The 118,626-nt window shown below is 44.8% G+C and overlaps 4 protein-coding genes across 9 annotated transcripts; 1 reads left to right on the forward strand and 3 right to left on the reverse strand.

Moving 5' to 3' along the window:
- Nucleotides 1-26,987: 26,987 nt before the first annotated feature.
- Nucleotides 26,988-82,509, forward strand: zswim5 (zinc finger, SWIM-type containing 5; the record flags this gene model as incomplete). 3 transcript variants are annotated; one of them, XM_079284603.1, is made up of 16 exons in its annotated part: nucleotides 26,988-27,546; nucleotides 64,897-65,084; nucleotides 65,210-65,378; nucleotides 66,843-66,991; nucleotides 68,225-68,375; nucleotides 69,391-69,567; nucleotides 69,719-69,895; nucleotides 70,627-70,773; nucleotides 70,880-71,017; nucleotides 73,289-73,440; nucleotides 74,231-74,333; nucleotides 74,422-74,557; nucleotides 74,955-75,112; nucleotides 75,235-75,398; nucleotides 76,103-76,184; nucleotides 77,493-82,509. In XM_079284603.1, 16 exons carry the CDS (start codon nucleotides 27,027-27,029, stop codon nucleotides 78,353-78,355), a joined length of 3,474 nt encoding a protein of 1,157 aa, XP_079140729.1. In that variant the 3' UTR covers nucleotides 78,356-82,509. The 3 variants fall into 3 exon arrangements, with proteins under 3 accessions (XP_079140729.1, XP_079140728.1, XP_079140727.1); XM_079284602.1 differs by having other exon boundaries at nucleotides 27,027-27,546; nucleotides 70,627-70,805; nucleotides 70,882-71,017; XM_079284601.1 differs by having other exon boundaries at nucleotides 27,027-27,546; nucleotides 73,241-73,440.
- Nucleotides 82,510-91,630: 9,121 nt separating this feature from the next.
- On the reverse strand, nucleotides 91,631-97,723 carry urod (uroporphyrinogen decarboxylase). The gene is made up of 10 exons (XM_079284605.1): nucleotides 97,563-97,723; nucleotides 96,336-96,448; nucleotides 96,109-96,188; nucleotides 95,511-95,573; nucleotides 94,971-95,168; nucleotides 94,678-94,839; nucleotides 93,783-93,917; nucleotides 93,320-93,420; nucleotides 92,736-92,802; nucleotides 91,631-92,006 (listed from the first exon to the last, which is right to left on the reverse strand). The coding sequence occupies exons 1-10, from the start codon at nucleotides 97,583-97,585 to the stop codon at nucleotides 91,842-91,844; spliced, it is 1,107 nt and encodes a 368-aa protein (XP_079140731.1). The 5' UTR covers nucleotides 97,586-97,723; the 3' UTR covers nucleotides 91,631-91,841.
- Nucleotides 97,724-99,687: 1,964 nt separating this feature from the next.
- lyn (LYN proto-oncogene, Src family tyrosine kinase) lies at nucleotides 99,688-114,430 on the reverse strand (the record flags this gene model as incomplete). The annotated part of the gene is made up of 13 exons (XM_079284604.1): nucleotides 114,308-114,430; nucleotides 109,538-109,670; nucleotides 109,067-109,109; nucleotides 108,023-108,128; nucleotides 107,169-107,267; nucleotides 106,574-106,677; nucleotides 106,308-106,457; nucleotides 105,927-106,079; nucleotides 102,904-103,086; nucleotides 102,404-102,480; nucleotides 101,330-101,483; nucleotides 100,453-100,584; nucleotides 99,688-99,890 (listed from the first exon to the last, which is right to left on the reverse strand). The coding sequence occupies exons 2-13, from the start codon at nucleotides 109,667-109,669 to the stop codon at nucleotides 99,688-99,690; spliced, it is 1,536 nt and encodes a 511-aa protein (XP_079140730.1). The 5' UTR covers nucleotide 109,670; nucleotides 114,308-114,430.
- Nucleotides 114,431-114,962: 532 nt separating this feature from the next.
- Nucleotides 114,963-118,575, reverse strand: pkia (cAMP-dependent protein kinase inhibitor alpha). Of its 4 annotated transcripts, none has more exons than XM_079284608.1 (3): nucleotides 118,447-118,575; nucleotides 117,631-117,821; nucleotides 114,963-116,854 (listed from the first exon to the last, which is right to left on the reverse strand). In XM_079284608.1, the coding sequence occupies exons 2-3, from the start codon at nucleotides 117,791-117,793 to the stop codon at nucleotides 116,781-116,783; spliced, it is 237 nt and encodes a 78-aa protein (XP_079140734.1). In that variant the 5' UTR covers nucleotides 117,794-117,821; nucleotides 118,447-118,575; the 3' UTR covers nucleotides 114,963-116,780. The 4 variants fall into 4 exon arrangements, with proteins under 4 accessions (XP_079140734.1, XP_079140732.1, XP_079140735.1 ...); XM_079284606.1 differs by having other exon boundaries at nucleotides 117,631-117,854; nucleotides 118,457-118,561; XM_079284609.1 differs by having other exon boundaries at nucleotides 118,457-118,557.
- Nucleotides 118,576-118,626: the final 51 nt, after the last annotated feature.

Consider the following 118,626-nt stretch of genomic DNA (forward strand, 5'->3'; position numbering starts at 1 on the left):
AGTGGCCTTTTCCCTTTGCAAAGAAGCTCTCCAAAAGTTATTTACTCATTTTCGCTAGTTTGCGGGTTTAATTTTTGAGGTAACGTATCACCGTATCACCGAGACAAGCGTTTTGACATGTGTCAGGAGCCACAGGTGGATGAAATTGTGAGAGAATCCGGTCATTTTTCAAAATAAAACTTTCAGACTCTGATAATCAATAAAACGGAAATAATATAATATTTATTCTTTCTGTGCGGCCCGGTACCAAATGATCCACGGCCCGGTACCGGTCCGCGGCCCGGTGGTTGGGGACCACTGTGCTAAATGACTGTAATGTAATATACCTGCAACGCTAACATATGTTTCCAATGTGCACGTGCACTTGACAAAGAGCAGTGTGAACACTAACCAAACCAAATGTAAAATGCAACAATGTAGTGTGACAGCCCCCGGGGTGGCAAGGGGGTTTCACGACAACACGGACCAATAAACACAACCAGTCGGTAGATAAATGGTGCAAGTGAGGTTTTTACTGAAGATAGAGAGTGGATAGAGGTAGGATAGACACTCAACAATACACTGTCCGCTTTCCAGAGGGATGGTCGGGGTTCACTTCCACGGTTCGGTGCACAACGGGTATTCCTCATACGGTCCAGGGCGCGGGCAGGAGCAGGGTAGTCGTACAGGCAGGGGTCGGGAGCCGGGCGGGTAGTCAGACGTTCCAGGGTGATCAAGGGGTAAGCCAGTTGTCTCCAATGCGTTTGCTGTGTCTCCGTCTCTTTCCACTCCTACTCTCTCCTAGTTTCCTGTGTCCGGGGCCCTTTTATAGTCCCCTCCTCCTCCTCCGATAGGGTGTGGTCGCTCCCTCGGCTCTCCTCCTCAGGTGTTGCTTGTTTGGGCTGATGGTGGTTTGGCGCTCTTTTCCACTCCCTGACATGGGGCTCCGCCTCCATGTCCGGCAATATCGTCCCTCTACCACTTCTCCTCTGAGGTTGCCCCTCCGGCTGCCACATACCCCCCCCCTTAAATCCGACCTGGGGGGAGGACTGCTCCAGGAACCTAGGGCGTCCCGTCTAGACAGGGCGTCCGCGTTTCCATGAGCGGCCCCGGATCTGTGGACAACAGAGAAAGCATATGGTTGAAGGGATAAAAACCAGCGTGTGACCCGGGCGTTATTGTCTTTTGAACGGGACATCCATACCAGGGGGGCGTGGTCCGTGACCAGGGTAAAGTGTCGTCCCAGCAGATAATATTTCAACTCCCCCAGAGCCCATTTGATGGCCAAACACTCCTTCTCGACCGTGGCGTATCTCGTTTCTCTCGGTAATAATTTTCTGCTTACGTATGTGATCGGGTGCTCCTCTCCATCCCTCAGCTGGGACAGGACGGCACCCACCCCGGTCTCGGAGGCATCTGTCTGTACCACCAATGGTTGCGTAAAGTCCGGGGTCACCAGCACTGGTTCAGAACAGAGTACTTCCTTCAGCTTCTCGAAGGCGTCCTCGGTCTCTGCCGTCCATACGATCCGATCTGGCAGCCGGTTTTTTGTTAGGTCCGTCAGGGGTGCTGCAAGAGCAGAGAACTGGGGAACAAACCGTCGATAGTAGCTAGCTAGCCCAATGAATGCTCGTACCTGTTTCTTTGTGCGGGGGCGGGGCCATTCCCGGATCGCCTCGACTTTCCCTACCTGGGGCTTGACGCAGCCGCGGCCGATGGTGTACCCCAGGTAGTCAGCTTCCCGGAGGCCGAGGCGACATTTCTTGGGGTTGGCTGTCAGCCCCGCCCCTCGCAGAGCTTTCAGGACGGCTTCCAGTCTTTGGAGGTGAGCCCCCCATTCCTCCCCGTGCACGACGATGTCGTCCAGATAGGCTGCCGCGTATTCTCGATGGGGACGTAGTACCTGGTCCATCAGTCTCTGGTACGTGGGGGGGGCTCCGTGGAGACCGAACGGCAGCCTCTTATAGTGGTACAGTCCCATGGGCGTAGTGAAGGCCGTTTTTTCCCTGTCTTCGGGGGCTACTGCCACTTGCCAGTAGCCTTTAGTCAAGTCGAGGGTGGTGATGTATCTGGCCCTCCCGATGCGCTCTATCATCTCGTCCACCCGGGGCATCGGGTAGGCATCGAATTTTGAGATGGCGTTGAGCTGCCTAAAGTCATTGCAGAACCTGACCGAGCCATCGGGTTTCGGAACCAACACTATAGGGCTGCACCACTCGCTCGTCGAGGGTTCGATGATGTCGGCCTCCAGCATACTCTGTACCTCCCTCTCTATCGCCCCCCGGCGGGCTTCGGGGATGCGGTACGGCCTTAGCTTCACCTTCTTCCCGGGCTCGGTGATTATCCGGTGTTGCACCAGTGTGGTGTATCCGGGGTCCGGGGAGAACACGTCCCGGAACCGATCCACCATTTCCCGGACGTCCTGCTTCTGCCGGGGGGTCAACTCTTCTCCCACGGGTACCTCGACTGGCTCCGTTTTTCCTGGGAGGGTAGAGAGAGAGAAACAGAGCATGGCATCCCTACGCACCCATTTCTTGAGCAGGTTCACATGATAAACCTTCGTCGGGTGCCTCCGACCTGGTTGCCGGACTCGGTAGTTTACCGGCCCCACTTTCTCCATTACTTCATACGGCCCCCTCCATCGGGCTAGAAACTTACATTCCGCCGTGGGTACCAGGACCAACACCCGATCCCCTGGGTTAAACACTCGGGGTTGGGTTCCCCGGTTGTACACGCGGGCTTGGGCCGCCTGTGCCTCGGCCATGTGTTCTCGGACGATGGGCCAGAGGGATGCCATCCTCACCCTCATCTCCTCGACGTGGTCCACCATGGTGCGGTAGGGGGAGGGTTGGTGTTCCCAGGCTTCTTTGGCCAGGTCGAGTAGCCCCCGGGGTCGTCGACCGTACAGGAGCTCGAAGGGCGAGAATCCGGTAGATGCCTGGGGCACCTCTCTGATGGAGAACATCAGGAAGGGTAGCAGTTGGTCCCAATTCTTCCCGTCCTGGTCCATGGTTTTTTTCAACATTTTCTTCAGTGTCTGGTTGAATCGTTCTACTAGTCCGTCCGTTTGGGGGTGATACACCGATGTCCTCAGTTGGGTCACCTTCAGCATGCCACACAGATCCTTCATGATCCTAGACATGAACGGGGTTCCTTGGTCGGTGAGAATCTCCTCCGGTATTCCGACCCTGGAAAACAACATCACCAGCTCCCTGGCAATGCCCTTGGTGGCCATAGAGCGTAGGGGAATGGCTTCGGGATACCGGGTGGCGTAATCCACTATCACCAGGATGTACCTGTGTCCCCGGTTGGTCTTGGGTAGGGGCCCCACTAGGTCCATCCCGATCCTGCTGAAGGGGACGGTGATGATCGGCAGGGGCACCAGCGGGTTTCTGTGATGGGGTTGTGGGGCCACTTGTTGACATTCGGGGCAGCTCCGGCAGTAATCCTCCACGGCTTTTTTTATTCCGGGCCAGTGGAACCTGGCCCTCACCCTTTCCAGGGTTTTCTCCACTCCTAGATGGGCACCTAAGATATGGGAGTGGGCTAACTGGAGGACAGAGGGTATGAAAGGACGTGGTACCAGTAACAACCTGAGGGGGGCCCCGTCCTTTATTACTACCTGGTAGAGGAGCCCGTTATAAATGGAGAAATGTGTGGGAGGGAGGTCTCTTACCCCGTCCAGTGGTCGTCCGTCTACGGCGGCCACCTGCCGAAGGGCGTGGGCTAGGTTGGGGTCCTCCAACTGGGCCGTCCCAAACCTCCCTGTGAGGGGCCCGGGTAAGATGGGCTCCTCCGGGTCCTGGGGGAACAGCCCGGCCAGCTCCTCTTCTTCGAGGGAGGGGGTATCTGCCTCCTCGGGGATGGGTGGCGCCTCTCCTTCGGGCTCACTGGGGCTGGAGGGTCCGTCGTTCTCGACGGCTGTGGCATATACGTCCTCGGGGTTGGGTTGGGTGGCCTCCACCAACGCCCGGGCCACGGCACTGGCGACTCCTTCCGATAGGGGATCGGTGGAGATCTCCTCCCCCAGCCCACAGATGGCTTTCTTCTTGGACTTTCGGTGAGGGGTCGTACCTGGTTTCACCACCAGGCTGCGCCACAGCTCCTGGAACACGGGCAGGTCTCGGCCGACCAGCACCTCTACGGGGAGTCCTTCCACTACTCCTGCAGTGCCGACGTATCTACCCCTCGTCGTGTATATTTCGAGGGCGGTGGTGGGGTATTCGCGGGTCTCCCCATGGATGCACGTGACCGCTCGGGTGCCGGTTAGGAGCGGGTACTGAGCAAACGTAGGTCTCACCAAGGTAATCGCGCTCCCGGAATCCACCATCGCGGAGGCGTCGCGGCCGTTTACTTTGACCGGGGTGAGGGGCATGAGGTCCTCGTGAGTGGCCCAGCATCCGGTAATCAGTCCGCATGGGCGACTCCCCTCACTGGCCGTGGTCATGGGTGCGTCCTGGCGGTGAGGACATTCCCATGCGATGTGCCCGATCTCGCCGCAGTGGTAGCACCTCCTCTCTTCCGGTCCACCCGCCGGCCGACGTCGGGGAAAGCCTGGGGGAAAGGAGGGAGACACATAGGTAGTTTCCTCCGTTCTCATCTTTTCTTTGCGGGTGGACCCCTCCACTTTCGGGTTTCTTCCCCCACGCACTAACGCTTGTGCTGCGTGGTAACCCTCCATGATCTCTACCAGTTCCTCGAGGTTGCGGGGGTTTCTCTGGCCGGCCAATTTTTTTGCCTCATACGGGAGGGATCTGAGGAATTTGTCCATGACGACACGATCGGTGGGCGACACCTCGGTGGGCTCTGCGTGCAGCCAGGCCGTCGTAATCCTCTTGATCTCATGCATCTGGGCTCGCGGAGAAAGGGAGGTGTCATATGTCCATTCATGAAATCGTTGTGCCTTTAGTACCAGCGTGACCCCGCATCGCTGTAACGCTTCCGCTTTCAACACCCGGAAGTCAACTTTTCCAGCGCGCTCTAAGTCCTGATACGTTACTTGCGTTTCGTTGATCAAAAAGGGGGCTATCAACTCAGCCCAGTGCTCTTCTGGCCATTTTTCCCGGAGTGCCGTTGTCTGGAATATCTGAAAAAATATTTCCACATCGTCAGCTGCCGTCTGCTTGAGAAGGAAGCGCGCTGGGTTGGCTTTCTCCACGGTACGTTGCTCCTGTTGTGTCTGTAACATGCCCTTGATGTCGCTTTGCATCGCCTCCGCGCGTTCGGTTTGTACCGCCATATACTGCTCCATGTGTACTTGCTGTTGGTATTGTTGTTGCTGCTGTGCTTGGAGGATTTGCATTTGTACTTGCATGGCTTGTTCGTGGCGTTTTTGGGTTTCCTGGTTGCTAGCGATTAGCCCCGCTAGCAGCTCTTGAAATGGCACCGGGGTGGCCATGCTTACTGGGTTGGTCGGTCTATCGGTCAGTGTTGCCAGAACCGGACTGTGCCCACATTCTCCACCAAATTGTGACAGCCCCCGGGGTGGCAAGGGGGTTTCACGACAACACGGACCAATAAACACAACCAGTCGGTAGATAAATGGTGCAAGTGAGGTTTTTACTGAAGATAGAGAGTGGATAGAGGTAGGATAGACACTCAACAATACACTGTCCGCTTTCCAGAGGGATGGTCGGGGTTCACTTCCACGGTTCGGTGCACAACGGGTATTCCTCATACGGTCCAGGGCGCGGGCAGGAGCAGGGTAGTCGTACAGGCAGGGGTCGGGAGCCGGGCGGGTAGTCAGACGTTCCAGGGTGATCAAGGGGTAAGCCAGTTGTCTCCAATGCGTTTGCTGTGTCTCCGTCTCTTTCCACTCCTACTCTCTCCTAGTTTCCTGTGTCCGGGGCCCTTTTATAGTCCCCTCCTCCTCCTCCGATAGGGTGTGGTCGCTCCCTCGGCTCTCCTCCTCAGGTGTTGCTTGTTTGGGCTGATGGTGGTTTGGCGCTCTTTTCCACTCCCTGACATGGGGCTCCGCCTCCATGTCCGGCAATATCGTCCCTCTACCACTTCTCCTCTGAGGTTGCCCCTCCGGCTGCCACAGTAGCAACTTCACCCGATTCACACGCGTTCATGGAACTATGTGAAGGCTCCCTGAATTTTGTTCATCAGCACAATGCTATTTAAAGTGAGAAAATGCGAGCTGGAATAAATGCTCGTTTCAAGAATTTGGTATGACTGTTAATAATCTTTCAAACCTGTATAAAATGTGAGTAGCCTTGTCTTTACTTTGTGTACTTGGTTGAATGGTACTTCTCTTCATTTTCAGGTTGGTTTTGTGTATTCCGAGCTAGTCATGCTTAAACTTTCTGTACTAGGGATACTTGTTATAGCGGTTGGAAGGAGATGGAGGTTTTTAAAATTTTACATTTCAGTGTAAAATCCTGTGGAGCTAACATTAGCAGAGTACGTTAGCACATAATTAACTAGCGTAAGCACTTCTGTGCTATGCTAGCTACTGAGGGTAGTGTTAGCTACTTAGCAAAGCTCATCTGGTCATTGTTTCAAATGACTCTTTCTTACTGTACAACATTTGTCAAAAATTTGGTGGTGTGAAATGTATATTATGTTTAAAATATTATTTAAAATAAATAAAATATTTAGCATGCTCAAACATTAGCAACACAAAGTGCTACAGGGATGTGTAGCTGGCTTGTATGTGTGGAGGTGGCCACAATAAGGCACATGAATACTACTATACAGTTCATGAGTCAAAAGCAGTCTGAACTTGACTTGGCTCCGACTTGTTGACTTTCCTAACTTGTCCGAATAAATAACTGCACAGGTCCTGAGTGAATCCTGCTATGTGAGTGAACAAATTATTGCAAAGGCAGAGATTATCAGTAAACACAGAAAAAAGGAAGTGCAGTGGAGGAGGACAGGGGGATGTGAAAAATAACAAAAATGTGCTACCCGGTCAGTGGAGACCAGATCTGGCCTTTGATAGGGGCCCTCCTTTTACACTAGATTACAAATACCAGATTAAAATGTTGTTATCGTAGTGCATTCACACGCTTTCGCTCTTTGGTTGCCTCAGCTGTGACAGGTCTGTTTGTCAGACCGAAAGATTATCACTATATTAGACAGAAATACAAAGATACACACACAGTAACGCACACACACAGTAACGCACACACACTTGCTCACTATCAGTGTGTGCATATATTTATAGTATATATAGGCTACACATGTACATACCATAATGATGTGATCCTAAGTCAATACTCTCTTGTCCGTGCACAAACGCACACGTCTGTGCGTGTGTGTGCATGTGTGTTTAGTGAACCAATCCGATAATTGCATTGAGCGGTTGGAGCTGACACCTTGCACTTTTCATGTTATCAGTCATTAGTGAGAGTGCAGAGAATTATGGGTGTCGTAACCCCTCTCTCTAGACACACACATACACACACATATACACACACACACACACATACACAAAATCCATCCCTGCCTGTCACATTTTATTCATTCATCCATTGTTGACAGTATAAAGGGACACATTTAAACTCGATTTCACAGCTGGGTCTGATTGGATATTGTTTATTTGTGTGGTTTTGCATATCACATGGCTGTAAACACACAGTCAAGGATGAGCGAAAGTGTTTTGCATCTATCCGCCCGTTAGATGGTGAGTGTACTGGTAGTGCCGGCGGGGTCAGGGTGTCCCCCCCGGTCAGGGGGTCACCAAAATTCCGCTCCCACTAAAGTCCAACAACAATCCGGCTCTGTTGTGTAGTAGTAATACTCTCAAACTCTTTTTAGAATCATTTTCTAAAACGTTTCTACGTAAAAACCTGTGGACCTAACATTAGCATGTATGCTAACTGTATAAACATACTGCTTTAGCAACAGTGTGTAAAGACCTACCGGGCTTTAAAGCAACAGTGTTGATCCTCAATTTCATTGTCTTCTATCTCGATCTACATCGATGATGTGGTGGTTCACTTTTACACTGTGATCTGTAGGCTTTAGCTTCTACTGTTGTCTTTTTCACTTGTGTTTGCTGGTGAATTAGTTTGACATCCTGGTGACACACTCATTATACCTTTCACTGATTGTCAGGAAGCAACCAAACCAACTAAACCACTCGTACCTCTACCCGTGCAGGTGGCCATCAAACACATTCCCAGCAAGGACGTGATGGGTGAACGAGTGGTGCGTAATCTAAACTGATGTTGAACACCAACTGTTGAAATGAAAACTTAAACCTGAATGTTTTAAAAATGTCTTTCACAGACAAGCTAGCACTGTTACAGCTGCTCGTAATTGAGCCGTCCCTTCAAAACGACATTCAGTGTTTTTCAAGTTCACACGAGCTCGCTGGCTAGTTCACACAGGTTCAATGACCTAGTTCACGTTCCAGCGTATTTAAACTAGATTCATAATCACAAAATATGAACTAGTTCGCATTGACATCTTATACTTTCAGTTCACTAACCGAAAAAAATGAGCACAACACTGATATTCATATATTGCCATTTAAACTTGCATTATCAAATACGCTGCTACTTCTCAAAGCTGTTGGAACAGGTCATTTACCTCTTGGTATGTACGCATTTATTTTCTGTAGGCTTGCAATGGGAGAGTTTATCACATCATTCTTGAGGTAGCCTTCATGCTGAAAGCTGCAGATCTACCAGGATCAGTTGGATAATCCGCTGCAGTGTCCCTTTTGGACTGGTACATGCTGGGCCAGGAGTTAATTCTGGTCATGGAAAAACCAAACCTCTCAAAGAACCTCTTCAGGTACCGTCAAGCCCGCAGAGGATCCCTGGATGAACGTGAAGCAAAGGTACAGAACATCAGGGGGAGGATTTCCTGAATATGTTGGTTTGATTTAGTCCAACGCTAGAAAATGACATGTTGCTTATTTACTTTGGTATGTGTTTGCCATAATTTACACACGTTATGTCGTCAACAATATGCTGTTCAAGAGACTTTTCCATTCTATCAAGAAGAAAACTCTGCCTTACAGTCCAGTTCTGTCCCTGTCTCAGATGATCCTGAGGCAGCTGGTGGACGCAGCCATCAACATGGACCCAAAGAAGCGTGCCACTCTGGAGGAGCTACAGCTCAGCCCAGCCCTCAAAGAACCCCATCCGTCACCTGTCCAAGGCCTGGGCTCTTTCTCATGTCCAGATATTGTGCCTCCTTGTCTGCTCGCTCCACGATATTTGGGCTTGTGAACCGGAAATAGAGCTCAGGCAAGACCTACAGATAGGTTGCACCCACCAGCCTCATTCTCAAGACAAATTCACATCTCTATAGTGCAGGAAAGAGCATTTTTATAGGGTCCTTTCGCATTATTGACCATTTCTGCTTTGGATCCTGTTAACTCTGTAGTTTCTGTTCCCGCTGAGATACACTTAAGCCCCCCTCACATCTGTCTGCTGTGTTCGCCGCACTGGATCCACCCCCTCAAATGTGCCTGTGAAACTGGTCAATAATGACTGGGAGGGATATGGACAAAAAACAACAACAAACAGGACCTATTTCAAGTGGACCTATCGACAGTAACAACATTGGATCTTTTCCCACCTTTGGATCCTGTTGAAGCTCCAGCCGTTCGTGTCTCTCTACCGGGGCTTCTTCCCAATTTCCTTATGGGTTCGGGATTTTGGGAGTTGTTCCTCGTCCTCTTCGAGAGCTTGGGCTAGTTCAGGAACCATTGCTCTTGAAGGTTACAACACTGTATCTTATATTAAATTACTTTGAGTTGCTTGCTTCTGGTGTTTATTTTTGGTAAAGCTGTGTGAGAGTGAAATGTCTCTAATGGCAACTCTGACTTAAACCAGAGTAAAAATGTGAACGCCATATCATAAGCCTCTAGAAAGCATTCCAGCTGGCACAACATGTTAGAATAAGAGCTTTCAATGAAAGCCAAGTATTCTGAATCAGCAACCATGAACTGGAGAGTGAAAGAGGTCAACAGCTGAATATTATCAAAGTATTCAAGGCTTTATGACACTGTCTATTTAATGGCATCCTAACCACAAGGTATTATAACAAGTAGTCACTCAACCTATATCTACTTCTCACAATTGCCATATATACAGTATTTGTAACGTATTCAATTAGCATAAATGCACCGGACATCAGTGTGTTCATTCAATTACAATGAATTTACAATTTATGAATGTAACACTTTGAAGGAAAGGTACAAACAATGTTTTTTCTGTAATTTTCACTCTTTAAATTAGTTTTGGAAATTGAATTTAAGTTGAATTTAAGAGAGCAATCTCTGAATAAATTAATGTAAAAATAACCATCTCGGAACTGGACCTGAACCTTGAGTTGTACACAAAAACTCAAACAGCTCAAAACCATTATTTTGTCTGGAGGCTGGCAGAACACCAGTGTGTGCAGAGGAAATCCATTATTTAATTAACATATATACTACCTTTCCATGATGTCAAATAAATAGTTTAGATTGATGCTGAACTGAACAAAAATGGGTTCAAATGCCATAATGAACCAGAATTACTGTCCCATCATGGAGTGCATATTTTGTCAGCTATTTTTAGATTTAGTCTTAAACACAGACTGTGTATGAGAAGTGGACGTAGTCATCCTGATGTCATATGTGGAATGCGAAGGAGTGACGTAGTGACGTCAGATACGGCTCTGGTAGCGGCAGCGACCTGTCAATCACAGTGAGCAAGCCCCAAAGCAGACTCCACTTTTTGGTCTATTTTACTCTAAATGGACCACCACCAATATCAGTGTCCTGTGAGGAGCTACTGGCAGCTATGAGCGTGGCTTAGGTGTGTGGGAGATGAGGCAGAGAGACGACTGATCAACAATAGCGTCTCCAGAAGAGGTTAGCGTGGATGCTGCAATAGCATCCGTTTTAATTCATTGAAAGAAGAGCAAAGAATGGCACAGAAGGCTCCATAGAAAAGACGTTTTCCCTCTTCTGACTGTCCTCGACGAGAGCGTGATTGACAGATGGTTCATCCAATCGCCTGCCATGTTTAAGTGACTGCCATTTTCCTAACAGTTTCCAATGATGGGGAAAAATTGTGGGAATCACCAAAACATTAGGAGTCATCTTCTGGGGAACATGAATGTCTAGTAGATTTCGAGATATTTTGCAAGATAAGCGAAAAGGTTGACCTGCTGGTGGCGTCAGAGGAAAAGTTAGAGGATCACTAAAGTCTTTAGGATTCATCCTCTGGGCACAATGAATGTCTGTGACTAACTTCATCCATCCCGAAATGGTCAATGTATTTTGCATGAAAACAAAAATGTGAAACTCGTGGTGGCTCTTGAGCAAAAGAGTCACCAAAATCATATCGGATTCTTCTGGGGACCACGATTGTGTGTACATAAGTTCATGGCAATCCATTGAACAGTTACATTGCCATCCCTAGAGCCATGCTAATGGTTTGGCTAAAACACTACAATAGTATAAGGTTAAAACAGAAACTGATCGTGTTATATCAGGTTGCATTTTTACTTTTGAACACCCCCATTTCCTCCCTCACTAAAAGCATTTCGTCTGTCGATTCCACCTTTCATCCCGAAGAAACATCCAACATTTCTTCTGAGAGTTCCAACCATTCCCAGCTAAAATGTTTACAGACACTCAAATGAACACACGAAATCTAGGCTTTGCTGCCTACCGCTCACACACAAAACCTCCCATTTGGGTTTGTTTAGGGTCACAGAGATACCTCCTCAGATCGAGTGCGAGTCATCTGGTGCTATATTCACCACGCCATGGAGTGTGTGTTCATGCATGTGTGTGTGTGTGTGTATGAGTTTGTTTCGTAGGGGTGGGGGAGCATCGGGCATGTGGCCCCACCCAGGTTACCTTCACTGCGTGCGGTGGTCTGGAACCTATAGATCACTGCACCCCCACAGACACACACACTGTCTCACACACAGTGTCATACACACACACACACACTTCTGGGACGACAACTCAAGATCCCTTTTGGAGTGTGTGATGGTTAGCTGCGTTAAGAGGATGGTGTGGGAACAGAAGGAACAGAAGGATGCTTTCAAGCAAGCACAGCGTCGGCTAATGTGAGCACTGTAGCGCACACACAAACACACCAGGCAACCAGCAATTTCTCCAACTCACACAAGCCATTTGGCCGATGTGGTGGCTGATGAGACCATAAGGCTGCTGGGTGTGAAATCATGTCCGAACAAACACATGCACACACGTACACACACGTACACACACACACACACACTTCAAATCACTCCTCATCACCATTAGATACATCAGAAACACACCCACACATCACACTCCAATCAGGGCCCAATGAGCCCATACAGAGAAAGAAATGGGCAGCAAAGAGAGAGTTGGAGGGGGTTGGGGTTAGAGAGACAGGATAGAAGACACTGATTTCTGTAGCTTTGAAGTAATGTCAGCAATTTCAAATGTAACCCTCTCATTAGATGGGAGTCCAATTAGAGTGAAAGGAGCCGAGAGGAGGGCTGAAATCAGAGGTAAAAACTTGCTTGCCATTTTATTTTACGTTCTGGATCGGAACTTTAGTTTTAGTTTCGTCTACACGGTATTGTCTAGTGAGTTGACAGCACAATACTGGCTTAAACTAAATGCCTTTTCTATCTCTCTGAAAATGAAAGGCAACTAGATTCCACCTAGATTCAGTTCAAAGCAACTTGTTTTAAGAGTAAAGTTATTTAGTTGACGTTTTCCTTGAGTAGAATGTTTTCAAGGCATTGGTTATGTAGCCGCGTGATGTTTCATTTTGTTTTATAGTGGGTTACTTTTGGCCTTTGTATGCCTTTATCAAAGATTTGCCAATCAAGAGACGATAGCAATGATATAAGGTGTCAAAAAGAGTCGAGTTCCCAGGACCAGCCTTAGATGAGGGATACAGGGTAGGCCTGTAAATTAGGTTAAAGGGACACAAAGCGTAAAATTAAGCATTAAAAGATGAAATAGAATAATAATTTTAAAGCAAGCATGTATTACATAACAAATGTAAAGTGATTTTAACAAAGGTCAACCTGATAATAATAATAATCGGTGTATCTGAGTGCAGATACACCGCAGCAAAGAGTGCAGTTTGTGTGAGTTTGTGAGAATAGAGGAAGTGCTGGGTGCAGGCCTGAAATGATGTGGAAATAGCATCTGCAGAGAGAGAAGAAAAGAAAGAATAAGGAAAAAAAAGCATAAATAATGAGGAAGGATGAAATCAATGATTATTTTAAAAGCAAGCGTGTGCTAAATAAAGCGATTTACAACTGTAACAGTAATGATAGGTGAATCTGAGTAAGAGTGCAGACGGTGTGAGAGTGACAGTACTGAGAAAAGAGGAAGTGAGCCGAGTACAGGCCTGGATGTGGAAATGACTGCTGCAAAGAGAGAAGGAGAGGAAATCTAATAAGTATTTTAAAAGCAAGCGTGTGCTGAATAAAGCGATTAACAACTGTAACTGATAACAACTGTAACTGATTATAACAACTGTAACTGATTATAACAACTGTAACTGATTATAACAACTGTAACTGATTATAACAATTGTAACTGTGATTAAGATAACGAGTCTGAGTTAGAAATGTGTGTGTATAAGAATGCAGAGACGTTGGGATTGCAAAATCAGGCCTAACGGAAGGCAAGGTGATTTCCACACGTCCACAATACAAGCACACCCACATCATGATGAGGAATAGATCAGGTGCCGAGTGAAAAGGGGAGGGGGGTCAAGATAACCCAAAGATGCTATAAAAGAAGTGACACGCTGACAGACGGGAGGATAATGTCGTAAGAGCCATTCGAGTGCTCCACCTGAGAGGACCCTGGACTTCGCTCTACGGACGCAGCGGTGGACTTCGTCTCTGCTCAAGGATGAAGAAAAGAAAGAAGAAAAGAAGAAAGAAGAAAGACGACAGAAGCAAGACCGAAAACCAGTGAGAAGGACGATCAAACCAAGAAGGAAGAATCCACAATGAGGACGATCCAACCAAGAAGGAAGAATCCACAGTGAGAAGGACGATCCAACCAAGAAGGAAGAATCCACAGTGAGGACGATCCAACCAAGAAGGAAGAATCCACAGTGAGAAGGACGATCCAACCAAGAAGGAAGAATCCACAGTGAGAAGGACGATCCAACCAAGAAGGAAGAATCCACAGTGAGAAGGACGATCCAACCAAGAAGGAAGAATCCACAGTGAGAAGGACGATCCAACCAAGAAGGAAGAATCCACAGTGAGAAGGACGATCCAACCAAGAAGGAATAATCCACAGTGAGAAGGACGATCCAACCAAGAAGGAAGAATCCACAGTGAGAAGGACGATCCAACCAAGAAGGAATAATCCACAGTGAGAAGGACGATCCAACCAAGAAGGAAGAATCCACAGTGAGGAGGACGATCCAACCAAGAAGGAAGAATCCATAGTGAGAAGGAAGAAAGACGAGAAGAGACGAAAGAAGAAGACGGCCCTTTGTGAACAAAGGAAGACGAGAAAAGAAAGAAGAAAATAATCGAGAAGCAAGAATGAAGAAAGAGGAAAAGACGAAAGCAGAAGACGGCCCTTCTATGAGCAGAGATTGAAAGACGAAGAACCACCTATCCTCCCTGCTCAACTTTAACAAGATCAAAGATCGCTGAACAGACGTCGTTTGCCGAGCAGGCAGGAGTGAGGAGGGTCTGGACAGACCCTCGCCCCTGACAACTCCAAAAAAGAACTTTTCACCGCACCCAAAGCCAGCTCCAACCTCTAACCATGAGTATAATCAAAGAATTTAAAGTAAGAAATCATGCGTTGTATTATTATTTTATGTGAGCTGAAGCTTTGCCCTTGCTAAATCTATTATGCAATAAATATCTAACCTGCATTTAAAGTAAAATTCTCAATTGCATTCATTTTGTAGTACTAAATGTTCCTCATGGCAGTAAAAAGTTAAATCTATGTATGTCTAACAACTGAGTTCTGAATGGTTATCCTAATATCCACTTAACAAACCCTTACGGCTTTATGAGTAATCCAACCCGTTAAAACCAAACCTGGCAATTTACCAAGAGCACGGATCCAAAAGAGGAAGCTACCATAACTGACGTGACAGGTAGGTGCGCCCGGGGCTAAGGCGGCCTCTCAGCCGAGTGCACGCTTACCAGAGGAAGCAGGGAAGACGTCAGGAATAACGGTAGTTAGCGGAGCCAGGCGAGTTCCTCGAACAAAACACCAGCTTACCAACCTTTTAATAGAGAGCTGAGTCAATAATTAGCCCCGTATCGGGCCAAGGAAAACCCCCGGATCTAACAAAGGGGACAGAAATGGGGAACGACAAAATGTCCCGAGCAGGAATAGAACATTGCTGTTCATCCACAGCACTTTAAATCGCAAGGCTACCTATGGGCCCATTTACAGTACCTTTATAAATCAGAATGGTTTGAAGTTGTGGCAAAACAACAAACCATAACAGGAAAAAAGAACTATGATTATATGGCAAAATGGTTTACGGGGCACTTGGCAGGGTAGCACTTTATAATAACTACACACTATGAAGCATTAGTTAAGTATGAGTAAACACTTCATTCATCATTCATAAAGTATTGTTCCTATTAACACTCATTGGTATACAATTTATAACAACAGTTATAAATGTTTTATTATTGATTAATAAGCTGGTCTATTATGTGTTTCGTGATTATGTTTTCATACTTTATAAATGATGGATTCCCCATTTGTAAATGAAATATTATATATATTACCAACCAATTATTCAGGAATTGTAGATGATTAATATAATAATTTATAAAGTGTAAGTAAATGATTAAGAATGTATTTAGATCTACATTATTCATACATTTATTCATATAATGATTGCTGGATAGGGACTATGTAATATATGCTTTATAAAAGCGTATTAATACTGAAATTCATGGTTAATTCATGATTAATTAAGGTAGTTACTACTCGTTAGTAAAGTGTTTTGCGTGACCTCATCTAAAGTGAGGACTATTTATGCCTTACAAAGCATTTATAAATGACATTGAAAGGCCATCAGAGCCTCAAAACCCACAATTATTCAACAAAAAAGGGAAACAGACAAAACACAAAGTGATCAAGAACATATCAATATTTATTGCAAGATGTAAACAATATACTGTTAAATACAAACCTCTCAGCCATTCACTCATGTGAAATCAAGCAACATAATTCCTGGGGAAAATAATGACTAAACGAGTCGTCTTTTGGGAGCCATTTTTTGTGATCAAATGGACCACTCCGAATCTAACCATGTGATGTTGCATGGTATTTATTCTTCACAGACTTATTTCATTTTTCTGCATACACAACCCATATCTGCTTAATTGGTATCTTGTTCTTGTATCACATATAATACAGAATAAAAATCAAGTCCACACTTGGCACATTACTCCGCCAACACGTTGGGCTCTATAAGGGGTAAATGAGGCCTGGGAACGGGCTGAAACTGGGTTCACAGTGTGATGTCCATATGGGTCCAATGGGTCCCACATGTCATATAGATGTGGGCTGACTATATGGGCCGTATGGGTTTCTTATGAGCAAAGGAAAATTCAGCCAAAGGGTCTTCTGCATTAACTTCGGCTAAACACCAGTAGCTTGTTGGAAACTAATCGAGTTTATATATATGAGGCCAATTGTCAAGCAAATAATTGAGCAAAACGATTTCACGTCTCTCTGTGTATGCAGACTTGTAATTTTGGCATGTGTTATGATTTTTAAAGACAAGATATTAAGTGGTCCAGTAAAAACCTAAAAACCTGCGGGGGGGGGGGGGGGGCACTTTTTTGCTTAATATGACCACACAAGCATTTGGTTTATCTCCTTTTCTCCTTTTCCCGCCTTTGTTTCTTTCCTTCCCATCTTCTCCCCTCCCTCAGATGCCCCACAGTTTGCTTTTCCAGCTCTCTCTCTCCCGCTGGATGTCCCACTGGGGGCTGAGAGCCTCCACAAAGCCCCCGACACCCAGAGTGAAGGAGAAAAGGGCAGCAAAAAGAGAAAAGGGGCGAGAGCAAAGCAGAGGGTAAGAGGTCGCGGAAGGAGACGAGAAGAAGAAGAAGAAGAAGAAGAAGAAGAAGAAGAAGAAGAAGAAGAAGAAGAAGAAGAGAGCAAGCGCAGACAAGAGAGCAGAGAATAGGGGAAGGAGAAAGAGCGAAGGGGGAGGACTTAAGAAGGAGAAGGATAGCGAGAAAGGGACGCAAATAAAAGGGGGGGGAGATATAGTCAGCGGTGAAAGAGGTAGAACAAGAGGAGGAGAGAAGAGGCAGGAGAGGGGATAATGGAGAGGAGACAAAGATGTGAGGAGGAGCAGAGATAGAGGGAGAGGCCGGGAGGGAAGGAGGGATTGGATTTGACACAAACAAGAGTATCCAGCGGAGTAGAAAGGTGGAGATGAGAAACGGGGAAGAGACAGACTTGATGAAAGGGTCAAATCAAGCTTCGAATAAAGAGGGAGGGAGAGGGCCGGTTGCCTGGAGCCTGTGTGTGAGAGTGTATTGTAGGTTGATGGAGGGTCATAAGTAGCTGCTAAAAGGCTTGTGCCACCTCTGCTAAGGAGGAGCCCCTTCAGAAAACATCTCATCAGCTTAATGTGTGCGTGTGTGTGTGCGTGTGTGTGTGTGTGTGTGTGTGTGTCAGCGTGCAATTTGGAGAGGAAGTGTCTTCAGGCGCAAACACTCATGAGTTTTCCATAGGTTAGGTGATTGCACACTTCCCCCTCCCCCTTGACACACACACACAGACTCTGTCCACACATAACCGTGTCTGGCCAATCTGCAGCCTGTTGACACCTCAGTCTTAATCATCACCTCTGTGTCAGGCTGACAAAAATGCGCCGCACCGATCTGCGTTTGTCACTCGCCGCGTTTGCGTGCACTCTGGAAATCAGATTATTCTCGGCTTTCGGCGGTAACCTAATTTCTGAGATGCTGTGTAAATTAGAAACCGGGTTTCCTTAACAAGGTTAGGGGGGGGACGGGGGACAAAACTCTGATTAACAGATGTTGGTTTCTGCCGGAGAAAGCTGGTTATTTGCCCACAAAATGTCTGAATCTGCTGAAGAGCATCCACAGTGTACATAGCCTGGGAGGTATTATTTCTGGTGATTCGTCGGTGAGAAAAACGGCACAAAGTTCGGTCAATACAAGAACAGTCCCTTTCACAATCCACACCATCAACTCCAGTCCACTGCCACTCGTAACATGCATACAGTCTTTTCAAAATAAACTTCACAGGAAACAACTTTGTTAGGTTTAGGCAACACAACTACTAGGTTTAGCAAAAGATAGTCGCTTGGGTTAAAATAACTTAGAAGTGCCGTTACTTCTCGTTTCACATGGGGAACGAACAGCGGCCTCCCGGCAGAAAGATGGTTGTTTGTCAGACTCATTTCGTGGGATGGTGACAAATTACGGCAAATTATTTCTCGCTGGTATAGTCACAGCTTGATGGGACATTCCCAAATCGAAATTGCATATTTTTCCTCTTGCACCTGTAGTGCAATATATCAGTCTAGATAGTTTTGGTGTGTGTTGCAGAGTGTCGGAGATATCGTCCGTAAAGACGACTGCCTTCACTCAGAGATAATGGAACTATATTGCACTCGGCTTGTGGTGCCCACATGAAACTGCTCACAACGAGGTCCGGGGATTATCTTCAGTAACTGGGTCATGATTTGTGGAAAGAGCCCGGTATCTCCAAAACTCAGCAACTCACACCAAAACAATCTAGATTGATAAATAGCACGACAGAGGACAAATATGTGTTTTTGATTTTGGGGTAAACTGTCCCTTTGAAGCTTGTAAAGTAGAAACCAAAAATATAGTATGAACCTGAAAATGAGTATTCCTTTTTTGTCATTTTGGGAAATATTACGAGACCACTGTAACGTATTATGATACTGGGATGGGTATTATTGGAAACTTGAATAAAACCAGTGCTCGACAGTGTGGCCAACCATTCACTGAGCTTTAATTCCAAATCAGGTCAGCAGTTTACGAGGCCTTGCATGTGACCAAGCACAGTAACATGCACACACAGATCCATTCTCCCCTCCTGCCTCTTCATTTGCAGCCTTTATATCAGTGTACAATGAAGCAGTGGAGCGCAGAAGGACAAAACGGCAGTAGAAAATAAATTGAAAATGATTACAGCCATCAACGTAGAGAGAGAGAGAGAGAGAGAGAGAGAGAGAGAAAGAGAGAGAGAGAGAGAGAGAGGTGGATATTTTTTTTGCTCTATTGTCCCCCAAGTGATGAAGTGCTCGAGTGGAGTGTTTCGTGGTGAGGAAAGCATGTTCCATGGCTGTCAGCCCTTTGGTTAGCAGGATTCTGGGAGACAAAAAGTGTGTGTGCATGTGGCTGTGTGTCAAGGCCAACACACACATTGTCTGGCTATTGAATGTCTTCACACTGTGCTGAAGCCATGTTTTTCTCCTTACTCTCACCGGCTGCACACAGATCTATTTCTATTTCTCTCTCACTCTTCAGGACATGACTCTTGTCCCCGGAGGAGTGTGTGTGTGTGTGTGTGTGTGTGTGTGTGTGTGTGTGTGTGTGTGTGTGTGTGTACCACTGGACTCCTGGTAGGCTTCGTTGGCCACGAAAAACAACGAGCATGGCTTCGTATTATTTGAGAATGTGATACGAATGAGAACATGGGTGCATATGTGTGTGGGTGGTGGGACTGCTGAATGTGTGCATGGAATGTGGGCGGGAATGTGTGAGTGGTGCTTTTTTTTCAAACATCTGTGTAAGGTAACAGAAATCTGTCATATCTATTAAAACAAATAAACATGTATAATTTGTGTCCTGAAATATGAAGATATTGGATCAGCAGCAGTGTGGAGACTTCTCACACAGCACCCAACCCGGGTCGGACACAGTAGACCCAGCGATCTCCGGTCATGGAAAATGCAGACCCTCAGGAGCCGCAAAAAAGCCCCAGTTTCACTGCGTGGCAATTAGTTTGCGGTAATTTGATTAACTGATTAATATTAACTGAAATTGGAAAACGCCTTAATGTGGCTTCTGCGTTTATATCTAATCTTGAGCCCCTGCCTTATGCAGGGCTTTGTGTCACAATCTAGTTTTAACACTTTTAATATTAAGTTGATATTGTGCTGGTGAATATTCTGGTTCGAATCAATTTCAACCCAAATTTAGTTGAGGAACTTAAGATGAATCCATCCCATGTGACCTTTCATCCATTTATGTCCATTTAACATCAGGGTTAATTTGGGCAGCTTAGTTTGATTTAGCTTTCGTTTTTTGTTTCGTGACATCTTAGCAAATAGATTTTGTTAGCTTTAGTCAACAAAGACATTTGAGACAACATTGTGAGGCCACAGCTGTCGCCGTATTTTTCCTCATTCCCACTGCATGGACCGGTACGGCTCTACTCAACCTGACTCGTTCGCTTTTGGTTTTACCGTTATCAAAAGAAGATACATACACATTTTTAAATAGCCATGCTATCGTTAATAGCGGCCCCAATTTTCTTTTATTCTCTTGAGCCTGATTTTTAAAAAACAGAAGCCTGTAAAACTACGCCATAGACTACGCCGTACACGTGCAGACGTTCCTATGTTTGGTTGCCGATGAAAGGATTCAGCGAGTGTCGTGTTGAAGATGAAGTCACAGTAGTTTACCGAAAGTTCAGGAAAAGGACCCTGTGCCAAAAGTGAGTGGAGCCAAACCATGCAGTGAAAATGAGGCATTGGTTGTGTGCCGCTATCATGGTCATACGTGAGGCGTTGTTCTCTTCTACCACCGGTTAGTGGAAAAGACATGACTGACAGCGCTCCTGCTCACCTAGCATTAGCATTAGCACAGCTTCCTGTGATCCTGCTCACCTAGCATTAGCATTAGCACAGCTTCCTGTGCTCCTGCTCACCTAGCATTAGCATTAGCGCAGCTTCCTGTGCTCCTGCTCACCTAGCATTAGCATTAGCACAGCTTCCTTTGCTCCTGCTCACCTAGCATTAGCATTAGCACAGCTTCCTGTGCTCTCCACTGCAGAGCCGCTGATAATTCATTAGTTGATGTACTCACCTGTTTCCTAAGATACCGTTCACTGTTCTGAGCATAGCTTGAGAGGAGAAGTTAAAATGTCTGATAACAAAGTGATATTTCTAGTACAACATGAGGAAGAGGTAGAGGAAGATTTAAATGGTCAAACGCTGATATCAATACTGGAATTTTCATCTCTGCTGCTTTGTTGTAGCTTGTTGTGAGTACTGGTATCGTCAAATAACATTACTGACAAAGACAGAAGGTTCCTGAACGTGATGTGCTTCTTATTAACAGAAATGTTGCTTTGGTTTACATCCTTTGCTTTTTTTACACTGCCATCTTTTCCACGTCCAGTTGTTTCTCCTTGTTTCCTCTGTGGGCTGCCCAACGGAAACACAGTGTGCAATGTTTTTTGCCCACTGAGCTGACTCACCGCTGCACGTGGGAATTCTATTGCCTTGCTCAGGGGCAGGTCGATAGCAGTGGTAGGAGAGGAGAATCTCACTTTCCTCCTCCTCCTCACCGAGAATTTGTAATCCGGCCTGTGGATCCTCAACGGTGACCTTCCAATCGTAAAGCAGCCTCTCCTCCCTCAAGGCTCCTCCGCGAGCCGAGAACACGCCTCATGTTTACATCCCCCCCTGGACACTGGCATGCCGTGTGGATGTATGTGTGCCCAAACACGGGGGGTGTCTTTAACCTTTACCCTTCCTGCGCCGGGTGATAATGAGAGGAAATATACACAATGGAACCACTTTTCTCGTTGGAGGCAAGAGAGAGAAGGGGAGACAGCGAAAAACAGGATATGGAGGGGACAAAAAGACGCTCTGATACAGGGAGGAAAGAGAGAATAGGGTGTGACTCCGATAGCCAGAAAGAGTGATTGCCTATTGACTTGATGAGAGAGAGGATGCATCATTATATAATTGTAAATCCCAGAAAGATGGGGTGTAATAGGGCTTCCTCTCCTCCCACTGCTGCTTCGGTAATTCATCCCTCTCTCTTTCCGTCCTTTTTTATCTCTCTCTCTTTCGCCCTGTCACCCATCAATCTTTTTCCAATTACCTGCTCTGTCTATCCGCAAATCCATCATAATCATTTCCATGGTAACGGGTTGCATCCTCCATCGGCTTTGGCCTATTGTTCAATATAATTGCACGCCAAAAAAGGTCTTTAGAAGAGGCAAGGGGAAGCACAGAGACACACGGGTCTGGATATTGTCTCTGCGTTCGTGCGACAAATGTCTCCCCCACGTCTCCAAAGAGTTCACTTCAGAGGAGATAGTCTGCTTAATTTCTGCCGTGACGTCCATTCATCGGACATTTTATTGGTCATTATGTGCAGATTGGCTTCATCCCAGGCTGATGAAACATCTTATCCGCCCACACAACTGTCAATTACTGTGAAAATGAGAAAGCGGAGATGCCCATACAAGGTCAGAGAAGACCGTAAATGATTTGTTAGGAACGAACACTCTCCAAACACACATATCGAGGTGGCTTTATTTTATTTGGCAAGTCATAATTGTGAGTTAATGAACAACATTTTTGAGAGTGCCTCGTCCAACTTAATAAACTGATCTTTTTGGATGAAAATGAAAATGATGGAGGACAACAGTCCTAACGTATACTGACGTTTATGTCATAATATATCTTTTAGTATAAAAACTCCCTATTTGTGTTTCACCGAACAGTGTTTCCTGTTACACGCATACAATCTTTTCAAAATAAACTTCCGTCTTCACAGGAAACATCTTGGTTAGGTGTCGGCAATGAAACTCCTTGATAAGGTTGTGAAATAGATTGTGCAATACTAATAAAGCCACATTGCCTTCTCGTTTCACACGGGGCACGAACAACTCTCCTGGGTGAAAGCCCCGTTTTTGTTTGACTCATCCATCACCACTCCCATCCGCCCTGTGTAGGCTTGTCATGTCTTTATACTTTGTCGTTCACGATTACGTGGATTGCATACGAATCGGTTTCGTAGGTACCAGCGCTGGATGAAAACAGCTTGCTTGATTTGTCAAACTCTGACTGTTGAAGCATCATATTACTCCAGATAAACTTTGAAAAACATTTTCGCACGGGATGGGTGTGAATTACGTTCGCCATCACTTCCATTGGAAGCAAAATTAGGAAGAGATTTCTTAAATGAGGAGGAGGAATGATGACAGCAAGAAAAACTTGTTCAGTGTCCATATGAACACCTGAATATTGCTCCTAGAAAGACTTGACACCTTGTGAATCAACCCTTTAAGTTGAGTTATCCTCACCTGGCAATCAGATGAATTACTTCCAGTCAGGAGTCAAAAATAGTCATCTACGATGTCTTTTTGTCAACACTGTCCCCTACAAAATACCGTCCCCATATAACTAAACTTCACTCTCCACTACGGTTCAAGGGAAGACATTTTCTTGTTTGAAACACGTGGTTCGCATAAAACAAAACAAAAAATGCAACAAAACTACTTTTGTTAGATTTGATAAAAACAAAATGGTTTGGTTTAAAAATGATGAACAACAGCACTCGGTTATGTTCAGGCAACATCTGCAGATTGATTTAAAACGTATATCTGTGGGAAGTCAAAAGCAAACATGATCCACAACACAATATTCACAATGCAGTTCTGTTGTGCGGGTACGTCATTTTTAGGAGACGGGGCTGATTTTCGTTGTGAAATAATTTGCGTGCACCTCACAGAGAAAACACATGAAGTGCTTTAAAAAGGTCAACGAGTAGCCCACAGGTCTACCCCCCCCCCCCCCCCCAAAGACCTGAAGGGTTTAGCATGCTGAAAACAAAACACAGGTTATCCGACCACATCTTAAGGATAACTTGTTAATACGTGTTCTACATGGCCACACTTAGAATGCGGGTCTTTGGAGTTCAAGCCCCACCAACAACATTCTGCAAAGCTCTGATTGGTCGGTGTTTACATTCATACATTATGTTTGTGTAATGTATTTAGTTAAAAAGTTGACCAATTTGATAGTTTAACAAAAAGGTGTATTCTTTTAAAGTGGATACCGACCTCTACTACTGTATGTCCACAGGCAAATATAGCTTTTTTTTTTGTTCAATGGCTTATCGTAGAATCTGGTCTGTATAAACACACACACACATGCCAACAGGGACACAAGCCTGGTGTTGTCTGCTCCACCGCAGTTTGTCGGCCTGTTGCTATTCTTTCTGTTATTCAGCAGAGGAATGCTACATTCACTTACACAGGCAAACCAAAGGACCGTAGCCCTATACTCCAAAAAGTTCTCACAGTTTAAAGATGAAAATGTACCTAAAATATTAGTAAGATGCGGTCACTTTCATCGTGGTAGTTACAAATAAGGTCGTACGCTGAAATAGTATTACTTATGAGTAGTTTAGGGGATTGCAATTTCCAAAAAAGTAATTATGTTGCAGCTATAAATCCAAGTACCAGAACGTGATTTGGTTTTTTTTGTGCTAAGTAAGCTTCGGGGCCACCACATCTACTGGCATCAGAACAGGAAGTCAGTGGTAAAGTAGTAAAGCCCGCCTCTTGCTTGATTTGATTGGCTGCCTCGGTCAAGCGAGACATCGACGAGCGGTGCGACGCCGCGCGCCTGGGGCTGAAAAGTTGAGAATATTTGAACTGTCATGCGCGTTTAATACCGCCTGAAAAACGAGGCTCATTGCTCTGAATGTCTTTAACATGGCTCCGAACCCTCCGCGTCCTGCTGCGGCACACGGCCACAGAACTGCGTGCTGCACCCATTCAAATGAATGTGTATTCACTAACCTGAGGTCATTGATACCGATGGGCCACATAACGGTGGGAATACAATTAGCAAAACAGTAACTTTATTCATGAGGAGAAGCCGGGGAATCATTATCTCCTTTGACTTCAAATGCGCCAGTGTTTGGCAACTTCACCGTGATGTCAGAGGAAAAGTGCAACGATCATTTTAACAGCAATAAAAAACACATTCAATAGGAGTATGTATGTGTATATCTATTTCATTTGATTGTTTCTCATTTACTGGTGTTTGGTTTAAGTGTGTATTTTTCATTGCCAACTTTGTATTGCATCAATGGCTTACACCCAATAATTTAAATATGAAAGCGTATTTGAATATTAGCGAGCAGATCTGTCAGCGCTGGCATTCCACGCTGATAGGAGACTGGAATGTTTTGTTGTGTTGTTTAGTGACATGTAACATCAATCTAACTCTCTCTCTCCCTCCTCCCTCCCCCTCTCTCTGCCTGCTCAGCTGCATCAAGTCACACAGACATGTAGCTTTAGAGACAGGAAATTAAGAGATTGGGCTTTGAAAATAAAAGTCTCAATATTACCAGAGAACTTTTATTCAATAAAATGCTTGCCTGACATAACTGCATCTATGCTGTAGTTTCTGCTGCTGTGGAGGCCAGAGCAGGACAACACTAAAGGCAAAAGACAACCAATTCACAAACCAATCATTTTTTTTGGGGTCATAATAATGGGAATTTATATACATTTTAAATTATGACTTTGCTGATTATGATGGAAATTATGTTTCTAAATAACAACTGAATTTTTTAATTATATAAAATGAATTCATCTGGAATAATTGATTGACCTACATTGGCTGAAAAATTGATAATTTCACAACCTGGTAACATGATAAGTTACGCTTATTCCCGTTACGGGAATGAGCGGTCACTGAAACCTGTTATGGATTAATAAAGGTAAACATTAAAAACAATCTGTGTAGGTCTCTATGTAGGTCTGAACAACTGTGGTTCATGTTCAATCAATTGCTGATTTGAAATAGGGTCAGATAAGAGGATGTAGCAACCTCATATAATAAAGAATAGGTCAAACTATATAGTTTTCCTCCTCTGTGGTGAATTCCCTATAAAGAAACGGTGAAGTGAACTGAAGTTCAGCTATTTCAGAATAGGTCTGTAAAGCAATGTTTACCAACTTTTTTATTCTATTCAATCAAGCAATTGTGGCTTGAATTGATCTCCAGCATCATCACCAACAGTTATACTTCAGTAGAAGTCAACATTTGTAATGCATTCGTCAAAGGTATGCTGTGTTGCATTGTGTAAAAGGGTGTAGAAATATATTTATAAAAATATAAATTAGAGTAGTATGGTGAGTGCAACTGAATAATGTATGATGACAATACAAAGACCCTCGTGAGAAGTTTTAACCTTATTCGCTTAAACAATTCGCACACCCTCTGTCCCCCCTGGTGAGCTGCATGGACTCAGAGCCCTCCACTTCTAAGGGCTCTGCCACCACCGAGACTATGACCCCCTATGAGGAAGACGATGAGGAAGACGACGGCTCCACAACCGCTGAGAGTTCTGGGAGAGGATGTGGACATGGTGGAGGAGTACAAGTACCTGGGTGTCTCCATCGACAGCAGACTGAACTGGAAGAACAACATCAACGCTGTGTACTAGAAGGGGATGAGTCGACTCTTTTTCTTGAGGAAACTTCGATCCTTCAAGCAGGATGTGCAGCAGGATTCCTGCCCACTGCCATATCACTGTATAATAAATCACCTCTGGCCAAGTCAAACACAAGACTGTAACACTGATACACTGTTGTTGCTGCTGTTGGTGATCTTGTGCACGACTGTTTTGTTTGTTTTTATTTTTCCTACTGCGTTAACGTAATACAATTCTATTCAGTGTATATACTGTGCATTTTTATTACTTTGTTTTCTTAAATTGAATAGGTCCTGCTCTGTTATTTTATGATATTGTATATAGTGTGCATTTTCCATACCCAATATTTTATTTTATTGTGTAACCCTGTTTGCTGCTGCCACAGACAAATTTCCCCTTGGGGATGAAGAAAGTACTTTTCTATTCTATGCTATTCTATTTTCGGTGAAATGCCCATTTGTAAATACCACGTTTTATTTTGAAAGTTGTGCTCGGAAGCCTTGTCTGATATCCTGTCTGGCCTGACACTAGCTGCACAGTGTGCGCGCGTGCGTGTTTGAAAGTGTGTGTGTATGCGTGTGTGTACTCGGTGTCCGCACACCGTTCGTCTCGTCAGTGTTGATCGGCTCGCCATGGCGGAAGGACGCAGAGAACAGCCGCCCCATCCCCTCCTCTCCTTACCACCGGCCAGCAAGCGACCCTGCCTGCGCCCTGCTCCCCGAGGACCCGGCCCGGGGCCCGGCCACGGCAGCGGGTTGCCCAGCTCCCGGTTTCGTTCTCCGGAGTCCTTACTGGACTGCGCCGCAAAGGCAGTAGCGGAAAAGTGGGCCTTCGAGAGAGTGGAGGAGCGCTTCGAGCGGATCCCGGAGCCCGTCCAGCGCCGCATCGTCTACTGGTCTTTTCCCCGCAACGAAAAGGAGATATGCATGTACTCTTCGTTTCAGTGCCGAGTCGCCGGCGAGGAGGGTCCGTCGGCGGCTACCGGCGGAGCTGTAGGTGCTGGGTCCGGAGCTACAATCGCCGGCGGAGGATCTACCGGTACGACGGCTACCGTGGGGGCAGCCGGAGCAGTGGGGACGGGAGACGGACTGCCTTTCCGCCGGGGTATCCGGCTGCTGGAGACCGGTTGTGTGGAAAACGTTTTACAAGTCGGTAAGTGGAATATTATAATAAAAACGAAGCGAAGCTTTTTGACACCAAACACTGTGGACCGTTTCCAAGTCTCGGCTGCTGGATCTCTACTGGGGATGATTGATGGAAGTTTTCGCTGCTGTCGTGGAAAGTATGCAAAGCGGCTATTTCCCCCGAATATACAACCACACTTTGCTCTGTGCGTGTTTTTAGTTTAGTGGGCTTACGAGGAAACGTTTGCTGTCAGTTTTTCGACCTTTTATCGGCCCCTCTGTGAAAAGAGAAGCGAAAATAATGTCGCTGGCTAGCATAGCAGAGCAGCTGCTGTTAAAAAATTAAAGGGCTTCTTCCTATTGTGGCTTTTCATTACTCCGGAGCTCCACCGCCGGCTGCTGCGTCTTTGCCCGGCTTTGCCTTGACACGTTGAAGCCTCGCTGTGCGCGCGCGTGTGTGTGTGTGTGTGTGGGTACGGATTTTCAAACACGAGAAAACCGTGTTTAGTCAACTATCAAGCACTCTCCTTCCTCTCCGGGGCTCCTTGTCGACGGTCGGAGCTGGCTGGAGCCGTAACCCGGGCAGGCGGGCAGGCGGGCAGGGGGGAGGCGCGGAAGGAGGAGGGTTGACAGACGCGGATACAAAAGCGTCGTAGCGTCGGGGCTTTATTTTTGTTTGTGCGAATGCCTCGTTGCAAAAAAAAGTCGTTTCTTCTTTAACTCGCCGTCGGTTGAGGACGGCTTAGGCGAGGAACAAAGGCGGTTATTGGGTCCCTTATTATGATTAATCCAACGTTAATCCTTAAAAAAAAAAAGATAAAATCCCCCCGCAGCTTTTTGTTTATTTGCCACTGCTGGTCGGACCGGACAAAGAGCGCAGTCGCCACCAGCGTGGAGAATACACGCTAGTGTTTTGTGTTGTTTTCATGTTTATTACTTAAGTTAACCCGTTAGCACTCTGCCTATAACGCTAAACTGCGTTTTATTAGCGCGTTTACCCGCAGCCTCTCAGTCGCTCGCAACACAAAAGGGCTTCTCAGTCGAAATGATCGATAAGCGTCTCGCGTTTCCAGCGCTCTGCGGAGAGAGGGCTGTTTCCAAACAAAGGGCCATTCCGCAGAGCTTCATCTCCACTCACGCTCTCATTAGCTCACACGCACCCGGCTCCGCGCAGCCACATAATTAGCTTTAGACATCGGGGAAATAGCTGCGATGAAACCGATAGATTGTGGGGGGAAGACAAAAAAAACAACAACCAGCCTTTTGTGGGTACCGGGAGACTGATTTTCTTCGGCCATATGGTGTGAGAGCCACTGGAGCTTGTCTGGGGGTTTCATGTTCCAAGGTATCTGGAGAGAGGGGGGGGGGAGGGGCGGAGGACTGTGGCTGCTGCTGCGTTTCTCTGTGAATGCCTGTATCTAATTGCATCGTATATGCTTATCGATTCCACCCCCATAATTAAATGAAATTTGAGACTTGTGAAAATGAAAGTGAGACATTTGCTCTCAGTGTGTCGCTGTTTGGCTTGATGAGTTCTGGTCCGTCTGAGGAAGTTGATTGTGTCAGTTATTGAAGTTGTCCTTTACATTTGCACCAGATGCAGGGCTTGTTTGTAAACCATAACTTTTAGTGAAGGGTGTTTGAGCTAGTTCGAAGCGGTGACCTACTTTTAAACACTTCCTGTCATTACAAAGACATCGACCTGCTGCTCCAACACACACGCACACACACACACACGCGCGCACACACACACAGGTGAAACTGTATCTTGTGTGTGAGCAGAACTGGGGGAATAATCTGCCCCCCCCCCCCCCCCCCCCCCCCCCAAAGGTCAGCCATAAAGCAGGCAGGCACACGGTTTTGTCTTGTCTGTCAACAACAAACGCAGAAGACGGGGGCCAAATAGCTGTGTGACACCAAGATAAGATTTGGCTTGTTCCAACACTGCACACACCACGGGAACCAGTTACCATGGCGGGGTGTTCACTGACTCACCTAACAGGGGAACAATTGGTTTTGCTGCACAGCTGGATTTCGGATGGGCTGTGCGACCGAGCACGCCGCTCATTAAGGATCGTGTTACGCAACCTGTACAACGGCAGTGGCAAGATCGCTTTCACCCGACATGGCATAATATAATCGCCACTTAGAGTAGCGACAAGTACTTTTTTTTCCCTTTTTGTTTTTTGAAGCAAGCGAGATGGACTCGCCAAGCGCTCTTTGTAATAGGAACTTAGCCGGGGGGGCGTTTGGAGCGAGACAAGACGGCGTAAATGGTTTGTACACCAAAACCAACTGCTTTTATTCCACTTTAATTCAGTTCAGTTTGCTGTAAGTCATCATCTGTCTGCATGGAGCCGGGGCTGGGTGATGCTGCTGTTGGTTTGTCCGCTGGTGCACGACAGGTTGTAAAGACACCCACCAAGCACGCAACCAGACACACTGGAAACACTGAAGCCAGGCCATCACGAGATATGATTTATATTTTTTTCGTCATTCCTCACAGCCATCACAAGCACAGAGGGAGCTCCTGTTCCCCATCACAACTCAAACTCGTCTGGAGACTTTGTCCCGGTTTCTCAGAATCTGCGTGCCTGAAGCCAGATCTGGAATTGCTCTTGTTTTTTGTTTTTTCCAGGTAATTGCTAATGAGATCTAGTGCGAAGGAAGGGGGGGGGGGGGGGGGGTGTCTGTGGTCTGCTTCTCTACTGTGTGGGACTTGGCAGAATCGGTGTCTGAGTCTCGGAAAGTTCAAGACCAGACTAGGAGGAGTTTCCTGCTGCCCTTAAAGTTTGCATATGCACCAGGCCTCCAGCAAGCTGAGTAATAATAACATGGTTTGGGAAAAGAGGGTGGATTCAGTAGGAACTGATAATGTGTTGCCATCAAAGATGTCCGTGTATGCATCAACAATTAAAAAAAATGAGTTTGTCTGCCCTCCACCCATTACACGCGAAGGTCTTTGTCTGTCAGCCTCTTAAGCGATACTGACTGATTGAAGAGACGTGAGCTCATCAGCAACTCATCGGCCCATGTGTTCATAATAATCTACTCCTCGCTCCGAGTCATAATTAGAATAATCAAAGCTAAGCGTGCTTGTATTTGGAAAAAAAGCACACGCATACACACACACACACATGTGCACCCAGAAGCCCCTTCGTCAGAGCCTTATAAAGTCCTCAGAGAGCGGGAGGAAGGGAAAAAAGACGATGGGGGGGGGGGGGGTTCTTAAGCTTTGAGTCAAGCTTTGGGATTATTGGGTCATGCTTTGTTACCCAGCTGTAGAGAAACCCCTTGTTCACAGAAAGAGGCGGGGGGGGGGGTCCTGTGTGTGTGTGTGTGTGTGTGTGTGTCCGTGTCCCCTGTCGCTGCAACGTCACATAAAGCTGTAATGGGTCCCCGACGCCTTTTGAAGCACCGGTGACTCTGAGAAAGCGAGGCAGCAAAGTTGAACAGGATTAAAATGTATGGGAGAGTCAGTCAGCCCACACTGCGGGGCGGCTGAACTCTGAGCATCGCACGTCCTGAAGCCACCGCCTTTTAATCAGGGCTGGGTTGTAAGCGTCAGCACTTCTTGGTACCGATTGAGTGTCTGAACAGTACTAAAAGTTGACTCATCGAATACCTGGTCATTCTTTTTCTAAATTTATTCTGGGATCAGACAGCATTCTAATCAATTCCAGATGATTCCACTGATAACTTCCCGACTTACATCTCTCAGAGAATCTATGGAATACCGTTTGGCGATTCCGGTTTTGTTTTTGCATCACACTTCACATTACCACTCAGTTCAATGCGATCAACAAACAGTGTAATGATGGAAATATTCATTTATTTTATTTGTTATGACTTAATTTGAAACTGTTAGGTTCATTTTGCACAGAAAGTTTTGATAAAATGAGAAAGGAAAGTTATTTATTGACTTCCCAGAAAACATACTATATCGTAATATGTATAGTTATCGAGATATGAAATCACCGACATCAGGATAGCTGGCAACTAATGCAAAATAATGAAAAATGTATAATAAATGTAATGTATTGAAAAATGTATTGAAAAAGTCCGTCCCGGAGTGACGTCTCTAAATTGCTTCAAAACCCCCCCAAATTCATATCGCAATGATATGAAACAGACAAGAGCAGCAAATCCTCAAATTCAAGATGCCGAAAACTGTGAATGTTTGGTCATGTTTTTGGCATATATATGAGATGGCCTTTGGAGAAACTTTACCCTGAAGTGTGTAAAAGAGCAGCTATCTGCATCAGATTCCCCATCAGTTTGAATGTGGAGGTCCTATGGGGTTCCTACTTGTTATCACTGGTTCATGTGTGATTCTCAGTTTGTTGAGTGACTGTGTGTGTGTGTGTGTGTGTGTGTGTGTGTGTGTGTGTGTGTGTGTGTGTGTGTGTGTGTGTGTGTGTGTGTGTGTGGGGAGGGAGGTGTTGGTGATCGGTCTTGCCAGTATTTCCTCAGCTGTAATTTCCCGGCAGAATGGCCGCGGGGTTCCGTGTTGTGGAGCAGCTCGCGAGCCTCTGGCGTAAATCCTCTCCCCGATGGCTCAAGAGTGTTGCGCTTAGAGTGTTTCGCTTCAAGACCGAAGGAGGCGGTGAGCTCATCCTCCCTCGCCTCATCCCCCGATCTTTTCTCATGACTCGACACACCTAATTTTCCCTCTTTCTGCTCTCCATCCTAATTCCTTCATCTGCTTTTCACTCGACGCAACAATATGTAACTCTGTTTTTCGTGCCCATTTTTATATGTTCCTCTACACATTCTCTCCATTTCTGTGCCTTGCATCAGTAAAAGATGACTCACTTTAATCATATTCTGTTTGTAGGCTCCCGCATAGTAAAGAGTTGTTAGTGGGCCAAGGCGAGATCTCGGAGGGTTTCCTTTTCTTCTTCTTTGCTTTGCTTCTGCCACTGGTCGAGGAAGTGTTGGTGGTTGGTGGGGGAAACTGGAAAGAGTCGGTCATGACTCCGTTGAACGAGGTCAGACGGTTGACAGCAACACTGGCGGCGTCGGGATGTTTGCTCACATTTCCTCTGTGTAACCTCGGGTAAAGTCACAGAGGGCGGTCCCCTGGATGACTGTAAGCTGTGAATGTGTGTGTTCTGGAGCACGTAATAGCATGTACTGTAAGTGTTGGAAGATTTTACTGGTTGTCTTCATTGTTGGCTCTTCGGTCCAGTCTACAGACTGGAAACTACTATAGACCCTTGCACAGCAAGTCCGTATATTTTCGTATGCTTAAAAAATAGACGGGCCCTCACGTTGTGTGAATCCCGTTTACACGACTCCGAAACTTTTGTCTGTCATTAATGTTTTTCGGAAGAGGTTGGATTTTTTCTTTTTACTCTTAATACTATAATGTAGCGTACTTTTCCATATCGGGCATTTTTATAAAACTTTTTGTCTTTATTTACAGCTTTAATTTTGCGTCAAGTCACAATTTACAAACACAAATGTTCTTATTTTTACTGACGGTATTTGTTTCTTTTGACTGTACTTTACGTTATCTACGATTCTATTAATGTACAGCAGTGTAATTGGATTCTTATGTCTGGCTGCTTTCGTGGTAAAGCCCTTTGAAACTTTGATTTACATTCTTTAAATGCTGACCATTATACTCATTTAAAGCAATGGTACATTTTCAACTTGCAAGTGCTTTAACCTTCACATCAGTGGTAATTGTAGTTGGATGCCGGGACATTAATTTGCAAAAGCACATCTTTTCTTTATTTTCTTCCTCCTTAAGTGCATTTCTTCTTTATCTATTTATCTTATCCGTGCATATTCACAGCAGAGCCCATTCTGTGCCACGACTTAAGCCACTTAAGCAAACACACACACACACACACACACACACACACACACACACACACACACACACACACACACAGGCCGTCTTCAGCCAGACAGACGACATTTAATCGTGTAATTAATTCTGTGCCCGCCACACTCGAAAAGAGAGAAACTGGTAAAACAACTCGTCCCCGCACTCTTATTAGCTCTCGGAGAGGCTGGTGAAAGATGAAGCCATTAGGACCACGCGCTGTTGTCGTATTCATCAAAGGAAGAGGCGCCTGTACGCACGCGTGTACGCACGCGTGTGCGCACGAGGGCTGATTACCTAAAATATTACTCGGAGGTTGTCGTTTTAGGGCTTCCTTCCATAACCACCAAGTAACAACAAAAAAAAGAGGGTTTGAAGCAGCAAACATATTCTTAACAGATCGGTTAGGTGTGTGGGGGTGACAAAGAAAGACGGGTTTAATTAAACCTGTCAAACTCTTTTTTTTATATTCACACAATTGTTCGCATCACAGTTTGTGTGTGTCGACAGATCGCAACACCGTGATTACTTTGTCCCTGTTCAAATAGTTATTGCAACCATAGACTAGACGATTTGTGTCGTCGCCATCTTTGGTTACGACCTTCGCCATGTTGGGTCTTCTTTGCAACCAATGAACAGAAGTTATCATGTTTGGATTGTGGAGGAGTGATGTAAAGACGCCGTATACGGCTCTGGTTCGCGCAGCAACCTGTCAATCACAATAAGCCCGTCCTAAAGCATACTCAGCTTTATGGTCTGTTTGACTCCTAAGGGACCATCATTTACTAAATGAACATCATGCTGTATCGAAGACTTGAAACTAGAGACTGAGACCATAAACTCATGTTTACAATGTTTACTGAGGGAATAAATCAAGTCATTTCCTCATAGACTTCTATACAGCCAGACTTCTTTTTGCAGCCGGAGGATGAACGTTAACGGAGGTTGCATTGACTTACATTATGGTTCTTTCAAGCGCATTTCAGTGAAGAATAAGCATTGGGGCGAAGGTTTATTATGATTATGAAGCAGTCATGATGTGTTCAAAGTTTGGTGAGAAACTAGAATAGATCCAGTTGTTCGCCCTACTTCTTATCAGCTACATAAGATGGAATTAAACTAGTGCCAGGATGTTTTTCTAATAAAAGCACGTATTTAAATAAAAATACAATTATTTATTCCTCAATCATTTCAGTGGTGTATTGTTATGCAAATAGCAACTTACAAACGTAGAGAAATTTCAGGACGGTAAGAAAAAAAGAAAAGTTACCGATAACCTTGCTGTCATTTTTAGTTCTTAGTAAGAAAATCGGCAGGACTGACTATAACAGAATCAACCAAGAAAATTGCAATCTCTGTTTTTTTGGAAGCTTATTCTCTGCTCTTTTGCGGTAAATGGCATTACCTGTTTGCAAAAGAAAAATGTCTCCTGGGACATTTGACCATTTGCAGAGATGGGAAAGGTTTCATGAACTGGGTATGGATATTACCAACGCACCATTGAATTAGTGTAAAAACTAGCTAGCTTGTTACTTTGGCTTTTAAAATGGAAGTGTTGCTTCAGCGCAGCACCCACTCCTGTGAAATGATGAATCCCGGCTCTTTCCTCGCTGTATTTCCAGCATTGTGCTTCTCCTGCGTGCTCTCTGTTTAAACCTGGCCTTCGGGTATTTCAGACACATTTTTTTGCAGCTCTTCCATTTTGTCTCCGGACTTGTTTGCAGTTTGCAAGCGCTAAAAAAAAGAAGAAAAAAAGGTATTCTTCGCCATCGGTACTGTTTGCTCAGCCACTCGTCCCTCAACAACAGATCCTGTCTTACAGTTGTCAGCACAACATGTGTGTTTATGGAGGCTGTGTGTGTGTCTGCACATGTGATGAGATTTAAAACACACAGAGCAAACAGGTTTTTTTACCACTCCTGTCCTGTTTTCAAGCCCTCCCAGTCCCATGTGCATTTCCCTCCGTCTTCAGTGCTTTTACTTTGGGTGGTGGGTGTGCAATTATCAGACAAGGTCAATGGTGGCCGTGTCCTTTTTCACGTTTGAAGCTGGCAGCCTGCTGAATTCAGGTATTGCACTGTTCCACACCTGTCTTTTTATTGTGTGTGTGTGTGTTTACATTTGGCCCTGGCCACGTCTCGGAAAGAGAGGCTGGACATGAAAGAGAAGGCCGAGGCTGGCAGGCCGGACTATTATATCCTTGTTTGGTTGTAATTGCCTCACAAATGTCTGAGAGAAATGGACAGACGTGGAGGGGGAAAGGGAGCATTTGAAATGCAAAACAGACCCCAAACACTGTCTGGTGTTCCTGAATTCCGGCTCATTCCGGGCTGTAGCTTCAACAAGACGGGGAAAATCCAGGGTGAATTAGGTGAGGGAGGAAAAGCAGTGACAGTTCACATTGTAGAAAAATGCCAAAAAGTTAAATCTCTGTTTGGACCTCCTATGTGGAGGATGTGATTGTTCGCGTGGATTTTTACTTTATTTGGACTACATGAAAGATGAAGTTGTGTCAGTTTTTTTTTTTACCCCCAAATTCAAACTTCCAGTGAAACCTTTCTTGTTGAAGTGGGGGAGGGACATCAGCAGCATCACTCTCTTCATCTCTGTGGTGCTATTGATTACTTGATGGTTGGATGGAACGCATTCAAGCAGAACCCTCGTTCAAGGCGTCTGGATGTGTGTCTGTCTTTTAAAAAAAAATTGTATTAGCTGCGTGCAATTTTGGAAGATTCCAGAAAAGCTGAAAGGGATATATTTTTTACATTAGGCGGTGTGACCTGTGGAGGAAGTTTGCAGCTTTTCGGATGGAAGGGAAAATATGGGGCCAGCTAGCAAAAACCTTTCAACCAAAGTTTCTATTTTTATTTTATTTTTTTTAAATTTCTTTTTTTAAATTTTTTTTTTTTGTAATTTAGTTAAAGCCCCAATTTCTTTCTCTCTCTTTTTTAAAATTAACTTCTTTGTATTCAGTTCTATCAAATTGCTAAGTTTCCAAGGTGGAGTTTGTTGACAGGCTAAAGAAAACACGGGACAAGAGACGATCTACCTTTTGGGAAATAATACCTACACGAAACGCACCACGTGAAAGAGTCTCTTAAGTGATGTGATTTATATTTTCCACATGTGCTGCATTTCGAGCACGGCACTCTCTCGCCCTTGCTTTAGCGTCCGCCGGTCTGTGTGCCGATGCTTTCCGTCTCACCTTTGAAGGAGGGGAATCGTGTGCTTCCATCGTGCCGCCCATCTCCACTTGAGGTGGGCGGTTGTGGATCATAGATATCAGGCGCACAGATGGTCATCACATATTTTTTCTATCTTGAATCCACGCGTAGTTGTGTATCGCAGCGAGCGCCTGTGTCCTATGTTCTTACCCGATCTCCACAGCACTCAGATACCCCCCCACACACACACCCCCACAACAGCGCTATTACTGCCAACAAGACAGACATGGGCCCACAGAGTCCATTGTGTGTGAGACATCCATTATTGTAGGATTAGAAACTATTTCCATACATCTGTCTGACTTTGATGGGAGGAAATGCGAGTCGACAACCACGCCGCGCGTCTTTTTCTGTTCGCTCGGCATCATCATGGCTTACAGAAAAAATCTTCACAGTTCTTTTACGGTCCTCAAATAGATTCATCAGCACTGACCCCTCCTCTATTTTATTTTATTTATTTTTTTAAAGCGATCTGGTCTTTTCTGATAGCTAAGGTTTTGTCTCTCCCTGGTCATCGCTCCTTCTCTCCCCAAATGTGTGGATAAGGTTTTAAAGGAAGCACTTACCGCCAAAGCTACGAATAATTATATCACTTAGAGACCAAGTCCCCCTATTATGGTGATTCAGTCAGTGTGCATTAGCAAATGGGCCGGGGGCCTCCTGTGTGGCGGAATTATTCAGAGTCGTGCGCCGCGTGAATCTGAAATGTGACCAGCGGCCCACTTTGTAACCCCCCCCCCCCCCCCCCAAAAAAAAAGAAGTCTCCTCCACTCCCATGTTCCTTTGTGAACGTAGTCAGTGCCACTCTATTTCATCTGACTGTTTACATACAGCTGAAAGCCTTTCAAACCTTTTAAGATGAAGTTATAAAGATGATGCAATTAAACATCTTGATTAGTACTGCCTGTGTAATCTTGATCATACTCATGAAAGGACTAATGCAGCAACTAAACCGCGATGAAGATCAACTGATCACAGAGAGTCAAACTAAGTGTTGGCCACCTGCTAACTCGTATACCGGTTTTACTACCTGGGGCAGCAGCAGAAGCTGTAAACGCACAGGCAACATAGGCCTCAAAAAAGGTATTTTGCAGGGATCGATGTTACCGGTTGCCAAGTCGCTACTGGCAATCGTCTCTGAGAAATTGGAAACCACTTTTCAACCCACAATCCACGGCTTCAATGCCGGAGGTGCCAACGGACGGATGTGGTGGGAGTCGGAACAAAGGTCCAGAAAAAGCATCGTTTGAAAGGGAGAGAGAGCAGATGATCAAACAACCAGCAACCTGATGTGTGAATAACACAACATGACATAACAGCTGCACCACTGCTGCTGTGTGTACCAGCAACTGATAACACGTGAGATTCAGATAAAACACAAAGAATTATGTTATGTGTAATAAAGATTTTGGTCTTTTATGTCACATTGTCATTACTAAGCTGACTTATAAGAATCTTCATTATTTAAAGTAAAAGGTGACTAAAAATGGTTTCAGTTTCGGCAATCGAAAGCTGAGGCCTGGTTACCAGCCTGGCAACCACTTTAAGCCCTTAGCGTTGAGCTCCATCATGGCTCACACGCTAGCAAACACCTGCTAGCTTACACCTGTAGCATCATCATTGTTGATTTGGAGGCATGTCTTACCACAATTAAGTTCAATATTCACTCTTATTATCGTTCCGTTTTAGTATCAAAAACAAGTCTGTTGATAATCGCACCAGCTAGTTCAGGTGGATTCTGTGGGGGGTTTTTTTTGTGTCGAAGTGAAGCATTGTTGCTACCAGTTTGGGTACGTTAGCGTTTAGCTTCCCTCAAAAGAAAGTGATTCAGTTTCATGTAGCTCAACTCTTGCATTTCCTGCACCTGTCCGACTTCTTTGCACCATGTGAGTGAATATTCACATACACGGGAACACACGTGTCACATTTGGGGGGCTTTAACGTAAACATAAGGAGGGTGGACGATGCCTCCTCAACACTTGTTAGTTGAATGCATGCGTTAATGTGAACTTTATTTTAACCTTCATACGTCATTCTGCTTTATTCCTCACAATTTCCACCTTCTTCTTTTCTCCGCCTGTCCGCCCGCCTCCCTCTCCTCTTTATCTCCCCGCCTGCTAATAACAGCACTCTGTGTGGGTTTCTTTGGAGGAAGGCCTGCCACGGCAGTCTCACCGACAAATGAATGGTTAAGACTGACTGCAGAGAGACGACGAGGAGGAAGAGGAGAGCAGGACGCAAGGGTGAAAAAGGGCCGCGGTTAGGTACGAGACAGGATGGGTGAGGAAGGGTGACCAGAGAGAGAAGAGAGGTTGTCGAGGAAGAAAGGAGGGATGGATGGAAGGGGGGGTGAAGTGAGGAAGAGGAGAGCTAAATGGCAAATGTACAAGTATATGACTCACCTGTCACCTCTGGCTCACCCTTTCCCCCACACACACACACACACACACACACACACACTCTGCAGTCACAAAAAAGCCAACGGGGTGGGAGGAACCTCATTAGGCTCTCAGCAGTCCATCACACACAGGAGAGAGAGGCTACTGAGCTCCATGGTGGGGGATGGGGATGCCCTGAGAAAATAGAGGAGCAGAGGGAGGAATGAAATTGAATTGATGGGAGCAGTCAAGTGCAGCCACACACACACACAAGGGACATATGAGGACGAGCTCCCACCACACACACACACACACACACACACACACAGACAGCTCCACTCAATGCGACATGATTAATGTGGTCAACAGCCGTGAGGATCAGTCTGGTCGGGACCTCTCACCTTCTAACACGCATGCACACGCACACACAAATGTACCCCCCCCCCCCCCCCCCCGCCCTCTTTCAGTGCCCTTTTTCTGGCTCGTCTGTTCGCACACACTCCTCACCCCCGACCAGCCTCCTCGCTCCCCTCCTTCCACCCAAACAAAGATGGAGGAGACAGACGCAGTGGATGTTTTCTTCAAATACCCAAATGTTCAATTTGACTTATAAAATATGAGGTCTTTAATAAAGGAAAGTACTGAATATCACAATGTTATCGTTGCGTACCCACATATGTGTGTCCAGGCTTTAATGCATGCCGCTTGATCTGAAAGTGATGGGATATATTTCATGGTCAGAGGAGCAGCTGTAAAACGATCCTTTCCTATCAATTCTTCAAAATAAAAGTCTGCGGTTACTTTTGCTGCTTACTCCGGCTCCCTGCAGTGTTAGTAGACTTGTTTTAATTGAAAGGTAGCCGCTAACAAAGATCCCATACGATCTTCTTCAAGCTAAAAGTCTCCCGTTACTTTGGTATGTAAAAGCTTTTATTTTATAGCAGCGGAATCAGGAAAATGTTGGGTTTTTCGTCATAAATTGTTCGGGTTGTGTCCACATGCTGGGCCACACCTCAGTGAGTTCCCATCTCGGCGCGAGCCAGGACACCTCGGCGTGCGGCGTCGATCCTCGAGCGTGCAGACTGTACAGTTAATGCGTCCTCGCAAGATCGGAAGAAGAAAATCCCAATAAGAAGACGACTGTAACCACGGCCATTGTCGGAAGATTTCTTCCTGTAATTGAAAGTGCCTTTGCCAAAAGTCCAGGTCCTGGACTCTACCGTACACTGAGCAGAGCGGCACACACACACATTCGGAGACAGACAGAATCACAGCAGGATGGCCTCAAGACGTTTGAACCCAAACCACTTAAACTGTCAGTTGGGACGAGGCCGGTAAACTGTCTATCACTGGAAGCACATAATAGGTTACTAAATGTCCACTTTAAGGACGTGAATTATTTCCTCTTTGTGTGTGTGTGTGTGTGTGTGTGTGTGTGTGTGTGTGTGTGTGTGTGTGTGTGTGTGTGTGTGTGTGTGTGTGTGTGTGTGTGTGTGTGTGTGTGTGTGTGTGTGTGTGTGTGTGTGTGTGTGTGTCCAGCGTGGGCGTCCAGCGTGGGCATACATCAGTGAACACAGGGTTTCTACTAGACGTCATGCTGTAACAGGATTAGGTGCCTCTCCTACTGCCTCACGCCACATGACCATTGTAGTGTGTGTGTTTCATGTCGTGTCTGTACAGAACTGCTGAAAAGAGTGTGAAAACCTTTTGAGAGATGACAACTTTTCAACCCATTGTTTCTTCAAAGTGAACGTCAAGTTTAAGTTCTTCTTCACACTTATTTTTGTTGATTTGTTTGTTTTCGGAGTTCCTTGCATGGCGTTGAACGCAGGAAAAAGATCCGACACCTTATCTTGGAATGCTTTTTCCCTTCTGTAACACTCTGCTCCTCCCTCTACCACACTCGACAAACACACAGGAACAAAGCCGCGTGATCTCTGTGTCTCCACCTTTTTTGATTTTAAAGTCTAATTTTCACCGAGTTAAATTTTGCCTGAAAAATGGGAGCATGTGACTCAGCACTTTTTCTGCTATGGCAGCAGAAATTAAATCTGTGCGTGTCTACATGTATACTCTGTGTGTGTGTGTGTGTGTGTGTGTGTGTGTGTGTGTGTGTGTGTGTGTGTGTGTGTGTGTGTGTGTGTGTGTGTGTGTGTGTGTGTGTGTAAATCAGTGTTCAAAGTGTGAGTTATCAGTGGGATGAAACACCACTGCTGTAACAATGGGCTGTGCTTTATGAAAGAAGCAATTAAACGGTATCTTATCTCATCTGCTTCCAACACCAAAAAGGCACTTTCATATTCTCCAGTTTCTCCTCCTCCTCTCTGCTGATTGGTGGACGGCCGAACTGTCCTTTCGTCCGATTGGTTGGTTCGATCTGTCCAACGTGGATGTGCTGCACAGCTTTCTTTTTTTTTTTTCCTCCTTTTAATCCCTTTTATGTGATTATTAAGACATTTTTATTTAAATTATTAAAATGTTTATTTTGCAGCACTTCGCAGACACGCGCTCATGTTAATGTCTTAATGTTACTTGTTTCATTGAGTGACTTAAAAGAATAAAAAGTCAAATAACGTTTTGTGCACCTGCCGGTGTATCCGTGTTCATATTGATTACAGGAGCTGGTCCGATGGCCAGGCAACACATGAGCTGACTTCAGGCCAGTTAAAGAGCCGCATTATGCATGTTGTCCTTTTTTACAACGAACGGGACCTTTTTAATCATCTCTTCATCCAGAGTGAAGAAGAAGTAGACGGATGAGAGAGAGAAGTATTTGAGGTGGATGTAGCGGTGGTGGGGGTGAAGAGGGGGGGCTGTGTGATTGAAGAGGGGTTCGTCAGGATAATTCTCTCTGATTGGAGTCTCTGTCTCCTCTCTCTGTCCTGGAGCTGCTACTTACCCTTGACGTGGCCTCCCTGTGTCCTCCGTGTTGTCCTTCCCTCCCTCCTCTCTCCTTCCCTCCCCTTTCTCTCCCTCCCTCCTTCCCTGTCCATCGGGGCTTGACAGGAAAGAGCCCGTGCGAGAAAAAGGTGGCTTCATCCCCACTGTTTTTTTAGTTTCTTTTTTGCTTCTTATGGTTTGAGTCAGAAGGTTAGGATCTGGGAATAAGTTCAGGAAAGCGAGTGAATCATTTTGAAATGAGTGAACCTCCTCGTAGATGCATTAAAAGGTGTTTTGGGGAGAATAGTCCATCTGGCTGAATAATGTGATGACTGAGCATACTGAAAGCCACAGAGCAACCGGCAGCTGACTGCAGTGTGGTTTCAGCACCAGGCTCTTTGCGGTCGGAACGTCTCTCGGGTTCACGCAGATCGCATTTCGCCGACCTGACCCCGCTGCTCTCCAGCCGACGGCTTTTTGGTGAAAGAAGTTCTGAAATCAGAGTTGAGTCCGGCTGCTTTGCCCTTTGACTCTTTTGAGAAGAGAGGCTGCTTTGACTACGGCAGTATTTGAGTGCCGCTTTCTGTTCTTTTCTTTTTGGCCGTGCAAATTTATTTATTCATTCATTCTTATTTTGTTATTATTATTATTTATTTGTTTTACAAGTGAGGAAAGCAGTGTTAAAGCTATATCGGTATCAGGACTGAAGAAGTAGTATCAGCGCATCCCTGAAAAGCACACGGTCTGGTTCATCGTTAACAAGCGAGGCTGCTCTGGGCGTGGCTTGGTTTTGGGAGCATGAGACAGAACCCCCCCCCCCCCCCACCCACACACACACACACAGTAACTGATGCCTTTTCACCTCCACAGACTTTGAGCTGCTTCCACGCAATCCAGATATCCCCTCCTACACCCAGCTCACACACACACACACACACACACACACACACTACTCTGTGGATGTGATACAGAGTCAATACTGTTCCCATACACACTAAACAGTATTGAAGTATAGACACACACACACACTCTGACGGACCCTGGCCTACATCCCTAAGGGGGTTCTCATGCTATTTAACCACTGCTTTTGTTGCAGAGGGGTCTAAAGCCGGCCCTGGCACACCTTTTAACTTACAAAGCCCATTTCAGTTGGAAGCCAGTGGTTACTGAAGCCTGGGGGTGGGTGTGTGTGTGTGTGTGACGGTGGGAAAACCAAAAAGCCTATGACCAGACCCTCCTCAATTGTTCACTTCCTGCTCTTTTCTTTCTTTTCCTGCTCCCTACCAAAGTAGTTCCAGTCTAAACGTCCTGCCCCGGTGCAGCGTCCCAGCTTGTCTGCCTGAAAGTTCAGTTTTATGTTTTTTTTTACGGTTATGAGAATCAACAAAGAGGACTAAAAACATGCCACTGTGGCGTTCTGAAACGGGGGTTGCTATGCATGCTAGTTAGGAGAACCATAGGTAGTCCGACTCGGCGTATTGAATCTCTCCGAGGTGAAACCGGGCACTCGTTTTCAGTGTGTTGCCAGGTGACCGGTTGAGCCGGCTCAATAGACGGGCGACACAACGGTAGCTGGTGAGACGGCTGAAGAATGCTTTTGATATTAAATAGCACGAAGCCAGGAAAGACTCTTTTTCTTTTCTTTTTCAAAACCCCCCAGAAAAGGCTTGCCAGGGCCGGCTCTAAACTGCTCCTGGCACTGAGTGAAAACCTGTTACTTTACTATTATGGGAAGCTCCATCTCCCATGGCAACAACAGCCAGAGATGATTCCTGTAAACTATGTAAAATCGGGAGGCGAGGCCCTCCTGGCCATCCGGGCTGAACTTCAGGGCGAAGGCTGACGTCATCCCATTTAAAACGCCGGTCTGATTCATTTGGAGTCTTGACTGCTTGTTTGTGTGATTCTTCAAACTTTTGCTCCACAAAAAAGCCTAAATTCAACACTCGTAGTTTTCTTTTAATGATTTGAATTGAATCAGATTAAGCCAGCACTCTTGAGTGTGGACATTGTTATGCAAAGGCCTTGGTCGGATTAGTTTCTCAATCGCATGATCAGCATTAACATGATTAGCACACCTAGACGCTTGCTCACTAATTACCACCATTGCATTCCTCAATGTGCTGAAGAATGAGTCGACCCATCGGCCTTACAAGGGACGATTTAACAACGGCAACTCTGATAGTCGATGTAACCACCAACCTGAAAATACTTGTCAAATGATTGGGCGAATCAGCCGTCAATCAAATTCTTACCGAAGCCAATCGGGAGAAGAGAAAGGCCTTCAGTGCCGTTGTATGAATATACTCTCCAGTTGTGGTATAACTGATGCTACTACAGCATCTCCGTGTCGTTTGGCTTCCAGCTAAGACACGCCCCTAGCTGCCAGCAGCTCCTCACCGGGCGCTGATTGGTTCGTGCACTGGCTTACCGGACACAAACTCATTACTTGAAGCCTGACGAGATGGATTTTTCCGGTATTCTTGTGGCACCGCGAGAATCCAGCTGGTAATGACACCATTGATTCAGACAGAAATGTCTTTTGGAAGTGCGCAGAAGCTGAAAAACGGGTTACTGCGACGACTTTAATTCTTAAATCAAACCTGATTTAAATCAGAGTAATCTCATTGTAGCAAAGGCATGCAAAAGGCCATCCAGGACGATAAACGCCATGGATCAGATGTTGATATTTTCTTTCCTCCCTTTGGGCCTCAGTCTGTCTTTGTAGTCGCGTTTCCCTCTCTGCTCCCCACAGCATTGTGTGATGGCTGTCTGCTAACTTCAGGGGGAGTTCCCCCTCATTCGTCTGTCTCTTCTCCCTCAGGTCCTCGCACAGAAAGGACCTCTTCTTTTGTGTGTGCGTGCGCGTGTGTGTGTGCGTGCGTGCGCACAGGCTGCTGTGACATTTCTATTGAGTTCAAAGCAGAGAGAGGCAGGGTTTGTGTCACTAGAAAGCAACTGTAAGATCTCAGTGTCTGAATCTGTCACACACACACACACACCATGAACCTGCCTAACCCCCGAGCTTGAAAACTTAGAGCCTTCCTTTGTGTCTCTCTTGGTCCATCGTTATATGCTACTTCATTCCTAGCTAATGATCACTGCATTGACTTCCTCTCATAGAAACACAGTCAATGGGCTTTTTTCTATGAAAAAAATACAACAGAAGATATTTGAGCTGCATATTACACATGGGCACACACACACACACACACACACACACACACACACACACACACACACACATTGAAACAACACTCAGTATGTATTCTGATCAGACGTTTCTGTGCCCTGTGGGTTTAACGCGAGGCCAGGCTATTTTTGGTGTCAAAGTAAAGGTGTTTTCATTCATGCAGGGGTATGAACGCACTCTGAAGACTGGTCAGTGACCGTGTGTGTGTGTGTGTGTGTGTGCGTGCGCGTGCACACCCTCTTTGATGATTGTACAAGAAAGGAAAGAAATCCACCCCATCATCAAATCCTTCTTTTAGTATCTGCAGTGCTCGTGAAAGGCTCACTCACTACCATCTTTACGCTCTTTTGATTCTTCTCTGTGAACAGTTAATAAGCATGAAAGACCTGTTATCTGTGTGTGTGTATTTCTCAGCCTCCGTGTAGAAGTGTGCACTTGTGTATCCGGTTATGATAGCGTGTAGGGGTCGGTGTATCTTTAACATTGCAATACACATCTCCGTGTTTTGAATTCAAACCTCCATCTCCCAATCGAAATGGACAAAAACCCACTCAAACGAGGTCTTGAGCTGCCAACAAAGACCCACCGCATCGGTGTGGGCCGTAACAAAGTGCACCCGGAATAGCAGTTTGAAGGCTTTTCAGTCAACAGTACAGTTCAGTGAGCAGCCTGAGCTGCAGGGTATCCTACCTGCTATGTGTGCTTGCATGGATTTTGTCGGCCAACACAGCGGGACAAGACTCAAGCTTTTCGCAGACGACACTGTGCTGTGTTTACTGAGACTGCAGCAGCATTAATATATCTTGTATTAGCTTCATCCGGTTAGATTCATACACACCGAGTGGTTAGGTTTCAATTAAACGATTGAAACTAAAACAGGATATTGAACTTCACAAAATCCATCTATTTCTCTCTCGGAGAGTAGTTCTCTGAGGACTATTGCCGTTCTACATTCTCTCCATAATGTCCTCTGGGAGTCTGAAGGGGTGAAACTTTAATGGCCCCCTGTGGGGAAAGAAAGCATCTGTTCCACAGATTTACCCTCCGCATCACCGTACATTACATTGCATGTAGCATTTAGTTGATGCTCGTATAGAGAGACCTATAATAGTGTTTGTAGTTTGTCACCGTCACAGCGTTCACATGGCCATGCGTCCTCTTTTGAAATGAGCGGAGGAAACCGCATACCTACGTATGGAGAATCCTCCCAGAGCATGTGAGATTCTTTTGTGTGTGTGTGTGTGTGTGTGTGTGTGTGTGTGTGTCCTTGCCAGATGGGACCAAGTTGTTCCAACTAAGAAAATCAGCAACACTCTTTTATGCATCGACACACACACTCAGCTATTACAGTGTGAGACACACATCATGGCGGGGAGAAGAATAATATTTAGAGTGTGTCTACATTTTACTCGAGTAGATGCTGAGAACTCTCGTTGTCATGAATGCAATAAAACCCTCACAAGTGAGGGAGGTAATACCAGCAATTTATACCAAAAGATTTTGCAAGCGCGCAGAATATGAATCAGCAGAAATGCACAGTTTTTGTCAGTCTTTGTCGAGCGGCCATCCACCCAGGTAACATTAGCGATGCCATAAGGGGCTCGCTAATAAGAATAGGCGAATGAATGAAGGCGAATCACTGAGCTAATTGTTTAGCTGAGAATGTATTTTAAAGATTTTTGGAACTTTTTGTGTTGCTGCTCAAAAAATAAATCATCAAAAAGAACCAACAAGAGTATTGATTATGCAGTATCGATTATAGTACTAGTATTGATAAAAATACCCATCCCTAGTCATGGCAGTAAGAGCACCTCATAAGCAATCCGGCGATTAGAGAACTACCTGCTCTACCATAACTTATTTCTTTTTTTAAATTTGCTTCGCTCTCCGTCTCTCCTCTTTTTACAGCAGCGCCTCCTCCCCTTCTTGTCCTCCGCTCCCTCCCTCCCTCTGTTGAGACAGAGTCCTATTGCCTCCCCTCACTGTTACTGTTTAGGAACCGGCGGCATGTGTCCCAGGAATGCAAGCATGCACACATTCCTATGCGCACACACACACACACACACAAACACACAGCCACCCTGTGCCCTGCCAGCTTTGCGGGTCATTGTATTTGGCACATGGCCACTATCTCCCCTACGTTGCGTACACACACACACACACACACACACACACACACACCACACACTCGCCCCTTGCCTGACTCCTGCCTTGGCAGACAGCTCCTGCTGAGTAAGGAGGCCCTCGCTCTCTTTCTTTCCTTCTCACTTACTCTCGCTTTTTTTTTGTATCTCCAGTTTCTTTTCAGACCGGCCTTCTCTCCGTCTGTGTTCTCCTTTATACACACACAGTAGCCTCATTTCATCTCTTCCCACACATTCAACACGTCCCCCCCAACCTGCAGAAAAAAGCAAACTCCAAGACACCCCCCCCCCCCTCCCTTCCCCGTCCTATCAAATCCTTCAAACGCTTTTTCCCGCTGCAGCATCGCTAAGCCGCACCGCATGCTTTTTGAGTTGACACGTTGTAACTGGATGTGAAGATTTAACTCCTGGTCCATTAGTCATGTCTCTATTCTCCTGCTGGCAGTAATGTCTCAACAGCTTAGAATTAGAAGGTGGGGTGGTGGGGATTCAGGGCAAGCCGCATTCGGCCTTAAGATATAGACTATGTTTCACAAAGGCGGCTAGTGAATGGCCAGGCTCGCCCATACCCCCCCATCACAGTGACTCATATTAATTACAGATGTGAAAAGCTGTAGACAAACCAGGGTGAAACACCGTGGTTACTGTGTAAGCTTCGCTACTTCAGTCTAACTCTTACACACTGAGCATGCCGGCTGATGATTAAGCGGTGTATCGTACATTGAATGAGTCACTGGGACAAGCGTTGAGATGTTTGCTTCCCGGAACCGTACGATGGCCACTGTTCTGTAACCCATGTAGACAATGACAGTATTTAGGGCCGCGTGAAAAACAGGGCAGGCACTGTTCTTTACCTTCTGTGTGCGGGATCATTGCACCAGCTGTGTGAGCTATGGTCAAATTCCCCCTTCTTGTTCTTTAACAGCTTTTGGAATGAAGGAGGAAGAATTAGTTCATATTTTTCAAACTTAATAACACTTTGATTTTAATGTTAGCCTTAGTTAGCTTAATTCCCTATGCCAAAAACGAAATTTCCGAAGATTACATTTGAACAAATCACATTATAATATGCCTTTCCCAAGTACAGTTCCTAAATAGAGCGTCAACACATCAGTCAATGCAACCTCCCTTTAACATTAGCCGTTAGCTCCGTTATTTAGCCAAGCAGGGCCGCGCTGCCCACCGGCCCGCTAGCGGCTAACGTTAACAAACTCTCACTTACTCCCCGATCCAGCGTGTTGGGCTGTATCAAGGACATTTCCGACACTGGTATCGGAACAACTCTTGTGTGCAGTCACACTTGATTGTCCATTGCTCCTTGGCGTCTGATCCGTGTGGCCAACCGTTTTAATCAGGCGCCCGATCACACTGAAACAATGTCCTATTGTTCAGGAACAAACGCCCTCGATAATGCTTTATCTGGCTTCTCAATGGGTGGCAGTTGCGGGTAATATGTAAGTCAGGATGTACAGTATGCTGGTTAAGTTGTGCTAGACGTCTCATTGATCCAAGACTTGACATGCCATGCTGTTAAGTAGCCTACTTTAAAAGAAATATGAACACACTGCTGTGGACACAGGTTTCTGTAAACGCTACCAACTGATGAGCGTTGCATGAAAGAATGGTTTCACGTCGACCTTCTGAAACCAATTTCAAAGGGAACCACGTGACTCAAGGATCCGTCACATGATGGCTTGCCATGGTTTGTATCACTGAGCGGTGTTTATCCTTCATGAGGCTTGAACGAGTTCCAATCACTTTTCTGAGCCCATAAAAACTTACTACCTGCCGCTACTCTTGAAGGTATAAGCCTGCCCCAAATATTTCGTACGACTCCCCTTCAAAGCCGCCAGCTGAGTGCCGTTCAAGCTCCTCGGTGTTTCTTTTCCCCACTCATGTTTCCAACATGAAAATAAGATCCGCTTGTGTTTCTGTGGTGGAGCCCGGCACCGGCGCTTCTCACTGGGAGCCGATGAACCGAACTTTGTTTTAAGTGTCGTTGCTTCTCTGTGGCTGTATTTTTCTTTTTCTACCTGAGAGGAGAGGGAGAAAGTGTGTGTGTGTGTGTGTGTGTGTGTGTGGATAGATATCTGTGCGTGTGTTTACGTCTGTGTGTGCATTTCATTGTCATGCCAAGGACAAGCAGGCTTGTCCCGTGCCAAGTGGTGCCAAGCCAGCTGGCTGTCGCTCATGCTTTTGTTTTGTGCTATGCTCTGTATTCAGCCCACGACACACATTGTCGTTAAGAGCCTTTCACTGCGTCTCTCGTCTTGTGTGTGTGTGTGTGTGAGTCTTTCATGGCAGTGACCTTGATGTGGGGAGAAAACTAGAAACACGAGTCGGCGAGGAGCAGTAGAGAAAATTCAAAATCGAATGCTGCTGCGTGTGCTTACCGATTTTAATATTCACCGTTTGACGTCGGACCATATCTGTGTTTCTGTCGTTACACCAAAGAGGTGAAGGGGCGCCGCTTGGCTTTGTGGTCGGATCCTGTTCACGACTACTGTTGCCTGGCCTCCCATTATGTGACTCGCCACGGTGTTCTTTGTAGGAATACAGACAGGAGCTTGAAATGTTCACAGTACGACCAGTCAACAGATTTATAGGGCACTATTTCTTCTCGAGATAAGTTGATGCTAACTTTAAAGGCGCCACTGTGCTTCAAATGAAGTGCTCGTCGGGGAATGTCAGAATTGAGGGGGTTACGTCCAGGCGGAACCTGGGTTCTACCCAGTGAAGACAAAGCAGAAGTGTCTGAAACTTGCATTCTCTCTACTGACCAGCAGGGGGCGACTGCTTGCAAAAAGAAGCCTGATTGTATAGAAGTCTATGAGAAAATGACTCTACTTCTCACTTGATTTATTTCCTCAGTAAACACTGTAAACATGAGTTTATGGTCTCAATCTCTAGGTTCAAGTCTCCTTCAACACAGCATGATGTTCATTTAGTAAATTATGGTCCATTTAGAGTCAAATAGACCATAAAGCGCAGTATGCTTTAGGACGTGCTTACTGTGATTGACGGGTCGCTGCCGCCACCAGAGCAGCGTCTTTGCGCAAGCTTTACTTTCCGCAAGCTTTACTTTCCACAAGCTTTACTTTCCACAAGCTTTGGATGTTAAACCCATTTGTACATTGTATGTTTGCCCTGCCTTCAAGGTAGGCCTCGTACAACTAGTATTCAAAATATTTCTGGTTTGTTTGAAGCGCGCAGAACCCTCGAGGCCCAGTTCACACCAGAACAAGAGACAGCGAAGGTCTGTCATCTCGAAGTATGTGCTTCTACAAGCTTAGTGACTTAGGGACTACTCAGAGGGCTAGCTGCTGTCATTGGCAAGTTAATCGCTAACTCACTTCCTAGCTGGGAACATGCTATCATTTTTCAGTCAGAATAGCTCTCTGAGCTTTCTATGCTGTCCGTACTTAGCCGTTTGCTTCCCACTAGTATTTTGTAAAAAAAACAAGTTATCAAGAGGGGATAAAGGCTATCCGCGCTAGCTAGCTCCTGAAGTTCATGCAGTTTGTTCAAGATAATTTTACTGTCGACTCCTGTCTCATAATGATCTCCAAATAATTGTATCTAGTACAACAGATGACGTTATATACCGGTAATGTTGAATGGTGACGCACAGCTAATAAGCAACTGTAGCTTCCTCATTTTACCTCATAGTTCAGCAATGTCATTGTTCACCAATGTTGAACTTTATGCAAATAAAATGTGTTTCCATCTATTTGTTTACTCGTGCACTGATCTTGGCGACTCCATTGGAATTGATGGACTTTGCCTGGAAAGAATTTGCCATTGAAATGCCGGTGTGTCCAGGCCCTTAAAACCGCCAGTCGTGGGATTTGTTTTGCAGATAACTTACAATCAGTTTTTGTTTCACATGACAGGGGTATTTAATGACATGCAACTGGTCCTTTCTTAATGCTGGTTTGTTGATCTTAACTGTTGTTATACAGTAGAGATACTTTGACTGACTTGAGGTTCGGTAGCAGGAAGATAATGTCTCAAAATAAGTTGATGGGCTGGTTCTCCTGCTGTGATGACCCATGACAGGATATGCTTTAAAGTGTCTGTATTCATAAATATTCATGAAGACAGTCCAACCCCCCTTCACCCTCCCACCTCCTGCTGCCTTATGTGTCCAAAGCTGGTTTAAAAAAAAAGAAATCTGCATAATTTGGGTTGAAGTGCCTTTCAAATGGCCTTCCCTGCTCTGACACTTTCTGCAAACAAGAGAGAGACACACTTATTAATCAGGCTGTGTGTGTGTGTGTGTGTGTGTGTGTGTGTGTGTGTGTGTGTGTGTGTGTGTGTGTGTGTGTGTGTGTGTGTGTGTGTGTGTGTGTGTGTGTGTGTGTGTGTGTGTGTGTGTGTGTGTGACAGACAAAATGGGATGAGGAGTCGTGGTGCTGCATTCCCACTGTGGCTTTAGAAATGCAAAACCAGTCGGTATAGTGAGATGTTGGTTGCCACAGTGTTTTTTGAAAAACAAGGTGTCGCACTATTCAATTTACATCCATGCAATTAAAAGCATTCTCGATCATCTCTAACAGCTTTATCTGAAGCCGAAGAATTCGTCTTCCATCAAGTGTCCAATCAACCTCGCCGGCATTAAACCTCATTCTCCACTTTCCATTGACATTGCCACGTACTCAACACTGGCACAATGTGAATGTACCGTCGGCACAATGTGAATGTACCGTCGGCATAAAAGGGTTATGTGTCCTTCGTCATCCCATTCTTCTAGTCCCCTTGTTTCCTGAGTCATACCGCTCTTCTATGCTATGGCTGATCAGATGCTGGGGCCTAATGGTGCCAAAGTTGCATTCACATCTGGATTTTCTGCTTTTTTTGTAGCCCAATCTTTAGAACTATGGCAATGCCTGAATTGAAAAAAGACTGAATGGATGAAGGTCATCCCCTGGGATCTGAATACACACATCAGACTCCATTCACCAACAGTAGCGAATGAAATGAGTTTCATGGAAAGTCAGATAAAAATCATGTCCAATCAAATCCAACTGTGTTATCGTAGCCTTTTAAGCAATCAAGCATGTATTAAGAATGTGGAGACAACAGTCTCTCCTCAAAGGCATTTCTAGAGGGGCACTTGTTACTTGTATGTACAAAAAGTACTCATTAGAGAATGAAAAAAAGAGAGCTTGAAAAGTTCAAATCTTGGCATACTTTCTCACCTTTGCACACCTGTCCCTGAAGCTGGCGTGATTGTAGAATTATGGTTTTTGGAACAGGGTTGTGCAGGGTCACCCTTGCTAAAACTGGCTACCTGAGGACCTATTCTAACCCTAACAACTCTAGGTCAATGCCTAACATCAACCATCCCACCAGAGTTTACAAATTGACGGTTACCGTCTACACACAACCTTGGAAAAGATCCAAAAAAATGGCAGACAGAGTTTACTCTCAGAAGAAGTGTGAGGAGATGTGGTTTCAGATGATGTTAGACGATCCAACAAGCAGTAAACCCTTTTACATTTGTGTCTTTGAAGTTTTTAGGAGTTGTCTCACAGCAACCAGATCATTTGGTTTTTTAAAGCACTAAAATGTATGTTTTCTTCTCATTCGCGTCAACTCTCTGCTCATTTACTGTACAGCGTTAACTAGGCATGTACTGTTGCTTTGGTGAACATTGATGGTACATTGAATCTCTGCAAAGCACAGGTAAGATTGAGCTATGGCTTAGTTGTTTGAAAGACTTGTTTTTCAGCGATTTTGCTGAAAGAAATCGCTGAAGCGTTAAAGAATGCAGGTCCAGGCTGCATTTCTTTAAGTGACGTTTCACAATAGCCGTTTTCATTGCCAGGGGGAAAATACCAGGATGTGGGGAACAACAGACAAATCCCGACTCTTCATCCTCTTGACAAGTGAACGCTCTTTAAAAGGCGACCGGTTTCGAGTCAAATGAGCAGGTTAAGGATCTGAGTCGTATTGTGTCTTTACCGAGCAACTGCAAACTAAGTTCATGCTAGTTTGAAGAAAAGAGAAAACTTGTTTGGATGTCTTGAGTTTTGCTGCTTCTATAATGATAGTTTCAGGGTATCTTTATTGTCATTAATTTGGCAAACTTTTTTTACATCTACAGAGGAGAGATAATTTTACTTAAACCTGCTGGAAATGATTTTGCTGGCAAAACATTTAGCTGAAAGACATTAAAACGCTTCGTAGAACTGAGAGGACCCGCAGAGTCCGGTGATAAAAAATACTATTGTTTGTGACGGGAGCGGCCTTTTTTTGTTTTTTTCATATTACGCATTTTAATTTTTCATTTCAATATAGAAATATTTGTGCAACTTTGTTTAACCTTGGTAAACAAGGTTTTGGGGAAAACACGAATCGGATAATCGTTTGGTACAGCTTTGCGTTTGAATGAAAAACTCTGCGCGCGCGCGCGCACACACACACACACACACACATAAAACTTCAGCCCCAGGGTTGTTGTTACCAGCCCTTCATTGTCCATACAGAGGGGATTGGGAGGCTTGCATCACTGTTGGTTCAATCTCAAGCCGTCCCTGCACTGTGTGAATCCAGGCTATTGTGATGTGATGGGATGCGATGTGTGTGTGTGTGCGAGGTGCCACACTGAGCCGGGGGCAACGAGTGCAGCTCGATCCCTCCTATCTGTCCGATATTACCAACTCACTAATACGTGGCTGAGATCACTCATAACGAAGAAAGTGGAGGATGGAGAGAACAAATACATACAGAAAAAAAGAGTTTTGTATTAAAGTGCATTATAGATCAGCAGAGAGAGGGAGCAGTGGGGGGGGGGGGGGGAGAAAAGAGCAATTGAATGACTGAATAGAGTAAGTGAGAGAATGCTTTGCCCGTCATTGTGTGTCCCCTAGTGCATGTCGTAAAGGTCTCTCTCCCTCTCCCCAGCAGTGTGTGTGTGTGTGTGTGTTTTAGACTGAATGAGTGTCTAGCGATTGGAAACCTTTTTTCTTTTGTAAACTCAAGTCTCTGCCAGAGAGCATTGTGGAGCATTGTTTACCAGCCTGCCCTCCTTTGTTCCGCCTGTGTGCGTGTGCGCGTGTGTGTGTGTGCATGCATTGTGTGTGTGTCGTTGTGTGACAGTTGACATTATCAGATGATTGCTCCCACGACTCGTCACTGCATGTGCGCACACACTGGCATGCCTGTGTGTGGTTATGTACATCACAGCTGACATTATTGGATCGCCACTATTGTGTGTGTATCTGTGTGTGTGTGACAGTTGACATTATTGGATGATTACTTGTGTGTGTGTGTGCTAGATCATTTTCCATTCAAACGTGTGCTGTGGTTTGACAACAAGATGCTCCGATGTGTTCCAATCTGAATCGCAGAGCGAGAGTTGCACTGAAGCGTGACTGCTGTGTCACTTCTTCACACAACACGTCATCGACTGAGCGAAACAAACTCCTGTCGGCAGTGTTCTCGCGGTTGACATTTAAACCCTCAGCGGAAGTTTGCGTTGATGCGGTAGTTGTCGTATGTGCTTCGCCATCATCGCTGGTTTCGCCTCATTTTCAAACTGGATAAACGAGGGAACTGAAAACATCATACTCAGTCGATCCACGTCCCTCCCAGCGGGAAATGCAAACATTTGAAATTGTAGTAGACATCTCCAAGTTTCCAAATATGCCAAATCTGGCAAGCTGCATTGTGGGAAAATGTGCATTAAATGATGCAGCAGACATTTTTGCTATTTCCATTTGATGGAATAGAACTACAGATGAACTTGAAGGCTTGTGAGACGCCAAAATCGCTGTCCAGGGTTGATCAGCTCCTCACAGTTGTCATGCAGGCTCTTGTTTTATCGCTCGTGACAACTGTAGGACAAACCGTAGAACACGGCGTCCACGTTGCAAACACACCCGTCACAAATCTGGGCTTGTTGTGTCAATTTTGACTTGTTTTTTACCCTTAAAATGCTGGTTTGAACGCGACCTTCCAGCTCATCGTCCGGCTGCAGCGACAGATGCTCTCACTGGTCATAAATAAATGAGCCTCCGTCGGAGAGTGAAGCTCAAACAGCCGGCCCCTTCCACTCAGTTGTACGGCGAGCCCGGTTTACGGTACAACATCGTCACTCTCTTTTGACGTCTCATCTCATCGTTGTTCATTTCCACGAATGGGAAGCTGTTTTCATTATATTTCATTATTCATGTTTCATGCGTGATTGCGCAGGGCCAGCGGTGATCAGCTCCGTAGGGGCGGAGGCTAATCAGGGGTGTTGGTGGTGGTGGAAAGGTTTCTAAACTCAAGACATGTGGACGGTTCCAACTATAATGTCATGACCTTTGCATTAGCGGAAACATTTCCCCAGAAAGAAGGAAATATCTTTGCGGAAGTGAAACCAAAACACGTTAAGTTAAGTGTTTACGTTGCAGTGAAGTGCATCGCCAGCATGGACTGAACATGTCCCTGTGTGCGCTGAGAATCCAAACGGCGCTTCTAAAATTAACTGAGGTTATTGTCTTGTAGAGGAGTGGCAAGTCAAAGTGTTTTTGCAGCTCTGTTTGCCGGAAGTAAAAGCTGGAGCACACCATGAAATATTGTCGACACACTGTACCGAAAGGCCACTTTCAGTCGCTGCAAGACATCAAAAAGCTGCTTAATTATGTGTATTTTTGGCTAATTGTGTGTGTGTGTGTGTGTGTGTGTGTGGCATGTCTGCCTTCAGAGGCTCCTCGAGAGTGCCAGGTCACTCATCACCAGAGAGTCTCTGAAGTTCCTTCTGTTCCGTCTTCAGACATCGGTTTGGCTGCTTTCATCAAACATTTGCTTCCATCCGTACAGTAAACAAGCCGCTGATTCATGAAGCTGGATTTGTATTTCAAATGTTCGGCTTTTGTGCCCGATTTTGTGTTTGTGCGCAAACTACAAATGCTCAGCTTTGTTGCCTCGTGTGTGTGTGTGTGTGTGTGTGTGTGTGTGTGTGTGTGTGTGTGTGTGTGTGTGTGTGTGTAAACGGCATCAGAGCGGCCGCTTTCTGTCCTTTATGTTTCTCTCGCCACCTCGCCGTTCCTTGTGTTGTGCAAGCCAACTCAGAATGGAGCCATTTTGTCTCCTTCAGTTCCTGAAACGCAATATAAGCCTCTTAAACGCATACTTATCTTGCCCTGCAGACTTGTGCTTTGAAGACACAAAAACACACACTAACCAAAGAGGCATTGTGATGCCAGCCCTTGTTGTCCCTAAGACGGCGGCTGCATGCATGCGGCAGATGGTTGTTCCTTTTTTCCCCTTTGCGTAACGCCATATTAAACAAACCCACGGCCGAGGCCACGGCTGGTTTAGGAAAAGGGCAAAGTGCGAGAGAGATGGAGCGAGAAGAGACAAAAGAGCAGCGGCGAGAGAGAGAGAGAGAGAGAGACGGGGACAACGGGCAGGAAATCCGTGTGTGTGAATGTGCGTGTGTGTGCATAACCACATTAACACTGCATGCGTTGCTCTCCGCCGATGCGTACGGACGCTCACGTCCTCCTACATTGAGGCGCGAAGATAAGCGGAATAGACGCGCACGCGCATGATGAATGGCTCGCTGCAGGGAAGGATGCATGCATGTAGCAGATATCATGTGCTGCGTGTGTTTTCACCTGTATGGGTGGTTACGCTAAGTGGGGAACACATGCGTAAATGTGTGTGCATGATTTTGGTAAGCTGGCACATTGGAGGGTGAATCCACCGAGGTAGTTTTTTTTTACAGCTGGCGTGTGTGTGCGTGTGTGCGTGTGTGTGTGTGTGTGTGAGAGACACATGTGTTCCAGGTTTCCGCTCCAGCTAGGAGGAGTAGTAGTGATACAAGGAGAAACAGCATGCGCCATAATGCTGCAGACAAATGTTCAGCTTTGTTGTAAGTGCACGAGTCTGGCCATTGTGTCTTTTGCTATGGTAACATCGCGGTGATGGTAACTGCTGTGGCAACCAACTGTCATGACATGTCTGTCTCAGCCAGAGAGGAGAGGCAGAGTGGAGAACCAAAGAGAAAGAGAGGACACCTCTATGGCCGGGATGGCACTTGGGTTTTCAATTCAACTTTTGTGATCGGATGCACCAGATCGGAACTCAGCTTTGTCCGCACATGTGCGTGGAGTGGCTGTAAAACGGCAGATACACACCTTGTAGTTCCAATAAATGAATAGACGATTAATAAACAATAGAAGCCCCTCTTTGTATGTGGTCGCACAAAACGCATCCTTCTTGTCTCTAATCTAGCCTTGGGTGAACAGGGTTTACAGACGCAGCTTCTGTGTACCACACACACACACACACACACACACACGCACACACACAAAGGCCCCTACACTGCGTCAGCTTTGTATCACATCATGTATCTCTCCTGTTTGTTTGTGTGTGCTGCGCTCACAATGGCGTGGATCCACCGAGCGGCTCTCCATTAGCAGCTGAACGTTCGCGAGTCTTGAACTGAACCGCTTTGGCTTTCAGGTCGTGTAGCTTGCTTTCAGATTAGTCGGTCGAGGTTCTTGATTGGATTTCAGACGCTGTCAAGCTAAAGGATGCCCTCCCTCCCCCCCTCCCTCCCTCCCTCCCTCGCTACTGGTTAGAGGCTACAGCTTTTATCTCAAGCCGTGTGTGTGTGTGTGTGTGTGTGTTTGTGTGTGTACGGAGCTGCTGTGAAATCACAAATGAATCAATCAGCTGTTATCGCATCAGCAAACACCGCGGAGGGAGGGAGGGATAGAAGGATGGATGAATGATTGATGGATCGGCAGAGGGGAGGAGAAGATTCGGTGAAGTCAGAGTGTGTGTGTGCACGTATATGCACGTCTGTTGTGCAGCGATAGATGGCTGATTGATACAGGGGCCATGTGGGTGTCTGTGTGTGTGAATGAGACCGGGGGGGCTTTAAACCTTGAAGCTGTCAGAACAGATGGGAGATGGGAAGGGCCGCGGGCTGGGAGGGATGTGATGGCTGCTGGAGGAGGATGAATCCTGCACTGGGCTACTGCTGCAAAAAAAGGGGGCACTGAGATTTGAGGGGAACGGGTGGTCGTGTTTGTGTAGACCCCCCCCCCCCCCCCTCCACTGGATGCGTTTTGGCTGGAGACTCAGTTTCTTGATCATTTGTCATTGGCGTAGACCGAGCGAGCAGAGAGGTGTTCAGAGTCTGTCGGCGTCTGAGGAGGACGAGCCGGGGGGACATGCCGTGAAAAGAGTATTATTTGTTGTTCCTGTGGGGGTCATCTCTTTTGTTCAAAGGGTCCTCATTATAAGAGTTCAACATGCAAAACCACAAAGGGAGATGGGCATTTCAAGTGCAGTTGATGGATGGTGGAAATCCATTCAGCCACTGTGGAGATATCAATGAGCAAATTCATGAAAACTGTCTTGCACGCATGTTTGAGGAGCATATGTTTCAACCCCATCCAACGTGCATGGGGTTTAGGCTGTAGGGGGTGGGGGGGTGTATTTTAAAAGTAGTTTGCTTGTCGTATTGCAGAGAGACCTAACAAAGCACAAATTCAGGCCTTTTACATATCGGCTTCGTTATGTACATCTTTCGGCCTCCTTTCGGTTTTTTCTTTGCAATTAAATCACAGCAAAATATGCTTGTTCTGGTTTCACACTGCCACTCCAGATTGTGTCGACCCCCCCCCCCCCCCCCCCCCCACACACACACACACACACTGTAGTTTTTGGGTTGTACACGTCGAGGAGGTGAGTGTTTGTAGCGAGCAAAGTAACCTGTGCAGAGACAGAGAGCTTTAATAAATGAGAGGAGAAGCATGATGAATGCAGATAGATAGATAGATCGATAGATAGATAGATAGATGGATAGATGGATCGACTTTATTTCAGACTCGGGGTCCATACAGACAGATACATAAAAAGACAGACACAAACAATAAAAGTACAGAGGCCTAGCAATGCCTTACAAAGAGACAGCTGTACCAATGTCGCCACAGCTGGGACTGGTAGCGTGTGGTGCTAAACCTTATGTTGGTTAAAACAAGTATGATCCCATTTACAGAGTCATTCAGTCTACAGATAAATTTCTACATGAGATTTCTTAAAACTGTTTGGAAAGTGTTGACTCGTGCAGCCACAAACATTTCACAAGCACGACTCCATCTCGGTCTCTTCAACAGTATTCTCATGGCGTCATTGTACGCTACTTGAAGTCTCTGTAGACTCTTTTTTTTGTAGTTTGACCACAAGTGTGCAGTAGAGTGGAGTACAATATGCTCTGAACAGAGACATCTTCACTCCATCTGTACACAGACCAAACTAACGTGAGAGACTGTTTGCTTGTGCATACATCATACGACATTGCCTGGAAATGTCGTTATCATCAGACATGTGTTCTGTTAAAAAATGACCAAGATATTTGACTTCACTACAGACACCAAGATTATTGTCAGACAGTTTGAAGTCAGGGAAGTTTAGACATTTGTCCTCTTTAGTTCTACAGATCAGGACAGCACGCTTACTGGCGTTGTATTTGATGTCATGGTCCACACCGTACACAGTACGTATAGTGAGGAGCTGCTGAAGACCAGCGCTGATGATTCCTTACGTGGGGTCATTGAGTTTGTTCGATGGGTATAAATGTCAGTTACCAAAATGTAACACTCCAGAGATGTTTGGAGCAACCTGTTCTGTACAAATTTTCAGAGGGAACATCTTTTGGATTTAGAGATTAAAAGAAATATACTAAAGGCTTGCGGTGTCTGTTTTATGTCTTATAATTTGCCAACCCATCTTTACCGCTGTGCCACACAGCCCTGTGTGGTTGGCACTATGAAGGAGTGGCGTTTGGGAAAGTGTGTGCAGTGTAGGTGCAGCACTGTGGGTCAAATCGATGAATGAAATTTAAAAAAAAAATCTCTTCCTCAACTTTAAAATCCACTGTACGGTTTAACTGTCTGTCTGCCGAGGCCTGTGGTGAAGCTTTGGTTGAATAACGTGTGTGTGTGTGTGTGTGTGTGTGTGTGTGTGTGTGTGTGTGTGTGTGTGTGTGTGTGTGTGTGTGTGTGTGTGTGTGTGTGTGTGTGTGTGTGTGTGTGTGTGTGTGTGTGTGTGTGTGTGTGTGTGTGTGTGTGTGTGTGTGTGTGTGTGTGTGTGTGTGTGTGTGTGTGTGTGTGTGTGTGTGTGTGTGTGTGCGTGCGTGCGTGTGTGTGTGTGTGTGTGTGTGTGTGCGCGCGCGCGCGCGCGTGTACACTTTGGCTCGCTTCCCGGCTCCATCTCCCCAGCTGATTAGGGGTTAATGGCCTATGAGCATGGGGAGCTCTCTGCCTCCTGATTGGCTGATTGGATTGTGTGGGCGGAGTTGCCACCGAGTGACAGATGGCGTACAACAGGGAGGAAGGGAGGCTGTGTGTGTATATATACATCGGAGGGGGGGCCCTTTAATTACAATGGTGGTCTCTCCAGTCGTCTTTTCTCTCCTTCTTATTGTCTCCTCACACTTTTTGTGGTTTTCTCACACAAACCGAAACAACTGATTTCTCATGGTCTCCGATCCATAAATAGACATCACACATTGCCCAGTCCAACTCACAGGCTTCACCGTGAATTTTGATTGAGATGGAAAATAGTCCAGATGAAAAACAAATTAAAATCTACAATTCTCGCAAGAGAGAGAGGGCGGGAGCCGCTGTGGTTCACGTAGTTTACACTAAACTGAATCAGAATGAGGTTTTTAGCAGCTCTATAAGACTGTGCACGCACAATGAAAGTGCCGTCGTTCATAACTACAAACGACATGCACATACGCACTTTCTTCAGCATGGTGTGTGTGTGTGTGTGTGTGTGCCTGCAGACTGTCTGATGCAGCATCTTTTTATCAAGTGTCATTGCATCCCCATCTGCTGAAGACACAATGTCTCCCTCAGCCTTCTCTCTCACACACACACACACACACACACAAGGACTCTGTATGAAGAAAAGGAAGTGGTACAGCCTTTGGGACTAGATATAAGTTTGAGGAAAGGGAGAAAGAAAATTGTAATTATCTGCAGAGTACCTCAAGTCTCTGTCCTAGGTTCCTCTCTCCGTATTGAATGTTGTTATTGTGAAGGAGCGCTCATAGTGGCTGCTGGTGTATATATAGCTCTATATTTACAGACGGATATGAGAGTGGTATCGAATCATGAACGAACGAGCCAATCACACGAGACTCTGAAGGCTTTGTTATACGCAACGCCCCGTCTCCTAATCTGACAAGTCTCGCATAACTTTTACCTAAATTGTTAGGAATGACCATGTTGTGTGGGGAAAATACTTGACAGAGGTATAAATGCCATAAAACAGAAACTTCCGGATAATTAAACCCAGCTGTGTTTTACGTGTGAAACTGGAAACAGATAGGGGAGGGGGAGGGGGGCAGACAGACGGACTGTGAACTGTCTGAGCCATTTTCGGCTTGATTGAAAGTGAAAAGAGTAGTGGTGTCACCATCACATTCATGCCTGTGGTCTGAGCAACAATAGGCTTTGACCTAACAGAAGGAGGGGGGGGGGGGTTACTAGGTCCAAAGTCAAGACAGAGTAGCACCCCCAGCTGTGGGGAATTCTTTATTATCATTATCATCTGGTATATCAAAACTTCTACGCTCATCTTGAGATGGATTTCTGGAGACAAGTGCACCGATGACTGACGAGACATTATTTGGACAGCTCGGAAGGAAGTCTGCTCTCAATTGTTCCCCCGACGCGTTTAAGAAATGCACTCCCTCCATTTTCCGCCTGATCCTTTTGCTCTCCGCTGTGATGATTTCAGCACTGGAAGATCAAATTTGGAGCTGTGGTTAGTGAAAATTGGCTCTACAGGTATATCCATTATGAAGACAGAGGGAAGGAATGGAAAGGCTTTTCTTCTCTCCTGACATTTGTGATATTACCGCACGCTGCGTTACTCAACCATTGGTTTGACAGGCGGACTCAGTGGGAGGGGAGAAATTTTTAACAATTTCGAAGGACTCTTCATGTCCATCACTGGCGGATGCATCAGCCTCTCTCTCCCTCCCTCTGCCGGCTGTTTTCTCTCTCAACCATCCTGTCATGGGGAGATGCCAGGTTTGGCTCAGTGGACCGTTTGGGTTGGTCCGTCACGTTGGAAATCGATTGGTCGGTCCGAGGTGCTAGGTCGGTGTGTTGATGGGTAGCTGTGTCAGCTGGTCCAGTTTGTAAGTTCGTCAGTCAGTAGGTCACTTGGTGGTTAACATGTGGCTCTGATGGTTGCTGGAGAAGTATGTTACTCTGATGGTGGGTAGTTCAGATGGTTTGGCTACGTGCCAACCAAAAATGATGCTGCATTACAAAAAACGCAGGGGGGCTGCTTTGGCATGGGTGTGTTACTGCAGGTACCAGAAAGATATGAACAGAATCCAGTAGGTCCAGGACAACAAGCCATTGTGGCTTAAGGTCTAGATACAGATCTGATGAATGGGAGAGATAAAAACAACTTAAACTTGGAGTTCATCTTGGCTCTATCCTGGGGCCACACTGCAATGCTAATGACACTTAATGTATCTGTAAATTCCAGCAAATAACCAGCAGCTGTCTGACTGAAATCAAATGTTGGATATCTAAAAACTTGCTCGATGAAAAAGAAAGTCAAGGAGCAATAATCCTGTTCATGCAACCTCCATTATTCCTAGTGCCAGAAATGTAAGTTATCATTCATTTTTAATCTTTTTTTTTTTTTAATGCTAATCTAAATTGAATTCACCTAAACCTTTACCAAATAAATGAAAGCGTAGAGGACAAATGAAGCCCTTTCACTGCACTATACTGCTATACTGGCAAGATTGTCAATGCAATTTCTTCGTCAAAATTCAGTGTGTTCACTAACACAAATAATCCCAATGAGCTCCGTACAGTGAGGTGTACAAAATTCAAATTTCTAAGGATGGAGAGCAATGATGTCATACCAGTGCTCTCTTGTGTTTACTCAGGACATCTGCCGATCTTTAGAGACATCTGAGACGGTACCTGGAAAGAACAAGTCGGATTGGTGCATCCCTATTTTACATTCATCGACGTATGAGCCAAACTTGAATTCCTGCTTCATATTTTCCCCTGTACCTGTTGTCAAGGCACTGCTATTTTCGGTCCAAACTCCATCTTAGTTGTTGTGTCTGCAGGTCGTCGTTCGGTACTTGTATGTTGGCAGTCTGGGAGTTGAGGTGTCGGGCTGAACAGCGGGGGCGCTGTTATGCCGGTGGGAAGTGTTGAGCTCGGTCTTGGTTCAGAACGTACTTTGAGCTCTAGACATGTACTTTTTTTTCAACCCATGCCCAGAATAGCCCATATCATTGCCTTCCAGTTAGCTTGCTCGCCCTCCCTTCGTGTCTCTCTCACTCTCTCTCTCTCTCCTCTCTAGTTTGAAAGCACCGGTGGGGTTGCTATGGTTTGGTGAGATGCAGTAATCCAATGTGTACGCACACACACATACACACCCCTCACCTCGTAAATAATTGACCTGTCACGGTGAGAAGACGGGACAGAGCAGATACACTCTCCCCTCCTCTGCTCTGTTCTCCTCTCACGTGTCTCCTATCTAGTCCGCTTTATCCTCGTTCTTTTTTTACCTTTACTTTGTTTTTGTTGCACCGTTACCTTTTCGTATTTTCAGTTCTCCTTTTCTCGCCGCGTTGTTTCATTGAGTGTCTGGGCTGCAGTGCGGTGAGATGGCTTCATTTGTGCTCCATGCTTTCATTTATTCAGTAAAAGTTTAGGTGAATTAAATTGAAACCGAAATGAGTCAAACAGGACTGTACGGCTTTGTTGATATGATGATCAAGTATGATTGAGATGAAAGATAACTCTGACATTTTTGGCACTAGTGCCTAAGTGGTTCCAGGATCGCTCCCAGGATCCGTGAGGTACTCCACGGTTGAGTATTTTTGTATTCCTCCCATTCATCAAATGCTTCATGTGGCCTTCATGTGGCCAGACTACAGCTGTCAGTCTGCTGATGGCCCGACATGCTCACGCGTTAGAGGAAAAAACGAGCCAGCAGTCAATGTTCAAAGTCCATCAAGCTAATTTAACGTGCCGAATCAGCCCAAACGGCTGCGTGTAATGGCCCGCTAGAGCCAACGATGCCTGACGTACCGCTGAAGGTACGAGAGATGGCTGCCCCCAGACTCTCAACAATAGCCCGACAGCTGCCAACGGTTAGCTTAGTGTGCGCAGGCCCTGAAGATTAACTATGCAAAGCAGATTTCATCTCTACAGGCTACTGCCCTTACTATCCTACCGTGTGTGTGTGTGTGTGGGCAGGAAATGATCACACCCTAGCAACCCCCTTTTCACTGCACACATACAAATGCGTAGAGACACAAGGAGAGAGGGGCAGGGAGAGTATCAGATGGCGCGGAGTCTCATTAAGATGCGTGTGTTTAGTACCAAAGGTTCCTTCTGTATGTTTGTAGAGGCTCACATTACCACAGATGCTCCTTCTCTCCTCGGCAGTCTGCACACAAGATCCGGGTGGAAGCTAACACCTTAACTTTAGAGAAACCCGGGGAAACAATATCAAGTACATGATCATGTGTCTAATGTGAGCTTTTGGAAACTCTGTTTTAAAAGCAATGGAAACCTCTGATGTTCACCTGGCGCGTTATCGTCGGGCAGGCATTCAAATGTCAGTCAGAACACCTGTTTTTATGTGGCTTTTCTTTCTGTCACTGTGTGTGATGAAACTCACTTCTCTCTTCTTCCTCCTCCGTGTCTCCGCAGGTTTTCACCTCAGTGGCACAGTCACTGAACCCGCCACGTCGTCGGAACCCGAGGTCACCCACAAGGTGGCCATCAGCTTCGACCGATGCAAGATCACCTCCGTCACCTGCGGTTGCGGGAACAGGGACATCTTCTACTGCGCCCACGTGGTGGCGCTCTCTCTGTACCGCATTCGCAAGCCTGAGCAGGTACTAACCGCGTCGCCACCCAACACACGTCGGCGTCTGGGAGAAGTCAGTGAACGTACCGCTGGAGTCAGCGACTCGCTCTTCTGTAAAAAGCTCATCGATCAACTCACGTGTGTCTGATACAGGTGAAGCTGCGGTTGCCCATCTCGGAGACGCTGTTCCAGATGAACCGGGATCAGCTGCAGAAGTTGGTCCAGTACCTGATCACAGCCCACCACACCGAGGTGCTGCCCACGGCCCAGAAACTGGCCGACGAGATCCTCTCCTCCAACTCTGAGATCAACCAGGTCCACGGTGAGAGGACAAACTTCAGTTCAAGTTCGACTATGAAGTGAAAAGTGGCACGATTGTGTGATTTTAAAAAGAACTTTCATGCCTCAATTATCCACCTAGAACTGATTTTTAATGTCATAAATGCACGGCAGTAAATAGGAGAAGCACGGCGCTTCTCTTAATTGTTGAAAAGGCAGCTTTGCTGAGCTGCTGTCCATCTTTTCGCAGCGATATCTTCACAGCGACAGGCCAGACTTAAAAGCACCCAGACTTAAAGTATGCCAGCCGACAGCCGCCGTATGTCCGAGCCCTGATTACTCCAGCCAAGCAGCAAGGCGGGCTTCAAATGGCTCGTTTGATTTCTTAGTTCCCTCTCTCTTCAGTGACTGCCTCCTTCCAGTGGCAGGAGTGTGTTGATGAAAGAAGGGAGGAGTAAAAAGAAAAAAGAAAGAGGTGAATGATGAAATGGATGCAGGAGAAGGTTGAGAGAGATGTGTGGAGAAGGAAAGGGACACTGAGAGGAAGAGAAGGGAGGAATGGCACTCGGGGAGACGGAAAGGAGAGGAAAGATGAAAGGACCGGAGAGATGAAAAAGAATAGGAGAACCACAACAGACCTGCATCTGGGAAAACGACAAACTAGACACATCCTCTCTCCAAACAAAAGTCTTTTCTTTTTTTCCTGTTTCACCATTTCATCCGCCTCGCTAAATGTTGACATTCCCCAGCACTCCTGTCCAGGAAGCCCCGGCGCTGCGTTTCCCGTCTGTGTTTGACAAGGGGGATCATGGGGGTTGGAGTTCAGTCGATCCAGGGAGCGAGGCTTTCTTTGATGGAGGAATGTTGCTGTTTGCCGTTGCGTACTCCCAGCCAAGTTGGAAACACATCTCTGGGCTTTCCTCAGCTCGCTTCCTGCTAGATCAAAGCAGCCTCCCCGCTCTGAGCATATCTACGTTTCCCCGTTGTATTGCTCAGACACACGCGCACCCACCATGCCGACAAGAAGACAAAAATACCGCCGGCCTTATACCCCCTCAGCGTGCGATTAGCATAAAACGAGCCGCTTTTCTCAAGTGTCGAGTGGGTGCACTGTAAGTTAAATGTCAAAGAAATACCTGTGAGAGCAGTATCGGTGTAATAAGTCACCAGAGATTTGGATTCATCCAGAAAGTTTGTCCGATTGGATTGCTAGCTATCCATTAGAGCTGTAAACGCGTGTTTTTTTCACATTTGAAGCTTTTATTGAGGTTTTCTAATGAAGTTTTGAATGAAGGTGTTGTCATATTTGCGGAGCATTTGAATGGTGATTCAGAATTTAAATGTCAACGATGAATGAAGCTTCATCTTGAGCGACATGTTAGGATAGAGGTAAGGGAACCATTTGCGAGTGAGGCTGTCTGAAGGTAAACTCTATTTGTGTATTCTTTTTGTCCGAGTTTAATGCGTGTGTGTGTGCGTGTGTGTGTGTGTGTGTGTGTATTCCCAGGTGCTCCGGACCCGACTGCAGGCGCCAGCATTGACGATGACAACTGCTGGCATCTGGACGAAGATCAAGTCAGGGAGCAGGTCAAACAGTTTCTCTCACAGGGAGGATACTACGGCTCTGGGAAGCAGCTCAACTCCATGTTCGCTAAGGTACACATCACCACGTCCTGTGTCTGCTGCTTTGTGTGGCTGGGATTTATGTATCGATTGATATTATCATGATCAACATCGCATCACTGATGAGTAAAATCAGTGTTTATTTATCTGAACACACCAATGACCAGTTAGACTCCACTGTGTTACTTTGTTAAGTATGAAACTCCACGAGTGAAAACAAAGAGGTTCTAAATTCATTTAACTCAAAAGGATGTTGTTTTGAAGAGTCTTTGTTACATTTCTTGTAACAACCACTTTTGAACATTGACATATTTTAAAGGGGTACTCCAGTAATTCAGGATTGCACTTTGGGAGACTCGTAAAAGAAAGAAAATCGATGCAGCAGACGCTGAGATATCCTGATTTGTAGTCTCTAATATGGATCAAGCTCAATCCTACAATTCCCATAATGCATCTCTAAGTGTCTGGTGTCACCCTTACCAGCTTGATGAATTCAAACCCCCCACTGTCAGTTTGTAACACTTTCTGTTAAACTGAATAAAAAGAAACTCTTATATCTACATGTCATTTAGTCTGAATTTCTTCTTTCCTGTTTCCCTCCATGTCGAACTCGAACCACTTATCTCTAGGAAAGTATGATTTCCACATTGAGAGAATGGCACAAAGAATCGGGGCACCTGCAGGTCACATGAGCGTCTGAAGACTTCTTTGACTGTATTATTCAAACTCGAGGCATTAAGCGGCCTTGAATACGGTTGAATATATCTTTGCAAATCCTCAAAGTCAATGTAGAGGATTCATGAATGCACTTCTCACCTCAGCCCATCTAACACAGACCTCATGTATATTCTATGATATGCGTGTTGCCAGAAATCCTGCTTTTGTCTTTTCACTCTGATTTTAAAGATTTCCACATGTGTCACATATACAGACGCACGCTTCTACCATCTAGAAGTATTAAAGGAACAGTTTGACATTTCAGGAATACGCTGTCACCTCTGTCCATTCAATATGAAGCTAGAGCCAGGGCGGGTGCTTAGCTTAGCTTCGCTTAGCTTAGCAACATGTGAAAACAGCTAGTCTGGCTTTGTCCAAAGATAACAAAGAAACCTCCCTTTTAAAGCTTGCAAAACCAAAATGGCAGGCCTTGTTTTTGATGCTCCTTCTCTGCCCGTTAGCGTCTGTGTGTGTTGACCTTTAACCTGGTGGAAGGAGTCTCGTGAATTACATGCAGTGACTAAGCCTGCACTATCCGGGTCTTTCCAGGTCAGGGAGATGCTACGAATGCGGGACTCCAACGGCGCCCGGATGCTGACGCTCATAACGGAACAGTTTATGGCAGACCCCCGGCTGTCGCTATGGAGACAACAGGGCACCGGCATGACGGATAAGTGTCGGCAGCTCTGGGATGAGCTAGGTAAGAACGCTCAGAAACACACTGTCAAAAAGACCCTGTGCGTGTGTGTGTGTGTGTGTGTTCTTCTTCTTCCTCCTCCTGCTCGGGCCTCTCCTCCCCTCTCGCTCCCACACAGAGTGAATGATAAAGGCTGCCGATCAATACAGCTGCTCAGCTTCTCTGCAATCAATCTCAGCATTTAGGAGGTCAATGGGAGCACTTCCTGGGTGAGCGAGGGAGATCATGACACAGACACAGACGGGGGTGGCAGCCAGACGGTCGGGGTTTGCTGCCGGATCATTTTCCGCGCAGAGAGAGTTTAGTGCAGAGTTTACTTTTTCAGCTTTTGAGTCCTAAAAACACGACTAAACGCATATCTTATCCACAAATAGTCCCCCCCCCCCCCGCTGTATTGTCCTCTGGTGGTGATTCAGCCTTGGTGAGCTTTCTTCAGCAATCGATCAATTATTTGGTCGGTGATAATTTGAATATAATCAAACGTTCCCAGAGCCCACGGTGCATCTTCAAATTGCTTATTTTGTTCAATCAGCAGTACAAAAACCCAAAGATATTGAATTTAATGTCATATATAACATAGAAAACCCTTAAATCCTCACATTTGACAAGCATGAACAAGAGAATATTTTTTAAATATGACCGGTTATATGATCAAAATCAAGTCATCAAAGTAACTTAACAAATCAATTAATCGACGAATCACTCCAGCTGTAGTGTTTTTGTTTTTGTTTTTTTTGTGTTTAAAGCTGCCAATTCCCAACATTTGTGCTCCTGTTATTAATACATGTAGAGATTCTGTCTAAAACTGTCTTGGAGGGAATAAAACGTTATTCTTTGTTTTAGGACTGAAATCAGTTGGTCAGGAGTGACATCATCGTCAGGTTGCTCCTGTTGGAGCGAGGGAGTTCAGAAAGGCTAAACGGGCTTTATTTTCTTAAAAGATTATTCCTAATGGTCCGGAGAAAGAATTCAACTGCTTCCTTTGCATCCCGACCTCTGACCGCCCTCCTTTCCCCAGGTGCATTGTGGGTGTGCGTGGTGCTCAACCCCCACTGTAAGAGCGAGGAGAAGAGCGGCTGGCTGAAGCAGCTGAAGAAGTGGGGCGACCTGGACGTCTGCCCGCTGGAGGACGGCAACTACGGCAGCGAGCTTCCAAACATCACCAACGCTCTTCCGCAGAGCAACCTGGCACAGGGTCAGCACGAACAATACAAACACGCACAACACGAACGCATGAATACACACCGGGATAGAGATGAACTCGAACGCCGGGACTCTGGGACAAATGAGATGCGACAGCGATGACGCTCTCCGTGACTGAGTATGTGTGGTGTTTTTTCTCTCAGACTCTCTGTCCAGGCCGAGGAGGTCGGTGTTCAGCCGGGCCGTCGAGGCCTGCGACCTCCACTGGCAGGACAGCCACCTCCAGAGGATCATCAGCAGTGACCACTACATGTCTCCGTCCTACCAGAGAGAGGGGGAGAGCCTGCTGTTCAACCCACAGGGCCTGCCGCTCTGGCTGGGTGAGACGCATTTCACTCCTCAGAAAGTCCGCGTCCTTATTTGGACTCGACATGAGCGAGGACACCTCAATGTAACTGAAAGTATCAGCAGTAATTCACTACTCATTTACAGGAATAAAGAATTGTATTCACCTGTTGTGTCATATTTCGACAAATAATACGTTTATTTATGCTACAAACATGCTCTGAGCAACACTCAACTACTTTCTGCATTACAACAGTCGAGAAAATCACTTTCAGGAAGAGCGTCAGTGTTTCTGTGGCACTTCCATTCACACACAATCTCAACACAAACACACACACACACAGACACAGTTATTCTGCTGATATTGAGGCCAGTATCCGCAGTAAGCAGCTTCCAGCTAAGATCTGTCCGATTTTGCAACTTAAGCCAGCTATCAGATGCACACTGGCGTTCTGCTGAGACTGCACTGTGTGTGTGTGTGTGTGTGTGTGTGTGTGTGTGTGTGTGTGTGTGTGTGTGTGTGTGTGTGTGTGTGTGTGTGTGTGTGTGTGTGTGTGTGTGTGTGTGTGTGTGTGTGTGTGTGTGTGTGTGTGTGTGTGTGTGTGTGTGTGTGTGTGTGTTTACTGACGACACTTTGTGTGTGTTCGGAATGAAAAGTGGCAGGCCTGTGACCGTACGGCGCGCGTGTGTGTGTACGTGCGCGTCCATCTCATTCAGTGGTGCACGTGTGTGTAGCTGTCCTGACTCCACCTCGTCTCACACACAGACCACGTCCCGACGGCATGCGCTCGCGTCGACGCGCTGCGTTCCCACGGCTACTCCAGGGAAGCGCTGCGATTGGCCGTGGCCATCATCAACACGCTCCGCCTCCAGCAGCAGAGACAGATGGACATCTACAAACACCAAAAGAAAGGTAACGCACACACACACACACACACACATATAGTGCTGTAATTGTTTTGTGTTAAAGTGTTGAAATGTAATTGTAATATTCCTCTCTCGCTCTCGTCGTCTCTCAGAGCTTCTCCAGAGGGGCGTGACTTCCACCACCAACCTGGAAGGCTGGGTAGGTCATCCCTTAGACCCCATCGGCTGTCTGTTCACCACGCTCACCGAAACCTGTCGCCTGGACGACGACAACACGATGGACACAGAAGGTATGAAGATGTGCTGCTGTTTCTCCTTTCACTCTCTCTGGGAATTATCATGAGAAACCATCACAACTCTGACAAAACAAGGCAGACTTGTATTGAGACTAATCACTCTAATAAAGGGCTAGTTTCACTTTTTTTTTTTTTTTCAAGTAGTGTTGTATGAGATGCTTATCCATAGTCAGTAGATGGCGGTCGGCACGCTCCCAGTGTAGAGAAGCAGACAGGAGTACGGCCATCATTCTATTTGTTTTAGCAATAAAATACTCAAAGATGGAATACTAAGATGAACAGAAAACGAACATTGTCGACATAAAGTGCTGCATCTTCACCGTGCCCTGTTAAACTGTGTTGCCCCCCTTTCGTACGACAAGGTAAAGCAGTGGAAATATTGTGAATATAGCGTTCATTTCAGCGCTACAACAAAATCAAACCTATCCCTTTAAAAGGCAAAATGGCCGACATGCTTGATGCCTTTCCAAACTTCAGCAGGATTCCCGCGACTGCTCTTGTTTTGTTGCATCATTTCGCCCCGCAGTGTCTTTTGCTTGCAGACCAACAAACAAAAGTCTTTCTCGAGGTTTATGAGAGGGCTCGTCATGAGTCGAGGTTCAGGCGTGGAAAGTATTCAGTGTCGTGGATTCACTTTCCTCAGTACAGGCTCACTCAAATGTATCGTTTAACTTTCAATTCATGTATTTTACATTGAAATGACATTTTGACACTGCTCTTTACCGCGACATGGTGAGCAAAGCTGAGAACAAGCTTCACCTCCGTTATGAGCAGTCATTAGTAATGAGTGCTGCTCAGAGCTGCAGCAACCTAACAATTCATAGGGGCAGCAAATGAGAGGAATGTTTTGAATGTTCTCAGAAGAATATCATTCCGCCATGTCGAATGACTTATTACTTTCAACTTTAAAGTATTAGTTGTGGCCACACGTTGTTTCCCAGGTATTCTCGCGAAACACGGACTCAACCACAAACCTCCTCTCACACAATGCGAGGGCAAAGGCGAGGTAGAATTCCTCGCGCACTTCACCCGCTGATGCAGTGCAACACCAGCAGTGACCCGTTAGACAACGGACTCCACGTTCCTATATGTAGAGGTAGCGGCGCTATTGTGCTGCAGACGTAACTATGAACCAGCCCAGCATCTGGACCGTGCTGGAACACCCCGCTCATTTAGACCACACTCCTGGTGTGTGTGTGTGTGTGTGAACCATCACCATTTTGCATTTCACACCCCACCCAGGGCCTTTTTTTTCCCCACCAGTGGCCATTGCAACAGAGCGGAATAGGGGTTGGCTTTTCCCATTGTTACCAGGCTACAGGGAACTATTGTCACTCCAAACAATGCTGACCACTGTGTGTGTTGGTGATGGAAGGAATGATTGTCTTATGTTGTTTTGGGAATTTGAGAAGAGTGGTATATCTGTTTAGTGTGTGTGTGTGTGGGGCCTGGTCATCATGCTATATTTCCCTCTGGAAGACAGCTGGAAACATCTGTTAATAGACATGAAAGGGGGGGGGGGTTGCCTGGGGGGAGGGTGGCAGACCTTGTGTCGACCAATGAAAATGCAGTTATCCCCTCTGATCTTTTCAAAGCAACCAATGAGTCAACAGCCCATGGCCGAAAAACAAACGAGTTAATGCTGGGGTTAAGCCTGTAAAAATCTGACTCCCCTTTTCCCTAGATGTGTACACTCAGTCGCACGCACGCACGCGCACACACACACACAGGCGCACACACACATCCGTAGAATAAACAGGATTGAGGGGATCTAGGCACAATGATGGGATGGGGGGGGGGGGAGAGAACAAACGGGTACCAATCAACAGCTGAGACTCTCGTAGCATCTGTTCTCACTCATGGCTGTCGAGCATCGGTTGTAGGGTTAGCGGCCATTTCAGATCAGTGATCCCAGTCCATCATGGATGCTGTATTTATTAAATGTCGCACAAGTTTTCAGCTTTTTTCAGACATGCTGCAGTATTCACGAGGTCTCTGTCAACACAACACACGCAGGCCTACATGTACTTTGTGGCCGTTTGTCTGGCCACGCAGCAATCCGTCCCGGATTCAACTGCACTGGGAGTTCGGTCAAACGCCTCCGCCCGTTCCTCTCATTGATTGAGATTGACAGGGCAGCAGAATCAGCTTGACACACAATGACTGATAACTGATGACTGGCAAAAAAATAAATAGCATTTCGGTTCATCAAACCAGACGCATCTCAGCTCGAGTCACTAAATTGTTCTATTTCTTTCCTCTCAGAAGGCGACCCCAGGCCTCCGGTCTACCACCACGTACCCGTGTGGGGCAGTCCTGACGGAGGGGAGTCCTACCTGACTCTGGCCTTAGAGGTGGCTCTGATGGGTATGGGCCAGCAGAGGATAATGCCCGAGGGCCTTTACGCTCAGGATAAGGTACGATAGTCCCGGAAAAAACCACATTGGGTAACTTAACTGCATTTGTTGTTTGCTGCACATTAAAACAAGCGATGTGAATTTGCCCGGTGTAGACGATGTCTCACTAGTAGAGAATCACTGTGATTAAATGTCTCTGCAAAGCAATTGCCACGCAAAAAAAGAGAGGAAAGGTCACAGCATTGTGTTTAACGAGAAACGAGCCACCGCACGAATGAAGATGAATCCATTTATTTATGTGCATTGTAATCTGCTTTAAATGTTTCTTAATGTCTTGGGATTCAGCAGCAATATGTATGTTTCAGGCCCGGGCAACGTTTATTTGGAAAACATCTTTCAATTGAATTGATTTAGTATCGCCCAAAATCACAAATCACTTTCAACAGCAAGACAATCCAAAGGCCTGAAGAGAAAGAGAGGCAATGTAAGAGCGCACACATGGAATTTCAAAAGAATTTAAATGTCAAGAATTGCATTTCGAACCCAAAGGACCTCGTCCTGGTGGAATAGAATAAATCTCTGTCGTGTGTACTGTAACAGCAGACGCACGAAAATGCGAGAGCAGCTCCAACTCACAATCTTAAGAAAGTATTTAAACCTTTAAACCAACGTGCTTTGTTATTTTCTCTCACTAAACGGTTCTAAATCATGGTTCTGGATCTGTGTATCTTTGAACTAAAATAACAAAATCTCACTGACTCCATTGATATGAAATTATCCAATTGTTCCTCAAGTTGTGTGGATTTGTTTTACGATGGCAGTGAATAAAACTGTGTGAATTGCGTTGTAGGTGTGTCGAAACGAGGAGCAGATTGTCGTAAAACTTCAGGAATTGGAGCTGGATGACCTGCTGGTCCAGACTCTTCGGAAACAGGCCATACAGCTGCTGGAAGGTACCGTGACGAGGCCTTTCGCACGCGACGCTCTTTCACATTGAGGAGGAAAACTAACCGTCTCGTTGTCTCTCTCTCTTTGGTCCAGCCGGTCCGTTCAGCGGCCTCGGTGAGGTCATCCACAGGGAGTGTGTTCCCATGCACACCTTCGCCAAGTACCTCTTCTCTGCCCTGCTGCCGCACGACGCCGACCTGGCGTACAAGGTGGCTCTTCGCGCCATGAGGTCAGTTTGCAAACAATGCAAAGTATAAAGTATATTTAGCTTTATATTTAGATTTTGGAGCCTCTAGCATGTGCATTAGACTGAAAGGGGTTTCTAATATTTGTTAAAGTGTGTTTAGAGGTAGAGAAGCCATTCGTGGCGATCCGATTTTTAAGTATTATGATTAATTACGAGTAAATGTAGTCGGATCTTTTGCAATACCGCCTTTACATTAGACTACATCCCCTGTAGCATCTATAAACCAGCTGGCTTTTTAGAGTAAATATGAGCATTTCATTTTTTTCTGATCCAAATTTCAACGATGGAATTCTCCCTGGTTTAGTTGGAACTGGCGCCAGACTTTGCTGAGAACTAAAGGCGCGGTGAGCAATGCGACGTTGTTGTGTGTTTCCGTCAGGCTGCCGGTGCTGGAGTCCTCAGCGGGCTCCGGGGACATGGGCCACCCTCATCACGGCATCTCCATCGTTCCGAGCAGATACCCGCGCTGGTTCACGCTGGGACACCTGGAGTCCCAGCAGTGCGAGCTGGCCTCCACCATGCTCACTGCTGCTAAAGGTATCGCGCCGCTAACACATCCGCGCACCCACGGCTGGTCACTGAAATGTCCCCTTTTGGATGTTTCTTAACAGTGGATGCTTGTTATGATATATATATATATATTTTTTGTTTGCCTGCAGGTGACATGTTGAGGTTGCGGACGGTGCTGGAGGCCATCCAGAAAAACATCCACTCCTCTTCCTTAATCTTCAAACTGGCCCAGGACGCCTTTAAGATAGCCACACCCGCAGACAACCCGCCAGATATAACGCTGCTCAACGTGGCACTGGAGCTGGGCCTGCAGGTAGTGTGTGTGTGTGTGTGTGTGTGTGCGTGTGCGCGTGTGTGCACGTTTGAGAGAGCAGGCGAGGTATGAGGGCGAGTCAGCAATTTTCATAAATCATTTAACCACAAAACACAAATCTGAGCACTGGTCGCCTGTCAAAACATGCAACAGTTTCCTTGAACTTGTAATTTGCGCGGGCCTCCACAGCGTCGCTACAGATGAACAGAGAAAACATCACACAGCGTCTCGCCGTTTCTCGATTGAGGAGAAACCTCGTAATTAAGCCTTTTGGGTTCCACAGTAAACACAGAGGAAAAAAAGGAACACGCTCTGTCAGATCATCAAGGCAGCGGCATTGCTGCAGCTTCACCCGCCTCTTCCCCGCTGGTAGTCAGAGCATCGGCGGAATTCCTGTCCGCAAAAGTGCTAATAAAGTGCTGGGAATGGAAGCGTCGCAATTCATCATCGAGGTCATTTACCAACACACTTTTGGATCCGGCTGTCATCACTGGAGACATGCAGTGCTGTGCTTAACTGTTCAATCGTAAAAGAAATCTCACATTTTATGCTCACTTGTTTGGTAAAGGTACGGAAATGTTTCAATTGTCATGTCAATATTCTTTCGAAAAAAAGAAAAACTTGATGTAATGTGTGTTCTTATTGCTCTACAAAGTAGCGGGATAATAAAAGCTCATGTTTCTGCATGTGTGTGCGCTTCACAGGTGATGAGGATGACTCTGTCCACACTGAACTGGAGAAGGAGAGAGATGGTCCGCTGGCTGGTAACCTGTGCCACTGAAGTCGGTATGTGAGGCCGTTACACACACACACACACACACACACACACCAGTAAAACAGGATTCATGGTCTAATTATACAATATTGTCATCAATGATTTTCCTTCAATTGAAGTTTACCGTCTATAATGGTCTGATACACTGGCACCGTCTGGGCTCCAGTGGTGAGATCATACGATAGGTGGCGCCTGGTGGCAGAGTTCTGATTCATTACAGTGTATCGCTGTCCAAATCAAAAGCTTTCAGTCATATTATGTTGAGCCTTTCGAGAACAATGTCGAGGTGTGTGTGTGATACTACACTTGGTACAAAAGCAACCGAGCAACAGTACAATGACTACTAAAGGTATGGATAAATGATAAGGGCAACTACGCCCAGTTTTAATACTCATGCATGTTATTCCTATTGTCCAAGACAATCAAAAACATATTAACAACTCTCTCCCAAAGCTAACAACTCTCTCCCAAAGCTAAAAGCTAGAGTGCAATTTGCAATGCCATCAAGTATCAAGAGTGGAACTGCTCCAGAGACGATGAATGGAGAAAGTTGTTACGGATGACACTGAGAGCACCCAGAGGGATGGTTTGAGTTTATGGGTACATTTTCTGTTTCACAACCGAGAACACTGATAGAATAAAAGCTCATCTGGGTATCAAATATAAGTTAGTTAGAGACTTCATTCTCTTGTTTCTGGCTCAGGTTCACAAGAACCTTCCGAGGCCATGGAGATATAACGCGTTATTTATTGGTGTTCCCCTTTAAGTTGAGACGCCCCTCATTTCAAGTACGGACTGTATATAAGAAGTGGACGTGGTCATCGTGACCCATCGGATTGTGGACGGCCGTTATGAAGCCTCGAGTTTGGCGATTTTGCCATCGCCATCTTGGATTACGGGCGTCGCCGTGTTGGTTTTTTCGCAAACCAATGAACTGAAATGACCATATTTGGAATTCAAAGGAGTGACGTAGCGGCAATGACAGTAATCCCGGCATAAAGCATACGGAAGTTGCAGTTGCCTAGTTTCAAAGTATTCTTCAACTGAAAAAAACAGGAACTAATCGTCAAAAATAACACCCGGAAATGAACTGATACTGTTCGTCAGCATTGAGCTTCAGAGATCACTCTGAATGATTCTGAATGCTAATGAGCTCCCGTTTCAGAATAAAGCGCACTATCTTCTCTGTTTTTTCTCTCCTCTCTTGTCAGACTCTTTCTTTTAACTGTGGAATAAACTTGATAAACAACTATCAAAGAGCTAGAATCACGCCAGTGTCATGTGATTGGCATTCTGACCCCTCTCCTCCTCCTCCTCAGGTCTGCGGGCATTGGTGAGCATCTTACAGAGCTGGTACACCCTCTTCACACCGACCGAGGCCACCAGCATCGTGGCGGCCACCGTCATGTCCCACAACACCATCCTGCGCCTCAGCCTCGACTACCCGCAGCGCGAGGAGCTGGCCAGCTGTGCCAGGACGCTGGCCCTGCAGTGCGCCATGAAGGACCCCCAGAACTGCGCTCTGTCAGCTCTGACGCTCTGCGAGAAGGACCACATCGCCTTCGAGACGGCCTACCAGATCGTGATCGACGCGGCGTCCACGGGTATGACTTACTCCCAGCTGTTCACCATCGCGAGGTACATGGAACACAGAGGATATCCTCTGCGGTCCTTCAAGTTGGCCTCCCTCGCCATGACCCACCTTAACCTGGCCTACAACCAGGACACGCACTCTGCTATTAACGACGTGCTCTGGGCCTGCGCGCTCAGCCACTCCCTGGGTAAGAACGAGCTGGCGGCCATTATCCCCCTGGTGGTGAAGAGCGTGCACTGCGCCACGGTGCTGTCCGACATCCTGCGGCGGTGCACCATGACGGCGCCGGGTCTCGCCGGCATTCCCGGGAGAAGGAACTCTGGCAAGCTGATGTCGACGGACAAGGCGCCGCTGCGGCAGCTCCTGGACGCCACGATCTCGGCGTACATCAACACCACGCACTCTCGACTGACGCACATCAGTCCGCGGCACTACGGGGAGTTCATAGAGTTCCTGAGCAAAGCGCGGGAGACTTTCCTGTTGGCACAGGATGGCCACATTCAGTTCGCCCAGTTCATAGACAACCTGAAACAGATCTACAAGGGCAAGAAGAAACTGATGATGTTGGTCAGGGAGCGCTTCGGCTGACCTCGCCCCTCCCTCACAGGGACCCTCTTCTTGGGAAGTAGATCGACTTATTTGTTTCTATTTAAGTTTTTATTTTGGATTCCTTGTATTTTTACTTCTTATGTTGAGCCATTTGTTGACTAAGTCTTAAGTTTTTGTCCTGTTTTGTTGTTTTGTTTCTTGAATGTGAGCCAGGAAGTGTTGGCAGTGCATTGCTCTGCTTCATTGAGACTGCAAAAAGGGGGGGAAACGGCTTGAAATGTCAAAGAAACAACAACAAAAACAAACTAATGTTGAGTCTAGTAGGAAAAAGTCAAAAGATTGTGATCGGGGGGGGGGGAAACAAAAGGGACTTTTTGGTTCTTTTTTGGTGGCACATGACGATTTATAAACCAAAAGATTTGGTTGGATGGGGTACTTACTTTGAGTCAGCAGACGCTTTGAGCTGCGGTGAAGGAGAAGAAGAGGAAGTGGTTTTCAAAGTGGAAGGAACTTGTCATTCCAAAAGAGAAAAGCTCTACTGAGGTCAGAAAGCGTGCATAGTGTTACCGCCATACCTCCACTGTATTATTTGTCAGCTTTAACTTCTCTGTCAGAAGAATCGGCCTCATGTTTCATTCAGGGCATCTTAGAGTAGAGCGGGCAGAACACAGAACTACACGTGCTGTGTAGAAGACGTCGGTACCGACTAAAGCCACTCTAGCTTAGCTCCTCCCCTTCGACGTCTGCTGGTCAGTGCTGTTCCTGAAGATATCTTCAGAGGAAGCACAGTGTTGCTTCACAGAGTGCATGTTTTCAAATCTAGAAGCCCGTCACCTTTCACTCGCTACATCGGGATTTAGTCAATAAGCAATATTAGTCAAGTCTGTGCTTCATTTCTATCACCCGGCGGCGTTAATGTCACCGTCTTGTTGTGTTCCGTTAGGAGGCTTTGAAACATGGAGGGACCTGGGTTGATTCCAGCGTCCGTCGGCTGGTCACGCTGCCGGTAGCTAAAGTCCCTTTTCCATCTCAAGAACTTTTGCCGGAACTATTTCATGAACCCAGAGCGTACGGCCTTTTCAAGAGCAGAAATCTGGTTCCATCGTTGGTTCTTTTGATCATGGATCTTACCCCTAAAGCCCTGGCAGACAGTACTTTTTGCCATTGTGTATTGCCATGAGTTCTCACGGTGAAATGTGCAGCACTTGTGGTTGATCAAATAAGCACTATTTGAATGTAACAGTTAGAATAAGGTAATAAGTGCCAAACAATTACAACAAATATTGGCCTGATAACAAGGAACACGCTCTGCCTTGTATATCTAGAATCAAAAAGCCTTTCAAAATATATATTTTTTTGAATTTATAGTAGAACTAGGCTCATACCACTTATACATCTGCACTAACTAATATTGTTACGTGAACAATAAATCAACTGATACACCCAACTCTGCACTACAAAGCTAACGTCCTTTAGCTAATAGTTTAGATTTTTTCCGGCCTTTAAACTTGCCGTTTTGTGAAGTCTAGCTGTGCTCGTCATCTTCGTTTCCAGCGTAGCTGTGGTCAGCAAAGAATGCTAACACCGGCTGCCTCGCACCAAACAGTAGACGCGCAAAGTTAGCTGCTAGCTAGTGTAGCATTTAGCTTCTAAAGAGTCGGTGAAGACCAAAATGGAGCTAAAGAGAGAGAGAGTTCCTATTGAACTAACATTTGCTTAGTGGCCAGAAACACGACTCCAAACACTTATGTTCCATCTCTGCCTTATGTGTAGATTAGAAGCTGTATGCTAACACGTTAGCCATAGTAACTTTGTAAGAGGATGATATGTCATTCTTGTGTTCTCCGCTTGAACCACTGCCCCCAAGTGGCCAATAAAACAGTTACCGTGTGGTATTGTTTGGATAAAGTACAACAACAACAAAAAATAAATCTAAAAGATTAAAAGCCAGGGTAATTGCAGTAATCACACCGTTCCCCATTATGGCTGCAGCATAGATAAATATGCTTAGCTAAGTCATATTCCTCCAGTTCCTCGGTCTCTCGTGATGGAAAAGAGTCTCCAGTTACTGAAGCCACTTCCCTGTGAGAGCTGCTGGCTGTGATCATTGTGGACCGTGGCGACGAGCTGCCTTGTCTTTCTCAAAGGGTTAAAGCTACACCGTGCAAACACCGCAGATAGATGTTCTATGTATGACTTGATGACTTAATCGTACATGTTTGAAACCACATGCCTCGGCACAGGGATGTCCACGCTCCCCTTTCTTACCCAGCGGCAAAGTACTGTTGGCAGTTCACAGTACAGCAAGAGCGCACCGGTCGGACTTATCCGCCATTGTACAAGCACTTCACACAGATACCTCTTCAGTACGTTCCTGCCTGCTTCAGCATTTATGTTAGTGATTGTTTTAGTAACACAACAGAGTCACAAAAAGGTTTTTATTTCTTTGAACGGAACATTTTATTGTCTGCTTTTTACATTCCATGAGAGCTACCTTCACCCACTCCCCAGGTAGTCAGTCACAACTCTGGGTCTGTCCGGTCGGTAGGAACGCAGATAGAAGAATGGAGGAAACGAATAAAAAAAGGAAAACTGAGCAAAGGAAAGAGAAGAGAGGCTAAACTCAGTTCTCAGGGACATCACTTAAAGAAACAAAACAAAAAGTAGTAGCATTAAGCATTTAAGACATTGTAAATATGAAAGTGTCAATTCAGAAAATTGTAAAGTTATAATTATTTATGATAAGTATGTTACGTGTTTATTTTGACTTTATTTTGATGTTTTTTTTGGCGGGGGTGTGCTTGAACTGTTTGGGACGGTGAATTTGACAGCGGTTTTTTGTAAGAGCAAAGACATCAAGGCATTTCTCAGGTGCTCCTGTGTGAATTTCTTTAAGTTTGTTTTTCACTATAATAGCTACTATTATTTGTATTTTTATTGATTTGCAAAGAGAGAAAAAAAGTCTGTTTTCTAAAAGGAAGCATGTTCTCAGTTGAAAACGAGGGAGGCATTCACTTGTAAACAGACACGTACTAAACCTGACTATGCAGAACCACTGCGGTGGTCTTGTCACCTCTTAAAAGACGTCCCGAAAAAAAAGACTCGGTGGACTGAACCACTATTACAGAGAGGGAGGGGGTGGACGGACAGAGACAAGACCCAGCATGCTTGTATTTCGACAATGCGCAGTAGCCGGCCTGCATACGCTGCAACATTTAGGAGGAGACGCGGGGGACAAAATGAATATGGTGGAAAATGCCATTGTGACCGATCAATGTACAAAGTTTATTTTTGCTTTCCTTCTTTGTTGTTGTCTTTATTTTTAATTTAAGCAGGACTCAAAGCCTTCAGTGTCTTCTCAGTGGTGTCGTGTGGCGGCAGCACCGCAGTGAGACGGAACAATACACAAGTCAGCGAGTCACCAACGTCAACTGTGTGAACAAAAGGAGGCGTGGCCTGTGGGCGCGCGCGTGTTCATTCCTCGTTGTTACTTTTTTTATCGCTTTCTCCCTTCACAGTTCACCTCTTCTATCTCATTACTTCTTCCTTTAAATCTGTAAATCTTCACTTATCCCCCCCCCTCTCGCGCAGGGAGGAGCCATGCACCGGCGTGTCAGTAACCAGCTGAGACATCAGCAGCACAACAAAACTATTGCAAGGTTTCTACATGAGGATTAAACGGGAAGGTTGAGTCCATTTCTCGGCTACTACATCAGCACCATGAGGCTGTTTTTGCTGACTCGTGGATGACAGAGAGATCCAGCCCGCTGCCTTCGTGTGATGCGTTTACTGACAGCGGGACAACGAATGCGCTCCTCCCTCTCTGTTGCTCAGCCGGTGTTAAATGTGTCCGCCGGTCCTCATGGTTCCCCCTTCATTCTTCCGTAGGCGCGTCCTCTTTGCTGGTAGAGATCTAGTTCACCTACTGTTTCACACTTCGTTTTGCTTTTGGATTCTTTCTAACTTAAGGGAAGATGGGAAAGTGTTTGTTGCCTCTTTGTGCTACTGATTATGAAAAAGGTATTTCCAGTATTTGTTGCCACAGAAGTATGATAGCTTATCATCAACACTTGTTTATTTTGGGGGTTATTTTGTAATTTTGTTTGTGCATCTTCTTGAGCTACTGTCTATAAAGCGAGAATTTATTACTATTTATGTAACGCTACTACCATTTTATATTGATTTGTGTTGGAATCTCAGTGCTTTTCTATGAATAAAGTGTGAAACACGTTACAAGGACCTCGTTCTTTCATATTGAATACTCTGTGTGAGGTGTAAAGGACCTTTACTTAACTGTGTTTCACTTTAAGTTTGTGGTGCTTTACTTGAGAATTCAAATTGTATGCACGAGACAAGAATCGGGTTTTTTTTTAACATTTGAGGGGACTTTTGTACTTGTTGTTCTACGATATAAGTTATTTCACTTTCCACAAATATAAAACTAAATAATACGAGCACGTTATCGGTTTGAACTCATTCAAACGCGTCACGTACAGCCCAAACTGTCACAGAACTGAGATCGATGTAAACCGCGTTACCTCATCTTTTTAAGACTTGAATGACGAGTGAAAGCCTTCAGTTATCCGACCGTTCAAAACCTTTTTGAATGACCGTTTTACATACAACACACACGATCATCTTATGACCCGAATACCCAACGTGATGTGAAGTACAACAGCTAGCAGCCTTGAGCAGCAGCTACAGCGTTACAACTTACATATTACAATATAGTTCTATTGCAGCTTTGGTGTCTTTTGTTTTTTTTATTACTTTCGGACATCATTTCTCTCATGAGAGAAATTCAGCATCGGCATCATAAAACTCGATGAGTTTGTCCCTTAACTCTCTTCGAGGGAACTTGATGATTTTGTCATCAGTGACTCCGCCCTCAAAACAAAACGTGGATAAAGAGGTTGTGCAGTAAAGTCTGTATCTCAGCTGGTGTGGCACAGTCCTGCATTTGTCCCCCGTCCAGCCCCTCCAGCACCAGTGATGAATGAAGCATGCGGAGGCTGCTGTACTTCCATCAATCTTTCGCTCGTTTGTCTCTAATCAGAATATTTTTCTTCCATCCCTCCTTTGCCGCATTCATTCTCATTCATTAAACATTCATGCAGAGCCATATGAGCAGACAATCAGGCCATCAAGAAGTGCTAAGTGTGCTCGTGACACTGTGTGTGTGTGTGTGAATCTAGATTGATTAGCTGATGGTAAATGAGCAGATTTATATTAATTATCCAGACAGATAGATGGAGAAGTGATTGCTATATGCTCCATCTTCTTCTCCTCAGTTTGCACTGTCTCTCCCTCTCTCCTAATCAATCCATCTGTCTACACAGGCCACGTAACGCTACGTTTTACTTACATAATATGTGTTACCACAAGAGTATTTTTACACTTCAAGCCTATTTCATTCTTCTATTTATGCACAACGATGACGGTGTTTGGCAACGTTCGGAGGTGATGCAATCTCGTAGCAGGACGTTGCCTTTTGCGGGCATCCGGGTCACAAGCGGGGTCCAAATCAACGGGCTGAACATGGTGGGATAGGAGGCTGTCATCTGCAAACAGGGACAGTCACAGCTGTCTGCAGCTGTCTGCATCTGCGCCAGTGTGCCGCGCCTCAAGGTCCCTCAGACTAAAGCCAGAGTTTCACTTCCTCCCTCCATGATGGTAATAATGCCTATCAGTCTCTGTCACAGCGGATGTGTGTGTTCATTCATGCATGTGGTCAGTGAAAGATAAAGTGAGTGTGTGTGTGTGTGTGTGTGTTTTGGGGGGCGGTCACTGATAAAGCGCTGATAGTGTCCATCCATGGCAGATGATGTACAGCCTGCTGTCTCTCCAGGCAGATTGGATTTTCAGGCCTGCTGATTTGCTGAGAGATGGAGCCCGGACCTCCTTCAAACCCACACACACGCACACACGCATCCACCTGTTCAATCTCTCTGCACAAAATAAGCACATAAAAGCCCAGATGTACACACACACACACACACACACGCACACAGGCATCAACACACACAAGTACACACAATGAATTGACTCAAGCAGGTACACACACACACACTTACATATTACTCTCCTGCCAAAGCCTTTAAAAGCGACCGTGTGGAAATTGATCTCCATTTCTAAAGAGCATAGATTCATTGTTGCAACCTCTCTCTCTCTCTCACACACACACGCACACACACACACACACACACACACACACACACACACACACACACACACACACACACACAGCCTGTCACTTTGTACCCAGGTGGCCCACTGACACACAGCCCCAGCCTCTTCAGTCTTACCTGTCGACAATCAGCGGTGATTTTTGTTCATTTGTCTCCGCTATTTACGCAATAGGGGGGCCACAACAAAAGCCTTTGTGTGTGGGTGTGGGTGTGTGTGTGTGCGTCTGTGTTTATGGTACTACAGCGCCACAAAGGACAGAGATGAATGAAAGGCCGCTTTTATTTGAGGAAGAATTGCCTTTCCCATCATCCACATGTTAATTCAGCTGCTCCGAGCTTTGTGTATTTCAGCATCTATGAATCACACGAGGCCCACTCGCTGCTGCTCAGTCTCAGTCATTCTGAGGGTTCACTTCAACGTTTCATTTCTTCCTTCCACCGAAGTGTTCAGCGGGCAAAATCAATGAAGTTCCTGCGAAATCCAGCTGTTGTGGAGTTGCTCTGCTGACGTAGACCTTGGTGTTTTGTTCAGTTTGTATGTAGGGTTACGGTTGTCTGAGGCCGGCAATATTCGAAGTGTTTTTTACTGCCAACAAATGATCCTCATGAAATCCCATGAAAAGAGCAAAAGCTACAATAAACAGATTATTATCAGCAGCAGGTCCTGCTATATCTCCTCTCTGTGCCGTGGAGCTCCATTAAACAAACGATCAGAAACACGTCACTGAGCCACACTGTTGCACTGGGCGACGCGTTCCTTCATTGCGATGAACGCAGACTGTGGTTTGTTTTGAGTGGATCCATCATGCACCGCCCTGCTGCTGAAAATACTCACAAGTGGACCAAATCTGCGTTAATCCGCAGCCGGAAATAGTCCCCAACAAATGCTGTTTCAGGTCATTTACTCAGCATCTATAATTCTCCTGCATCCGAGGGTCCCCTTTAAAGGGGTAAAACCTGTTGTTCTATGTCTGTGGCATCATTTGAGGCCAAGGCAGGCATTATTTAAAAAAAGGAATGTTCAATACAAGTGCTTTTTTTTAGGCGAACCTGGAACTTTTTCTATTTGAGCTGTGCCATAAGTGTATCAGTTATTAACCAGTAACATATACACAATATTTACACAATTGAACACATCTCACAAGTGTTACCTGTATTACACAGTAATGTATTATTAAATCAAGATTGAAGACTTTTCTGTTTGCTGCTGCTTTTAATTGAACCACATTCAATTCATATATTAATCAATTTCCTGCATTTCTGCATTTTACTACTGTATTTTATTTCTTGCACTGTTCTTAATTGCTGTTAAATCTCCTTTTCTTTTGCCTTATGTTTTGATGCTTTTAATGGTTTTAAAAGGACTGCACAATATGTCGCCATTTCCTCCGGGACCGAGTTCGTGCAAGGCGTACACTATAAAACGCAGATCGGCAGAGATCTTTTCCAGACGTGGTTTGTGTGCGAGTAATTGCAGAATTGCGGCAGTGTATGGTTGATTGCGTGCAGCGTAATGTTTCAGGGAGACATCGATTATTGTTTCAATGTATGTTTTAAATCTCCTTTACTTTTGCCTTTATGCTTTTAATGGTTTCATGTGAAGCACTTTGAATTACCTTGTTGTTGAAATGTGCTGTACAAATAAACTTGCCTTGCCTTGCCTTGCACCATCAAAATGATTCAAATAGACCTTGTAGTTAGAGTTCTGGGCTCTCTTGAGTATCGGTCTGCAATTTTCGAGCAGAGGCCTAAAAATAGGGCTCGGAGTTAAGACTACATATATGTTTGTGACCTGCTTTTAAACATTTACTGCTTTAAGAGGAACGTGTGGGCCGAGTGCCAACGACAAGGCAGGGACGTTTTTATGGGATTTATTGATTTAAGGACATTTGGGGAATAATTAGGCATAGAAACATCACTTCATGGAAGATAAAACACATCTTTCAAATAAGAGCTTCCAAGAATTGCACGTTGGCTTATTGAAGACAACACCGTCTATTTCTCACTTTCAAACATAAAACACACTGAACAAATCTTTATCCCAGAAAACATGCTAAAAAGGTGTAGCCAGAGACACCTAAACACCTGAACCTCCTAATCTCTCACCTTAATTATCAACTTCCCCTTTCATTTTTTACTCATTTCAAATATTTGACAAACGAATTTCAAGGTGTTATGAAGGTTGCCTGCAAATTCACATTTCCAGATGCACGTCATATATTTGAAGGGACTCTTTGGATAATAATGCATTCTCAGGAAAGCAGCAGAAATGAATGCACTCTGTAATAAATGGCGTTCGCTGTCAACATCATTGAGCCGCAGTGACAACAACACGCTCTCCTGCAGGACTCTCACCCAGCGACTGAAATCCAATCCGGTCGCAGGATCGTTGTGATGTTTTGCTAGAATCCCTCACAACAACATCGGCCACAACAAAAACAACCGGATTTACTGGAATCTGCTTATCTGGCGTTCTTAGCATGCCTCACAGAGAAAAACACAATTTGGGATTAACTGACGTGCAGCTCCTCATGTAAAGAGCTTCCGCTACGATTACAGTAATAACGCACATCAAGCCAAATTCCGTGTAATGCTTTGTATTTACCCCAAATTTCCTAAATTGTTAAATTCACATGGAGACAAAGGAACTCGAGGTGTGTGATTGGATGCCGCTGCATGTGCAGCTTTTATCCAGCGTTTCATTGGTGGTTGCCATGGCTGTGGTATGGCGCCATGAGTCCTGATTGGTGAAGATGAAGCCTGACTTTAACACCCTGGCTTGTCCTGAAACGACCTAACAAGTGTTCCCCACAGTGTAAAGTAACAGCAGTAGAACCACTGCTCAGATGCATCACCAGATGTTCTCCCTGTGTTCCCAAGTCTGTTTTTGGAATTGTAAATGGTGGCTTACTGTAGATGGAAGGCCAAACCAGGGAGAACACATAAAGAAAAGATGGTGGTCAGGTCACTACACTTCACATTTGTGTGAAAATAGATTTACAGTAAGACAGTCCTCACGAGAGAATAGAGTTTATTTTTTATCTATGTGCAGAAGTACTCCACTGATTTATTGTACTCGTGCAACATCGGCGGACTCACAAACGGACAGTTTTAAACAAAAAGGATGAAAACCGATTCAGCAGACCCTTCTTCTTCTCGCATTCTTCTTCATAGTCAAAGCCTGGTGCCTACATTACCCACAATGCAACTCAGCTGCAGGCAGTTGGGTGAGCAGATGTGATGCGTTGTGCTAGTAGGGGCTCACATAGCCATCCAGACACACGCTTTGCTGCTCTGGTTGGTTGCAGGTCTTTCCGTTTGCGTCCAGAGGCCTTTTGGTTGACGCCCGTTGATCACGTCCCTTGGAGGTTGAAAAGGAACTGAGAGGTTCCAGACAACCGCAATCAGCATTTGATGTTCGGTCTGGCAACGTCAGGCTACGTGAAGTCAGCTTCTGAGAAGCAAAATCTGGAAAACATGGCTGCTGTTGTGATTTTAGAGGGTTTTTCAGGGCTTTGTGTTTTTGAAGGGTTTTCTCATTGACTTCTTTACAAACAGCCTAAAATGTGTCATGGAGGCTGCTGCCAACAGCCACAATAGAAACATTCAGCCGGGTGGTTGTCATCCGGTTGTGTGGCAGCAACAAGTCTGAAGTACAAATGATTTGCATGAGCAAACTCCTCAAAGCATTCAAGGGAGGGAGGAAGCTGTGACTTCTGGAAAGGTATGAATGAATGTTCATATCATTGATTACTCCATCGTATTGAATATAGATTTCAAAGATGTGCTTTCTCATATGTGTCTATATCAGTAAATTGCTGTTGGTAACTGTAACCTCCTGTCCTTTTTCCTTTTAAAGCCTAAATCTTTCAGAAAAAAACAAGATCGGCTCGGCCACAACAAACAGGAAGTATGCAAGTTGTGTTTCTGAAATACGCATTATTTCGGCAATTTTATCCAAAGAGACTTACAAGAAACTGTAAAATATGCTTCACTTCTCAAAGATTTGTGGCATAAGAAGAGCCTAGCTGGGTGTTTTTTTTGCGATTTCTGTTGAATTACAACATTCACATGTGAGGCAGGCGCTATAAAGGGAGACAGATTAATACTCAGAGGATAGAAATGTAGTTTATTACTTTTAGAAGTTTATAGATCAGTTATTAATAAGAGGGAGGGTGTGGCCCTCTGCAGCCCACCCCCAGTCTCTGCTGTAGGCTAGAAGCCAGAATAACATTGATATATTATATTATAACACTGATTATTTGCTCTACACCTCAAAACAGTATTTATATCAAAATATGTAATTATAAAACTATAATATATGATATCGATTGGGTGGGGCAGTAAAGCAAAATGTGTTAACTAAGGAGTAAAATTAATTTTCTTCATGTTGGTATGAAACAAAATATGGAAAAACAAATGTTTTTTTAATCACTTTTAAACTTGTATACTTTCTTAGACCACATGGAACGCGATATTTACAAGTGTTTCTCCTCTTACAGTGAATAATCTTGATTCTGTTACCACTTTGAAATATTTCATTTAAATGTTTCATATTCGTTTTTAAGTTATTCTCATTTTCATCCTCTCAGTTCACATGCAATTTGCTATAATTTATAAGACAGGAAGCATATGAAATCAAAAATGTAACAACATAAAAACACCATTCCAACGTCCAAACCTTTATTGTTTGTCTCAGGCACGACTGACTCCGTATAACACCCTCCATGTTGCTTTGAAAACCTTCGGAGGCCATTGCTCCTACTTTTGGTCCGCCTGGTCTCCTTTTATCATAATGCAAAACTGAAAAGCACAATCGTGTTATTTACATTTCTTTTTTTTCAGGACAAACTGGGTTATCAGAATATGTATAAATAGTTATATTACCATGAATGCAAAAGAAAAAACAAAAGGAAATGCATTCTCAAATACTTAAACACACATAACACAGTTCTTCTAAGCCTTGATGATCAGGGGAAACAAACACAGATCCAAAATAAAATGTGTAAAACATATACTCCACATGATCTGAGCTCATCTGCTCCTTGTTTATTATTCTCACACATTCTCCTCATTATTTCGGTAGCTGCCTAGAAAGCACATAATCTACATCCTATGATGGACTGAATGTGAGCGCACATGCTCAGTCAGCTAGCTACACACTCCTGATTTCTCATTCAAGCCAATGCATCATGGGATACATGTTGCACTCAGTAGGCTTCGGATAACGACAACAACAACAACAAGAACGCGATGAATGGGTAACTTGACAGAAGTGTGATGGCCCCTCCGGTTGGTTCCTCTGCTGTGTCTGCTTTCTCTCTCCGGGGCTGCGGAGCTGATTGCGGAGTAATCAGTGTCATTGGACACACCTGGGCAAACACCTGGGCCCGGTGTAGCGCGTGCAGAAGCGCTTTGGTTGGCAGATCTCCTCTCAGCTCAGACCGGTGTTGTCATAAATGAGTCACAGTTAAAACAATTATGTTAAACAAAGTCATTATATGGTGTCTAAAATAGACACGAAAAGTCATAGTATAGAATGTCGGAAAACATTATAGTGTAGGATTTCAAAAAAGTACATGACATCAAAAAAAAGTAAGTGAGAGTCCTGTTAAGTATGTCAAAAAAAGCGTAAAAAAACGTCAGAGTATATTATGTGTTAAAATAATTTTTAAAAACGGCTATAGTATGTTAAATCAGAGTATGTTGAAAATAGTCATAAAGTCAGTATACGGTAGTTCATTTTTTAAAGTTCCTATAGGATTTTTCTTAGTCATGCAGTACTAGTACTTTTTTCAAGTACTATACAACAACTTTTTTAGACTTGTGACCTTTTTATGACATTTAATGAGTATACTATGACATTTTTGTGACTTTTTGCCACACTGCACTGCTTTCAAATGACATTTATCCACATATGACATCCTTTATTTTGACTTTTTAATGACTTTTTGGGACATACTATAACATGACAATTGTCTTCCTTTTTTGACATACTAAGCTAAGAATGTATAGCTTCAGTTGTTAATTCTGGAAAATCTATTTTACTAGACTGACATTTTTTACAATCAATAACATGACATTTTTATTTCTGTTTTGACATCATATACTACGAATGTATAGCTTTTTCAATCCAATTCAATTTTTTAATGTACTAAATTATGACCTTTTATTACCTTTTTAAAGATATCTTATGTAACAATAAGAATTTTTTTACATACTGACTGAGTTTTTTAAAGTTCCTATACTATGACTCTTTTTTCTCTTGCTTTAAATCATTGTTATTGTGTAACAAAACAGTAATATGCTACATCTGATTCTGTGTTATAAGTGAACTCTGGCCTTAAGCACACAAAGAAGAATTAACATCAGACTCAAAGCCTGTTCAAGAAAATGTATAACTTTATATAAAATACAAAACATACATTTTACTTCCAACTTTGATCTTGATTTAACTGGACAATGAAAACAGCCAGATAAACAAATATGTTTTAATATTCTCCAAAACTGCAACAGAATGCTCAGGATGTGATTCACTGCATGACCCATCTTCCTTGTCAGAGTTGACGCAGGTGAAGCCAAAGATGAAAACAGACAAAGAAAGAACAGCATCTTACTGTACAATGTGCATTTCTTAGAAGATTGTCATTCTGCAGAGGTCAAAACTAAAACCTTCATGCTGAGTTCCAGTTGCTGATTTGATTGTGTTCACCGTTAAGATGTTCGATGGCAGAAAGATCAACTGCTGCGCGCTGACATTTTTCCTTGAACAATTATTTCATAACTGCCTCTCTCGCTGAAATCTGTTTTGCCAAATCACAGCCTTCGGTTCTCACAGAGACGCTACTCGTGCTAATGAAGAGCTCCGCTGTGACTGAAGCTGTTCACGGCCATTAAGAGCTTGTAAAGGTTCTCCAGTTGGATGAGTATGTGCTGGAGAGACAGAACGGGGAGTTTGATTGGATGACAACAAACCGCTAAAAATTTTTTTTTTATAAATAGCTTTCATCTGAAAGTCAACGCTGTTTTTGAACATTTTGAATAGATCCAACAATAAAACAAATCCCTACAACTGAAATGTGTTTGTGATGTAAAACTCAACAATAGAAACACAATCCAATCCCGGCCAGATCAAAGTATTTATTATATGATGAACAGTTCTCCACTGGGGAATGTGTGTGTCAAACATTAAACAGTGTTGTTTAGTTCTCTTCCTAAAAAAAGTCTCTGGGAATGAATTATTCAACTTCTAAACGTTTTTAATAAAATAATGCATGTACATTTTCCCCAATCACCATCATCGCTTGTCTCGCCCGCTCGCTCACACAGCAGCAGCGTTACATTTGCTTGTTCATCCGTTTAGAGTGCTGGTGCACGGCTTCCACGAAGGCGCCCACGTTCTCCGGGTCCATGTCCGGGTAGAGGCCGTGGCCCAGGTTGGCGATGTAGCCCCTCGTGCCGAAACCCTCCAGCATCTTCTTCACGATGTCTGAAATGCGCTCCTGAGGAAGAGGAAGACCCGTCACATAAGTCGGGGCTCAGCTACGGCTTCAGAATATTCACCATAAGTCTGAGTCAAACTGGGTCAGAGGAGATCGAACATTACGCCTCTTAAACTAACCCATTTAATCCCAATATTCCTGAGAATGAAATGAAGGAATCGTGATTTCCAAAAGAACAGAATGCGTTGTTCCTGCTGAAGCTCAACTGTACGTTTAAGACACACGGTACACACCGAGGGGGAATATCCAGAAAGTGCAGGGAAACAAACCAGTGTGACGTTATACAACGGAGCGGAACAGGCAGCTGTGTATTGCAATATTAGGGGCGATGAATGGCTGACATTCAACAGGCTTAAAGGAGCAGTTCACCACAAGTTCATCCAATTAAGAGTTCAGTGAATCGCACTTCAGTACTCACAGAAAACAAGTCAGAACTATTTAGAATAAGTACATTTTAAAACGTAATACAGTCTATTGGATCTAATGTATTTCTTTAACTCTGTAACTAATTATTAAAATGATATTTAATGTTCTGCTTGTTCAGTTTCTCCTCCTTCACAGAGAGTGTTGTGTTACTGGGGGATGGGTGAGAGGGCACCTGGAGAGGTTTTGTCTTTTTCAAAGTTAAGTCCATCGAGAAGGTTTAAAAAGTAAAGAACAAAGAAATAAACATGGGAAATAACGTTCCGTCCATGTGGGAGAATAAAGCAGAGTGGGAGTGGAGTTTACCTTTGGAGCGTAGAGAGCACAAGGATCCATGTTTCCCTGCAGGCTGACCTTCCCTCCCGTGAGTTCCCTGAATACACACAGCACACACACGGTAATCCTTTAACCAACAGGTTAAGTATTTGATGTGCGGAGCAGGAAGCACAGACGTCTGTTGACTTAAATCCTGCACACAGTGTCAAACCAGGGAGGAGGGAGAGGTCACCGATGGTTAACTTGCTCCTCGGGGAACGGGACAGTATTCCTGCAGTCTGACCGGGACAGAGGCTTCTGAGGCTGTAGCTGGATCTGCCTTTGACCGAGGAGGTCCGAGTATTGATCCTTTGCTATTCCTGCTCTCATTCCAGAGACGTCCCTTCAAACACTTTAAATCTTACAAACTGCCACCGGAGGAGCCGGCTCCGGGTGAAATTCAGATTTCAAATTAAAAGCCGATGGGCTGATGTGTGATGTGGCATATTTAATAAATATTCAAACACTGTCGTTAGAAGGTGCAGTCTGAATTTAGATTGCTAGGTGATGTCATTTAGTGGTTTCTTTGTGTCCTAACAGCATGGGACAGTTATAGGGAAATAGAAGTATGTTACCGTGCTGATCGTGGGTCAATGGTCCAGTCCAGCCCGACCACCTCATAATGAGACTGAGACAGAGCCTCTAGACCATAGTGAGCATCCTTTGCAAACACAATCTGGAAAAGTAAAAAAAATAAATAATGAATTGTTGATTTTCAAAGCAGAACTCATCATTTCTGGTGAAATGATGCCCTCTGCTGGTCATACAGCAGATGAGTGTATTTATAAAGGGACCAGATGAATCCTTAATGATCCCTCGTGGGAACCGGTGGTGGAGAAGCAACAGAGTGATGATAACAAGAGAACAAAGCAGAAAAATACATTCATAAACAAATAAATGAACAGAGTTGTCACAGTTGACTCGTGTAGATGATGTGCATCATTAGCCACTGACATTGTCAAGAAGAACACATGTTGCAGGAATCTGAATGTGTGTGTGTTGTGGATTTGGGCACATTCACACGTCTGTGTGTCTCACCATGGGAACGTCCTTTCCTGCCTCCTTCAGTTTATCTTTGACGCTGCGAGCGATGTCTCGAAGGTAAGGCAGAGAGAACTCTGTGAACTCCACCGGCCCCAGAATGCCGGCGTGAGACTCGAACACCTGCAGGGCCTGGGGACACCACACACACACACACACACACACACACACACACACACACACACACACACACACACACACACACACACACACACACACACACACACACACACACACACACACACACACACACACACACACACACACACACACACACACACACACACACACACACACACACACACACACACACACACACACACACACACACACACCACACAGTGGAAGATGAAGCACAGTTTTTTTTAAAACCTGCAAGTATTTTTTAACGCTGGAGGCAGCTTTGGATGAACCTAAATGAAGCCAGTCGAGTATTTCTCAAAGCGAGATGTGATCAAAATACCTGTTGCAGCATCTCTTTTTATGAGTAGAAACATTTAAAACAAAAAGACCTAAAAACAAAGATGAACCTACAGTACTGTCATTCCCTATGCCACTGCTCATAACACTCAAAGATCAGTATTACCACTTATTGTATTCACTGCGTGGTCGTCACAGGCTTACAAGTAATCCCAGAAACACTACAGAACACTAAATAGCATTCCCTCTTCTCTCACACTGCTCTGCCGGAAAGGTCAGAGGTCACACCAGCAGAGTGGAGGCTGGACACCTCTAGAGGAGGATGCTCAGCTCTACACAGAGCAGGAAACGCACCCGCAGGCTCTTTCTTTAAACTAAAAGGCAGTTTATGTCCAATCATCTGTTGCCGTCTTAAAGTTGTCCCGGCAGTATAAATGAGGTGGGAAGGTGAGGTAAGGCAGGGGGTTGTAACCTGAGCTCCAGCTGCCACCTGTCCCAGCAGATACTCCACGATCACGTCCGTCAGCATCCTCAGCAGCATGTGGCTGGCCTCGGGGTGCCTGTACAGCCACCGCTTGGCTTTAGAGAAGGTCCTGGAGCCTCCGCCTTCTATCATGTAGGACATCAGCGTCCACTGGGGGGGGGGGGGGGGGGGGGGAGAGTAGGAGATCACAGTACAATTCATTGTTTCTCCTCAAACAATAAAATGACACCTATGATTGCTTCTTCTCTGCATCTTTAAAACGTGTCTGTGTCGTCTCTCACCGGAGCTCCAGTGAATCCTATGAGCGGCACTTTGCCCTCTATCTTGTGTCTGGTCAGCGTGATGGCTTTGAAGACGTAGCCCAGCTCTTTGTCCACGTCCACTTTGGCCCGCAGGCGCTGCAGGTCCTCCGGCTCCTTCAGGGGGTCCGGGAACGTGGGGCCTTTACCCACCACCATCTGGACATCCATACCCATGGCCTGCAGGGAGGGAGGGAAGGAGGGAGGGAGGGAGGGAAGGTGAATTGACAAATAAAGACACGCAGGTCTTTGAGAGATGGCTGCAATGTGATAGAGAGAACTAACAAAACCTGTCATATATTACTAATACTTTCTGAGTGACATACAGGCTGTTTATATGGCTGTAGAACTTAGAAGATGCATTAAGACCACATGACACTGGCTGATACAGTAGCTATCGCGAACATGTCAGCTAACACTTAAGTGGAACAGCGGAAGCAACTTTCTGTCTGCATGATGACAGCACGTCCAGCGGGGTGGACTCTGTGGGCCGTAAAACTGAAAGCTGATCCCCGTGTTTACCTGTGGGATAACCAGGATGTCCGAGAAGATGATGGCGGCATCGAAGGGGAAACGTCTCAGAGGCTGGAAAGTTGAAAAGGAGGAAGACATATTAAAAACAGGAATGGGATAACATAAGTCATTTATTGCCTTGTAGTGGTGGCCTTCAATTAGTTTTATCACATGTGAATCAAACATTTTAATGTTTAAAACTAAGCATCATGAATGCTTGTTTGCACATTGCAGCTTATTCTTCTAAGCTGGTATCAAGGAGCACAGATACATTGTGGCAAATGGCTTCAGAATTAGTTAACTGGGATGAAAATGTGATCTTTTAGACAAAAATAGAGCATGAAGTATGAAGACAGGAGGATATATTGTAGTTTTATTCCACTGATCGCGCTCTCTCTCTATATATATATATAACAGATAATTTGAGTGCTTCTGATCGTTCAAAATGTTGTTTTTTGAGCATTTGAAATTAGTCTAATTCCAGTTTCAATGTGTATTTGCATCTAGGAGATAAACTAAACTCTCGTTATTCTTGCACTTCTGTCTCGGAGGTGAAATCATTCAAAAAAAGAACGTTGATACAAAGTGTGACGAGCATTGTTAGGACCTGCAGAGTGAGCTCACAGCAGGCCTCTGGTGACCGACACGTCTCAAAGAAGTCCTTCCCAGCTCTGGACTCACGGAACTCTGCAAATTAGATTCAACGAAAGACGAACGTCTTAATGTCCAGTTGTACTGTTATTTGAAGTTGAAAGGAAAAAACGACGGAGATGCAAAAGGAAGTCTTTGACTTTTGGTAAAGGAGAGAAAGGAGAGGCGCACGGATCACAGTACCTGGTAGGTATCGCCCGGCCTGCCTCATGCACCACACAGGGACATGCTCGGTGTCTTCTCCTCGGGCTGCTCGCAGGAACGCGTCGTTCTGGAGCTGGGGGAAGTCCTTGGGGCTGGTTGGGGAAAACACAAACTAGGATGAGCATCAGATCTCCTCTGTGAGTTTAATGCTGCATCAACCATAAGGAGGCGCACAGTGGAAGAGAACAACATCAACACGTTGCTCCTGTTGACTCCCGTTTGTTGCACTAGTCACACCAAGTTCACGAAGCTTAACTGTAGAACAAACTGATGCAAAATATGACGATCAAAGATTTGGTTTAGAAAAACAGTAATTGCCCTTCATGAGAACGGGGTGTGGCCCCCAGTGTCCTAATCACCATAGCGTGTGTTATCTAACACACAGGCAGACCCCTCCCTCTCCACGGCTTCATACAGGCCTCCAGCTTCAGAGCGGTCACTGGCAGAGATACGAGGGACGACACTCCTCTGCGCTCTTATCATCTTCCAACAGTGGGGAAACGGTTGAATGAATGGCTGCTTTAGATGTAGTCAGTGATGCTCCATAACCTGACACATGTCATATGGAACTGTCATATGGATCACTTAAAAAACTGCTTCTCCAGTAACGTAAAACACAGACCACTGAAGCCTCCAGAATAAATAACAAATAATGTTAACTGTACTGTAACACGTGCAGAACTGCTGCTAGACTCTTCAAATGAAATAGAAATAATGAACAACTCAGGAAAAGTTGTGTTTTACTATTTATTCTGTTTTCATCCAGCACCAATCAATTAACGATGTTAAAAATAAGGGTTATTGCCACGCTGTGTTCTCACTGAAGGGCACTATAGAAGTTAAACTAGTTCAAACTAATATTTTAATAACTAATGGAACTACTCTCTGATGGATTATCTAGATGCCGAATTCATCAGAACATCCAAATATTGGTTGACGTTAATAATTGATGTAGCATAAGGCTTGAATGTGGAGATGTGAGCGCGGGAATATTAAAGCGCTGTTTTTCTCCGGAACGTTAACGTGTGGCAGCATCAGTGCGCGGGGTTATAAACGGTGAATACGATGCTGCGTGTTGTGTGGAGAAATGTTTTCATAAGAATGACACAGGCACGTTTCATAACGTCACTCAGCTAGCATGTAAACACGTTAGCGTTACCGCGAATGTAACACTGTTGGTTTTCGGATAACAACAGAGGTACTCACAGCATTACACCGTCCTTGCTCATGTCGGCGGCTCTGAGGAGGGGCGCGGCTTTCTCACACGCTCCTCTGTCTCTCCCTGGAGATGTCAGCTGCGACCTGCGTCTCCTCAACTGTCATTTAAACCTGCTTGCACAACTCCTTCTGCTACTACACCCCTTCGCTACAGGGCGCGGCCATCTTGGAAGATCACGTGACCAGACCAGGAAACGAGCCGTGGATTCAAAATAAAATACTTTCATATTCAATACCTTTATCTTTAAAAAAAGAGGAAATGTATTTCAGTGTTTGTTTTTCCATTGTTTGTTTCTCGTAAAATATAAAAGAATGATAAAATAATACTTACAAAATCAGTTGTATTGTTCTTTACAACATCATATTGTTACAAATCAGATTTATTAAATTGAATAACCTCTAAAAAAACCTGAAAATATATTAATAAAATAACACAATTTGATATATGAAAATACCTGGATCAATTGCTGCCAACATTGTATAAACATTCATAATTATACATAATTATACATTTGAATGATTTTACACTTCTTTAGTCTTAGCAATATGAAAGAACTTGATACATATATTAAAAATAAATTACACACATATTAAACATATTTGCAAATTCTCAGAAATGTGTAGGATTAGAAAGTAATTTATGAAGTAATATAAATAAAAGAATTGTATTATTATTATTATTTGTGTAACCAAAAAATAACATGAAAATCTAATTTAAATGAATGAATCTGAAAACATTTAACAGATCTTATTTTGAGAATCACTGGCTTATAATACATGTTTAAATGTTGTACAATGGATATACAAGAAATGTCATTCTGAATAAAATTAAAAAATATTAAATTACTAAAATGTAAATCGAATGATCCTTTCTTTTGGGCGTACTTCTTGATACCGAGGACATGAAGCTATTTGTGTAGTTCTCTCAGGTCACTGAGATGAACTTGAATGCAATAAGGTGACAAATTGACTTCAAAAGCTTATGAACAGTTTTTTCTTTATAAAATCAACAGAACAAGTTGTGAAGTAGGAGTGAGAACTAAGTCACTTTAAGCTAAATGTACAAACATCCAACACAGAGTATACTTTACTGCCTACACATTTAGTCCATACAAAATGTACACATGCTCATTGCAAATATCACGTGGCAAACAAACAGCTCATGGATCCAATGTTCAAAACAGCCCATCAAGGGGCTGTAGAGTATCCTTCTTCTGTACATTTAAGGTTCAGTCTGACTATCAAGAGCCATCCAATGTCAAACCAAGTGCAAGTTAAAAGTCCAGATTACACCTTCATTGAAACGAAGCAAAGAACAGATCACACCCCCTAAAACAAAGAAATAAACAAAACAAATAAGCAAGAACTGCAGTACTTCAATATGAAGCGAGACCATCAACCTTTCACAGTGAAACAGCAAACACACAGAAACAACTCAAACAACTGTGGGGGCTCCCGTCGTCAGAGCCGTTTATGAAATCATATGTCGTGAATTGTAAAACGGATCGTCATAACCTTACATAATATATTTTATAAGTATGGACATGATTTACTCTCATACCCTCTTTGACGATCAAACCAATATAAATGCCATCATGGGATTAATGACAGCCTAGGAGATGGACATTAAAGAACAAATCAGTCATTTAAAGTCAAAGATGTGATCACGAAATGTTTGCTCAGTTTGTGCAGAAATCAAGTAACCAATCCTCTTGTATTGTGTCCTGCCTTTGCAAACTCTTTGTACAATGTCAGCTGTTGCAGTCCCTCTGTACACAAACACCAAATGAAATGTATTTGGTCCGAATATTGAAATGCTTTGGCCCAAGACTCCAAAAACATGATTAAGACTCCTTATCTCTGTCGTCCATATACCGTTTGTTTCTGTTTTTACCAATTCTGTGCAAAATCCATCTCCCCTGTACCCCAAAATGCCCAATATACTGCAGCACATTCTGCAAACTACATATTCTGAGCAGCAAATATGAAAGAAATGTATATAAAGGTATAGAATGTGTCATATATATATATATATATATTATATATACACAAAATATTACTATTATCTAAAGTATCTCCAAACATAACCTGGAGTGAATGTCTCTCTTTCTCTCTATGGCTGTTGCTGGTACTGGCCCTCTGTGGCTGTGTAGAAGTCTTCCAGGACGCTCTGCATGTAGTCGAAGGTGGGCCTGTCCTCGGGTTTGTCCTTCCAGCAGGACGTCACCATCTCGTAGAGCTCGGCGGGACAGCTGTCGGGCTGAGGCATCCGGTAGCCACGCTGCACCGAGGAGATCACCTCTGCTTTGGTCATACCTGAGGACGGTGCAGGCAGACATGGAGGAGCCCATGAGAGAGCGTGAGGACCAGTAGAGGGCAGGAGAGCTTCGTAACTCGAAGAGCACAATGTTAGTTTGTCATTTTGGTTTCCATTGCTTAGTCATCAAGCAACAACCCCACCACATCCCCAAGCCCCCAGGGGGCCACAATTAATCAATTGTTTTTCTTTTATTCCGGAAAAATAGCAATATCCACTCCACCAGCACACGTGACATCATAAGGGCCTTCAGGAAGCTCCTGTTCTATTCGCCAACAGGAGCTTCCTGCATCAAAGTTCGACATCTTAAAACTTTGAATGTTGCAGCTGATAAGATGTTTACATTCTTGCCATCACTACTGCTCATGCAAATGTCCCCGCTGTGGGACTAATAAAGGATTATTTGATCTTATCTTAACACTAATAGTCTATTTAACCCTTGACATGCCTCCAGTGACTAATCAAAGCCATACGCAATCGGATGAATGCGTTAAGAGAATAGCTTGTGGATGGTGGTAATAATAATCACAGCACGTATCACACAGTCCGCTTAACGTTCACCTGGGTATGGGATTTTCCCGTAGGTTATGATCTCGTAGAGCAGAACTCCGAAGGACCACATGTCTGACTTGATGGTGAAGGAGCCGTAGTTGATGGCCTCTGGAGCGGTCCATTTGATGGGGAATTTGGCTCCTGCGGGAGGACGCATGTCCACAGTTACGCACACACCGGCTTTGTGTCACCGGTAACACATTTATACAAGGATACGTAATGTGCCATTCATAAGATCTGTAAATGACAGTTAGAATTCTTCTACTGTATGTAAATAACATGTCAGACATTCCGTCGATGCAATACGTAACGGAAGGTTCCGATTCTATTCATGTACTTGCATGCATTTATCATTTTCCTTTCACTGTAGTTTCAGTGTCTCTTGGTTCCAGATCAGTGATCAATGAGGTTTCCTCTGATGACCGAGACGCACACATTCTCTCCCACACAGGCTACCTCTCGGCACAGTGTCGTCTACTCGACTATCATGTGACCTAGACTGGTCCCAGTGTTGAAGGAAAATAACCCAGTGTGTGGTTTGAGGCCATGTTGGTCATTACAGTACGGGTCCACGTGATTTGAGCTTGAACAAGCGGAGCAGCCGATCAAATGACACCAAACATCTGGCTTATCACACAACACGCTGGACTACACACAAATGAGTCGATTCTGCTTCTAGTGCTTAAAGGGGGAGTTTTATTTGAACGTGTCCTTGGTGTCCAATCAGGAAGTCAGCTCATAAGTTATGGGGGGAAAAACATCTGAAGACAACAATGGGACATCATATTGAGTTCAAAGCAGAGAGAGGCAGGGTGTATGTCACTAGAAAGCAACTGTAAGATTTCAGTGTCTGAATCTGTCTCACACACACACACACAGAGTTTACCCTCTCTGGCAGAGTATTCGTCGTCCTCGATGATTCTTGCGAGTCCAAAATCAGCTATTTTACAGAGCAGACTCTCTGACACCAGGACATTCGCTGCTCTCAGGTCTCGGTGGATGTAATTCTTCTTCTCGATGTACGCCATGCCCTCCGCTATCTGCAACAGCACAACGGAAAATACGGCGTGCAAGAGCGGAACGGTACGATCATTATCCCAATTTTTATTCAGACAGACGAGCAAAGATGGCAAAGAAAACAACAACAATGAAAATCACTCTGTGAGACTGATGCTGTGGGCAGAGTCAGACACGAGCACGCGCAGGATCCAGGTCAGGCCAGTGCTGAAACAATGAACAGCTGGTGGATTTAAAGAGAGTGTGATGGGCCATTTGCGGTTCACAGTGACTCACATGCCTTCCTGTGTATGATCACTGTGAACTGAACATTTGGGCGTTTGACTGTTAAAAATAATAGAAAGTGAAATAAGACGTTGAATTTGGATTTCTGCATTTTACTACTGTATTTTATGTCTTGCACTGCTTTTTAATGTTTCAGTGAATGTTCTTACTAGTTTTTAAATCTCCTTTTCTTTTGCCTTATGTTTTGATGCTTTTACTGGTTTTATGTGAAGCACATTGAATTGCCTTGTTGTTGAAATGTGCTGTACAAATAAACTGGCCTTGCCTATTGACGAAATAAAACTGACTCATTAAATAAGAATATTTATTACATTTGGATGAATGAAGCTCACCAAACAATCACAATGCCTGCCGCTTTACTTTTTATTTTTTCAAGTGTGCATAGTTTAAGGGCAAAAAGAGGAAAAAAAATTGAAGTAAAGTGTTTTGTATTTTTTTGTATTTTTCCGACAACAAATTACATAATTTGGTAAAAAAAACAGTTTAATATACAAGTAAATATTCGTTCCTCATTCATCAGTGACGTGTTATATTTTTGCCTTTGGTTACGGTTCTTCCTGTCAGCTCTGCAGTGGAAACAGTGACGTTACATCTGTTTCACAACCAGGGCGGAGAGCCGTGAGAAAGAGCAGCATGTCGTGGTCAGTGTGCAAATCACCTGCGCTGAGAAGTCGATGAGCTTGGGGAGCTGGACTCTGCATCCCGCATCGCTCTTTAAGAAGTCCAGCAGGCTCCCTGAGGACCAGGAACAACAAGAAACATTGTCAGTGTCTTGCATGTCTGTCCATGCGTGTGCTGTGCTGCATACAGCTACATATACTTGCCTATCCATGTTAGCTGAGATTTTCATCCACAACATTTGTTTTTCACTCGTTATAAAAGATTCATCTTCGACTTATGAAGATGATCCTTTTTTTCATCCGTTCATACATCATAAACATTGGAGAGAAACAGTTTCGATCAGACTTAAATGTATTTGTCTCACTTCCCTCTCAGGGCTTCCATATGCTCCTCTGTGAAACATGTCCAAGGATTAATGTGTGAATACTGTACGTCACAATACTAAGCTGCTGACAGCAGCACATCTTATTACAAGATGCTGTTTCTGATAAAGCTCCAGATAAAAGCTACGTGTCATAACAAATGAAGCTCATTCACCATTGGCCATATATTCCGTGATGATGTAGATGGGGGGCGTCTTGGTGATGACGGCGTAGAGCCGCACCAGCCGGTCGTGCTGCAGCGTCTTCATGACGTTGGCTTCATCCATGAAGGCCTCGACCGTCATGGTGCCCGGCTTCAGCGTCTTCACCGCCACGGTGGTCGCGTTGTTGTAGTAAGCTGATTTCGCAGAAAGTGAAGGAAGAGGGCGATAGAGAAACCATTTCTATTTTTTTCATGGAAATTGTTGCGATAAATATAAGAGCTTGAGGGAAAAAAGGCAAATCAAATGAAGCAACACTATATTCACTGTGGTATGTTCAGTAGCTTCACTATTCCACACGAGATGTAGAAAATAAATGACGAAACGTAATGCTGTAATGTTTAAATTATCATATTTGCTAAGTTGAAGCTGAAATATTACATGACTTTGTGGACAAATATGTGTTTATGCTTTAGTGTCGCACCTTCCACAAAGTTAGGTTACTTAAAAATAAAATTTAAAAAATGAGGTCATGTGTCATAACACGTGTTATTAACCACCCAGCTCAATTTAAATGCAAAAAAGTAGTATACTCTACATGTGTGCTCTGAAACCATGCCCAAACACATGTGAGGTTTGATAACACATGCAGTTACAATGTAAACAAACACATTGTCATCTCCTATGTGCACAGCTTGTATATGGTGTCAGAGGAGGGTTTCTGCAAGTTTACGGCTCCAGTGCATCATCAGGCCATGAAGCCAAAAAAAATCAGAGACACAAAAATGGCGAAAAACAGTTTGAAAGTCCAACTCACTCAACAATTCAGTACTTTACAGCCCTTTTCTTTTCTTTTCACTCTTTCAGCAATACTTTTCTAACACATAGAAATAGATCTCAGATTTCACTTTACCAGGACTTTAAATAACCTCGATGACGTCTCAGCTCCCTTTAGAACCACAGAAAAAGGGTATTTCTGCAATCTGTTCCATTTGCTCCATTTAAAAGCCGCACAGACCTGCACAGGTGTTTTCAGTTCGACTCCCCGAACAGCTGGGGGGGGGGGGGGGGGGGGGGGGGGGGTTCAGGAAACCAAGATGTGCACATTACACTATATTACATTAGAGTTTTTACGTTTTAGTTTTGAATATGAATGTAGTGGGCCGAATAAGCAGTCGGAGTTACACCGTACAGCTGCTGTCGACCAAATAAGGCGTTTTAAGTCTCACGATGCAATTCCAACGATGCACTTTTACAAAACAAGACAATACAGTGCAGTTTACTAGACAAGGTGCTGTGTTTAGTTCAGAATATGGACACAGTTTCTTTGAGCCATATACATAACCGGTTTGACAGAATGTATTTTTTTAACCTGGCCAGATGTGCAACGAATACACATCTATGATATTCTCACATATACAGTAGCTTTTTAAGAAAATAACCGAAAGATAACCACTACTTTTTGAATTTATTCTGTATTTTTGTCAGTGTATTACAAGCAACATCATTCTCACAAATAAAACAGTAACCGGATTCCAGGAATCACAACTTCCTCGTCATTACGAACTCACAGATGTAACACAATCACACTTTTTAACATTATGTTCTTCGTTGCCTCTTGTGTCAAAGAATTGCAGCCGCAATTGTGTTTAAAATGAAAGTGCTTGAAGGGCAATCGTATAGAAACATCCACGATCGCTGCGACATCGGTAAGTATCAGACCACAGCCAGGTTTGTACATATAGTGCCTCTCTACACTATTCTTCTTCTGTGTGTGTGTGTGTGTGTGTGTGTGTGTGTGTGTGTGTGTGTGTGTGTGTGTGTGTGTGTGTGTGTTTGTGTGTGGCATCACCAGATCTCCCTTCAGACTGATGTGCTGCACAGATGAATAAACTGGCAACACTGCTGGTCTTCCCACCACAGTCTTTACTACATGCATGGACACAATTGAGCAAATGTTCAGTTCTAACCAAAACGATGTGCTACAACTAATAGATAACTAAAGAAGGAAGTCATTTTTGTTTCAATTGGGGGGAAATGGAACTTCCCCGTACTGTTCACTTCTGCAGCTCTGAGTTCACAGAAATGAGACAGAAGAATTATAAATCCCCAGATGTGCAAAACTGAACGAGACGTTTTTCCTGCATTTCCCTGCATGTGAGCAATCATGCCCCACTGGTTCGCTCACAGCCGCCACTCTGCGCTGCTCTCATACTGCTGACAGCAAAAGCGTAGCGCCACCTTCCACTTCCCCCTCATGTAACACGGTTTGCTCTCTCAGCATTTTTGCTGATGTTTGCGCCGTTAGCGCCGTTAGCTGCCATCGCCGGCTCAGCCGTCGCCATGTTGAGAGCCGTTGAGGTGCAATAGAATTATTCCTAATCTCGTAAATATATATCGAGTCAAGCTTAAAGGTGCTATACTATATCAACAGCACCTTTACGCTTGATTTCTGCATTTCCGTAAAACGCAGGTTATCAGTGTAAATATCGCCAATGCAGGCACGGCAGCCTGTATGGAACAAGCACTCCAACAATGTTTTGAGTGGAAAACTGGCACAATGTAGATGATCAAGACCATCACCTCAGACAAATACCACATTCTGTGATACCACTTGCTATATATAGTCAATGCACGAAATATGTCGATCTGAAAAGCTTAGCACAGCTGCCAGCCGAGCAAGCAGTCGGGCCTTTCAAACATAAAGGCGGCAGTAAGTTGTAGGCCCTTCATAGGGCCACTGGACCCTGGTTTGCAGTTTCCTAAAACAACATGAGACGTTGTTGTTATTGCTGTGCACAACCCCCCTCACCTGAGGGCACAACGAGTTGTCTTTTGTCACTTGCCCTGACCGAGACCAATCCAGCTTTGTGGGAGCTAAAACTCCCACAATCCAGGCCCTCAAGGTCTCTGAGACACACAAGCCTCTCCATCACGACAAAGTGACAGCACAAAAGGAGAACCTGAGGGCGCTCATTGCGGCCTTGCGTCCCACAGAGAGTTGAAGGGATGGGCGTCATCTCATCTCTTTACTCACCCATCCAGACTTCTCCGAACTGGCCTGCTCCCAGTTTCTTCACCATCTTAATCGAATCTTTGGAAATCTCCCACGCATCTTTGTCCCACGGCTTCTGAGCTTTGGGTTTCACACACGCACGGTCCAGTTTACGACACAGGCCATCTGCTTTGTCTGGAAGACACACACACACACACACACACACACACACACACACACACACACACACACAGCCGCTGAGGTCTAAGCCATCCTTGAGTTGGCTGTTCAGTTTTATGAATAAAACATCAAAGTCTTTCGGCAACCAATAAAAAACACAATTGATGCCAAACCTATGAGAGGGATTAGGTGACAGTTTTGGAAGAAAGTATATAAGGAGCTCCACTCCGGAGCTGTACTCACTGTGGTAGTGTTTGATCATACCGCCGATGCCGGGGAAGGAGATTTTAGGAGAGATGTAATAGCCGCCATTATCCAGCACCCTTATCTTATAGTGCTTGACCGAATCTGTCCCCTGGGCACCCACGTCTCTCACGGACAACGAGTAACTTCCTGCGGAAGCGTGGGCAAGTAAGAGAGAGTGATTGGAAACGAAGCCGGAGGAAGACGCCGTCGTGAGAGCGTGGGATGTGTCTCCGTGTCTCTCGGGGCTGTTGTGATTTCCATACCTTTTGATGTTTCACTTTCCCTGATAAGGTAAGAGCCTGGCTTGTTCGCAGGCGCCAACAGCTGCCGCTCCGCATCCTTTCTTGTGATGTCCTTGAAAAACCACCTGCAATGAATGTGGGAATGCACTGAATACACAAAACCACCCAATTTTTGCAAATGGCATCTCGGGTCGTGTCAAAGCTTTGTCACTATTGGGGGGAGGGGGGGGGGGGGGGGCAGACAGATGCAGTAAATGATCAGAGATGAAGTTACAAATTAGAAAGTCCGAAACAACAAAGGATCAGAGGAGGAATACAAAGGGAGTGACACATTGAGAAGTGGGAGGTCTGGGGGACAAGAGAAAGGTGAAGCTAATCAGGACGGAGCAGACAATCAACGACGGCCAGAAGTCACACAACAGGCAAGGACGCCAAACCAAACAAAGGACACAGGAGGAAGGGAACTTCAACAATAAAACAGACTCAACAAAACCCAGTTTACATTCACGATGACAATCGTCAGCAGGAGACAAAATGTTTGTTGCAATAAAACATCCTTTTTCAATACCGTTTATTGAGAGCCAAAAAAGTAAAAAAAAAGTCATTTATTACTCACTCCTCTGTTTCCATGGTGTCAGCTTGGGCGACATAGTTGCACGGGATGAATCCTTCTTTGTTGGTTATCAGTGACTTCGCTTTGCACCACTCCCCGTGGCTGCAGGAGACAGAGATCCATTTCAGCACAAGTATTGTTTTTCTTTGATTGTCAGCGAGTGTAGCTGAAGGGAAAGCTGGCCCTCTGACAGCAGATGACCACGACAGCTGTCTCCCAACCTACTGTGAGTTATTTTTGGGGCCATTTGCTGTACATCCCCGGGAATATCATCATATTTATTTTTAAAATTTTTCTGGTCAATAAAGACAACAAATGATACACTTATCCAACACAAATTATAACACGTAAATAAACTGTTCAATTAAATGAATAATGTGTCAAATGAACCATTGTAACTACCTTATCCCGTTGATCTTAAGTGTCTTTAAAGTAGAGATAATATATTATCTGTGCACATGAAAAGCTCAAATATCCATTCATCAGGCCGTTACAACACGTCATTGTGATTATAAGAAGCTTACTTACAGTGAGAGGGACAACCTTTTCTAACTGATGCATCGGTCCCATGTCTGAGGCATAATTTAATGAGTTCTTCTGAAATATATATTTGAACGTTCTGATCTTCACTTGAATTTTCTGGTGAGTCTGTCGTGAGCGGGTGCATGAGGGTTGACGAGGTCCCTGTGAACTCTGACCGTCTCCTCGTGTGGTGTGCAGCTAAAACACGGCTCCATTTCACAGCTTGTTCAAGCGTCCCTCTGCGGTTCTCGCCCCCTTTTGTACGTTGCAGTATGTAAACAATGAATCACGTTTCTGGAAGTTGAACCGGTCACCATCGATTGTCGAAAACTCACTCCTCTAAGATCTTCATCTTTTCTCCTTTCTTGAATCCTAAGTCGTCGGGATGCACAGCTTCATACGGGTAGAGGCTGAGCACAGTTTTACCGACCCCACTTTTCTCTGAGAGAGCGAACAGAAAAGGATATCAGCACGTCAGATACTGCACCACAAAACAAATAGACACACTGTTATTTGAACATTGCAATCTGGCTCATAATCAGGGCAAGCAATCATATCAGACAGGTTAAACAAACCAATAAGTGAGATATCAGACAACCTGAACTAAACATGACAGCGTGACTGTGCAGCCACAGTACGACTCATGATACTTGTCATTTAAAGTCAGCTGCACATGCCTGAATGCTTTTGTAAAGGAAGCTCAGTTATGGCCAACACATGCTAGCAGCCTGCTGGTTTGCGTTAAGCTTGTCTGGAAGATGTAAGCCAGTTTAAAAACGAGTCATTTGGCTAGAAGTAGCACGTGTGCGTCTACAGCGGTTTGTCAACATTCCGTGAACCTGGAGGTCAGCGTCTCTCTGGTGTCCGATGGGATTTTTCTATTTCATTTTGGATTATAGCAGAAATCCAAAATGCTTAACCTTGTGTTAACCACAGATCTTATTCCCAGCATCTGAGCAAAAACCCTTTCAACAAACATTGACTCTGAAGTAACTCAAGTAATCTAATTTACATATTAGGTTCAGCTTAACTTTATTGTTTAGCACAACATGAGGACTGTGTTTTGTCCTCCGTCTCTTCCATTGAGCTGGGGAAGCATAGCCTCAGAGGCAGGAGTCATTACAGGTCAAGTCTTTTCATCTACATGTGGGCATGTGTGTATAATATGAAGACAGGCGTTTGACTCTGAACCCTTTAATGCTGCTAGCTTTCATAGTGACTATTATGTTGTAGAAATGTTCAACATCGTCACAGCAAACACATGCTGCTCCCTCACCCATGCATTGTGTCTTCCAAATGTGAAAGCTGTCCAACAACTTGGTTTTATACCAATACTTTTGCAAAAGAAAGTAAAAATGAAATGACGAAATGTGGCATACCTTCCATCTTTTGGAACAGCTGACCAGGTAACAGGGAGTTCTCCTGCAAAGGCAGAACAAGAGATCCATCAGAGACTGTGTGAAAGGTCCATGTTCACAGAGACACCAGCTGCTTCTAACACTATAGTTATAGTATTATATCTATCTGTCTGTCTGTCTGTCTGTCTGTCTGTCTGTCTGTCTCTTCTAGACTACACTCTTTCACAATAAGTCCATTTCCCTCTGCTATGTAATCGTGTAAGACAGGGAAATTCTGTTCATTCGGAAATATCTGAGTTTCTCAGAATCATTCAGAAAGGGTGTAAAAATACTTCCTTGAGAACTGAATATTCTCACTTTCACGACATTCTCCATTAGTTCACTTTCTAATTCACAAGCTTGATTTTTATGCCATGACTTTCCACCTCAAACCAAGTGTATCTCAGAGAGCACAAATCAGGATCTGGTTCTGGTTCGTTCTGGTCTACCTACCATGTTGCTTTTTGTGTTGGAGGTTGGGTCTCTGACATAGTGCGTGGGGACGGTACGTACAGCCTGCTGGCCGGTCTTCCCCTCCACACCTCCGCTCAGACCGTCTCTCAGCGTGGACTTCTTACAGCCCATCCTACAGGGGGAAGTGAGAAAAGGGAAGCGTGAGCTGGAGTGTTACACGTTTACCATTTACAGCTGATGAAGCAAACAACACTCTAAAATGTTGGCCACCAAACACCTGTGGCTTTTCAGCTCTTGCACGTCAGAATAACACATAACCAAAGCAGTGGCATGTTCATGTTGTTTTTTACCTTTTCATCTCTTGGTGTTTCAAAAAAGGGAAAGAGGAAATGCACATTGACTTAGAAACTGACAAGAACCTTTCAGCTATGTTTGCAGCTCCAAATGAGTCTTTTTTGTTACTGCATGGTGCTTCCAATATCGGACAGTGGCTCTACATTAACAACTACGACACTCTATGTGCACGTAGTATGTGGACCTCAGATAACTTCCGAGATTAACGTACTTATTTTAACCCAAAACCATGATCTTTTCCTAAATCTATCCCAAACTAAGACTGTTTTGAGGGTGTAACACGAAGGTGTGGCCTGTAGGCCTCGATGTGCACTCACAGATAAACCTACTTGTAGAAACAGGACTTTCAGCCAGGAGACCACCGTTTGTGTCCCGTGGTGAGTAATATTGTAATATTGTAACCTATGTACGCAAGTTGAGTTCTGTAACATAGCATAACATACCTAAGTAAAGTTGCGTGAAACACACTTAACTTTCGTTGCATACGTAACGCATTCAATTGCGTGACAAATGTACTTCTTTTAAGCCAAACCAAATTATTTTCCTAAACCAAAGCAAGTACTTTTTTTGCCTGAACCTAACCAAGTTGTTTCCTAGAAACACTGCAGTTTATTTTGAAAAGCCGGCATGTAACGAACGGGTATTGACACGAGCAAATCTGTCTCTAGAGGAGTACGAGGGTGTCAAAAACATAAAGTGAAGTAATATGCAACTATTTTGTAGTTGAAGAAGATACATTTTTGTGGGAACTTCCTCCCACAGTCCAAAACAACAACATCCAGGTTGGGTTCATTCGTAACTCTGATGGTGTTAAGGGTTGTCTGCCTCTGTGTGTGTGTGTGTGTGTGTGTGTGTGTGTGTGTGTGTGTGTGTGTGTGTGTGTGTGTGTGTGTGTGTGTGTGTGTGTGTGTGTGTGTGTGTGTGTGTGTGTGATGGAGTAAATGCTGTTTCTGAAATGTTTCCACAATGATAAGCACAAAATACCTATAATCTATAGCATAATTCCAAAAACATTACTTTGATCCATCAGGAAACTCTATTTATTAATATATATATATATATATATATATATATATATATATATATATATATATATATATATATATATATATATATATATATAATATATGTAATAGTCTGCTGTACTGTGTCAGTATCCAGTCCATTCAGTGTAAAAAAAGGTAATTGTTTTTTTATTGTGACTTGAGGCTGCAGGATGTTTACTGCTAACCAGCAGGAAGCCCACAAACACTGACACACCACGCCATTTGTACAGAAGCACAAACAGATATATGTATACATCAAATCTTCTTAACTTTAAACTTCCACAGATGTTTCCTGTGTGAAAAGCAGTGGCATATCAGCCTAGGTGTTGTAAATAATGAGTGCGATGTGAAAGTGTGTGTAGCGCTGTGATATTCAATTCGCCTTCATTTTATGACTGTGGATTGTTCATGACAGTTTTGTACCCTCTGTTTTTTTAGGCATGCTGGCATCTTGACTCAGTGTCATCGTTTGCAGTGGAGATAAGATGTTCTTTTATTTAACTCCTGTTTTTGCATCTGGCTTTGTATATTTACACCAAACTCTTACCAGTGAAAGAGGAAGACATGACAACTTTTAGCACACGTCCCAACGTCACCTGCAGTATTGGGTTTGTTTAAGGGAAGCACACACACACACACACACACACACCTTGCATAGTTATAAATCAATTGTATGCATCTAGCAAATAGCCCTCATTGTAATGTTTATATGGACATGTGATAAGGATGCTCTCAACAATGCAGACCGACAGTTAAAACTGATTTTGTTTTTGTTTGAAAAGCTTGGGCTTCCTCTCCGGGGGAAATCTGTCTTATTTATTCAAACTTTAGACCCATTGGAGAATATTTAACCACTTTTCCAGCTTTGTTTCATTCCGCTTTATTGATCTTGGACGCGGCAGAGTTTGCTTCCTCATTGTATATCTCTTTGTTTTATTTATTTATTTAATCTTTGCGGTTTCTGATTCTGATTCTGGTATGTGGTCCGGTCCAGTCAGAAAAGAAAGTAGGCTCGGTCACATGAGAGGTTAGGAGGAATCACCAATGAAAAGCAACAACCAAGCATTGATTGCATACAGCCCATATAAGCATTTTGCTTGTTGGCCTTAAAGTCAGCCTAAAAGACACTTTGACAGCTATGGCGACCCTCTCTGCCTGTTCGTTTGGCTGCCTTCCTTGCAGGTGTGGAGGTGGGAAGCAGCGCGGGTCGTCAGGCAGAGTGGAAGCACCTGATGCCATCAGCAACACCGGCCCTGCGTGCCAGAGCACCCAGTCGACAAACCCTCAGGATTCTCAGTTGGTCTCTCGCGCCTTCCTGAGACACCTACTTTGGTTTTGGTTGCGGTTATGGTTGGTCGACACGATACAACACTGCATATACACTTCACATGCACTTACACTGCTGAAATGACTGACTTCACATGTCACTGTTAGTTTATGTTTGTCTTTTATATGACTTTAAACTTAATAAATATTTGATAAACTGCTTCATTGAATGCGTCTCCCTTTTTTGTCATGGCCGTTCGGCCCGGTTTGTGACACAGCACATATTTGTATTTTGTTCCCAAGCAAATTCAGTTTGTAATACAGGTTTGAGTTATCGTAGCATGCAAAAACAAACAAAAAAAGTCCTCAAAGAGTTTCAGCTGGCAAGAGCCCCGGGCTGGTACTGAAGAGCCGGACTGGGTTGTCCTGTGTGTGACATGAAGTTCTCAACAGATCTGGCAACCAACGTTGACCAACGCCCTGACTTTTCCAAATGCTAAATATGGCTGTTAGCTCTGTCGATATCTAACGTTCGCAAAGGAAAATATAAATACATTATGCAAATATAAACCCAGCTGTTTTATTCCACTCACACGTTTCCATCCACATTTCCAAACGAGGTTGGGGGGGGGGGAGTGTAAACCAATTCAAAACAGCAGAGTTTGTCAGAGAGCTTTGTTCCATGAAACCCATCGTAGTTGGTGTTTGCTAGCATCACCCAGTGACACAGCTAACATGCTGGTGTTTAGCAAGTATAATGGTTTCATTCATCTTAGTTTAGCGTGTTAGCATGCCGATGTTAGCTAGTTATTAGTGCTAAACACACAGAACAGCTGGGGCTGATGGGAATGTTTGGCAGGTTCTTGAAAACATTGGACATCCTGTGATTTTTCGTGATGTTTGAAAGATGAAAAGTCAGGAAATTTCCAAAGTTATTCGCAAGCAATTCATTCAGAGTGGGACATGAATGATTGTGTACCAAATTCCAGGGCAAACCGTCGAGTAGGCTCGTATTTCAAAATGTTGTGCCAATCCCTCCAGAGTAAGGAGTTCACCGTAGACAGCAGGATTCACATTGAAGGGAAATATTTCATTGAGCCATCCCTAGATTGAGATCTAAGAATTTAAAGTGTTAACTCCAATAGCTGCATGAAACATTACCTGTGTCTTCCACATAATCTTGCTTTTACTCCGAAGGAAATCAAGTTCATAAGTCGCGTTTTCTTTTGAGCAATAGTATGCAAATACAAGTGGTTATTGTCCCCAAAGATATAGATGACAGATTGTTTGGTTAATAGTTAGGGGAGAAAAAAAAGGTTCAAGCACTCTCAACTCAATGGCAAACAAAAACATGGACACACGGAAAACCAGGATTGGGGCTGAATACGTTGTTAATAACTTGTCGAAATAGAGATTTATGAATCGAGATGACGATACACGTTGCTGAATCAAACAATGTGAGCAGTTGGGCAGTTTGTCACAGCTTCATTGGTTCAGTGCCTTTGTTGTATTTTTAACTTGACAGTCAGAAAACAGCAGGAAACCACAAGTTTCTGAATAGATTAGGAGCCGACACACACACACACACACGGTGTAGTCTGCTATGACCAACATACAAGCTTCCTCCTTTAGCATTGGACTGAGCCCATAGTCTGGAGTGGTGGAGAAATGAAAGGAGCGGTGGTAATCCACTGCAGAATGCGATGCAACTACTTGACAAATCCGGTCGGCATATACTGCCAAATTCAGTTAAACCAACTTTACTTCTTAAACATGCAACTTACAAAGTATTATTTTAATCTGAATATGACAATCCTGACAAAGCACACATGAAGTTCCATAAAAACACCCTTGATATTCAAGAAAGGAACCAACAAACAATTTAAAAATTGGCCTAAACTCAATTTAAAGCAACTATCTGAAACGATAGAATCGTTAAAAATCACAGTTCAGCCAAAAATTCCCGGTCGAGTCACTCATCATTTACCGTTTCCTACAAATGAAACTGAATTACACATCTTTATAACGCTTCTATTGTGTGTGTGTGTGTGTGTGTGTGTGTGTGTTGACAATGATGAGCTCACACAATGACCTGATGCACATCTCTGACTGCTGTTCACACCTCGCATGCATTTGTGCTTACCTCTCAGTGTGTGTCCCCGCTGAAGGAAACAGTTCATCCACTGCCAACAAGTTCTTTTTTTAAGTCCTCAGAGTTCTTTCTGTGTTTTTATCATCAGATTGACATGCAGGCTGCTGGACGGACGGTGCTGACAGTATCTGGTTCACCAAGCGGGTCAACAGGTCGACACTGACTGTTACGTTCGTCCACCAGAATGAGGAACTTAGACAAACTGGCCGGGGACTTTTTTTTCTGACTGAAACTTCCTGGTACAATTGTCTAATGATTATTTGCATAATCTGCAACACACACACGCACTTGGGCACAGCAGACAGATGGTCTTTACATAATTAACACTATGTTTGTTAATGTTGAAGTCGAGAAGAGTTTACAATGTTATAAAAGAGACAAACAAACAGATTCCCTTTGAGGAAATTCAAGATTTTATGATTTTTTTTTGTCTATTTACATCCAATAATTAATATACAATCTGTTAACAAAGATCATATAAACGTAACATATGCTTAATATTTACCATCATTTGAGTGTCATGTGTGTTAAGTTTTATAAATTCCCCCACAGCGCCACCTGTTGGCCAAATTGCAGAAGAACAACATGACGAGCAACTCTGCATTTTTCTGTCATCAGTTCTTTATTTAGTTTTGACACACGGAGTAGAAAACATGGTTACAGACAGAGAAACACCGACACATTTAGCAGAATCATGCACCTGCTATATTTCTGCATGCAGAATTATGAACGGCTGAGTTTATACAGCCGGCGGGAGTCACTATACGCTCACATGGCATTTTACAACTGGAAAAACCTGAAGAAAGGAGTTATAATTCCCCTTATTATCATCAGCATCGAGCTGCAGTATGACAGGAAGATTATACTTCGTAAAACTGGGGAGAAAGTAACAAAACACACAGTTTTAACAGAGCATGCGTGACTTTACAGATGGTGATTATAGGATGAACCCATTATTTAACAAAGGAGCAGGAATGTAGTTCAGGCTCAATGTCCACAATAGAAACCTTCACACAAACGTGTTACACTTCACCGGAAGCTCCACTGAGTATTGCATATCTACATTTAAGGAAAAGTTTGACATTTTTGGGAAACTTATTGGCCTTACTGCCAGGAGTGAGATGAGATCGATACCACCCCTCACATCTGTGTGCTAAATATGAAGCTGGAGCAAGCAGATGTTTTAACTTAGCTTAGCGGACTAGCTTGATTAGCTTGTCTACATTAGGGTCACAAATCAACAGAGAGGAGGAACACACTTGGCTTGTAGTTCAGTCGCAAGTCAAAGGTCAGGAGGAATCAAACAAACGCTTTGAGGCCACACCTTTACAGCTTTGAGCTTAGCTTAGCATAACGACTGGAAACGAGGGGGAACAGCTAGCCTGGCTTACCTCTAAAGCTCGATGTTGAACACGTTACGTCTCATTTGTGTAATCCGAAAAAAACCACAGACTGTGTCAAAGTGTGGACGTAGTCGCCGTGATTTAAACAGGCGAGTTATTTAATAATCCCCCCCCCCCCCCAACAGACATGAGATCGGCATCGATCGTCTCCTCGCTCTCCGACAAAAAAAAGCCAATAAGCCCATCTTCCCAAAAATTCCAACTACTACTAGGTTGTGATTATAAAGGCATCATTAGAAAAGTAAAAAAACAAACAAGTATCAACATTTCAAAAGACAGTGTACCATCATCAATTCTTATTCTAACCACTGAGCCATTGAACAACGCCATCCATACTGTACGGATTGTAAAAGCATTATTGAGTGTTGTGGGTCAACAGAAGACTGTCACACCAAATACAAGTCTGCTGCTTCCAACAGTACAGGATGTGTTTTTTTTACCCATCGCCCCGTTAACAGCCAAAGCCCCCGTGTTTTTCTTCTCTGCGCTTTCCAGCTTCGCTCCAGCCGAGCGGTCCAATTCTCTCGACAGTGTTGTCAATTTAAAAGGAAGCACAAGCCATTACCTGGCAATGTAATCTCTACCAGCACCACTCCACACATGCTGCTCCCACTGTGACCCATCACATCGGCACGTCTCAGTGGTCTCACAAAACTCACACAGGGTGTCTCTTTAATGTCCTCTTTGCGTTCCCGTCAGCCAGCCTGTGTGTTTAGGAACTAAGACTGAAAGTAAAATCATGTGTACGTGAGCTACATGTTTGTCTCTCTCGCTTCCTCCCACTCTGAAATACACCGCTGCCAACAGTCGCGTTATTCTAGTGCACAGCAGAGCCACCGGGGACATGAGAGCACTGAAGTGATCACATTGCAGCACAGCACCGCAACAGTGGATTTGGGGGTGTGTGTGTGTGTGTATGTAGGGGGGGGTGGGGTCAGCGCCCTGCTCGTGGGCACGTCAGCAGCTACCCTCCGACTACCAGCCGGCTTCGGACTTCCATCGCGCCGGTGGCTGGAATCCGTCCCGCAGCTCTCCGTCCACAGGCAGCAGTGTGTGAGTGGTTAGCTGTTCCTCTGTCCCATCTCCCTGTGGGACGAGGAGGAGGAGCTCTGGCTGTCCTCGGTGTCGCCTCCGTCTAACGAGTGCAGGGATGACAATTTACAGGACATAAATATTAATCGGGTGATATCAGTGTTTTTTGGTCTGTGGGCCCCAACCATCCTTACCTTTTTTTGCCAAGCTAGTGGCGTGGCTCTAGGGGTAGCAATGTCTGTCTATTGATCGGTCCAGACTCTTTGCTCCGGACTGAAATCTCAAGAAATATTGGATATTCAAGGTCCCCAGAGGATGAATTTGAATAACGTTTTTATCTCGCGACATTAGAATTCAATTCACCAGACACTCTGTTTATGACCAAACAAACTGTAAAACTATTGATATTCCCATCAGCATCAGCCGTCCTTTGTCTTCAGTGTTGATTTTAGCAAATGTCCGCATGCTAATATGCTGAACTATGTCTTACAACAGTTGTATGAAAGTCAACTCACAGAGGACTGGCTTTCTGACTCAGAAAGAACAGGGTCTCTTATTTCTAAATAGCTACATAATTGCAGATGCAAACATTTTAACGTTACGCTTGTCTTTTTTTTCTTCAGGAGTGCCTCTCTTTTCGTAAAAAATACACCACCAAGCAACTTCCTTACTGGCCTCTACACGTGATCCACACAGAGACCCAGTAGTTTCTAAAATCCTCCTTGTGGAAAATGTCAGTACTGTCTGTGTAGACAACATTTCCCATAAATATATCTGACCGCTGACATCACACACAGTTACCCAGCAGTTTTTTTTAAACATGCTCAAAAGATGAACTCAGTTCAAGGCGATCAACTCCGGTACAACGCAGCGGTTTACCTCCCCCTCCCGCATTGATGTGCAGCTGGGACAGAGACAGGGTGAGGGGCAGCCCTCGGCCCTCGGGGTCGGTGGGACTCTGCAGGATGTCGTGCATGGCGTTCCTGCGTCCCGTCCTGCCGGAGGCGATGAAGTCTGCATACGTGGCCTCAACATCAGACATCGCTCGTGCATCCTTCACACAGCAGCACCTACAAGGAGAGCAGCCGTGGCATCAGCTCCATCTGTCAGAGTGTGCAAATGAATGTTCCATTTTACAACTCTCCACACAGTGTGTGTGCAACAATGAAGCAGGGCAAAGCTGTCAGCACATGGCACATGCATATACTCATTAGGATACATGTTACTCTACGAATAGTAATCCTACTAATTAATACAAGTTACAACGCAAGCAGTTTCTTCATTTCAATCATTTTTAAACTCACTACTAGGCTACAAGCACTGAATTAATTAATTAAACCTGAACAGTGCCACAGCTTTCTTCAGTAGGCTAACCATGTCATGCTAACCAGGCAGCCCGTCCGTAGCTTTGCCCACAGGTCAAGAATCAGGTGTGGAACTGAACCACAAGTCTAATCACATTCACATAATATCCCGTGACGTAATAGTATTATGTCGATGCATTGTCTTACCTTCACTTAACAGCTCTACCCGTGTTGTGACCTAAAGCTAGCTACATGTCATGGGAGTGTTTTGACGTTCAAAGCAGAACAGGCCCGACATCACATCAAACGAGCCAACAAAAACAAGCTAAACTGAGCACACAAAACACAGAAGCAGAGCCACGTGCTGTAGGTAATGATCCCACGGCCTTACCACTACGTACCGAGACGAGTCAATGCGTGGAAATCATTTCACAGTATTATTCCCATCAGTAGGACGCTTTGAATAGTCCACAGTCCGTTCTCCATTGCCGTCGCATCTTCCTCCTTGGCGACCAATCAGTAGCCGCGTCCCCGCATCTGGGCGCTGATAGGTCAGGAGACACAAAAGGAT

Source organism: Melanostigma gelatinosum, assembly GCF_949748355.1.
Source record: "Melanostigma gelatinosum genome assembly, chromosome: 15".
Taxonomy (NCBI): domain Eukaryota; kingdom Metazoa; phylum Chordata; class Actinopteri; order Perciformes; family Zoarcidae; genus Melanostigma; species Melanostigma gelatinosum.

Excerpts from the sequence above, each read along its gene's own strand:
- urod (XM_079284605.1), bottom strand. The coding sequence starts at position 97,585 with ATGAGCAAGGACGGTGTAATGCT. Across the intron at positions 95,169-95,510 it reads ACATCCTGGTTATCCCACAG|GCCATGGGTATGGATGTCCA; the intron begins GTAAACACGGGG and ends CCCTCCCTGCAG. Across the intron at positions 94,840-94,970 it reads TAGGATTCACTGGAGCTCCG|TGGACGCTGATGTCCTACAT; the intron begins GTGAGAGACGAC and ends CCCCCCCCCCAG.
- pkia (XM_079284608.1), bottom strand. The coding sequence starts at position 117,793 with ATGTCTGATGTTGAGGCCACGTATGCAGACTTCATCGCCTCCGGCAGG. Across the intron at positions 116,855-117,630 it reads CATCAATGCGGGAGGGGGAG|ACGGAGGCGACACCGAGGAC; the intron begins GTAAACCGCTGC and ends TGCACTCGTTAG.